The 144,179-nt window shown below is 44.7% G+C and overlaps 1 protein-coding gene across 1 annotated transcript; it reads right to left on the bottom strand.

Moving 5' to 3' along the window:
* Positions 1–1,992: 1,992 nt before the first annotated feature.
* Positions 1,993–101,067, bottom strand: TTC34 (tetratricopeptide repeat domain 34). The gene is made up of 8 exons (XM_077458218.1): positions 100,884–101,067; positions 89,227–90,894; positions 80,890–81,115; positions 72,526–72,718; positions 69,858–70,024; positions 48,438–48,711; positions 39,791–40,005; positions 1,993–3,668 (listed from the first exon to the last, which is right to left on the bottom strand). Exons 2-8 carry the CDS (start codon positions 90,822–90,824, stop codon positions 3,147–3,149), a joined length of 3,195 nt encoding a protein of 1,064 aa, XP_077314344.1. The 5' UTR covers positions 90,825–90,894; positions 100,884–101,067; the 3' UTR covers positions 1,993–3,146.
* Positions 101,068–144,179: the final 43,112 nt, after the last annotated feature.

Raw genomic sequence — 144,179 nt, forward strand, 5'->3', positions numbered from 1 at the left:
TAAAAAAACAACCCCACACCATAAATCACCCCTCCACTAAATGATTTGGCCCAGTGCACAAAGAAAGGTCCATAAAGAAGTGAATAAGCAAGTTTGGGGTGGAGGAACTTGACTGGCCTCAACATGATAGAACACTTTTGGAATGAATTAGAGACTGCGAGTCAGGACTTCTCGTTCAACATCAGTGCCTGACCTCCCAAATGGGCTTCTGGAAGAATGGTCAAACATTCCCATAGACACACTCCTAAACCTTGTGGACGGCCTTCCCGGAAGAGTTGAAGCTGTTATAGCTGCAAAGGGTGGGCCGACTCAATATTAAACCCTACGGGCTAAGACTGGGATGCCATTAAAGTTCATGTATGTGTAAAGGCAGGTGTCCCAATACTTTTGGCAATATAGTGTATGTGTTACATGCTCCATGTGATTAGCTGTCAGTGGTCACATGATCGGGAGCCTCTTCTGCCAGCTCCCAATCATAAATAAGGACTGGGGAGCTGTCTGTGACATATTGAACCCTATGGACTATGACTGGGATGCCATTAAAGTTCAGTTTGTACGTGTAAAGGCAAGTGTCCCAATACTTTTGACAGTATAGTGCTAAGAGCATGCTCCCAGCACCAGGGACATTGCTAGGTCTACAAAAGATCTGGGGCTAGAGCCCACAGCAGCGTAGTAAAGAAAGTCATACGCTTGGATGGGCATACACATGTATATAAAGTAATATATGTGTGTGTGTGTGTGTATATATATATCCCCAGAGAGCCCCCCACTTACATCAGGGTCCCCAGAAAGGCCCCTCTTACATCAGAGTCCCCAGAGAGCCCCCCTTACACCAGGGTCCCCAGAAAGGCCCCTCTTACATCAGAGTCCCCAGAGAGCCCCCCTTACACCAGGGTCCACAGAGAGCATCCCCTTGCATCAGGGTTCCCAGAGAGCCCCCCTTACAATAGGGTCCCCAGAGAGCCTCCCCCTTAAAATCAGGGTCCCCAGAGAGCCCCCCCCACTTACATCAGGGTGCCCAGAGAACCTCCCCTCCCCTTGAGGTCCCCTGCAGAGACTCGGCGCTATGGGCCCCAGATTCGGGGCTATAGCCCCTAAAGCCACCCCCTAGCAACGCCACTGCCCAGCACAATGACCAAGCTGTCAGACAGCTCCCGGTCCTTGATAATGATTGGGAGCTGGCTGGACAGGCTCCCGATCATGTGACCACTGTGACAGCCAATCACAGGGACCATGTCACACATATGTACTGTGGCAGGGAGGGTGAGCCTTAACGCTCACATGCTGCATATATGCAGGGCTGCTGATAGGCCAGTATGACTGGCCCTGTTGTACTGGGCCCAGCCAGCAGGGGGGCCCGGGCAAGCTGAGCAGATAAATAATAATAAAAAAAAAATCCTCCAGCCATGGCCGATCCGGCTCAACTACCAACCATATAGCCCCCACCACCCCCCGGTTATTTTTACGTTTTTTTGTGTGCAGATAGCTATGGCGGCAGGGGAGGGACTATTTCCTCTATTTCGGGTGCGGAAGAATACCCCTTCTGCACCCGCTCTTCATGCTGGCTGTGGCTCAAGTCCCATCCAGTGCGTCCTCTATCGTGCCGTCCCCCTTGGCGCCGTGGAGTGATTCCTCCCCCTCCTCTTGCGAGAAGTGCCAGTGAGGCGAGCGGCGGTGGCAGAACACAAAAAATAAGTAGCTGGCATCATTGACATGATCGCATCTGAATGGAATCATTTGTGGACAGTTGGACACTCCAGTCCAGGCAGCAGTGGAGCAGGATCAGGGAAGAATTGCCTCATGGAGCCCAGCTAAAAATGACACAGGTGTGTGCTTGCTTGGGGGGGAATTCAAGATCTACTACTGATGCAGCAGCGTATATACATTATGGTATTGGCAGCATGGGTGGCACTGTCTGCAGCAGAATATGGCATTGGTGGCATGGGTGGCACTGTCTGCAGGTAGCACATGTGTTATGGCCCATAAGACATGTGCTGCCTGCAGACAGTGCCACCCATGCTGCCAATGCCATATTGTGCTGCAGACAGTGCCACCCATGACGCTAATGTCATAACGCACGTGATGCCTGCAAAGACAGTGCCATTCATGCTGCCAATGGCATTATGCCATTGGCGGCATGGGTGGCACTGTCTGCAGCACAATGTGGCATGGGTGCACTGTCAGCAAGTAGCACATGCGTTATGCCATTAGTGTCACGGCTGGCACTGTTTGCAGCACGTTACAGCATTGGCAGCACTGTCTGCCGGTAGCACATGCTTTATGGCCCATAACGCATGTGCTGCCTGCAGAGACAGTGCCACCTGTGCCGCCAATGCCGTAATGTGCTACAGACAGTGTCACCCATGCCGCCAATGCCGTAATGTGCTACAGACAGTGCCGCCAATGCCGTAATGTGCTGCAGACAGTGCCACCCATGCCTATCACTTGTAGACAAACCTGCACTTTGTTTCAAGGCGGGGTCTGGGGAGGGGCTGGGACAGGGCGGGGCTGAAGGAGGGACCATGGGCGGGGTCAGGGGTGGAGCTGAAGGGGGCCCCGTCAGGTAGGCTGTACGGGGCCCCATGATTTCTATCAACGGCCCTGCATATATGTGTCCATGGGGCCTAAGGTTTCTGTGCTGGGATAGTGCTCACTGCATGCTCCCACCACAAAAAACAATCTGTCCCGACAGCTCCCAGTCTGTTTAATGATCAGGAACTATTGGGACGTCAGTGATCACATGATTGGGAAATCTGTCCCACCTCCCATTATCAAGACCCAGTTAGAGGATCACCTAGGGGATAAGAAGGGGCTAACTGTTGTCTGTGTCCCCAACGGTGAGACATTCTATAGTCTCATCTTGTACTTTACGGTCTCTTCTGCACTTCTGTACTTTATGGTCTCATCCTGGTAACCATCAACCCCGGGACAGAAAGCAATGGAAAAAAAACAACATATTACAGCTGTTCCGTTGACAACCAAGAGGGGATTTCCACTGACTATGGAGAGATTTCTATTGGCTTCCTGTTGTGTCTCCAGTGGGATACATAAATGATAAAAACAAAATTGAATATGGGTTTTAACCATTCCTTATTTGATCTAAATCCAAAAAAATAACAAAAATGTGACTTTCAGTCCACTTCTAATCAATGCACAATACATCCAGAGGCCTCCCGTTTAATCCTCGTCTTCAGTTTCCTCAGTTCTTGGTTGTTTTCCCCAATAATCAGTCCGCATTCGGTCAGCTTCCACGACTCTTCCAACAGTTTCTGGTCAAAATATTTATGCGCCGTTTGGCTGAATATCTGCGCCAGCCTTGTCCTTCCTGGAGAATCGCTAATGGCAGCCAAAGCAAATGTGCTGTCCAGGCTTACCGCCTTCACATATTGTCGGCAAGAGGCCTCCTCCTCCCTGTCCAGAAGCAGCAAACGGCCCTTGAAGCAGAAGTCCTCTATTTGAGTCCTCAGGTCATTTGCGCTGTGCCGCTGGATGGCCATGTCCATGTCGCTCACCGCGCCTTTATAATCTCCAAGGTGGGTGAGGCACGAGGCACGGAGACGGAGGTACTTGGGGTTATTGTTGCTGGAGATGACGGCCAGGGAGAAATATTCCAGAGCTTTCTCATAATGGTTCTCCTGGAAAAGGGAATTGCCTTCTTGTCCTGCGATCTGTAATGATAAATGAGCAGGAGGTCTTAGAAGAAAAAGAGCTTTCCGTGTTACCTTGTAAGAACCAATCGGCATGCACTGGAAGAAGACAGGAAAATGATGATATAATAAGCAGGACAAGTCGCATCATTTTTAGTGAATAAAAAACGTTTCAATGAAAGGTGTCAAGAAGACGAAGGATGGTCTTGTTTCCTTCTTTCAGTATATGATAGCTGCTCAGCTGTCTTACTGATCAACTTGTTTGAGTAATTCTTTCCTTCCTCCCTCCCCCCTCATTTCCTTTACACTTCCATCCATCCTTCCCTTCCTTTCTCCTTCCCTCCACCTCTTTCTTTTTCCTTTTCTTACTTCCACCCTCCCTCCACTGTTTCCTCTTTCTTCTGTCTTTTCTCCATGTTTCCCTCATTACTTTCCTCTCTCCTTCCATCTACTGTTCCCTCTTTCCTTCTACCCTTCCTTAATGTCACCCCCCCCCCCCTTTATCTTTCTTTCCTTCTACCTTTCCTTCCTTTACCCCCCTTTATCTTTTTTTCCTTCCTTCTTTTGTTCCTCACTCCCTCCTTTCCTTCCCTCACTCTCTCCTTTCCTTCCTCTGTAACTTTTATCTATCTAATTGTCTGTCTTTCTTCTTTCTCTCCATTCGCAGTTCCCTTTTTCCTTCTAACCTTCCTTCCTTCTTCCTCACCTTTCTTTTCTTTCCTCCCTCTCTCCATCTACTGTTCCCTTTTTCTTCCCTTTCTGCCTCCCGTTTCCTTCCTTCCATTCCTCTCTCCCGCCATCCATTGTTCCCTCTTTTTTTCTTCTTTCCTGTCTCCCTCCTTTCACTGTTCCTTCTTTCCTTCCACTCTTCCTTCCTTTAATTTCCTTCCATTTATCTTCTTTCTCTCTTTTGTCATTCCTTATTTTTTCCTCCCTCCCTCCTTTCCTTCATGTGTAGCTTTTCTCTATCTATCTTCTCTCCCTCCACTCCATCCACTGTTCCCTCTTTCCTTCTACCCTTCTTTTTCTTTCTTTTATCCTTCCTGTCTTCCCTCTCTCCCTCCATCCACTGTTCCCTCTTTCTTCTTTTCCTTTCATCCTTCCTCCCCATTTTCTTTCCTTCCTTTCCTCTCTTCATCCATTTACTGTTCCCTCTTTTTTCTATCCTTACTTCCTTCCCTCTCTCTCCCTCCCTCCATTCTTCCCACTTTCTTACTTTTCACTCTCCCTCCATCTACTGTTGCCTCTTTCTTTCCTTCCTTCCCTCCCTCCATCCATTGTTCCCTCTTCCCTTCTACTCTTCCTTCATTTATTTTTCTCCTATATATCTTTCTTCTTGTCTTTCTTTCATTCCTTTTTTCCCCCACACTCCCTCCTTTAGTCCTTTTTCCTCAATCCCTCCTTTTCTTTGTAATTTTTATCTATCTAATTATCTATTTTTCATTCTTCTTTTGCTCCATCCACTGTTCCCTCTTTCCTTCTACCCTTTCTTTTTCTTTCTCGCCTTTCTTTTTTTCCTCCCTTCCTCTCTTCCTCCATCCACTGTTCCCCTTACCCTTGCTTTCTCTCTTCTCTCTCTCTATCCATTCTTCCTTCCTTCTACCTTTCATTTGGTCATCCTTCCTTTTTCTTATTTCCTCTCTCCCTTCATCCAATGTTATTTCTTTCCTTCCATAATTTATTTTTCTCCCATTTATCTTTCTTTTTCTCTTTCTTTCATTCGTCCTTTTTTCTTCCTTTCCTCTCTTTGCAACTTTTATCTTTCTTTCTTCTCTCTCTTCTTCCACTGTTCATTCTTTCCTTTTAGTCTTCTTTTTCTTTCTTCCCTCTCTCCCTCTATCCACTGTTCCCTCTTTCTCTCTTCTTTTCCTTCCTTTCCTCTCTTCCTCTATCCATTTTTTACCTTTTTTTTTTACTATCCTTACTTGCTTTCCCCTCTCTCTCCTTCCTTCCACTCTTCCCACTTTCTTTGCTCCTTTTATTTCTCCCATCCTTCCCTTGCTCCCTCCACCCACTGTTCCCTCTTTCCTTCTACTCTTCCTTCCTTTATTTTTCTCCTATTTATCTTTCTTCTAATTATTTATATTACTTTCTTCTCTTCCTCCATCCACTGTTCTCTCTTTCCTTCCACCCTTCCTCTTTCTTTCTTTTTTCTTTCTTCCCTCCCTCCACCCACTGTTCCCTCTTTCTTTCTTCCCCTCCTTCCATCCTTCCTCGCCTGTTTCCCTTTCTTCCCTCTCTACCCATCTATTGTTCCCTCTTTCTTTCTTCCCTTCCTTCTACCCTTCCTCTCCTCTTTCCTTCCTTCCTTCCCTCTCTCCCGCTATCCACTGTTCTATTGTTCCTCCCCCGTTCCCTTCCTTCCATTTCTCTCTTCCTCCATACACTGTTCCCTCTACCCTTGCTTCCTTCCCCCCCTCTCTCTCTCTCCCCCTCCACTCTCCCTTCCTTCTACCTTTCATTTGTTCTTCCTTCCCGTCTTTTCTTCTTTCCTCTCTCCCTCTATCCACTGTTCCTGTTTTCCTTCCACCTTTCCTTCCTTTATTTTTCTCCCATTTCTCTTTCTTGCATTTGTCCTTTTTTCCTCAATGCCTCCTTTCCTTTCTTTGTAACATTTATCTATATAATGATCTATATTTCTTCCTTCTCTCCCTACATCCACTGTTCATTCTTTCCTTTTACTCTTCCACTTTCTTTCTCTTAATTTTCTTCATTCCTCCCTCCCTCCATCCACTATTCTTTCTTTCTTTCTCCCCCTTCTTCCATCCATCCTCCTCTGCTTCCTTCCTTCCCTCTCTTCTCTCATACATTGTTCCTTTTTTCTTTCTTCGCATCCTTCTATTCTTCATCCCCTATTTCCTTCCTTCCTTCCTTTTTTCTCTCCCTCCATCCACTGTTCCCTCTTTCTTCTCTTCCTCCCACCAATCCAATGCCCCCCCCCCCCCTCCTTTCCATCTACCCTTCCTTTTATTGAATCTTTTCCTACCTCCACTCTTTGCTTCCTTTTCTCTTTCTTTCTATCCTTCTTTCTTTCCTTCCAGGGGGCTTCTGCTGTATGGCTGAAGACTGGTACATAGGTTGACCCCGGTGTTTTTCCTGGCTAGCAGCGGTAGGATGTTTCATTAGGACTTGATCGCTTGTAATGCATTTCTTAGAATTACATGTTAGTGACTAGAGCCGGGCTGCCCGTCTGTCAGATCTTAAGTGGGGTCACCATAACAAGCTGGAGAGTTCATGTGTGCGGCGGGCTGCAGTGTATTAGCGCAATCATGTGACAAGATGGCAACTTGTTGTCAGAGGAAGATGAAAAGTGTCGTGACTTGTGAAGAAGAAAGAGGATACTAATGAGGTGAAAAACAAGTTGAAATCTAGAAATTCAGAATTGTCTGCCTCCGCCATGGAAGGGGTTGTGTTTGTTGCTTTTCTGAGGGAAACAGAGGTAGACGAAGACTACAGAATTACCGTTGCCTAATGTGCAGTCAATATTGATTTCCTAATTTGTTAGTACATGGCAGTATAGTGCAAGGTGGAGATAGAATGAAGAGATTTAGGTGAACGTACAGTAGGCTTTGTGGACCTCAAAAAGGGAATAACTTTCAGGTTCATTGGCAGAAACATGTCTCAGAAGTCCAGCTATATACAGTTCCTACCAGAAGATCCAGTCTTTGTGTAGAATATTCCTCTCCGTTCCATCTGGCTCCCTTCTACCTAGCTCTCTGGACCCTTAGCCCTTGTACACACGATGGAAAATGTCCGATTGGACCGTGTTGTTGGATAATCCGACCGTGTGTGGGCTCCATCGGACCGTTTCCGTCGGAATATCCGACGGACCAAGTTTTCCAGCTCGGCTATAAAATTTTCCGACAACATGATCCGATCGGACATTGTCCGATCATGTGTAGAGAATTCCGATCGGACAAAGTGCCACGCATGCTCAGATCAAATTCCTACACCAAAGCTATTGGCTACTAGCCTGAACGTAGTCCCGTTGTAATGAAATAACGTCATCACGTTACGAACGATCAGATTTTCCGACAACTTTGTCCGACCGTGTGTATGCAACACAAGTTTCGAACAAAATCCGTCAGACAAAATGCGACGGATTTTGTTGTCGGAATGTCCGACCGTGTGTACAAGGGCTAATGCCCCGTACACACGACCGGACTTTTCAACATCAAAGGTCCGACGGAACAATTCCGGCAGACCATTCGATCGTGTGTGGGCTGCAGCGGACTTTTGATTTGCAAAAATCCGACAGACTTTAGAAATGGAACATGTTTCAAATTTTTCTGCCGGAACTCCGCCGGACCCAGTTCCTACCAAGAAATCCTCTCGTGTGTATGCTAGTCCGACAGACAAAAACCGTCGCGAGGGCAGCTATTGGCTACTGACTATGAACTTCCTTATTCTAGTCCGGTCGTACGTCATCACGTTCGAATCCGTCGGACTTTGGTGTGATTGTGTGTGGCCAAGTCCGTTCATTCGGAAAGTCCGTCAGAACTCTGTCAGAACTCCGTCGAAAGTCTGTCGGACCTAGTCCCTCGAAAAATCCGGTCGTGTGTACGCGGCATTAGGGTTATCCTGCTGGTACTGTTATAGGCCAAACTTTCTAAACAAAGGCCAGTTTATTGTCCTTCAGACCTTACGTGGGCCAAACTGTGCCATCTTAAGAGCATTATAGGCCCCCGGACAATACAGTGCACTGGGGCCCTGTCTACACAATCACGCACGATTTCGCAAAGTTTGCACATTTTCTCTTTCTCCTCTGCAGCCTTTTTCCTCTTCTGTGCTCCACTCAAAACATTCTGTTTCAATTCTGCTCTAACCAACACGTAATAAAGTTTCTTTTTCCTCACCTTTCTTACACTTCCTCGAACTAGCAGCAACTCTAATGCCGCGTACACACGATCGGAATTTCGGCCAGCAAAAGACCGGTGAGAGCTTTTCATCGGAAAATGCGACCGTGTGTACGCTCCATTGGAATTTAGCTGGCCAAATTCCCGCTAGCAAAAATTTGATAGAATGTTCTCAATTTTTTCTTTTTTTGGAAAAACTTTCTATCGGAAATTACGATTGTGTGTTTGCAATTCCGACGCGCAAAGACTCACGCATGCTCAGATTCAACTACGAGATGTAAGCCATTGGCTACTAGGTATTGAACTTCCTTTTTCTAGTCCCGTCGTACGTGTTGTACGTCACCGCGTTCTTGGCGGTCGGATTTTGGTGTGACCGTGTGTAGGCAAGACAGTTTGAGCAGAATTCCGACGGGAAAACCATCAGAGCTTTTTCCGATAAGAATTCTGACCATATGTGCGTGGCATCAGATTGATATATAAGGGGGATACATAAGATATTACAGTCAAAACTTGGGGGGGGGGGGGGGGGCCTGGGCACTAATAACTTTCACCACTAAATCATACAACTAAAAAAAACAAAATGAATATCTATATAAATGTATACACTCACACTCCTGCCTGTGGCCAATTATGGATCTCCTCACTACCAGCGATGTGATTGGCCAAGCATGCAGGGTCACAGTGCATGCTTGGCCAATCATGAGCCAGCAATGCACTGAGATGGCGTTGTGCATTGTGGGCCGTTCGTGCCACACGAATTTGGTGCAAACGGTCCACAAAGTTCTTAATTCGCCGAACAGGCGGGGGGCCCGTGTTTGAGTCGAACACTGAGCTCATCCCTAATCCTGACCATGACACTAGCCTTCCTTTATAATCTCAACCCTAAGCCCTTGTACACACGGTCAGAGATTCCGACAACCAAATCCGTCGGATTTTGTCCGTCGTATTTTGTCTGACGGATTTTGTCCGAAACTGTTGCATACACACGGTCGGACAAAGTTGTCGGAAAATCCGACGTGGTGACGTTATTTCTTTACAACGGGACTACGTTCACACTAGTAGCCAATAGCTTTGATGTAGGAATTTGATCTGAGCATGCGTGGCACTTTGTCCGATCGGAATTCTCTACACATGATCGGACAAGGTCCGATCGGAGCATTTTGTCGGAAAATTTTACCAACAAGTTGGAAAACTTGGTCCGTCGGATACTCCGATGGAAACAGTCCGATGTAGACCACACACAGTCGGAATATCCGACAAAACGGTCCAATCGGACACATTCCGTCTGAATCTCCGACTGTGTGTACAAGGGCTTACACCTTCCTTCACACTTATATAAACCTATCCTCTGTAACCCAACCCTAGCCCCTTCACACATAAATCTTATCATTAATCCTTTAAAGTGGTTGTAAACCCTTACAAACCACTTTGACCTACAGGTAAGCCTAGATTAAGGCTTACCTGTAGGTCCAAGAAATATCTCCTAAACCTATATGGTTTAGGAGATATTTGCCCGAAAACAGGCACCGCTGTCTATGGTGCATGCGCCGTAGACAGCAGCGTGCAGGCGCATTGAGCGCGACATTCTCAACGACGGAGCTGCCGCGCGTGTCGGCTCCCGTGCGCATGTGCGGGAGTGACGTCATCGCGGCTTCGCCGAATGACAGCGGCGGAGCTGCGAGACCCCACCAAGAAGACGGATGCGGCGGACTACAGGGGACAGCGGCGACTTCGCTGGCTCCTGTGTCAGGTAAGTGACACATAATGGGGTAGTATGCGATGCATAGTAGTCCATTATGCTTTACCTTTGCAGGGAATGAAAGAGGAAGTAAACTCATCAGGGTTTACTTCCTCTTTAATGCCAACCTTAACCCTCAATGCAAACCAAAATATAACCCTATCTGTACTCCAATCCCAAGGCTAGCCTTTCCTGTAATCCCAACCCTAACACTTACCAACACACTACTACCCATAAACCCTAATTGTAACCCTACTGTAATACCAACCTTAGCCTCCCCCCCCATTTAAACCCCAAATATAAACCTATTTATATAAACCCCAAATATAAACCCTGTACCCCAACCCCAAGCTAGTCCTCCCTGTAATCCCAACCCTACCACGTTACATTCACACTAATCCTCCTCATAAACCCTAACATAAATCATACCTGTAACCCCAACCTTAACCCTCCATGTAAACTCCAATTATAAACCTATGCCCTCTATCCCAACCCCAACACTAGCCCTCCCTATCTTCCAGTGCCAAAAGATCCCAGAACTTGAATCTAATTTTTCATTTCAACCTTATTTAACGAAAAACCCCAAATCCTCCGAAACACCTAACCAAGCAGGAATGTGCAAAGCAGTGTCAAGAATTTTCTTCTAAGCAAAACAATAGTAAAAAGCCAATGTTTTCAGCTGAGTCTATTACCCATTCAAAGTAATTTGAGTATAACTCATCCACCACAGCTGTATCAAGAAACAAGGTCTGAAGATAATTAGTAAACGAGATTTTTTATTTTTTTACGTTGCTCTGGAGAGAGTGTGTAAAGGTTACAAAAGTCCCAGTGGGCACGAGGACCATGATTCATTCACAGCTGAACAGGTCTATGGAGACATGCCAGATCAAGCCAAGCACACTGTTCTGAGGCTTTGAGAAGATACGTCCCATGATTGTTTGTAGTAAAAGAGCATGCATACTTACATGTAATTGATTTCCATTTATTTTCCAATTTTCTACCTATCGTATAGACTCACCGGCCACTTTATTAGGTACACCTGCTCAATTGCTTGGTAACACAAATTGCTAATCAGTCAATCACGTGGCAGCAACTCAATGCATTTAGGCATCTAGATGTGATGAAGGTGACTCGCTGAAGATAAAACCGAGCATCAGAATGGGGATTTAAAGAGGAAGTAAATCCTGATGGATTTACTTCCTCTTTGATTCCCTGCAAAGGTAAAGCATAATGGACTACTATGCATCGCATCGCATCGCATAGTAGCCCATTATGTGTCACTTACCTGACACAGGAGCCAGCGAAGTCACCGCTGTCCCCTTGTGTACGGAGCATCCATCTTCTCGGTGGGTCCTGCTGCTCCGGCCGCGATGACGTCACTGCCACGCACGTGCATGGGAGCCGCCACTTGCGGCATATCGCCCTTAACTGCGGCGTGCTCAGTGTGCCTGCGAACCGCTGCCTACGGCGCATGCGCCGTAGACAGCGGTGCCTGTCTTTCGGCAAATATCTCCTAAACCGTGTAGGTTTAGGAGATATTTCTTGGACGTACAGGTAAGCCTTAATCTAGACTTACCTGTAGGTCAAAGTGGTTTGTAAGGGTTTACAACCACTTTAAGTGACTTTGAACGTGGCATGGTTGTTGGTGCCAGACAGGCTGGTCTGAGTATATAAAAAACTGATAATTATATGAACACGGGCGCGTCCATCTATTTTAAGCACCACATCCCAGATTAAATATAAATTGAGGCACTAGTGGATAGGGACTTTAAAGTGGTTGTAAACCCTTATGCCGCGTACACACGAGCGGACTGTATGGCGTACTTAGTTCGTCATACAATCCGACAGACTTTCCACTGAACGGACTTGACCACACACGGATACCCAAACAGTTCGTCGAAAGCTTGCGCGATGACGTGTACAGCACGTACGACGGGACTAGAAATAGGAAGTCCAATACACAGCAAAGCACCCTTCCGCCGTGTAAATCCTTTCTGGGCATGCGCCATTCTTAGTCCGTCGAACTAGCATACTGACGACCGTACTGTCCGCTGAAACCAAAGTACGACGGACAGAATTTCGAAAAATCCGAAATTCTTAGTACGTCGGACTGCACGCTGAAAAAGTCCGCTGAAGCCCACACACGAGCGGACTGTCCGCTGAAATGTGTTTCGACGGACTAAGTACACCATACAGTCCGCTCGTGTGTACGCGGCATAACAAACCACTTTTGACCTACAGGTATGCCTAGATTAAGGCTTACCTGTAGGTCCAAGAAATATCTCCTAAACCTATACGGTTTAGGAGATATTTACCGGAAGACAGCCACCGCTGTCTACGGCGCATGCGCTGTAGACAGCGGCGCGCAGGCGCACTGGGAAAGCCGCAGATCGCGGCGATATGCCGCGAGTGTTGGCTTACCATAGGTAAGAGTGTTAGGACCAGTTATTTTGCTCCCTCTCTTCCTATTGTAGTTTGATATGACTAACAATAATTTATATTATATTATATTATATTATATTATAGGGATCCCCATTTAGCTGCTCCTGATGAGTGGACAAACTTCCACGAAATGCGTCGAGCATTCATATTTGATGTTATGTCACAGCAATCATGTATCTATTAAGGGGTCTCAATGTCTAAGCCATCAATTTTATACCAATATCATTTTGATTGTGTATATACATGTTGGGTGTAGTGCTGAATGTTACTATCATGTATCATGTGTTACAGTGTTTAACATACTATTATTTTACTATAATGTGACTAAATGATCATGTTTTATCTACTCTGCACCATACTTATTGATTCTATGTCTGCATCATTTATTGCATTGTGCTCTAATGTGGTACCAGCAAATAAATATACTATTTTAATTACATTTGATGACTTATTCTGCCCAATGATATGTTCCATATAAAGTCCCAAATTGTCCCCAATTTTTCCCCTTTATTTCTCATATAAATAGGGATGGACATCTTTGTACTGGATGGTCACGGTCTCATATAAAGTCCCAACATTTCTTTTTTCAAATCTCTGTTTTTGTTGTTCAAAAATAAAAGAATATTTTTTATACAATATATTGGATTTATAATATTGCACCTTTAAAGTCCCTATCCACTACTAGTGCCTCAATTTATTTAAAAAAACGCTGATCTACTGGGATTTTTACACACAACCATTTCTCGGGTTTACAGAGAATGGGGGTGTGACAGACTCACCCGGGACAGAGGCTTTTGGAGGGGACTGAAATGCTAGCCTCTGGCCTACTGACTATGGGTCCTGGCATTTGAGGGAGCTACAAGCATTTAGGAAGATATTCTGTTATGTAATGCAAAAGGACATTATTAAAGGAGGCCATGATGGTCTCTGTCAGCTTGGGACTCCAGAGACAGATGTATGTGAAAGGAATGCTGATTAATGAGATCTGGAAAGCCAGAGTCTTTCACCCAATGGTTTATGGTGCTCATTAACACACCTTTGACTTCTAGCAAACTATTGGGGGATGTGTTTATACTTATGTGTATTGTAAGTTGTAAGTGAGGAGACGGCAAGTCTACCCTGAAAGGTCATATCTCTGAGTCACCAAGGCTGGGTAACTGATTAGATAACTAGCTCATGTTAATTTATGTTTCTGGTTACAGGTGTATTGTTAGAGTAATATGAGCAGGAGGGGGGGAACCTCCTCCTCAACTGTATATAAGACTGTATTCTTGTTCTAATAAACAGTCCATGTTCAGTAACCAAACGAGTATTGTCTTGTTGTGTTTGCTGTTGTCAGCGGTTGGAATATCAGATCTCTATATTCAGACTGGGAGGAAGCGGTATATGATGAAAGCACTCAAGCGGATGCATCCAAATATCCGAAAGATGCAAAATTTGGCCGAATTTCGATTCATTACAAAACGAATTGCACAAGCCTATCAGGAACTGGATCTGAACCTGCAACCTCTGCTGTGTCTGGAAGTATCTGTTCTTGCTGAGCCACCTGGGATGTGGGACAACTCCCAGGACAATTCCTTGGACAATTTTGCCTTGTACCATGTTTCCTGTGAACCTTAAACCCTTTGCTCCTCCCATGAACTTCCTAATTAAACTACACCTTTGCACGTCCTGTTTGCCACATTATTGTTCTCTTTCCAACCAATATCTTGCTCTTGTCATTCCTGCTGTCACCTGTATCTCAGACATCCCAAGTCTCCAGCGAATCGTGGGAGTCTCCCACATTTTGTTGCAGGCTCCTGAACACCCGCGAGCGTCGGGCAATCTCGCAGCTTTGCCCCGTCCCCTCCCTTGGCCACAGACAGAAGACAGAGCAGCCCGAGCGGCTGAACAGAGCTCGGGCTGCTCTGTCTTCTGTCTGTGGCCAGGGGAGGGGGTGGGACAGAGCCAGGAGCACTCTGCTGGTGGACACTGAGGCTGCACTGGTGAACACTGATAGGTGGCACTGAAGGACACTGAAGGACTGCACTGGTGGGCACTGATAGGCTGCACTGGTAGGCACTGATGAGGTGGCACTCATGATTGACACTTCTAGGCTACACTAATGGACCCTGATGGGCTGCACTGGTGGGCATTGATGAGGTGGCACTGATGGACACTGATAGGTTAAACTGATAGGCTGCACTGGTGGGCACTGATGGACACTGATGGCCACTGATAGGCTGCACTGGTGGTGGGCACTGATGGACACTGATAGGGCTGAACTGATGGGCACTGATCGGCTGCACTGGTGGTGGGCACTGATGGACGCTGATGGGATGCACTAATAGACACTGATGGTGCTGCACTGATGGGCACTGATAGGCTGCACTGATGAGGTTGCACTGATAGGCTGAACTGGTGGGCACTGATGAGGTGGCACTGATGGACACTGATTAACACTGATAGGCTGGCACTGATGGACACTGATAGGCTGCACTAGTGGGCACTGAAGGACACTGATAGGCTGCACTGATGGACTGTGCTGGTAGGCACTGATGAGGTGGCACATATGGACACTGATAAGCTGCATTTAATTGGCACTGGTAAGGCTGCATCTTATTGGGGGGGGGGGGGTTGGCGCTGGTGCGAAGCATAATCTCCCTGAAGCGAGTTTTCCACCTCCCTCAAATTAGGTTGGGATGTCTGCTATCTTCACTACCACTCGTTACTGACCTTTGGCTTGCTCCTCAACTGTGATTTTTCATGATCCCAACCTGCAACCACTGCACTGACCTTTAGTTTGTTGACTGACTTCACTTCTGCTTGATCCCTACCTGCTATATCTGCTTTGCTCCTGGTGGGGCGATCCTGAGGACTGCGACCTGGTACTAAAAAGCAGAATAACCCATCTCCACCATCCGGAGCTATGGTGAATACCAGGTAGAGCTTATAACCCACAGCTTGGGTGAGCCTGTTTCAACTGCCAGGGCGACCTGCTTGTATACCTATCCTGCTGGCCGGTGGGAACCTCTGTACTGCTATAGCTACTGGTCTCCGAGCCCGACTCCTGACCATAACAACTGGAGTGACGATGGAGCTGCCCCCCTTAATCTTCCCCCTCCATACTAGGAAATGATCATTGCTATAATAACTGGTCTTCCAGCCTCTAAAAATAATATTTTATGAAATGTTTCAAGAAAAACACTAGGATTCTCTTCTCACAATATTCAGGAGCAAGTTTGTGGAAAGTACCAGTTAAGGAGCCCGCAGCTCCCACATCCGCAGTGGTTGTCCTGTAGGCCAGCTGCTGAGGGTTTGGGGTAATAAAGCCACAAAGAGCAGCTGTGACATCCAGCGGAGAGGACTGCACTCTGACATACCGCAGAGAATGTCATGTTTTTATTGTGTGGTGTGACTTCTATTTCAGGAATGTTGACTTCATCTGATCTGTGCTGTTTGAGGAACATTTTGGTAAAACATTGATTGCCGACACCCGACTTCAATCAGAATGATACGTGTCCCTAAATCATCTCCCTACCGTATCGGAGGAGCTAAACATTACCTGTATCTTCTAGACGTGTGCAGAACAGGAATGAGTTTACTTCAGTTTTGTTTGTTCATTTTCTAATGACAGCTTCCCCGCTGACAGCTGAATGTAAACAGAATTGCTGGAACATAAAAAAAATAAAACAGCGAGATGTCCCTCCCACAATCCATACCAGGTCCTTCAGGTCTGGTATGGATTTTAAGGGGAATCCTATGCCAAAAAAAAAATGGTGTGGGGTCCCCCCCAAAATCCATACCAGACCCTTATCTGAGCATGCAGCCTGACAGGCCAGGAAAGGGTGGGGGGCGGGACAAGCGAGCGCCCTTCCCTCCTGAACCATACCAGGCCACATGCCCCCTGATGGGGGATGCTTTGGGGCCAAGGGGGGCCCTCTGGTTGTGGGGGTGACTTATCAGAATCTGGAAGCCCCCCTTTAACAAGGGGGCCCCCATATCCTGCCCCCTTCCCCGCTGACAGCTGAATGTAAATAGGATTGCTGGCAAATAAAAAAAAACAGCCTGGGGTCCCTCCCCCAATCCTTACCAGGCCCTTCAGGTCTGGTATGGATTTTAAGGGGAATCCTATGCCAAGAAAAAAAAAATGGTGTGATCCCCCCCAAAATCCATACCAGACCCTTATCTGAGCGTGCAGCCTGACAGACTAGGAAAGGGTGGGGGGGGGGGGGCGGGACAAGCGAGTGCCCTCCCCTCCTGAACCATATCAGGCCACATGCCCCCTGATGGGGGATGCTTTGGGGGCAAGAGGGGTCCTGTGGTTGTGGGGGTGACTTATCAAAATCTGGAAGCTCCCTTTAACAAGGGGGCCCCCATATCCTGCCCCCTTCCCCGCTGACAGCTGAATGTAAAGAAAATTGCCGGAAAATAAAAATTCTGAAAAAAAACTAAAAACTGAGTGGGGTCCCTCCCCCAATTCATACCAGGCCCTTCGGGTCTGGTATGGATTTTAAGGGGAGTCCCATACCAAAAAAAATGGTGTGGGTCCCCCCAAAATCCATACCAGACCCTTACATGAGCATGCAGCCTGGCCAGGAAAGGGGGGGCGGGACAAGCGAGCGCCCTCCCCTCCTGAACCATATCAGGCCACATGCCCCCTGATGGGGATGCTTTGGGGGCAAGGGGAGCTCTGTCGTTGTGTGGTTGTGGGGGTGACTTATGTGAATGAGTATGAAGGCATTGGGCCTGGTATGGTTCAGAAGGGGAGGGGGTCTGGTATAGAATTTGAGGGGAACCCCCATGCTTTCAGTCACAGAGTCACTCTATGATTAAAGCTGAATTCCAGTTATGGATAGTTTTGCATAGAACCATTGATCCATCATGTACCACTCAAACAATAAAACAAAAGGGTACAAAGGCCTAGTGCATTATCCACAGCACTTTATGAAAAGGTAATGTATATACTCACAAAAGCAATGAATGTAACAAGCAATGTACCTTAGCCCCAGAGCCACAAGGACTTAACCACAATGAAATCCATATAGAAACGAGCATCGTAAACCAGCTGACGTGTTTCAGGGGTACCAGTTTTGCTCTAAAGGAAGTATACTCCATGAAACGCGTCAGTTGGTTTACTATGTTCATTTCTATATGGATTTTTTTGTGGTGAAGTCCTTTTGGTTCTGTAGCTTACAAACAATGATGTCACATTTATTGCCTTTATAAGTATAGTGTGTACTCTTAAGATCCCCCGATCTGAGGAGGGCAGCATCAGCTTCATGCACTAGTCCAGTCTGGTATTTGATGGTCACCACCTACGGCAAGCAGTCTATCTGGTCTTTATAGAATCCCCTAGCACTGTGGTGTCAAGTCATTATCTTGATGAGTGAAGTCAACCTGGACCACTGTAAGTATGTATGGGTGTGAGATTCCTGTTGAAGATGGAAAGCACTGTAGAAAGAACCGCGCCTGCATCGATCTCCACCGGCTTCCAGGTTCTGTGCCGAGTGGCTGCCCTAATGCGTTGTGAACAAAGGAGGACACTCATTCGGCACAGCCACCATTCCGAGAACATTTTGCATTCTCTTAATGAATGCAAAGCGTTTTCTGATTGGACTAGGTAAAGAGATGGAGAGGTGATGTCATGATCTAAACCTCATCCAATCAGAAAACACTGGAAAGTTAAATGTCTCATGGGATCTGAATGCAACCAAAGTGGACTGGACCACCCAAAAGTCCAAGATGGTGAGGATAAACAGGAGCGATAGTAGGGAGATTTTGTCGCTGGAGTCCCAAGAGGTAAGAGTAAAGCAACACGCTGGACCTCCACCTGGGGCAAGCAGTCTGTCTGCTCTTTATGAAATCCCCTAGCCCAGCGGTGTCAAGTCATTATCTTGGACCACGGTAAGTATGTATGTGCCATACCTGTAGGATCCCCATGGAAGATGGAAAGCACAGTAGTAGGCATTGCTACTACAGTGATCTCCACTAGCTTCCAGGTGCCCTGCTGCATTGCGAAAATAGGAGGAGCACTGATCACAGGCTCAGTATATTCACAGTAAAAGCAAAGCGTTCTCTGATTGGACAAGGTGAAGAGATGGGGTGGTGATGTCATGATGATCTCCACCTCATCCAATAAGAAAACATGCAGTTGAATGCAACTAAAGTGGACTTGACCACTCAAAACAAGCTGGAACAATATTAGGGAGGATCTTGTCGCTGGAGTCCCAAGAGGTAAGAGTAAAGCAGCACACTGGACCTCCACATCATCCAATCAGAAAACACTGGAAAGTTAAATGTCTCAGGGAATCTGAATGCAACTAAAGTGGACTGGACCACCCAAAAGTCCAAGATGGTGAAGACATACAGGAATGATAGTAGGGAGGATCTTGTTGCTGGGGTCTCAAGAGGTAAGAGTAAAGATACACACTAGACCTCCACCTCATCCAATCAGAAAACACTGGAAAGTTAAATGTCTCAGGGAATTTGAATGCAACTAAAGTGGACTGGACAACCCAAAAGTCCAAGATGGTGAAGACATTCAGGAACGATAGTAGGGAGGATCTTGTCGGTGAGGTCTCAAGAGGTAAGAGTAAAGCTACACACTGGACCTCCACCTCATCCAATCAGAAAACACTGGAAAGTTAAATGTCTCAGGGACTCTGAATGCAACTAAAGTGAACTGGACCACCCAAAAGTCCAAGATGGTGAAGACATTCAGGAACGATAGTAGGGAGGATCTTGTCGGTGGGGTCTAAGGAGGTAAGAGTAAAGCTACACACTGGACCTCCACATCATCCAATCAGAAAACACTGGAAAGTTAAATGTCTCAGGGAATCTGAATGCAACTAAAGTGGACTGGACAACCCAAAAGTCGAGATGGTGAAGACATACATGAACGATAGTAGGGCAAATCTTGTCGATGAGGTCTCAAGCAGTAAGAGTAAAGCAACACACTGGACCTCCACATCATCCAATCAGAAAACACTGGAAAGTTAAATGTCTCAGGGAATCTGAATGCAACTAAAGTGAACTGGATCACCCAATAGTCCAAGATGGTGAAGACATACAGGAACGATAGTAGGGAGGATCTTGTCGTGGGGTCTCAAGAAGTAAGAGTAAAGCTACACACTGGACCTCCACCCGTGATGGAGAATTCAAGTTGTGGGCAGACTGACCCTTTAAAATTTTGGCAAGATTGCTACATGAGCTCAGGATGATCATTTGTCAGGAATTCGAAAATCTATCCACCAAAATAGCAAGGTTACGCCTGACGAGCAAACTCCCTTTCTTCCCAGATCCAAGAGTTCCAGGCTTTCTGCCGACATTGCATGCCAAATGCCCTGTTGACTATTTTGTAACTCATTAACATTATGATCCTCGGGGCTATAAATATTGAAGTGCGAAAGCAGCCATGGAAAACAGAAAGTTGGCAGAAGACGGACGTGTTTCCGAACCATAGAACGGACTTGTTTTTCAAAAAAAAAAAAAAAAAAAGACCTTCTCCCAAGCTGGCAATACACTGACAGACGTCTCACCAAATGTGACAGCCAACAAGAAATTGGCTCGCCCTCTCTGCACATCCTCGCAGCTGGGACCCGCTACAAAATTTTACCCTTCACTAGGCTGACATTCCATTGCGATGGGTTGAGAGACTCGTTCCCTGAAGTGGAAGAAATGCCAGATAATCAAAAGAGATTTCATAACACCTTTCAATGTGTGTTCTCGGCACGAGTACGCCGTGGTTATTGCTCAGGGTTCACCGGCGGCGTGGTACTATACAAAAAAAGTATCAGAGCTATTATGTTGGCCCGGGGGGGGGGGGGATGATTACTATGATAGCTAGAGATTATAATGAATGCTTACAGAAAGAACAGGAGCATTGTGTTCGTTTCCTCCATGATCCACAAAAATCATTTCCCTGTGAAGCATGTCCATGCATACCAGAAGAGAATGAGTGCCAAAAAGTATTTCTTATTAATTCCCAAAAAAACAATAATTAAACAAGATCAATGAACAAGTTATTGATCTAGTATTGGCAATGTTGCAGTTCTGTTCCTGCAACATTATTATTATTATTATTCAGGATTTATATAGCGCCAACAATTTACGCAGCGCTTTACAATATAAAAAGGAGACGATACAGTTACAATACAATAAAATACAAGGGGATTAAGAGGGCCCTGCTCAGAAGAGCTTACAATCTAATAGGGTGGGGCAGGTGGTACAAAAGGTGGGGAATGAGCTGACGGAAGTGGTAGAAGATTAGTTAGAGACATGATAGGCTTCCCTGAAGAGATGCGTTTTCAGGGATCGCCTGAAGGTAGCCAGATTAGGGGGATAGCAGGACCAGTGGAGGTAGCGAGTTCCAGAGGATGGGAGAGGCTCTGGAGAAATCCTGGAGACGAGTATGGGAGGAGGAGACGAGAGAGCTTGAGAGTAGGAGGTCTTGAGAAGAGCTTACAATCTAATAGGGTGGGGCAGGTGGTACAAAAGGTGGGGAATGAGCTGATGGAAGTGGTAGGAAGTGGTAGGAGATTAGTTGGAGACGTGGTAGGCTTCCCTGAATAGATGAGTTTTCAGGGATCGCCTGAAGGGAGCCAGAGTAGGGGGATAGCCGGACCAGTGGAGGTAGCGAGTTCCAGAGGATGGGAGAGGCTCTGGAGAAATCCTGGAGACGAGCATGGGAGGAGGAGACAAGAGAGCTTGAGAGTAGGAGGTCTTGAGAAGAGTGGAGGGGAGGATTCGGGCGATATTTGGAGACAAGATTGGTGATGTAGCTCGGGGCAGAGTTGTGAATGGCTTTGTATGTGGTGGTTAGTATTTTGATCGTTATTACTGATATTCATTTAGAGCAGGCATCATAAAAGTGGGGTGCCCCCTAAAAAAATAAAATTAAAAGTCAGCAGCTACAAATACTGCAGCTGCTGACTTTTAATGATCGGACACTTACCTGTCCCAGGGTCCAGTGATGCGGGGGAAGGAAGCCCCCCCCCCTCGTTCCCCGCTCCGCTCGCGGCACCATCATGTGTACTGTGGGCACCTGGCTGTGGCTTCACAGCCGGGGAACACACTGCGCATGCGCGAGCGGCGCAGGGCACCGTGATACGCAGTACAGTCACCTGGGACACGTGACAGGTCCCAGGTCAATGTGCGGCGCGAGGGGAAGTGATGTCACCAGCCCGGGCAAGGAAGAAGGCAGACTACGAGGGACCCCCTAGCAACAGGTATTTAGAGGTGAGTAAAAAAAAAAATTTTTGCCAATTATTTAATTTTTAATTTTTTTACAAATTTTAAGCAGCTTATTTTTTTTTGGTGGCAACACCACTTTAAATCTTGGTTCACCATACTGCCCAACATTTTGAGATGGGAATGAGGGACACCTACTAGCAAACGCATGTTGGCATAGGACATGCCCCCCTGCCCCTTAAAGGAGAATTAACCAAAAAAAAAAAAGGTTAACTAAATCCACAAGGGCTTTTTTTTACCACTGCTATTCCTTTATATTGGCTTTTAAAATTTACAAACGCAGCAAATTAGAAATCAGATGAAAGGTTTAGCGCTGGGAAACACTTTTCGAAAGATAAAAAGTGCATTTTATATACAATTATATAGATCAGGCCAAAATGAGGGGGAAATGATTGGGAAAGAGGGACATTGCTCTGAATCAGGGGCGGTTGGGAGCTATGGTTCACAGCTACAGGTGCAGCCAAGCGTGGACGCATTCTGGCGCGTTGCGTCTAGGCAGGGCTGGGACAAGGGGTGGGCAGAAGGGTCGGCTGCCCTGGGCGCAGTGTGTATTGTAGGGCTTGGCAGTGCTGCAAATTTCTTCCTCTATAAGACTGACAGGAGTAGTGACAGCGGCATCACTACTTCTGTCAGCCCAGCGCTGGAAGCAGCAAGGAGAGGAGGAGAGAGGTGGGAGGAGGTGCGGGCTGTCCTCTCTCTCCCTCTCCTCCTCATAAGCTTTCACATGATGAAGGGGGGGGGGGGGCGTAATTTGCCATTTTTGCCCTGGGCACTGGATAATCTTGTCCCGGCACTGCGTGTAGGACAGCTCATTAATTTCTCTGCACTGTCTATGCGCGAGAAACGTGGAAAATAAGTCCTAGACCAGTGACGGTGAACCTTGGCACCCCAGATGTTTTGGAACTAAATTTCCCATGATGCTCCACTACACTGCTGAGTGCATGAGAATCATGGGAAATGTAGTTCCAAAACCTCTGGGGTGCCAAGGTTCGCCATCACTGTCCTAGACTCTTTTCCAAAAATGCTCCGCACCATAACTCATGGTTCTGCGTCACCAGGCGGTTCAGTGCTCGCACATTTGAAGATGTACAGGGGTGTCATTAACAATTAATGGTGCCCCCCCCCGGACTTTTGCTAATGTGCACCGTGTTTCTTTGCATGTCAGGAAAGCATGCAATTTTGCACACGTTCCTGAGATGCATAGATGTACACCTAGTCTAAACGGCGGACCGAATTCCGGACTTGAAACAGAGTGACATTTTAGCTTGAAACCACCGCTCGCCGTAGCCGACCCTAGTATGTGTACATGTGAAAGCCTCAGACAATGACGCTCCTCGGACCATGCCCCCCTAAAATGTTTTGCCCCACTCACCAGGGCTTAACCACTTGCCAACTGGGCAATATTACCCCCTTTCTGACCAGGCCAATTTTCAGCGCTGTCGCACTTTGAATGACAATTGCGCGGTCATGATACACTGTACCCATATGAAGTAAGGCGGCACTGGTGGGCACTGATAAGGCTGCACTGATAAGGCTGCACTGATAGGCGGCACTGATGAGGAGGCACTGATGGGAACTTGTAGGTGGCGTTAATAGGTGACACTGATGGGCACTTATTGGCAGCACTGGTGGGATTGGACACAGAGGATCACGTGGTATAGAGACGCTGATTGGCTCTTTACCTCAATCTGTGATCAGAAGATTGAGGTGATCTAGACACTAATCACAAAGTGTGCCACCCGCGACCACGGGAGGCCATCATATGGGGCAAAATATGTCAGGGGGCGTGGCCCGAGGAGCGCCATTGACTGAGGCTTTCACATGAATAATAGAAAGAAAGTTGGGACTTTGTTTGAGGCAATTGGCAGCTAAACAAGACTGTAAAATTATATATATATAGTGGTGTGAAAAAGTGTTTGCCCCCTTCCTCATTTCCTGTTCCTTTGCATGTTTGTCACACTTAAGTGTTTCGGAACATCAAACCAATTTAAACAATAGTCAAGGACAACACAAGTAAACACAAAATGCAATTTGTAAATGAAGGTGTTTATTATTAAAGGTGAAAAAAAATCCAAACCATCATGGCCCTGTGTGAAAAAGTGATTGCCCCCTAAACCTAATAACTGGTTGGGCCACCCTTAGCAGCAACAACTGCAACCAAGCGTTTGCGATAACGTGCAATGAGGCTTTTACAGCGTCCTGGAGGAATTTTGGCCCACTCATCTTTGCAGAATTGTCCTAATTCAGTTACATTAGAGGGTTTTCGAGCATGAACGGCCTTTTTAAGGTCATACCACAACATCTCAATAGGATTCAGGTCAGGACTTTGGCTAGGCCACTCCAAAGTCTTCATTTTGTTTTTCTTCAGCCATTCGGTGGTGGACTTGCTGGTGTGTTTAGGATCATTGTCCTGCTGCAGAACCCAAGTTCGTTTCAGCTTGAGTACATGAACAGATGGTCGGACATTCTCCTTCAGGATCTCTTGGTAGACAGCAGAATTCATAGTTCCTTTTATCACGGCAAGTCTTCCAGGTCCTGAAGCAGCAAAACAGCCCCAGACCATCACACTACCACCACCATATTTTACTGTTGGTATAATGTTCTTTTTATGAAATGCAGTGTTCCTTCTACGCCAGATATACTTGGACACACACCTTCCAAAGAGTTCCACTTTTGTCTCATCGGTCCACAGAATGTTGTCCCAAAAGTCTTGGGGATCATCAAGATGTGTTGTGGAGAAATTGAGACGAGCTTTGATGTTCTTTTTGCTCAGCAGTGGTTTTCTCCTTGGAACTCTGCCATGCAGGCCATTTTTGCCCAGTCTTTTCCTGATGGTGGAGGCATGAACGCTGACCTTAACTGAGGCAAGTGAGGCCTGCAGTTCCTTGGACGTTGTTGTGGGGTCTTTTGTGACCTCTTGGATGAGTCGTCGCTGCGCTCTTGGGGTAATTTTGGGCGGCCGGCCACTCCTGGGAAGGTTCACCACTGTTCCATGTCTTCGCCATTTGTGGATAATGGCTCTCACTGTGGTTCGCTGGATTCCCAAAGCTTTGGAAATGGCTTTATAACCCTTTCCAGACTGATAGATCTCAATTACTTTCTTTCTCAATTGTTCCTGAATTTCTTTGGGTCTCGGCATGATGTGTAGCTTTTAAGGATCTTCTGGTGGACCTTACTGTGTCAAGCAGCTCCTATTTAAGTGATGCCTTGATTGTGAACAGGTGTGGCAATAATCAGGCCTGGGTGTGGCTAGAGAAATTGAACTCAGGTGTGGACAACCACAGTTATAGTATGTTTTAACAAGGGGGGCAATCACTTTTTCACACAGGGCCATGATGGTTTGGATTTTTTTTCACCTTTAATAATAAACACCTTCATTTACAAATTGCATTTTGTGTTTACTTGTGTTGTCCTTGACTATTGTTTAAATTGGTTTGATGTTCCGAAACACTTAAGTGTGACAAACATGCAAAGGAACAGGAAATGAGGAAGGGGGCAAACACTTTTTCACACCACTGTATATATACACACACACTATATATAATATAATAGTCACTAACTATATATATATATATATACATATATATATATATATATATATATTGTCTTGCTTAGCTGCCCCTTGCCTCATACAGAGTCCCACTTGAAACTTCCTTTCTTTTATTCATTTGAATCAGGGATGGAGGCACATATTATCATATATATACCTCATTTAAAGTCCCAAAACTTTCCCCTTCCTGACAGTACTTTAATAAATGAGGGCGGGGCCACCCCGTAACGTTCTCGGGTGACCCTGCCCCACTTTGACACATGGGGACTTCCCTATGGCTTCCCCGTAGTCAGAGGGGGGTGGGGCCACCCGGTTATGTAACCGGCTGGCCCGCCCCCCTCTGATGCCCCAGGGAAGCCATTGGGAAGTCCCTGTGTGTCACGGGGGGGGGGGGGGGGGTCATCCAGGAGTGTCACGGTGTGGCCCTGCTCTCAGTTATAAAAGAACTGTCAAAGCAAAGATGCGTCATACCGTGGGAGCCTCCCTTGGAGGCAGGTCAGTCGCGTTTTTTTCTTTTTCAGTCCATCGGTGGAGGAAGAAAAGAAGAAAAAGACTTTATGGGACATTTTTGTTTTTTAATAAAGGACTTGTCCCGAGCCGTGTCATGTAATTTTTAAAATTTTCACACTGTTTTTGTGAAATGGTAGGGGTACATTTGTACACCGTTACCATTTCACACAGAGGGCGAGGCCAGGATCTGGGGGTCCTCTTATTAAAGAGGGCTCCTGATAAGCCCCCCGCCCGCAGACCCCCACAATCACCGGGCAAGGGTTGTAGGGATGAGGCCTTTGTCCCCATCAACATGGGGACACAGTGGTTTGGGGGGCTACCCCAAAGCACCCTCCCCATGTAGAGGGCATGTGGCCTGGTACGGTTCAGGAGGGGGGGATTCTCTCTCGTCGCCCCCTCTTTTCGTGCGTCCTGCAAGGTTGCGTGCTCAGATAAGGGTCCGGTGTGGATTTTTGGGGGGGCCCCACGCCATTTTTTTTTAAAATGTTGGCACAGGGTCCCCCTTAAAATCCATACCAGACCTGAAGGGTCTGGTATGAATTTTGAGGGGGACCCCCACTGCATTTTTTTTTTACATTTTGGCGCCGGGTTACCCTTAATATCAGTACCAGACCTGAAGGGCCTGGTATGGAATTTGGGGGGACCCCCACGCAATTTTTTTTAATTGAATTTTGGTTCGGGGTTCCCTTTAATATTCATACCAGACCCAAAGGGCCTGGTAATGGACTGTGGGGAAATCCCCATGCCGTTTTTTTTTTCAATGACTTTTATGTGTATTGCCGGGACCCACAATTCATTATAGCCACGAGTAGTTTTAAATGACTTTTTTTCCTTTAGAAATGTCATTTTGCTATTCTAAACATGGGAAACATGCGCCACTTCACTGGCATACTATAGACACCCCCCAGGTACGAAATTTAATGTAATATTTCACTTTTATTGTTTGACTTTAAGCATTATTAAAATCACTGCTCCCGAAAAAAACTGTAGTTTTTAAAACTTTTTTTGCATTGATATATGTCCCCGGGGCAGGACCCGGGTCCCCAAACACTTTTTATGACAATACCAAGCATATAAGCCTTAAAAATTAGCACTTTTGATTTCTCCCATAGACTTTTAAAGGGTGGTGCGCGGCTTTCGAATTTCCCGCCAACATCCCAAATTGTTCGCTATTCGGCGAACACCCGATGTTCGACTCGAACATCAGGCTCATCCCTACTCTTGAATTTAATATTTATCTGGGCACCTTTTTGCATGAGACATTGTTTACTGCCAAGAAGCCGATAGCAAAGGTGTGGATCCAAGCTGGGGTTCCAACCGTACAATGAAAAGCAGAGATTAATGAAATGTTCCTGAAACTGACCTATGACCACAGAGACTGTTTGAATCTCCTACCTACCCTCCATTAGACGCAGCTCCTACTTGATTTTTAAAGCTGTGGCCATCATGAGTAAGGGCAGAGGATTCCTGTAGCTTTTACTTCCTAGAATCCATCTTGCACTGCACCCATATTGCATTGCTGGCCTGGCCATCCCCATCAGACACCAACTATCTACAAGTACATCATCCTCCCTATGAAATGACAGACAGGTGCACAGCTTTGACCAGGTGAGCTACCCCCCTGATTTACGGCAGGGACATGACCGTTGAAGCTCAGCCCCCTGGACATGTAGACCCCTTTCACACTGGGGAGTTTTTTTAGCGTTAAAAAAAGCGCCTGTGAAGCGCTTGAAAGAAGCCTCTTCTGCAGTCCCAATGTGAAAGCCCGAGTGCTTTAAGAGCCCTTTCACACTGACAGCGCCCGAAAAACGCTATTGGGGCACTTTTAACCCCTGCTAGTGGCCAAATAAAGGGTTAAAAGCACCCACAAAACGCTGCTGCCAAAAGCGATTTTCAGGTGTTTTGCAGGCGCTTCCCATTGATTTCAATGGGAAGGGGCGCTTTAGGAGCAGTGTATTCACCGCTCCAAAAGCGCTGCAAAGAAGCTGCTTGCAGGATTTTTTTGACGCCCCGGCCAGCGCAGCGCCTCAGTGTGAAAGCACTCAGGCTTTTACATTGGCATTGCAGTTGCAGCTTCTTTCAGGCGCTTTTTTTTAAAGCTAAAGAGCCTGAAAAACGCCCCAGTGTGAAAGGGATCTCAGTGTGAAAGCACTTGGGCTTTCACATTGGGATCGCATATAAGGCTTCTTTCAAGCGCTTTACAGGCGTTTTTTTTAATGCTAAAGCACCTGAAAAACGCCCTGAAAAATACCTGAATGTGAAAGGGGTCTTAGGCTCCTGCCTATCCTGCCTAGGTTGCCTTGATGAGGATCTGGCTCTGAGATTTCATCCTGGGGGCTTCTAATAATCAGTCTAATTTTCTGCAGATGTAGACCAGCTCCCCCCCCCCATCAGTCTCACCGCTCATCTAGGGAGACCTCATACCTACTTCTCTGGGAGTCCACCCCATTCTGACACCTTACACACAGGACACCAGACCAAGGACCCAACTTTAAACTTAAAAGTCTGGCCCATGGCAGCCAATCATACTCCAGCTGTCATTTATCTACTACATTACAGAAGATGAAAGGAAAGATATGAATGGCTACTGGCAATGTCCCCCCGTTCTCTCCTGCAGCTTCTGTACACGTAGCTCCTAGAGAAGGAAAAGCTTACTAAAGCCTCATCTAAGGTGCCATCGGGGTGTGAGAAATGGATGTTTTGGATCCTCTCCAGCCCGTACACCTGGCAAAACAACAACAATAAACCTGTTTGGGGTTTTCAGGCGGTTAATTCAACTTCAAGTGCCTTTTAGACAAAGCTTAATGGCAAAATAAATTGTGTATGACGAGCGGCACGTAATTCATTTACACAGATTGATACAGGATAGCGCTTTAGCGAGCACTGCGGACGTCATTTGGAGATTAATGACCTCCTTACATGCTTGGGAAGGAACGATGCGGCACTCCGCTATACCATGACATGCACAGCTGCTGGAATACACAGAAAGGATTTTTAAAGGGATACTCCATCTTTAACCATACTGCTAGTATTGCCACTTTAATAACCCCAAGAAAGTCGTAAAGTCGTAAAGGTAATGGACTTGTATCTTGCCGTCTCTGCTCTTAGGCAGGACTTTTGTTTTTAAAGACAAATTCCAGGCGTGTTCTATTTTTTTACATAGTTGCACTCAGGGCCGTTTTTAAGGCAGGGCAAAAGGGGCAGCTGCCCTGGGCCCTGTCATTGTTGTGGGGCCCAAAGCAGCTGCCTCATACTTGCCAACTATCCTGGTTTAAATTACCTCGTCCCTTGAGGTTTTAGTCATGTGCTGTGTCCTGATATCTCAGTGTGAAGTGCTGCTACTAATGCTGCCCAGCTCTGCCCTATTGTTGTGTACAGATGACTCACCTGCAGACCCTGTGTTTACATGTAAATTACGGGCATTCATATGTAAATAACGGTGGCTGGTGGCATTGATATGTATATCATGCCCCCTGAGAACCTATCCACAGTAATCTCTAGCAACTAATCAAGAAGCAAAAATCATGTGCTGTAACCTCTAGCAACTAATCAGTGAGCCGAAATGTGTGCTGTAACCTCTAGCAACCAGTCAGTGAGCGGTAATGATACACTGTAACCTCTAGCAACCAGTCAGTGAGCGGTAATGATACACTGTAACCTCTGGCAAACAATTGCAATAGCTGCCTGATCTGATTCAGTAAACTGATTTTGAGTCTAGCTGCTAGTCTAGCTGCTATTTATTGTATGTCTCAGAGCAGGTGGAGAGCAAAACTGCCCGGGGTCCAATCAATATTAAAGACGGCCCTGGTTGCACTGGCCCAGCTTGGACCAATGTAACGATGTATATACCATAACTGTGTGATCCATATGGAGGCTGGAAACCACTGAAGAAGCCAGCGCTACTACTACAGTAATCCCCACTAGCTTCTGGGTCCCATACCAATTGGTTTTTCCATTGGCGCACCTCCTTAAACCAAGCGGACAGTATGATCACCTGCTGACTTGGCACTATCTACAGGCAGCTTACCTCCTCAAAACGACACAGAAGTTGAATCCTACGCAATTTTACTTCAGCTAATTGCAGCACAGAGAAGGTTTTTCCAGTCTTCTAAAAAGGAGACAATGGCCTTCCTAAGCCTCGTCTCTATGAAGTACTAACACTTATGCCCCGTACACAATATCGCACATTTCAACAACAAAATCCATGTATTTTTTTCCCCCGACGGATGTTGGCTCAAACTTGACTTGCATACACACGGTCACACAAAGCTTGTCGGAAATGTCAAGAATGCGGTGACGTACAACACGTACGGCGAGCCAAGAAAAATGAAGTTCAATGGCCAGTGTGGCTCTTCTGCTTGATTCCGAGCATGCGTGGAACTTTGTGCGTCAGGATTGTGTACACACGAGACAACGGATTTTGTTGTCGGAAAATTTGAGATCCAGATCTTAACATTCTGCTTAAAAATGTGTAAATCGGTACTGCTTGGACCTAGAAGAAGGGGACGTACCCCGAAAAGTTTGTTCTGAAAAATTGTATGTTAGTGCAAATAAAAAAAATAGTATCACGGACAGCACTCAATTTTCTCCAGTTCTCAAATTTTGTGTGACGGAAATTCCGATGGAGCCTACACACGGTCGGAATTTCTGACAAAAAGCTCCCATCGAAACATTTTCCGTCGACCGTGCGTACGAGGCATTACTTTGGGATCCTGTAAGGCCGCGTACACACGCGGGGACTGTTCGCCCAACTTTGTCCGCTGAACAGTGTTTCGGCAAACAGTCCGCTCGTGTGTGGGCTTTCAGCGGACAGTTTCAGCGAACAGTCCGCTGAACAAGGTTTTTCGGAAATTCCGAAAAACTGTCCGCTGAAACCTTGTTTCAGCGAACAGTCCGCTCGTGTGTAGGCTTGTTCGTCAAACAAAGTTGCGCGCATGCTCAGAAAGGATTTTCACGCCGAAAGTTATAATGCAGTGTATAGGACGTCGTATTTTTCGTCCCGTCGTACGTGCCGTTCACGTCATCGCGCACGGTTTCAGCAAACTGTTCGTCCGTCGTGTGTGGCCATGTCCGTCCATGCTAATTTTGAGCGGACTGTTTGCCGAAACTGTTTGACGGACAAAGTTGGGCGAACAGTCCCCGCGTGTGTACGCGGCCTAAGAAACAGGGGAAGTCTAGGTAAACTAACTAGCACTAAACAGAAAGGGAGGACAGAGGAAGATACTAAAATCTCAAAAGTAAACACGTTGTAGTTGCACAAAACCACCACTAGATGTTGGTCGGCATACTAGTAAACAATAACCTTATGCAGGTCAATGCAAAACATCAAAAAAATCCCATTAAATAGGGGCAGAATAGCTGCCCTATACCAGTGATCTCCACACGCGGTGGCTGTGACCCCCCTCCCCAAGCCGGTCAGGTCAAGGACGGCACCCACCACCCTCCCAGGTTGGTCAGCCAGCTGGGTCACAGGTGGCTCCGGCCCCCCCCGGATCGGTCAGTCAGTAGTCAGGACCACATCGCATGGGCGGTGCTCCGGTCAGCGGGTGGCGTCGGCTTCTCTTCGAGCTGTTCTCTCTGGCTGCTTCCTTTTTTCCCCTGCGTCTCCTCCCTCCTCCTCCTCCTGGCGGCCAATCAGACTGGATCTTCTTTCGGCCAATTGGGTAACGGGTCTCATGACCCGCTTCCTGAAAGGCTGAGAGGAGAATCAGTGTTGCAATAGCGAATATTCATTGGCTATTGTTACACAACTGGGTGGGCTTTGGGTGCAGTGCTCTTCGTCCCGAGCCTATTAGAGCCTCTGCCTCTAATCACTTGCCCGATTGGAACCCTGATTGGAATCCATGCGTCCAGTGCCCTTCGTGTAGATAAGGGGGCCGGACGCATGGACAGGGGGAGGGTGCACCTGAGCGCCCCTAATGGATGGGCCACCACTGATCTCCACTAACTTCTAGGCCCATGGCCATGGACTGCCCTGCTGCACTGTGACCACAGGAAGTCTCTTGCTCTGCACAGGCGCCATCCAGAGATTGCTATGCATTTTCTCAATAAATGCAAAGTGTTCTCTGACTGGATGAGGTGGAGAGGCATGTGGCGATGTCACGCTCTCCATTTCATCAAATCAGAGAATGTCTATTTCTTGAGAAAATTGAATGACACCCATGCCAAGCATGAGTCGGTGTTCACCATGCAGCAGGAGCCCCTGGTCAGCCACGGACCCAGAAGTTAGTGGAGATCCCTGGTGTAGCATGGTCTACTACAGTGATTTCCAGCTTCTAGAGCAGGAGTCTCCAAACTCAGGCCCACGGGCCAGATGTGACCCTTTGCTAGCCTTTATCTGACCCTTGGGGCACTATTACTGCCACTGATGCCAGCAGTGGTATACTATTCCTCCAACTGACACCAGAGATGGGGAACAATTTCTCCACCTGACACCAATTATGGGGCACTATTCCTCTCACGGACACCAATTATGTAATTATTTTACTCTTACTGACCACCAAGCCATTACATTGTTTACGGTGGCATTTTCTATTCCCACTGGCCACAGTCCGGCCCCCAAAGTTTGAAGGGCAGTAAACTGGTTTCTTGTTGCAAAAGTTTGGAGATCCATGTTCTAGAGGGATCCCACAGGTATGGTAAAGGCATAATTGCATCGGTCAAAGCTGGACCAACTTAACTCAATAAATGCACGCGGTGATGTCACGCTCTCCATCTCATCAAATCAGAGAATGTCTATTTCTTGAGAAAATTGAATGACACCCATGCCAAGCATGAGTCGGTGTTCACCTTGCAGCAGGAGCCCCTGGTCAGTATAAATATCCATACACGGAATTCTTCTCGAAAATGGAGTAGTGGTCAACTTCAATGGCCACACAGTGGGTTAGTGGTTAGCATTTCTGCCTTGCAGCAGTGAGGTCCTCAGTTTAAATCCCATCGAGGAAACCATCTACATGGAGTATGAATGTTCTCCCTATGCTTTCTTGGGTTTCCTCCTAAAGACGCGCTGGTAGGGTCACTGCATCCTCTCCAAATGACCATACGTTGTGGGAGAGGGACCTTAGAACTTCAGCTCCTTAAGGCTGCATTCACACCTGAGCGTAGCTTTTTCAAGCGTTTTTTGTGGCGTTTTTTACCGCGATTTGCGGCGTTTTTTACCACGATTCGCTGCGTTTTTTACCGCGATTGCGGTGTTTTTTACCGCGATTCGCTGCGTTTTTTGCCACGTTTTGTCGCGAATTTGTGCAGGGCAAAAGGTCACCAATGTTAAGCATTGAGCAGATACAGCGTCAAAACGCCCATAGAAACGCTCGTTGTCGCGCTAAACGCTCGAATCGAGCGTTTCCATTAGTTTCTATGGGAATGAAAACGCCCAAATCAGCCCGATTCGCGCGACAAAAAAGGGTCCGGAACTTGTTTGAGCTTCAGGCGTAGGGCTTCAGGCGACTTGGAGTGGAGATGTGAACCATCTCCATTGAGAATAATGTATTTTTTCCCCTCCAGCGTTTTGTAGCTTCAGGCGTAGGGCTACAAAACGCTCAGGTGTGAATGGGGTCTAAGGGCAGAGGACTGATGTGAATGTACAGTACCTAAATTGTCGGTGCGTTGTAATACCTGTAATGAGTATTTCAAGGAAAAAGGGTGGGGGGAGTAAGGGATCTTACTCGAAGGAACATTTTTTTTTTCTATAACTTTCTTCTTTTACAACATACTTTTGGGTCTTCTAGGCCAGAGTTCTCGTCTACTCCTCAAAGCAACATATGTGACGATATGGTTCTCTGGGAAAAGCCGTTAGCCTCTGCTCTGCGGTCAGAAGACTGAGCTGTCTATAGGAATGTCATATATATATATATATATATATATATATATATATATATATATATTGTCCCGAGCCCGGGGCTATCTCACGCAGTGAGAAAAAAAGTCCAACAAAAACCAACTTCAATGGGGAGTAGATGTTGGTTTCTCAGCCTGTCCATGTGACGAGCCATCGCTGGAGGGGCTGACGACGTGAGATGGTCACGTAGCAGTCATGGGTCCCACCGTCCATAAAACTCACATGTGAGAAAATGTGTCTACAGCCTTGACACCAACACCAACACGTGTCTTCCAAACACATTGCAGGAAAGCAATGGACGGTTAGCAGGAGGTCAACGAAACCTACAGGCCAAGTTTAGCAGATTCCCTATGTGTTGGTTAACGTGACTAGAACTCTATGGCTAATTTGCATACCAAATCATTTTTACATTTCAATCTGTTTATTATTTTTCTTTATTTTTTTACAGTTAGGAAAAGTTTTACAACAAAAAGGTGCAAATATTATCTCTTCCCTAAATAAGTGGGTCATGCACTCCAGGCCTCCTCCGCTGCAAACCTGATTGGGTGCCAATTTAAGGAGCCCATTTAAGGAGCCCATTCTTACTGACGTAAAAGGAGACACTGCAGACTGATGACATCACTCTACAGAGTGATGTCATCGATGTGTGGCACCTCCTTTTATGTCCCTTAAAGCGTTTGTTACCCCAACACTTCATATTCCTGATATGTGCCTGCTGTATCATGTACTCCTATGAGAAAGTATTCTGTTCTCTATGTATTGCTTCCTTTGTATGAAATCCCTGCTTCCCTATTAAAAACTAACCACACTAAGCAGGAGAGCACACCGTGGTCAGTTCTCTAGCTATGCTGAGAACTCAGTGTACTCTCCTCCAATGATCAGACTTGTCCTGACACATCCCCGCTGCACAGCCATTCAATGTGAAGCTCAGTGTGCTGCTGTTCCTCTTCCCCCTATTTCTCATGCAGCTGAGAACAGAGGGAATGTGATCACTTATAAAAAGAGAACAAAATGTGTTCATAATGTATTTTTATATCTATACAAAAATGTTTTGCCTTTCATTTCTATTTTAAACTGAATGGGTTGTTTTACAAGGTGATAGTTTACAATCAGTTTAATAAAACATTAAAATGGTGTTTTAACCACTTGCCGGCGGCTCCCCTGTGCAAATAGCTGTAGCTGTACGGCGGGTGCTTTAAGGGGTATAGGGGGCACGCACATACCTCCGCATCACTGGCGAGCCGATGCGCGTGCCCGGTGGCCCCTATGTCCACCGGGCACATGCGACCGCTCCTGACAGAGCCAGAACAGGGATCTGTTTGTGTAAACACAGGAGACAGATTGTGTGTTCCTAGTATATAGGAACAGCGATAGGTCTCCTCCCCCCAGTCAGTCAGCCCCCCCCCCCTTTCACCACAGTTACAACACACACACTGAGGGAACATATTTAACCCCCTGATCGCCCCCTAGTGTTAACCCCATTCACTGCCAGTGTCATTTATACAGTAATCAATGGCTATTTTTAGCTCAATGGTCCCCAAAAAGTGTCAAAGGTGTCCGATCTGTCTGCGGCAATGTTGCAGTCCTGATAAAAATTGCAGAAAGGAAAGGAAAGGAAAGAAGAAAGAAAGAAAGAAAGAAAGAAAGAGAGAGAGAGAGAGGGAAGGAGAGAGAACGGATGGAGGGACAACAGGCCCAGATCCTACACCACAATAGCAATATATGTATTCCAGAAAGTTTAACAATCAACAGATAAAGATACTCCAAACACCTGGTGTTAGCGCTTCAATCATCCTCACCTGTACCCAATGCAGTGTGACCAGTGCCCAATGTGGCTTGCCTGTTCCCAATGCAGCGTGGCCTGCCTGTGCCCAATACAGCCTCTGCTGTGCCCACATATATACAATGCAGTGTGGCCTGTGCCCAATGCAGCATGTCCAGTGCCCAATGCAGCCTCACCTGTGCCCAATGCAGCCTCGCCTGTGCCCAATGCAGTGTGACCTGTCTGTGCCCAATGCGGCCTCATCTGTTCCCAATGCCTCACCTGGTGTTAGCGCTTCAATCATCCTTACCTGTGCTCAATCCAACGTGACCAGTGCCCAATGTGCCTTGCCTGTTCCCAATGCAGCGTGGCCTGCCCGTGCCCAATACAGCCTCAATACAATACAGCCTCTAGTGCACAATGCAGCGTGGCCTGTGCCCAATGCAGCCTCACCTGTGCCCAATGCAGCCTCACCTGTGCCCAATGCAGCATGTCCAGTGCCCAATGCAGCCTCACCTGTGAACAATACAGTGTGACCTGCCTGTGCCCAATGCAGCCTCACCTGTGCCCAATGTGGCCTGCCTGTTCCCAAAGCAGCGTGGCCTGCCCGTGCCCAATACAGCCTCACCTGTGCCCAATACTGCCTCCCCTGTGCTCAATGAAGCCTTACCTGTGCCCAATGAAGCCTCACCTGTGCCCAATGCAGCATGTCCAGTGCCCAATGCAGCATGTCCAGTGCCCAATGCAGCATGTCCAGTGTCCAATATGGCCTACCTATTCCCAATGCAGCGTGGCCTGCCCATGCCCAATGCAGCCTCACCTGTGCCCAATGCAGCCTCACCTGTGCCCAATGAAGCCTCATCTGTACCCAATGAAGCCTCATCTGTACCCAATGCAGTGTGACCCATGCACAATGCAGCCTCACCTGTGCAGAGGAAGAGGCGGGCCAAGAGGTGGGGCTATGTGACGGTGAGCCCCGGGAACACAGGAAATTCTAATGAAAGCTATTACAGCGAACCATCTCGCTCTCTGCTCGTAGACAGCTTGCCTCTTCCTCTCCTCACTTCCCCTGGCTGGGGGACCGTGCGGGCGGTGCTTGCCCCCCCCCCCCCCCCCAGTAGTATGCATTCCTCATCCTCCCAACGGGTCCCACTCGGCTGCGGGCCCCATATCGCCCGCATGGGTGGTAATGGCTGTAGTTCTGCCACTTCATGAACCTTGCGGACAGCCTTCCCAGAAGAGTTGAAGCTGTTATAGCTGCAAAGGGCGGGCCAACTCAATATTGAACCCTACGGACTAAGACCGGGATGCCATTAAAGTTCATGTGCATGTAAAGGCAGGCGTCCCAATACTTGTGACAATCTAGAGTATGTTGCTCCATGCCACTAGCGTTTCAGGATGAGCGTTCAGCAATGACAGCCCCCCTCTAAATCTCTCGGTATAGGACTCCGTTCCCAAGCAGGGCTCTGGTGAGGAGTTAGAACAGGCGTTTTGCTCGAGTCACGGTTCCCGAGGATGTCCGTATACTGTTATTTCTAATAAAAGGTATTGCATGTCCAGCCTTGCTGTGCTGCATAGAGATTTACGAGGTGCGAGGAGCGCAGTCAGACACTGGAACTGAAATGACTGTAAACAAAAATTCGGCTTGTAATAAAACACCTTCCTGTATAAATCACATGTGTTATGATTCACCGATCGAATGTGGGTTCCCCTTCAGTGCGTCAACCAGGGCCGGACTGCCGTCAACGCACAGCCGGCATGTCCTGTTTATCATCTGGTTATATCAGGTCTGGTCTGAAACGAGCAGACGGCCGAACGTCGTCTCATTTAAAGAAAAAATAACTGGAATAAAATGATGTCACAGTGAGGACTTAGTATAAATAAAATAAAAAAGCTGTGTTAATGCTACTGTGGGGTCTATAAAAAAATTTGCTGTGGAAATGTTGCACAGCTATACAATACAACAATGTTGAATATGTTTATTTCCTACGATCATCAGTTCCATCTAGTGGCCATAATGTGGTATTTTCCTGAAATGATGGGGAATAGTGCAATGTCTATATAAAGAAAGTGGTTAACCACTTGCTTACTGGGCACTTAAACCCCCCTCAGTCCCAGACCAATTTTCAGCTTTCAGCGCTGATGCACTTTGAATGACAATTGCGCGGGCATATAACACTGTACCCAAATGAAATTTTTATCATTTTTTTCCCAAAAATAGAGCTTTCTTTTGGTGGTATTGAATCACAGCTGGGAGTTTTATTTTTTGCTAAACAAACAAAAAAAGATGCAAAAAAAAAAAAAAAAAAATCATGTTTAATAGTTTGTTATAAAATTTTGCAAACGGGTCATTTTTCTCCTTCATTGAAGTGCGCTGATGAGGCGGCACTGATAGGCTGCACTGGTGGGCACTGATAGGCTGCATTGGTGGGCACTGATAGGCTGCACTGGTGGGCACTGATAGGCATAGTTAAGGCGGCACTAATAGGCACAGATAAGGCGGCACCGTTGGGCACAGATAAGGCGGCACTGATGGGCAAAGATGGGCACAGATAAGATGGCACGGATGGGTGGCACTAAGGGGCACTGATAGGTACCACTGATAGATGGGATTGATGGGCACTGATAGGTGGCACTGATAGGTGGCTCTGATAGGTGGCACTGGTAGATGACACTGATGGGCATGGATACGTGGCACTGGGGTGCAGCACCTTTGTTGAGGCAGATTGTGGGCACTGCTGGGTGGCACTGCTGAGTGGCACTGTGGGCACTGCTGGGTGGCACTGACGGGGGGCACTTATTTTTTTATCATCTTTATTGATGAGGGGGCAGGTGGGCACTGGCAGGGGGCAGGTGGTCACTGGCAGGGCTGGCCGTGATCGGGACTGATGTCCCGATCATGGCCGCGGGTGATCGGCTTTTTTTTTTAATAGCCGATTACCGGCTCCGTTATATCACATGATCAGCTGTCATTGGCTGACAGCTGATCACGTGATAAGGGGTCGGGATCGACCCCTTGCTCTGATCGGTGATCAGGCGAGTCTCATAGACTCGCCAATCACATAGCAGGCTACGCGCGCCCCTCAGGGGGCACGCAGGCCCCTCGTGCACGGTACTACGTCAATAGACGTAGTCCCGGAAAAGGAGATCCGCGCTGTAGCCGTCATTCGGCTATAGCGCGGGTCCCAAGTGGTTAAAAGAGAATTTTTTTTTTAATACTATAATCGTTTCCTGACAACTACAGTACTAAATACACTATAAAAACATACTATATTGCCAAAAGTATTGGGATGCCCGCCATTACACTCACAAGAACTTTACCAGCATCCCAGTCTGATGCCCTGTACACACGGTGGGAAATTCCGACGGAAAAAGGTCCGATCGGATTATATTGTCGGAAAATCTGATCGCGTGTGGGCTCTACCGGACTTTTTCCATTGGAAATTCAGACGGAAAAAAAGTTTGAGAGCAGGATCTAAAATTTTCCGACTAAAAAAATCCAATCTGACTTTTTCCGATCGTTTGTAGAGAATTCCGACGGACAAAGTGCCACGCATGCTCAGATTAAATTACGAGACCAAAGCTATTGGCTACTGGCCTCTACGTAGTCCCGTCATAACGAACGAACGTCATCACGTTCCGAACGATCAAATTTTCCGACAACTTTGTCCGACCGTGTGTATGCAACACCAGTTTAGGACAAAATCCGTCTGAAAAAATCAGACGGATTTTGTGGTTGGAATGTCCGACCGTGTGTACGGGGCATTAGTCCGTAGGGTTCAGTATTGAGTTGGCCCACCCTTCACAGCTATAACAGCTTCAACTCTTCTGGGAAGGCCGTCCACAAGGTTGGAACAGGAAGGGGTCATCCCCAAACTGTTCCCACAAAGTTGGGAGCATGAAATTGTCCAAAATGTCTTGGTATGCTGACATCTTAAGAGTTCCCTTCACTGGAACTAAGGGGCCAACCCCTGAAAAACAACCCCACACCATAATCCCCCCTCCACCAAATGATTTGGACCAGTGCAGAAAATGAATGACTGGTAGCCGGAGGGACCAGCTCCTGATCATCTGACCACCATGACAACCAATCACATTGGGCACGCAATCAGCTGTGCTTCCCATCCCCCCTCCCCACCGGCATAAAGACCCTGTTAAAGGGACGCCATGGCTGGTCAGGAAGGGGTTAATATTAGGTTGCCCCTCTATGCCCTTACCTGTGACAGGCTTTGTCTTTGCCTCTTATCCAGGAACTTCACCAGAGTCTCCAGTTCTTTCGGATTCTTCCCAGCCAGCGCGGAGAGTTCCTGGGCGGCGGCGAGGACGTTGCGACACTTGACGTGGAGAATTCCGTACCGCGCCTTGGCCGATTCATCGATGGCGCTGTTGGTGAAAGACTTTTTCAGATGGGTGAAAGCCTCCTCGTGATTCTCTGGGGATGAAAGCAGAAGACAAAACATATTTAAATCCTCTCTCCGGCCTTCCCTTCAGCCTGGCACAGTTATATCAAAATCCTCTCCTGGACCAGCGTGGCTTACTCTGGTTTCACCGCACACTGTGAGCTTCTCACAATGATGGCAGAGGGAATTAGCCAGTAAATGTAACCATAGCTGCTGTGCATAGCCCCCCCACTAATTCATGTATGTGCACAGTCCCCCCCCACACCAATTCATGTATGTGCACAGTCCCCCCCCCCCCCCACACCAATTCATGTATGTGCACAGTCCCCCTTCCCCCGCCTATTCATGTATGTGCACAGTCCCCCTTCCCCCGCCTATTCATGTAAGTACACAGTCTCCACTTCCCCAACAGTAGAGGGGGGGGGGGGCTCTGCTGGGGACCCTGATGTGGGGGGGGAATCAGATGTAACAGGGACCCTGAAGAGAACCCTGAAGTTAGGAAAAGCGCTGATGGCAGGGGGCTTTGATGAGAACCCTAAAGTAGAGGGAACTCCGATAGGGACCCTGAAATAAGTGGACTCCGATAGGAACTCTGATGTAAGGAAAGAATCTGATATAATGAGGACTCTAAAGGGAACCTCAGAGGTGGGGGCGGGGGCACCCTGATGAGGACCCTGATGTAAGGGGGGCATGGCTACCCCCAATCTAAATGGTAACTCCGATGAAGACCCTGATGTAATGGGGGACTCTGATTGGGACTCTGATGCAAGGAGAGACTTAGATGATTTCCCAATTTCCCTTTGTGATTAATAAAATATTCTGAATTCTGTATGTAATGGGGACTCTGATGGGAACCCTGAAGTAAGGGGGGTCTCTGATAGGGATCTTGATGTAAGGGGAGACTCTGTTAGGGACCCTGATGTAAGAGGGGACTCTGATATACAGAGGGACTCCCATGGGGACCCTGATGTAGGGGGGACTCCCATGGGGACCCTGATCTAAGGGGGGACTCCCATGGGGACCCTGATCTAAGGGGGGACTCCCATTGGGGACCCTTATGTAAGAGGGATGCCCAAGGAGACCCTGATGTGTAAGAGGGGACTCTTATGGGGACCTTGATGTAGGGGGATTCCCATGGGGACCCCGATGCAAGGGGGACTCCCATGGGGACCCTGATGTAAGGGGGGACTCCCATGGGGACCCTGATGTAAAGGTGGACTCCCATGGGGACCCTGATGTAAGGGGGGACTCCCATGGGGACCCTGATGTAAAGGTGGACTCCCATTGGGGACCCTGATGTAAGGGGGAACTTCCATTGGGGACCCTGATGTAAGGGGGGATGCCCATGGAGACCCTGATGTAAGGGGGGGCGCCCATGGGGGCCCTGATGTAGGGGGGATTCCCATGGGGACCCAGATGCAAGGGGGACACTCATGGGGACCCCGATGTAAGGGGGGACTCCCATTGGGGACCCTGATGTAAAGGGGGACACCCATGGAGACCCTGATGTAAGGGGGGGACGCCCATGGGGACCTTGATGTTAGGGGGATTCCCATGGGGACCCCGATGCAAGGGGGGCACCCATGGGGACCCCGATGTAAGGGGGGACTCCCATGGGGACCCCGATGTAAGGGGGACTCCCATGGGGACCCTGATGCAAGGGGGGACTCCCATGGGGACCCTGATGTAAGGGGGGGACTCCCATTGGGGACCCTGATGTAAAGGGGGACACCCAGGGAGACCCTGATGTAAGGGGGGGATGCCCATAGGGACCTTGATGTTAGGGGGACTCCCATGGGGACCTTAATATAAAAGGTGACTGATTATTATTTTTATGATTTTTATTATTATTCATATATATTAATTATGATTATTATTAATTATTATATGAACTCTATTTTATTAATATTTACTATTATTATTATTATTATTATATTACTTTTTTTTATTATTGTTATTTTTTTGTATTATTTTATTATTTGACCCCTATTTCATTATTATTTTTTTCAATTAATAATATATTTTTCAATTATTATTATTATTTTATTATATGGCCTCTATTTTATTAATGTGTTGGCTAGCAAGATTGAATTCTGTCCCCTTTACTGGACGGTGTGTTTTAGCATTGGTTATTTTTTTGTTTTCCTTTCAGTTGCTGCTCCTTTGTGCACTTTTCTTTGCTCGTTATTCTCTCCCTGGCCGCACTCAATTCTTTCTTCTCCTTCTGAAACTTGGAAGGAGGTATCGAATTTTACGGCTGAACCTCCATTACTCTGCAGGGTTTTTATGATGGTCATTTTAGAGTGTTGCCCTAGGGCACATATATCCGCCATGGTATAAGGGAACCTTTATATACGTTATGACCGGCTGCTAATTTGCCGTGACTTCTGGTTCACGCCGTCTACGAAAGTACGGTCCTGTGATTTGGTTGTACCATCCTCACATGCCAAGAGACGTGACCCAGGAGGACGTGTCTAATTATCACTGGAGGTCTTCTGTCCTAATATATGCAGAAAATATCCACAGCCACGGCAGGTAAGTAGTGAAACCGATGAGTGATCTTCCATTGCCAGTCAGAAAATTCCCAATTTGCCTTAATCTGGATCCTATATGATCCATTAAATGAAGACTCTGTGGGCTTCTCCTCTTTGAAGGACTGTGGCCTCTTGTTGTATATTCTTGCGCCTTGGCTCTTTCACTGCCACAGACGTACGCGCTACGTCCACGGCAGGGCTGGCGTGTAAACTACTACAGAAGCCAGGAGATTCCGTTTTCACTCCAGGCTGCCGGCTTTATATTAGAAATGATCTTCCCTTTGAATGAACCCAGAAGTGATCAGCTGTGATCACTTCCAGGTTCAGAAGGGTCATTCTCTGGCCTCCATGGATGGAGAAGAAGCTGACTGGGCACAATTTGGGCGTGTGTGGTGGCTTCAAAGCAGTGCAAAGGTGACTGCAGCCTCTTGTTGCATGTTCATGTGCCTTGACCCTTTTTTTACCGCTACAGTCGTATGAACTACAAACTCCAGGATGCTACAAAGGCTGGGAGATTGTTTAAGTTTTCACTCTCTAGGACAGCTTTCTCGAAGAAGTGATCACTTCTACATACTCAGGTACATAAGATGATAATTTTGCCTTTAGTTACAGTGTATCCAGGAAGTATTCACAGCGCTTCACTTTTTCCACACTTTGTTATGTTACAGCCTTATTTCAAAATGGAATAAATTCATTACATTCCTCAAAAATTCTACAAACAATACCCAATAGTGAAAGAAGTTTGGAATAAGGGTAATAGGTTGCGCTATGGAGCTTATGTAGAAAATGTATAAAGTGAATAAAAAATATATAAAAAGTATCACATATAAAATATAGGGGAAGAAAAAAAATAAAATAGGTAAGAGCTGCCTCTATTAATATCCACCTGGTGGGGTGGAGAACGTTAGATGAAGGGGTACTGTGAATAGATCTGGCGCTATACCTGTATATAAAAATACCTAATAATGTGATAGATTAAAAGTGTTACATCAATCCGGTGTATAAGTGCCAATTGTGCAATATATTATTCTAGTATTGAAGTAAAAATGTAAACTATAACCAAAAAAATCAAAAAAGTGTGTATATAGAATATTTGTCGCCCTGATAAATATTTGCCAGCGTGCTGGCTAGAAATGTAAAATTTAGCTTAAGTGCAATGGAAAGCCTAAATTAATAAACTCTAGATCATATGGATACCTTAAACCTGTGAACTACTTAATATGTTGGTGATAACTGAGATGAAAATTGTACATGTAAAATATGAACCACAAAATTAACCCAGTAGTTGGGTTTAAAGTGCACAAATGTGACAATCAGGTCTATGCATGCAATGATAAAAATGTACAATAAATATGTGATAAATATCAGTACAACAAGTGAAACATGCCAAATATTGGGAGTGAAAAAATAAAAATAAATAAAAAATGTGAAAATAAAAATAAAAATAAAAATAAAAATAAAAAAATAAAAATAAAAATAAAAATAAATTTAAAATTATTGAATATTTATCCCAAAAAATATATAAAAATGTATACAGAGAGAAAATCTAAAAATATAAAAGATAAATTGGTAAAAAAGCAAAAAGTCTCTAGTGCAGTGCAATTAATGGGGGATATCCCGTGGGTAAAGGAGGGGATGTGATGGATCCAAAAACTATTCTTCATGCATTGTGGACACTTCTAGGATGTACTCTCACCGGAAAAATAACCCCGTCCGGGGTGGATCAGCCTTCACAGTATGAGCTACTGTGTCGCTCTCTGGCTTGCTTCAAGTGGGCTGCTGAGGATCCCTCGTTATTTCCAGGTGGAGTGTACCACAGTATATATATATTAAAAGAGAGGACCATCCATAGTGTGATACCGTATGAATCAATTTATTTAAGAAGACAATTAAAACTACTCACACATTCTGGTGGAAGTAATGGCATAAATAGATGCAGTAAAAACGATGCAATGTGAAAGATATGGAAGCGGCTGCGAGCGTTCCGTTCGGCTTCCACGCCGTCTGTATTAGAAGTGTGTATTCAATAGGCCACGCCCTACGCGTTTCGTCACTAGGACGTCATCCGGAGCGCTTTTAAATTTATTTTTATTTTTATTTTTATTTTTTTATTTTTATTTTTATTTTCACATTTTTTATTTATTTTTATTTTTTCACTCCCAATATTTGGCATGTTTCACTTGTTGTACTGATATTTATCACATATTTATTGTACATTTTTATCATTGCATGCATAGACCTGATTGTCACATTTGTGCACTTTAAACCCAACTACTGGGTTAATTTTGTGGTTCATATTTTACATGTACAATTTTCATCTCAGTTATCACCAACATATTAAGTAGTTCACAGGTTTAAGGTATCCATATGATCTAGAGTTTATTAATTTAGGCTTTCCATTGCACTTAAGCTAAATTTTACATTTCTAGCCAGCACGCTGGCAAATATTTATCAGGGCGACAAATATTCTATATACACACTTTTTTGATTTTTTTGGTTATAGTTTACATTTTTACTTCAATACTAGAATAATATATTGCACAATTGGCACTTATACACCGGATTGATGTAACACTTTTAATCTATCACATTATTAGGTATTTTTATATACAGGTATAGCGCCAGATCTATTCACAGTACCCCTTCATCTAGTGAAAGAAGTTTGTCTGAAGTATTTGCATATTTATTAAAAATAAAAATCCCATGTAAATAAGTATTCACAGCATTTGGTCAATACTTTGGTGAAGCCCCTTTGGCACCAAGTGCAGCCTCAAGTCTTTTTGAGTATGAGGCTACAAGCTTGGCACACCTATTTTTGGGCAGTTTCTCCCATTCTTCTTTGCAGGACCTCTCAAGCTCCATCAGGTCGGTGTACAGCCTCTGGCTGGGCCACTCAAGGACATTCACAGAGTTGCCCCGTAGCGACTCCTTTGTTATCTTGGCTGTGTGCTTAGGGTGGTTGCCCTGTTGGAAGATGAACCTTTGCCCCAATCTGAGGTCCAGAGCGCTCTGGAGCAGGTTTTCATCAAGGATGTCTCTGTACATTTTTGCATTCATTGTTCCCTCAATCCTGACTAGTCTCCCAGTCCTTACCGCTGAAAAACCTTTCCACAGGATGATGCTGCCACCACCATTCTTCAGTGTAAGGTTGGTATCGGTGCCTGGTTTCCTCCAGACGCGATGCTTGTCATTTAGACCATAGAGCTCAATCTTTGTTTCATCAGACCAGAGAATTTTGTTTCTGATGATCTGAGAGTCCTTCAGGTGCCTTTTGGCAAACTCCAGGTGTGCTGTCATGAGCCTTTTACTGAGGAGTGACTTCCATTTGGCCACTCTACCATGCAGGCCTGATTGGTAGAGTGCTGTAGAGATGGTTGTTCTTCTGGAAGGTTCTCCTCTCTCCACAGAGAAATGCTGGAGTTCTGTCAGAGTGACCATCGGGGTTCTTGGTCACCTCCCTGACTAAGGCCTTTCTCCACCGATCGCTCAGTTTGGCCAGGCGACCCGCTCTAGGAAGGATCCTGGTGGTTCCAAGCATTTTCCATTTACAGATGATGGAAGCCACTGTGCTCATTGGGACCTTCAATGCTGCAGAATTTTTCTGTACCCTTCCCTGATCTGTGCCCCCATACAATCCTGTCTCGGAGGTCTACAGACAATTCCTTGGACTTCATGGCTTGGTTTGTGCTCTGACACTGTGGGACCTTCTATAGATAGGTGTGTGCCTTTCCAAATCATGTCCAATCAACTGAATGTACCACAGATGGACTCCAATCAGGTTGTAGAAACATCTCAAGGATGATCAGTGGAAACAGGAGGTACCTGAGCTCAATTTTGAGTGTCATGGCGAAGGCGGTGAATACTTATGTACATGGGATTTTGTTTTATTTTTAATACATTTGCAAAGATTCCAAACAAACTTCTTTCATGTTGTCATTATGGGGTGTTGTCTGTAGATGTTTTTTTTTAGGAAAATAATGAATTTAATCAGTTTTGGAATAAGGTTGTAATATTACAAAATGTGAAAAAAGTGAAGCGTTGTGAATACTTTCCTGATGCCCTCGCATTTAAAGACTCGCAATTCATGGTCAATGTGGCACATCTCATATTTTTCGGACAGTTACCAATGTTCGATTTTCAGGCCCCATTCACACTTAGTGATTTGGGTGGAATTGCCGCGACTTTTAATTCGAAAAATTCAACCTTTGTTGCTGCGTTTTTCAACTTTTTCATCCGCTTTTATTTATTATTTATTATTATTTATTTATTAAACGTTTAACTTTTTTTTGTAAGGGGTTAAGGGTTTAAAGGTTACGGTTAGGAATTTATTTATTGTTTGTTTATTTATTTTGTTAGGTTAAAAATTAGGGGATCATATTAGGATTAGGGGTTAGGATTAGGGTTAAGGTTTTTATTTATTAGATGAGATATTTTTATTTTTTAGATTAGATTACATTTAAGGTTTTTTTTATTAGATGAGATATTTTTATTTTTTAGATTAGATTACAGTTAAGATTTTATTTTATTAGATGAGATATTTTTATTTTTTAGATTAGATTACAATTAAGGTGTTTTTTTATTAGATGAGATATTTTTATTTTTTAGATTAGATTACAATTAAGGTGTTTTTTTATTAGATGAGATATTTTTATTTTTTAGATTAGATTACAATTAAGGTGTTTTTTTATTAGATGAGATATTTTTATTTTTTAGATTAGATTACAGTTAAGTTTTTTTTTATTAGAATATATATTTTTATTTTTTAGATTAGATTACAGTTAAGATTTTTTTTTTAGTAGATGAGATATTTTTATTTTTTAGATTAGATTACAGTTAATGTTTTTTTTTATTAGATGAGATATTTTTATTTTTAAGATTAGATTACAGTTAAGATTTTTTTTTTTATTAGATGAGATATTTTTATTTTTTAGATTAGATTACAATTAAGGTGTTTTTGTATTAGATGAGATATTTTTATTTTTTAGATTAGATTACAATTAAGGTGTTTTTTTATTAGATGAGATATTTTTATTTTTTAGATTAGATTAGAGTTAAGTTTTTTTTTTATTAGAATATATATTTTTATTTTTTAGATTAGATTACAGTTAAGGTTTTTTTTTATTAGATGAGATATTTTTATATTTTTTAGATTAGATTACAGTTAATGTTTTTTTTTATTAGATGATATTTTTTATTTTTTAGATTAGATTACAGTTAATGTTTTTTTTTATTAGATGAGATATTTTTATTTTTAAGATTAGATTACAGTTAAGATTTTTTTTTTTATTAGATGAGATATTTTTATTTTTTAGATTAGATTACAGTTAAGACTTTTTTTATTAGAATATATATTTTTATTTTTTAGATTAGATTACAGTTAAGGTTTTTTTTTAGTAGATGAGATATTTTTATATTTTTTAGATTAGATTACAGTTAATGTTTTTTTGTTTTTTTATTAGATGAGATATTTTTATTTTATTTTTACATTAGATTTGATTTAAAGGTTTTTTTATTTAATTAATTTATTTTTATTAGTTATTAATTATCATTTTTATTATTCATTTTCATTTAATTATTGCATTTGAGTAGAAAAACACAAGAAAAAATGCACTAAAACATTCGACTCAAGCGTTTCCATGCATTTCTATGGAACAAAAAAAAAAAATGCTTCAAAAACGCATCAAGCTGCTACGAAAAAAGCTCCAGAACTTTTTGTCTTCATGCGACCTGTAGTGGAGATGTGAACCATCTCCATAGAAAATGATTTATATTTCCTCCTCCGGTGTTTTGAAGCTCCGAGCTTAAAGCAACGAAACACTGAGGTCTGAATGAGGCCTGAATGGGATCATCACTGCTGGGAGTGGGAGCAGACACACCTGTACCCCCCCCCCCCCCTCCCACCCTGTAGTCTCACCTGCCCAGGAACTCACCCTTTACAATGAGCACATCAACGTATAAGAGATGGGTCTTTGCTTGCGCGTTTTCCGTATCGACCAGAGTGGCGGCGATCAGCTCCAGGTCGCGGCTTGCCGGGTCGCTCTGAAAACTCTTATTGGCGTTGAGCATTTCTTCTAAAGACGTCCTGCAGTGGTCGTGCAGCCAATCGGTGATCAGGAACCGAGCTTCTGGCTTCAGAGCGCCGATCTCTCGGCCGACGTAAGCCGCATCCGAGCGGAGGGCCAGCGTGACGCTACACACCGCTTCCTTGGTGATTAAAGAGAAGGAAAGAAGGAATTATTTCATGCGCCGAGGACGACGCGGCAAAGTCATTAATATCTCCCATTTAATTAACCTCTGGCAGCTCTGCGCAGAACGATCTATTGTCAGCGCAGGTAAACAGAGCCCATTGGCTGCCCGCCCACTTTAAATGACTTGACGACTTCTTGGCAAGTCAATGGAATGTCAAACAATTGCTTACAGTATTTACATTTAAAGGGGAAATACCGTCCCCTTCACATAGGAAAGAGATTATCGTATTGTGAATTGTTTTTATCAATGGATATTAATTAACCACTTAAAGACCAGCCCTTTTTCTGACATTTCTGACATGCAAGTGAAAAACTGTATTTTTTTGCTAGAAAATTACTTCGCACCCAAACATTATATACAGTATTTTTATTTTTTTTTTAAAGTAAAAACAAAAGTGCCAATTTTTTCGATTTTCAGGCCCCATTAACACTTAGTGATTTGGGTGGAATTGCCGTGATTTTTAATTTAGAAAAATTCAACCTTTGTTGCTACATTTTTCAACTTTTTCATCCGCTTTTATTTATTATCTATTATTATTTATTTATTAAATGTTTTTGTAAGGGGTTTAAGTGTTGAAAGGTTAGGGTTAGGAATTTATTTATTATTTTTTTACTTATTGTTTATTTATTTTGTTAGGTTAAAAATTAGGGGATAATATTAGGATAAGGGTTAAGGTTTTTTTTTATTAGATGATATATTTTTTATTTTTTAGATTAGATTAGATTACAGATAAGGTTTTTTTTATTAGATTATATATTTTTATTTTTTAGATTAGATTACAGTTAAGGTTTTCTTTTATTAGATGAGATATTTTTATTTTTTAAATTAGATTAGAGTTAAGGTTTTTTTTTTAATTAGATGAGATATTTTTATTTTTTAGATTAAATTAAAATTAAGGGTTTTTTTATTAGAGGAGAAATTTTTATTTTTTAGATTAGATTACAGGTAAGGTTTTCTTTATTTAATTCATTTATTTTTATTATTTATCAATTATCATTTTTATTATTCATTTTCATTTAATTATTGCATTTGAGTAGAAAAACACATGAAAAAACACACTAAAAACATTCGAATCAAGCGTTTAGGGGAAATACATTCCCTTTACATAGGAAAGAGATTATCGGTTTGTGAATTGTTTTTATCAATGGGTATTATTTAACCACTTAAAGACCAGCCCTTTTTTTTTTTTATTAGATGATATATTTTTTATTTTTTAGATTAGATTAGATTACAGATAAGGTTTTTTTTATTAGATTATATATTTTTATTTTTTAGATTAGATTACAGTTAAGGTTTTTTTTTATTAGATGAGATATTTTTATTTTTTAAATTAGATTAGAGTTAAGGTTTTTTTTTTTTTTTATTAGATGAGATATTTTTATTCTTTAGATTAGACTACAGTTAAGGTTTTTTTTTTTATTAGATGAGATATTTTAATTTGTTAGATTAGATTACAGTTAAGGTTTTTTTTTATTAGATGAGATATTTTTATTTTTTAGATCAGATTAGAGTCAATGTTTTTTTTTTTATTAGATGAGATATTTTTATTTTTTAGATTAAATTAAAATTAAGGGTTTTTTTTATTAGAGGAGATATTTTTATTTTTTTAATTAGATTAGAGTCAAGGTTTTTTTTTTTTATTAGATGAGATATTTTTATTTTTTAGATTAAATTAAAATTAAGGTTTTTTTTTATTAGAGGAGATATTTTTATTTTTTAGATTAGATTACAGGTAAGGTTTTCTTTATTTAATTCATTTATTTTTATTATTTATCAATTATTTTTATTATTCATTTTCATTTAATTATTGCATTTGAGTAGAAAAACACATGAAAAAACGCACTAAAACATTCAAATCAAGCGTTTAGGGGAAATACAGTCCCTTTACATAGGAAAGAGATTATCGGTTTGTGAATTGTTTTTATCAATGGGTATTATTTAACCATTTAAAGACCAGCCCTTTTTCTGACATTTCTGACATACAAGTGAAAAACTGTATTTTTTTGCTAGAAATGTACTTAGCACCCAAACATTATATACAGTATATATATAGTTTTTTACTTTCTGCCATAACACACATCCAATAAAAAAATAAAATAAAAAAAAGTTAAAGTTTTTTTTTATTAGATGAGATATATTTTTTTTTTTAGATTAGATTACAGTTAAGGTTTTTTTTTTATTAGATGAGATATTTTTACTTTTTAGATTAGATTACAGTTAAGGTTTTTACTTAGCACCCAAATAGTATATACAGTATATATTTTTTTTTACTTTCTGTTATAACACACATCCAAAAAAATAAATAAAAAATAAAATAAAAAAAGTTAAGGTTTTTTTTTTATTAGATGAGATTTTTTTTATTTTTTAGATTAGAATAGAGTTAAGGGTTTTTTTATTTAATTAATTTATTTTTATTAGTCATCAATTATAATTTTTATTATTCATTATTTTCATTTAATTTTTGCATTTGAGTAGAAAAACACACTAAAAAAACTCACTAAAACATTTGAATCAAGCGTTTAGGGGAAATACAGTCCCTTTACATAGGAAAGAGATTATCATATTGTGAATTGTTTTTATCAATGGGTATTAATTAACCACTTAAAGACCAGCCCTTTTTCTGCCATTTCTGACATACAAGTGAAAAACAGTTTTTTGCTAGAAAATTCCTTAGCACCCAAACATTATATACAGTATATATTTTTTTAACTTTCTGCTATAACACACGTCTAATAAAAAAAAAAAAAATAATAAATATCAAATTTTTTCATCAATTTAGGCCAACATATTTTTGGTAAAAAAAAAAAAAAAGTAATAGTAAGTGTATATTATGTATTTATAACGTTTAGAAACTATGGGATATTTTCATTTATTTTTATTACATTTTTTTAAACTAATAGTGGTGGCAATCAGCGACTGATATTGTGGCGGCCATTCTGACACTGACGCTTTTGACACTTTGTTGGAACCAGTGACACTGATACAGTGATCAGCGCTAAAGAAATATGCACTGTCACTGTACTAATGACACTGGCCAAAAAAAGGGGGTTAACATCAGGGGCGATCAAAGGGTTGACTGTGTGCCTAGCCAGTCAGGTATCACCGCGATCGTTAGAGCGACAGAAACAATTCTAGCACTAGACCTCCTCTTTAACGCTAAACAGATAACCTGTTAACATTTTTAAAGTGTCATCTAGATTTTTAAGTACCGTAGTTGGTCACCATTCCACAAGTGCGCCCAATTTCAAAGCTCGATGTGTTAGGTATCTATTTACTCGGCATAACTTCATCTTTCACCAAAAAATAAAAATAAAATTGGGCTAGTGTTAATAATTTTTTTTTTTAATTTATTATAATTATTTGTATAATAAATATAATGTATTTTCTCCCCAAAAAAATTGCATTTGAAAGACCGCTGCGCAAAAACAGTCTGACATAAAATATTATTTTATTCTCTAGAGTCTCTGCTAGACATGTGCACTGCCAAAAAAAAAATTGTTTGTTTTCCTTTCATTCTTTTTTTTTTTTTTCTTTTTTTGAGTCATTCGTTATAATCGCAATTCGGAAATTTGAAAAAATTCGGAAATTTTAAGATCCGAAAACCCAAATATTCAAAAATCTGAACTAACTAATAATAACTGTTAAATTATAGGTATTGGAAACGGTGTGACCTAAAATATTATTTTATTCTCTAGGGTATCTGCTAGACATGTGCACTGCCAACACTTTTGTTCGTTTTTGTTTTCCTTTCATTCGTTTTTTTTTTTTTTTTTTTTTTTCGGGTCATTCGTTATGATCATAAATTTGAAAAAATTCTAAAAATTGGAAATGAAAAAAAAAAAATTCTAAAAATCGGAAATTACCTGATCTGGCGGCCATTTTACATTCTGTCTTTTGTCAGTGTAGGGACAGGACGCTGTGTGGAGCAGGGACAGACTGTAGTGACACAAATCACTAGCTATTAGGTCCACAAAAGTCCTTTTAAGGACTGGTATAGGTGTACAGTATATAGGGTTGTAATACACTTATAATATACTTTCTTTCAAATATAGAAAGCTTTATATAGTGCACTGCAGTGCTGAAGTGACCGATTCTGCAGCTGTCGTTTCTCAGTGTAGGGATAGAGTTTGCTGTTTGGAGCAGGGACAGTCTGTAATTCACTAGCTATTAGGTCCACACAGGTCCTTTTAAGGACTGGTATAGGTGTACTATTTGGTGTGCAGTATATAGGTGTGTAATACACGTATAAAATACTTGCACATATAGAAAGCATAGTATAGTGCATTTCCACTGTGCAGCATTGTGACTGCTGAGCGGTTCTGCAGCCATACTAGGCTTGTGCAATTCGTTTCGTAACGAAATGAAATTCGGCCGAATTTTGCATCTTTCGGACATTCGGATGCATCCGATTGTACGAATAAAAAAACAAAAAATTACAACGAATACGAAAGAAATATAACGAATGAATTTGAATGAATTCGACAGGATTCGACATTATTTCAACCGCATTCGAAACTATTTTGTGACCCGAATTTAGGGCCATGTATCTCGGGGTCACTTGGTGCTAGAAACTCCAAATTTGGATATGTTGTAGTGCTAGTACTATTGTGTATGCATACCAAATTTGGGGTTTCTAACTATAAGTGACCCCGAGATATGTGGCCCCAAATTCGGGTCACAAAATGTTATTCTCTGCTCTAATAACTAATAACATTTTGCGACCCGATTTTGGGGCCACATATCTCGGGGTCACTTATAGCTAGAAACCCCAAATTTGGTATGCAAACACAATAATACTAGCACTACAACATATTCAAATTTGAAGTGTCTAGCACCAAGTGACCCCGAGATACATGGCCCTAAAGTCGGGTCACAAACATGATTCGACATTATTTCAACCGCATTCGAAAATATTTTGTGACCCGACTTTAGGGCCATGTATCTCGGGGTCACTTGGTGCTAGACACTTCAAATTAGTTTAGTTTCGTTTAGTTTTAATTCGTTAATTCATTAATTTAGTTTAGTTATATTCGTGAACTTCCTTAAATTCATTTTCGGATTTCGTTTAGTTTTCTACCGAATCCGAAAAATCGGCCACATTCGAAAATATTTCAATCAAATTCGAAAATATTTCTACCGAATTCGAAATGATTTCAACATGATTCGACATTATTTCAACCACATTCGAAAATATTTTGTGACCCGACTTTAGGGCCATGTATCTCGGGGTCACTTGGTGCTAGAAACTCCAAATTTGGATATGTTGTAGTGCTAGTACTATTGTGTTTGCATACCAAATTTGGGGTTTCTAGCTATAAGTGACCCCGAGATATGTGGCCCCAAAATTGGGTCGCAAAATGTTATTAGTTATTAGAGCAGAGAATGACATTTTGCGACCCGATTTTGGGGCCACATTTCTCTGGGTTACTTATAGCTAGAAACCCCAAATTTGGTATGCAAACACAATAGTACTAGCACTACAACATATCCAAATTTGGAGTTTCTAGCACTAAGTGACCCCGAAATACATGGCCATAAAGTCGGGTCACAAAATATTTTTCGAATGTGGTTGAAATAATGTCGAATCATGTTGAAATCATTTCGAATGCATTCGAAATTATTTCAACATGATTCGACATTATTTCAACTGCATTCGAAATGATTTCAACATGATTCAACATTATTTCAACCGCATTCGAAAATATTTTGTGACCCGACTTTAGGGCCATGTATCTCGGGGTCACTTGGGGCTAGACACTTCAAATTTGAATATGTTGTAGTGCTAGTATTATTGCGTTTGCATACCAAATTTGGGGTTTCTAGCTATAAGTGACCCCGAGATATGTGGCCCCAAAATCGGGTCGCAAAATGTTATTAGTTATTAGAGCAGAGAATAACATTTTGCGACCCGATTTTGGGGCCACATATCTCGGGGTCACTTATAGCTAGAAACCCCACTAGCACCAAGTGACCCCGAGATACATGGCCCTAAAGTTGGGTCATAAAATATTTTCGAATGTGGTTGAAATAATGTCGAATCCTGTTGAAATCATTTCGAATTCGGTAGAAATATTTTCGAATTTGATTGAAATATTTTCGAATGTGGCCGATTTTTCGAATTCGGTAGAAAACTAAACGAAGGAAGTTAACGAATATAACTAAACTAAATTAATGAATTAACGAATTAAAACGAAATGAAACTAAACGAATTTTTTCCTTTTGCACATGTCTAAGCGATACTACAAAGAGTGACAAACGCAATTAAAAAAAAAGTATTATAACTGGTGTGATAGACCAGTGGCCCCCAAAAACGACAGATTTAAGCGGGGTGTTATATACCTTCTTCCACATACATACTGCATTTCTCTAGAGACTTTTGTCACAGGTTAATTTAAAAAATGACAGGCAGAGGAAGAGGCAGGCCCTTCCGCAGGGGTAGGGCAGGAGCAACAGACTTGAGCCAAAGTGAAAAAAAAAGAAGGTGCGTGCGATTACGTCAAAGGATGCACCTGACTTGGTTGAGCGGCTCACTCAGCCTTACTCTTCTGCACCCTTCTCATCCTCTCGATCTGCACCCTCTTCTTTACTCTCTGCTGTGTGCACCCCCAAAGACACTACCACCACCACCACCATATACCCTCCGCTCTCTGTGCTGGTGTCAGTGCTCTCTATCTCGGTGCTGGTGTGGTGTCAGTGCTCTCTATCCCGGTGCTGGTGTCAGTGCTCTCTATCTCGGTGCTGGTGTCAGTGCTCTCTATCTCGGTGCTGGTGTCAGTGCTCTCTATCTCGGTGCTGGTGTCAGTGCTCTCTATCTCGGTGCTGGTGTCAGTGCTCTCTATCGCGGGCCTGGTGTCAGTGTTCTATCTCGGGGCTGGTGTCAGTGCTCTCTACCTCGGTGCTGGTGTCAGTGCTCTCTACCTCGGTGCTGGTGTCAGTGCTCTTTACCTCGGTGCTGGTGTCAGTGCTCTCTATCTCGGTGCTGGTGTCAGTGCGCTCTATCTCGGTGCTGGTGTCAGTGCTCTCTATCACGGTGCTGGTGTCAGTGCTCTCTATCACGGTGCTGGTGTCAGTGCTCTCTATCTCGGTGCTGGTGTCAGTGCTCTCTATCTCGGTGCTGGTGTCAGTGCTCTCTATCTCGGTGCTGGTGTCAGTGCTCTCTATCTCGGTGCTGGTGTCAGTGCTCTCTATCTCAGTGCTGATGTGGTGTCAGAGCTCTCTATCTCGGTGCTGGTGTCAGTGCTCTCTATCACGGTGCTGGTGTCAGTGCTCTCTATCACGGTGCTGGTGTCAGTGCTCTCTATCACGGTGCTGATGTCAGAGCTCTCTATCACGGTGCTGGTGTCAGTGCTCTCTATCACGGTGCTGGTGTCAGTGCTCAGTCTCTATCGTGGTGCTGGTGTCAGTGCTCAGTCTCTATCGCGGTGCTGGTTTCAGACAGTGAGGGAGATAGCAGCGGAGCAGCCAATCAGCAGGTAGTGCCAGCACCATGGCTGAGGATCAGCACTGGACTGGCACCTCCAGACCACCGCAGTGGAGCCCTGCATAGGTGGGGGTAAGGGCCGGGCAGAGGGAGGGGCTCAAGCACAGGTTGGCACACTAGGACACTGACACAGGACTGCGCTGCCCTGACTGTGGCACTAATCATCTCCTGCACCCCCTTCATAGCCTGGCCTGACCTTTCCTCTCCTCCGTGGCCTTCATGCGCTCCTGAGTCCTGAATTGTCAAAATTTCACAGATAAAAAAAAGAATGCTTGTCGTTGTCGATCCCAGATTCACTTCTTACTTTTGTTATGTCAGTGTCCATGTTGTGGGACTATGTGTGCACAGCTAGTAAGTATTTTGTGGCTGAAAATATGACCTGGAGGTTTTTAAGATTCGCCCGCCATTAAAGTCAATGGGGTCCGCCGCGAACCTGCAGTTTGCGAACATTTGAGCACGTTCGCGGATCGCGTTCGCGAAACGTCCCGTCGGAAGTTCGTCCATCTCTAAACTTAACTATTAAATTATAGGTATTGGAAACAGTGTGACATAAAATATGATTTTATTCTCTAGGGTCTCTGCTAGACATGTGCACTGCCAAAAAAATTAGTTCGTTTTCGTTTCATTCCTTTTTTTTATTTTTTTTTTGAGTCATTCGCAATTCGTAAATTTGAAAAAATTCAAAAATTCGAAAACTCAAATATTCTTAAATCTGAACTAATAATAACTTAACTATTAAATTATAGGTATAGTTTTTTTTTTTTTTTTTTTTTTATTCTCTAGGGTCTATTATTATTGTTATCATTCAAATCGATGCAATTCTGACTTGCACTGATTTTTGAAAACAGTGTGAAAACATGTGAACGGACTGCCCCTCCTATAAATTTAGACTTTATCGCAGTGGGCACGACCTCGCTTCTAGCAATACACTGTAAAAAAAAAATAAAAAATAAAAAAAAAGATTGTAACATTTTAATTTTTTGTAACATCTTTTTATTTTATTTTTTGTGACAACAAAAAAAAAAAAAAAAGATGTTTTTAATTTAGTCCACTCTACCAGCTCTACTAATAAGTTTGTCCACAATAAAAACCGTCATTTTATCAAATTGCTTAAATCTGCTCCTCGCCGTCCCCTCCCCCCCCCTCCCCCAGGGGACCATCAGGAAAAATAAAAAAGCGTAAATGGCTTTCATTTTAATCACGCTCCAGCTCTCCCGAGGTGGGGGGGGGGGGGGGAATAAAACGCGTTCCGAGTCGTTGTGGCTTTTTTTTTTTTGCCTATCTCCGAGCGCACACCGCTCAGCCCGTCATTTCTCCGTGATTAAGTGCGCTCTGGGAGAAATCGCAGCTCCGTCTCCCATATTAATGCGCCGTCCTTAATAACACATCTGACTTTTAATTGTGTTTTTTAAGATGTGTGCAGAGCTGATAACGCCACACAGGTTTTTTTTGTTTGTTTTTTTTTTTTTTTTGCAGCAAGGTAAAAAAAAATAAGATACTTAATAATAAAAAAAAAGTCAGCATTTTAACTCTTTCGCTTACTTTTTTTTTTTTTGCATAAGTGTTTAAAAAAATAATTTAGGCCTGAAGATTACTTAAACCCCCCCAAACATTATATATGTTCTAAACACAGACACCCTAGAGCAGGGGTCTGCAAACTTTTTAAACAAAGGGCCAGTGTAAGTAGGAGGAATAGTGCCCCATGATTGGTGTCAGTGGGAGGAATAGTGCCCCATGATTGGTGTCAGTGGGAGGAATAGTGGCCCATGATTGGTGTCAGTGGGAGGAATAGTGCCCCATGATTGGTGTCAGTGGGAGGAATAGTGCCCCATCATTGGTGTCAGTGGGAGGAATAGTGGCCCATCATTGGTGTCAGTGGGAGGAATAGTGCCCCAAGATTGGTGTCAGTGGGAGGAATAGTGTCCCGTTATTGGTGTCAGTAAGAGGAATAGTGGCCCATCATTGGTGTTGGTGGAAAGAATAGTGCCCCATCATTGGTGTCAGTGGGAGGAATAGTGCCCCATCATTGGTGTCAGTAAGAGGAATAGTGCCCCATCATTTGTGTCGGTGGGAGGAATAGTGCCCCATCATTGGTGTCAGTGGGAGGAATAGTGCCCCATCATTGGTGTCAGTAAGAGGAATAGTGCCCCATTTTTGGTGTCGGTGGGAATAATAGTGCCCCATCATTGGTGTCGGTGGGAGGAATAGTGCCTCATCATTGGTGTCAGTGGGAGGAATAGTGCCCCATGCTTGGTATCAGTGGGAGGAATAGTGCCACATCGTTGGTATCAGTGGGAGGAATAGTGCCCCATCATTGGTGTCAGTAAGAGGAATAGTGCCCCATCATTGGTGTCAGTAAGAGGAATAGTGCCCCATCATTGGTGTCAGTGGGAGGGATAGTGCCTCATCATTGGTGTCAGTGGGAGGGATAGTGCCCCATCATTGGTGTCGGTGGGAGGGATAGTGCCCCATCATTGGTGTCGGTGGGAGGAATAGTGCCCCATCATTGGTGTCGGTGGGAGGAAAAGTGCCCCATCATTGGTGTCAATGGGAGGAATAGTGACCCATCATTGGTGTCAATAGATGAAATAGTGCCCCATCGTTGGTGTCAGTGGATGAAATGGTGAAATGTTGTGACTAGTTTTGTCCATATGGACGTTCTCAAAGGGTACCATGGTTAAACCTCCGCCTATAATTTTCTTTTTCTTTTTTTTGCATTTTTTTTTTTCATTTAAATCCCCCCCCCCAAAAAAAACAAAGAGATTTAAAAAAAGAGGAGCTGTCCCTGCAGTACTCTCATTTCACCATAAGATGTCCTCAGTCTTCCAGGTTGTTTGCCAAGCACTGCTACTCAACCTGTAAGGCTGGCCATACATTATACAATTTTCTTCTAAAGATTTCCTTTAGATTTACCAAAAACCATATAATATGAGGTCAAATCTAAACATTTTCAGTTTGTGTGCAATCAGGCAGGCCCTCGTACTACACAGTTGAAGGTAAATCTAAAGGAAATTGAATAAGAAAATTGTATGGTGTATGGCCAGCTTTAGACTGAGGACACGTGTGAGTAGGGCTGGTACAAGGGGTGGGCAGCAGGGACAGCTGCCCTTGGCACAATGGTTTACGGTAACGATGGGGACGCCTTCCTTCTGTTACAAGGCTGGCAGGAGTAGTGGCATCGGCAGCGATTTTGACAAGCAAGTCAATGCTGAGTGTAGGATTCCTTAAGCTTGCACATCATGTGACTAGGAGGTGGCATCTTTGCCCTGGGGGCACTGGATGACCTTGTCCCGGCACTGTACGTGAGTGCAGTGTGCACCAGGCTCACCATGGCACTCTGCTTTCACTGATTAACGGGGCATAGGGTGGCGCTGACATCATCACATTGGCAACAATTCCAACATCATTGAGGACCACCCCGCCTACAGGAGAGGTGACTAGGATAAGGACCCTGTGCCATCACACGGCTGGCTAGAAGACAATGAAAAGGGCAAGTTGCTAAAAAAGTATAAAACACAACTTGTTCATAACCAAGACCCGGTGTACCCAGACCGAGACAAACCCCAGACCGCCATGGCCGTCTACATCTTCCCCCAGGAGCCGCGCATTTTCTACTTCTATCCAGCCATGTCCAGCCATGTTACAATGTTTCCTTTCCAGCGTGGCTCTGAAACACACATTTACCAGACGCCGCAATTTGGAACGCTCAAAGTGCTCTTCAATAAGCGGCTATTTCTCTCTCCATTCTCCGCGCTTTACCTCTATTGAAATGCTCGGCTCTAACTACCTTAAGTGAGGCCTGCGCATAAAAACCATCTGCACCGAGAGCCAAATTAGTTCCATGGAACGACGCTCCGTGATTGACCTTGACAAGTGTATGGCTATAATATAACCCCGGGGAGGAACCGCCGCTCTGCCAGCCCTGGACCATAATTTACAGGCTTTTATATTAATGTGAAAGAGCGCGCAATCTGCTTTCTGCTGAAAAAAATCTTTCAAGTAGAATCTTCCAGCACTGTGAGTCAGGCAATGCAGAGATTTCTACTACCCCCTCCCCTCCCCCCACCCCTTCTATCCCAAACTCCCCCGCTATCTTCAGAATCAAACTATATATCTGTCTATATCTATCTCTCTCTCTCCCTCTATTCATCTCCATCTCTCTCTCTCCCTCTATCCATCTCCATCTCTCTCCCCCCCCCCCATCTCTCTCTCCCCCATCTCTCTCTCTCTCTCCTCTATCCATCTTTCCCTCTATCCATCTCCATCTCTCTCTCTCCCCCATCTCTCTCTCTCTCTCCCATCTCTCCCCCATCTCTTCTCTCTCTCTCCCATCTCTCTCCCATCTCTCTCTCTCTCTATCCATCTCTCCTCTATCCATCTCTCCCTCTATCCATCTCTCCATCTATTCATCTCTCCATTCTCTCTCTCCTCTCGCCATCTCTTCCCCCATCTTTCCCTCAATCCATCTCTTCCCTCTATCCATCTCCACCTCTCTCTCTCCCCCCATCTCTCTCTCTCTCTCTCCTTATCTCTCCCCCATCTCTCTCTCCCCCCCCCATCTCTCTCCCCCCCATCTCTCTCTCTCTCTCCTTATCTCTCCCCCATCTCTCTCTCCCCCCCCCATCTCTCTCCCCCCCATCTCTCTCTCTCTATCCATCTCCATCTCTCTCTCTCCCTCATCTCTCTCTCTCTCTATCCATCTCTCTCTCTATCCACCTCTCTCTCTATCCACCTCTCTCTCTATCCACCTCTCTCTCTATCCACCTCACTCTCTCTCCCCATCTCTCTCTCCCCATCTCCATCTCTCTCCCCATCTCTCTCTCTCTCTCTCTCTCTCTGCATCTCTCTCTCTCCGCATCTCTCTATCTCTGCATCTCTCTATCTCCCTCTCTCCCCATCTTCTCTCCCTCTCCCCATCCCTCTCTCCCTCTCCCCCTCTCCCCCATCCCTTCTCTCCCCATCCCTCTCTCCCTCTCCCCATCCCCTCTCTCCCTCTCCCCATCCCTCTCTCCCCTCCCCATCCCTCCCTCTCTCTCTCTCCCCCCCATCTCTCTCCCCCCCTCCACTCTCTCCCTCTCCCCATCTCCATCTCTCTCCCCATCTCTCTCTCTCCCCATCTCTCTCTCTCCCTCTCTCCCCATCTCTCTCCCCATCTCTCTCTCCCCCATCTCTCTCTCTCTCTCTCTCTCTCTCCCCCCCCCAGCTCTCTCTCCCTATCTCTCCCTCTCTCTCTCCCCTCCATCTCTCCCTCTCTCCCCTCTCTCTCTCCCCCCATCTCTCTCTCTATCCCTCTCTCTCCCTCTCCCCATCTCCATCCCTCTCCCCATCTCTCTCCCCATCTCTCTCCCTCTCTCCCCATCTCTCTCCCTCTCTCCCCATCTCTCTCTCACTCTGCATCTCTCTCTCACTCCGCATCTCTCTCTCTCTCCCCATCTCTCTATCCCCTTTCTCCATCTTCTATCTCTCTTTCTAGCCCCTCTCTACCTTCCATCTTGAAAACAATAATACCCCCAACGTTGGCGTCAGTAAACCCATTAATAATCCCCAGCATTGGTATCAGTGGACACAAGAATAACCCCAACATTGGTGTCAGTAACTGCAATATTAACCTCCTCAATTGACGCCACTACCAATGCTGTTATCCCACTCCGGCACTGGTGTTTAGTAGCAATATCATGTGACCCACCCCCTCCATTGGTGGTCATTGGCAGTTTTTTCAACCACCCCCCCACCCCCCAACCACTAGTGGTCAGACCAGCAGCAGTGAAATGTAGTACCCCACACTCTGCTCTGCGTTGGTGGTCATTGCAGATAGTTTTAGTAAAATGTAATCCCCCAACCCCAACCCACCCTGCATTGATGGTCTGTGCAGTCATTGCCAGTAAAGGGTCAGTGGCAGTCCACATGGGGTCCACAGGCCGTGTGTTGGGCACCACTGCTCTAAAGAATTCCCTTTTGCTCCTCCCCATCAGCTACATATAAGGTCATGTAGGGAGATGGGGGGGGGGGGGGGGCAGAGGAGCTGGGACAGCATAGAGAGTATTTGACTATGAACAGCAAGGGTGGGGGGCTGTGCTAGGTAACTGACTCCCCTGAAGTGATAATATTAGCTAGCAACCTCAGAGGCAATGAATAAAAAATGATCCGCACTCCGGTTGTTGCTGTTAAAGTTTCTTCATTTTATTGAATAGCCACAGTGCACAAACGCTGATTAAAGCGGGAGTCCGCCGGGACTCCGCGTTTTTTTTTTTTTTTTTTTAAAAGCCAGCAGCTACAAATACTGCAGCTGCTGACTTTTAAAATAGTGACACTTACCTGTCCAGCGCGCCCGCGATGTCGGCACCCGAAGCCGATCTCTAGATCGTCACTCGGGTGCTGCCGCCGCCATCTTGGGTATGGGAATCAGGAAATGGAGCCTTTCGGCTTCATTTCCCGGTTCCCTACTGCGCATGCGCGAGTCGCGCTGCTCAATAAGGACGGTCCCCGCTGTCTCTGGGATCTGTGTGTTTCCCAGCAGGCAGCGGGGCACTTGCGGAAAGGGGCGTAATCTACGCCCCTTTCCGCAGAGAGCTATCCCGGAAGTGGGTGCAGTTACCTGGATAATCCAGGTAACTGCACCCCCCTCCCCCTGAAAGGTGCCAATTGTGGCACCGGAGGGGGGGAGGATTCCGATGAGCGGAAGGTCCATTATATATATATATATATATATAAATAAAATATATATTATATATAATAATAATAAAAAAAAAAAAATATATATATATATATATATATTTTTTTTATTATTATTATTATTATTATTATTATTATTATTATTATTATTATTATATATATATATATATATATATATATATATATATATAAAATATATATTATATACAATATAATAATAAAAATATATATTATATATAATAATAAAAAAAAATTATATATATATATATATATATATTTTTATTATTATATTATATATATATATATATATATATATATATATATATATAATAAAAATATATATTATATACAATATAATAATAAAAATATATATATATATATATATTTATTATTATATTATTAATAAAAAAAAAAATATATATATATATATATATATATATATTAAAAAAAAAATTTATTCCTAGTACACGGAATGTAAATGTAAACATCCCTTGTAATAGAAATATGTATGTAAGTATGACAGGTCCTCTTTCTGAAGAAATCTTGGGATCAAAAATGCCTCAAATCTCTTATTTACCTTTTTAAAAGCAAAAGAAAAATATATTTTTTTATTTTACATTTTGACTTTAGGAAAAATAAAATAGTTTAAAATAGTTTTGTTATATATATATATATATTTATTATTTTTATATATATATATATATATATATATATATATATATATATATATATATATATATATATATATATTATATATATATATATATAAATAAAAGCACCCCATCCCTCCGCACTCGTCCGCAGAAGCAAACGCATATGTAAACGGTGTTCAAACCACACATGTGAGATATTACCGCGATCGTCAGAGCGAGATCGAGATCAATCATTTTAACATTAGATCTCCTATGTAACTCTAAACAGGTAACCTGTAAACAAAAATGTAAAAGTGGCGCCTATGGAGATTTTTTTAAGTACCATAATTTGCCGCCATTCCGCGAGCGTGCGCAATTTTAAAGCGTGACATGTTAGGTACCTATGTAATCGCCGTAATATTATCTTTCACATTATACAAAGAAAATTGGTGCTAGCATGAATTTTTTGGGGGTTTTTTTGCAAAAAAAATTGGGGTAACTATTGTGGGTTTTTTTTTTAATTCTTTAAAGTGTATTTTTTCCAAAAACACTGCATTTGAAAGACCGCTGTGCAAATACAGTGCGACATAAATAAAAAAATAAATAAAAAAATGATTTTATATATATATATATATATATATATATATATATATATATATATATATATATATATATATATATATATATATTTTAGGGGGTTCTAAGTAATTGTATAGTAAAAAAAAAAAAAAAATATATATATATATATATATATATATATATATATATATTATATATATATACTTAGAACCCCCTAACACATTATATATAATATATATGTATGTATGTTAGGGGGTTCTAAGTAATTTTATAGTAAGAAAAAAAAAAATACAGATTTCTACTTGTACAACAACAAATGTTAGAAAAAAGGCCTGGTCAGCAAGTGCTAAAGAACTGGCGAGGAGGCGGTTGTTTATCTCGCACGCCCTGTGAACAATGTCAGATAACAGAGGACGCTTATCTCACACTTAAAAAACAATTCTGAACACAATGAGCCCATTGGCTCTCGCGCTAACCCCCCCCCCCCCCCCTTCATGATTCATGGGCTCATTCTGCCCTCCGTGGGTACATGCCAAGGGCCAGAGGGCTGTTTTCTTTTCCAGTGTGTGAGAACAACCTGTTACACCGGTGGGGGGGGGGGGGGGGGAGGGGGTGCTGGTGATAAGAGACGGATCGCTTTCCCCAGGAATGCCATTGTCTTCTGTTCCCACCACATCCCTCCATTGATAATGGCATCGTTGTGGGCAGATTGCCACCGGGGTGACACAATGTACGGCACAGGACAGGCCATCCATCAGGGCTTTTCTTAAATGTGGTTTGATTGCGATGATACATGATATTATAGGCGGACAATATCCGCATGGCGTTTCCAGAGGCGCGGTGCCAGGCCGCAGTGTATGCCAGGTGCCAGCAACCAAAACACAACACCTTGTGCTGGAGGTAAAAATTTGCATTACCAGCAAATCCGCCATTTTGCCCAATCCTTAACTAACGCCTTACAGTTTTACAAACCGACGGAGTTGGAAAGAGTTTGCATAGTAGGGCCGTCCCCTAAAGCAGAGGTCTCCAGACCATCCAAGCAAAGGGCCAGTCTACTGTCCTTCAGATCTTTTTTTTTTTGGGGGGGGGGGGGGGGGGCAGACTGTAGCCGGTGGGAGTAGGAAATGCTCCAGTATCAGTGGAAGTAGACATTGGGGGGTTATTTACTAAAGGAAAATCCACTGCTCACTACAAGTGCACTTGGAAGTAAAGTCGCTGTAGATCCGAGGGGGACATGCAAGGAAAATAAAAAACATAATTTTTGCCTGCACATGATTGGATGATAGAAATCAGCAGAGCTTCCCCTCGTTTTAGATCTACCCCTTGGATCTACAGCGACTGCGATTCCAAGTGTACTTGTAGTGCAAAGTGGATTTTCCTTTAGTAAATCGACCCCCAATGTCTCAGGCTTAATGGTAAGTGGGATTAAACCAATTACATAGTGCCCCATCATTGGTATTAATGAGAGGAATAGTGCCCCATCATTGGTATTAATAGGAGGAATAGTGCCCCATCATTGGTATTAATGAGAGGAATAGTGCCCCATCATTGGTATTAATGGGAGGAATGGTGCCCCATCATTGGTATTAATGGGAGGAATGGTGCCCCATCATTGGTATTAATGGGAGGAATGGTGCCCCATCATTGGTATTAATGGGGAGGAATGGTGCCCCATCATTGGTATTAATGAGAGGAATAGTGCCCCATCATTGGTATTAATGGGAGGAATGGTGCCCCATCATTGGTATTAATGAGAGGAATAGTGCCCCATCATTGGTATTAATGGGAGGAATGGTGCCCCATCATTGGTATTAATGGGAGGAATGGTGCCCCATCATTGGTATTAATGGGAGGAATAGTGCCCCCATCATTGGTATTAATGGGAGGAATAGTGCCCCATCATTGGTATTAATGGGAGGAATAGTGCCCCATCATTGGTATTAATGGGAGGAATGGTGCCCCATCATTGGTATTAATGAGAGGAATAGTGCCCCATCATTGGTATTAATGGGAGGAATGGTGCCCCATCATTGGTATTAATGGGAGGAATGGTGCCCCATCATTGGTATTAATGAGAGGAATAGTGCCCCATCATTGGTATTAATGGGAGGAATGGTGCCCCATCATTGGTATTAATGAGAGGAATAGTGCCCCATCATTGGTATTAATGGGAGGAATGGTGCCCCATCATTGGTATTAATGAGAGGAATAGTGCCCCATCATTGGTATTAATGGGAGGAATAGTGCCCCATCATTGGTATTAATGGGAGGAATAGTGCCCCATCATTGGTATTAATGGGAGGAATAGTGCCCCATCATTGGTATTAATAGGAGGAATAGTGCCCCATCATTGGTATTAATGAGAGGAATAGTGCCCCATCATTGGTATTAATGAGAGGAATAGTGCCCCATCATTGGTATTAATGAGAGGAATAGTGCCCCATCATTGGTATTAATAGGAGGAATAGTGCCCCATCATTGGTATTAATGAGAGGAATAGTGCCCCATCATTGGTATTAATGAGAGGAATAGTGCCCCATCATTGGTATTAATAGGAGGAATGGTGCCCCATCATTGGTATTAATGAGAGGAATAGTGCCCCATCATTGGTATTAATGGGAGGAATGGTGCCCCATCATTGGTATTAATGGGAGGAATGGTGCCCCATCATTGGTATTAATGAGAGGAATAGTGCCCCGTCATTGGTATTAATGGGAGGAATGGTGCCCCATCATTGGTATTAATGAGAGGAATAGTGCCCCATCATTGGTATTAATGGGAGGAATGGTGCCCCATCATTGGTATTAATGGGAGGAATAGTGCCCCATCATTGGTATTAATGGGAGGAATAGTGCCCCACCATTGGTATTAATGGGAGGAATAGTGCCCCATCATTGGTATTAATGGGAGGAATGGTGCCCCATCATTGGTATTAATGAGAGGAATAGTGCCCCATCATTGGTATTAATGGGAGGAATGGTGCCCCATCATTGGTATTAATGGGAGGAATGGTGCCCCATCATTGGTATTAATGAGAGGAATAGTGCCCCATCATTGGTATTAATGGGAGGAATGGTGCCCCATCATTGGTATTAATGAGAGGAATAGTGCCCCATCATTGGTATTAATGGGAGGAATGGTGCCCCATCATTGGTATTAATGGGAGGAATAGTGCCCCATCATTGGTATTAATGGGAGGAATAGTGCCCCACCATTGGTATTAATGGGAGGAATAGTGCCCCATCATTGGTATTAATGGGAGGAATGGTGCCCCATCATTGGTATTAATGAGAGGAATAGTGCCCCATCATTGGTATTAATGGGAGGAATGGTGCCCCATCATTGGTATTAATGGGAGGAATGGTGCCCCATCATTGGTATTAATGAGAGGAATAGTGCCCCATCATTGGTATTAATGGGAGGAATGGTGCCCCATCATTGGTATTAATGAGAGGAATAGTGCCCCATCATTGGTATTAATGGGAGGAATGGTGCCCCATCATTGGTATTAATGAGAGGAATAGTGCCCCATCATTGGTATTAATGGGAGGAATAGTGCCCCATCATTGGTATTAATGGGAGGAATAGTGCCCCATCATTGGTATTAATGGGAGGAATAGTGCCCCATCATTGGTATTAATGGGAGGAATACTTCCCCATCACTGGTATTCAGCTGGTGCTCCAATTATTATTATTTTTTAAATCATCAATTGCAGCCACTGTGCCCTATGCATTATCAATCTATTAGTTTATCTGTTCTATCTTTCTATCTGCTTTGTGGCTTAGTGGTTCCAACGATCTATCACCGTCTATTGTCTGTCTATCTACTCGGTAGTTAGTGTTACTATTCATTATCAATCTATCTCATAATTATCTATCTACAGTATCTATCGTATTCAGGCTTAGTGACTATCAGATCTATGTATCTATTATCAATCAGTTTATCTGTCCATTACATAATTATCTATCGGTTGTGGCTCGATTATTGGATCTATCGGCTCAGTGGTTAGCGGTTCTATCTACATATCTCTATTATCAATCTATCTATCTCTAGTGTGGCTCAGTGGTTAGCAGTTCTATCTGTCTATGTATCTCTATTATCTATAACGTAGCTCAGTGGTTAGCAGTTCTATCTGTTTATGTATCTCTATTATCTATCCATCTCTAGCGTGGCTCAGTGGTTAGCAGTTATATCTGTCTATGTATCTCTAATATCTATCTCTAACGTGGCTCAGTGGTTAGCAGATCAATCTGTCTATGTATCTCTATTATCTCTCTATCTCTAGCGTGGCTCAGTGATTAGCAGTTCTATCTGTCTATGTATCTCTATTATCAATCTATCTCTAATGTGGCTCAGTGGTTAGCAGTTCTATCTATCTACGTATCTCTATTATCAATCTATCTTAAGCATGGCTCAGTGGTTAGCAGTTCTATGTATCTATCTATCTATCTATCTATCTATAACGTGGCTCAGTGGTTAGCAGTTATATCTGTCTATGTATCTCTATTATCAATCTATCTATCTCTAGTGGGGCTCATTGGTTAGGAGTTCTATCTGTCAATGTATCTCTATTACCTCTCTATCTCTAGCATGGCTCAGTGGTTAGCAGTTCTATCTGCCCATGTATCTCTATTATCAATATATATATATATATATATATATATATATATAATCTATCTATCTATCTATCTATCTATCTATCTATCTATCTATATATCTATATATATATATATATATATATATATATATATATATATATCTAGTGTGGCTCAGTGGTTAGCAGTTCTGTCTATGTATCTATATTATCTATCTCTAGCGTGGCTCAGTGGTTAGCAGTTATATCTGTCTATGTATCTATAGTACCTATTTATCTCTGGTGTGGCTCAGTGGTTAACAGTTCTGTCTATGTATCTATATTATCCATCTTTAGCGTGGCTCAGTGGTTAGCAGTTCTGTCTACGTATCTCTAGTATCTATGTATCTCTGGTGTGGCTCAGTGGTTAGCAGTTCTGTCTATGTATCTCTATTATCTCTCTAGCGTGGCTCAGTGATTAGCAGTTCTATCTGTCTATGTATCTCTATTATCAATCTATCTCTAGCATGGTTCAGTGGTTACCAGTTCTATGTATCTATCTATCTCTAACGTGGCTCAGTGGTTAGCAGTTCTATCTGTCTATGTATCTCTATTATCAATCTATCTCTAGCATGGCTCAGTGGTTAGCAGTTATATCTGTCCATGTATCTCTATTATCAATATATCTCTCTCTAGTGTGGCTCAGTGGTTAGCAGTTCTGTCTATGTATCTCTATTATCTATCTCTAGCGTGGCTCAGTGGTTAGCAGTTCTATCTGTCTATGTATCTCTAGTAGCTATTTATCTCTGGTGTGGCTCAGTGGTTAGCAGTTCTGTCTATGTATCTCTATTATCGATCTCTAGCGTGGCTCAGTGGTTAGCAGTTCTGTCTATGTATCTCTATTATCTATCTATTTCTAGCGTGACTCAGTGGTTAGATTCTGTCTGGCAGTCCTTCAACCTGCAAGGAGTTTGCATGTTCCCCCTGTGTTGGTGTTGGTTGCCTCCCACACGTCAGACGTCTCTAGTATGTGTATGTATGTGAGTTAGGGACGTTAGATTGTAAGCTCTTGAGGGCAGGGACTGGCGTTTATGTAACGGGTTGTGTACATCCAATATTAATAATAAACAATCCGTCTATCTCCGGTCATATCGATCGATGCACCTTCTGCTGGTTCATAGACATCTGCATGAAGCCCTTAGCACACAGCGCCTCGGTATTGGCGGGCTCCGCCCTCAGCACGGCGTTGTAATCGAATATCGCCGTCTTCTTCTGTCCCAGCTGCCCGTAACATCTGCCTCTGGCCAGCAGCGAGTCCTTGGCATGGCCTCCTGTCCGTAAATACACAACGCCTTTTGTTTAGCAAAGCTGACAATACAAACGTCATCACATCCCCCCCCCCCCTGACAATTCACGCCATTTATTCCCCCGCATCACCGCACAGATGTTTAAGTCATTCGCGCACTTTTGGCAGAACACCTGCGCTGAGCGTTCGGTGGAAGGTTCATTTTTTTTTATTGTTAACAAAAATTTTCTATTGTATTCTTATCTTTACATTTCCAGAATTTTTGCAAAATCGAGTCACTTTTTATTTTTGGAACTGCAGCGCTGCTCACACTAAAAGGATCAGTCCACCTTCAACTGATACTTTAGTGTTTTATATATATATATATATATATATATATATATATATATATATATAAAAAACAATTGCAGAACTTGTACACGTGTTCTGTGCAAATAGGTGCAACAGTCAAATGTTGTTTGGCTGTTTCCTCTCCAGGTCGATTGTTCTTCAATCATACAGGATAAAGTCAATCAGGACAATACCACATTATGGTCACTAGATGGTGCTGATGATCACAGCTGCTAAATACTTATTTACTATGACCATCGGTGACATCTAGTGGCCATAAAGCAGTATTTTTCTGATTCACTCTGTGAAGAATATTCAACCTGGATAGAAAATAGGCTAGCGCCAGAAGCTGTGCTTTCTATAGGTAACCTCTCTTGTTAATAAAATTCTGAACATATTTGCTAAAGTCTAGAAACAAAAGTTCCAACACCGTGGAGGTTGAATGATTATTTCCATAGATTAATCATGTGCACTTATATGCCATATGATATCCAGGAAATGGTGTCATGTCTGTCCAGCCATATCTCTATTATCTGCCTGTCCGTCCATTCATCCATCCCTCCCTATCGCTCAGTAGTTAGACATACTGGGGATCGATTGATCAATTTATCTATCTATCATCAGCAGTACTGGGGTCCTTCTATTTGTCTGCCCATCTCTATCTGTACATATTGCGACTCAGTGGTTAGTAGTACTGGGGTCCTTCTATGTATCTGTCTATAGCTATCTATTGTGACTCAGTGGTTAGCAGTACTAGCGTACTTCTATTTGCCTACCTCTATCTGTATCTATTGTGGCTCAGTGATTAGCAGTGGTGGGTTCTATTTATCTGTCCATCTCTATCTGTACATACCGTGGCTCAGTGGTTAGTAGTACTGGGGTCCTTCAATTCATATGTCCATCTCTGTACATAGCTATTGTAGTTCAGCGGTCACTACTCCCGGGGTCCTTCTATATATATATCTGTCTATCTCTATCTATTGTGGCTCAGTGGTTAGCAGTACTAGGGCCCTTATATTTGTCTACCTCTATCGGTATCTATTGTGGCTCAGTGGTTAGCAGTACTATGGTCCTTATATTTGTCTACCTCTAGCGATATCTATTGTGGCTCAGTGGTTAGCAATACTAGGGTCCTTATATTTGTCTACCTCTATCGGTATCTATTGTGGCTCAGTGGTTAGCAGTACTAGGGTCCTTATATTTGTCTACCTCTAGCGGTATCTATTGTAGCTCAGTGGTTAGCAGTACTAGGGTCCTTCCATTTGTCTGCCTCTATCTGTATCTATTGTGGCTCAGTGGTTAGCGATGCTGGATCCTATTTATCTGTTCATCTCTATCTGTACATACTATGGCTCAGTGGTTAGTAGTACTGGGGTCCTTCAATTCATCTGTCTATCTCTATCTATTGTGGCTCAGTGGCTAGCAGTGTTGGAGTCCTTCTATTTATCTGTCCATCTCTATCTGTATGTATTGTGGCTCAGTGGTTAGTAGTACTGGGGTCCTTCTATTTATTTGTCTATCACTATCTATTGTGGCTCAGTGGTTAGCGGTGCTGGGGTCCTTTTATTTATCTGTCGATCTCTATCTGTATGTAGTATTGTGGCTCAGTGGTTAGTAGTACTGGGGTCCTTCTACTTATTTGTTGATCTCTATCTGTATCTATTGCGGCTCAGTGGGTAGCATTACTGGACTCTATTGTGGCTCAGTGGTTAGCAGCGCTGGGGTACTTTTATTTATCTGTCGATCTCTATCTGTACGTAGTATTGTGGCTCAGTGGTTAGTAGTACTGGGGTCCTTCTACTTATTTGTTGATCTCTATCTGTATCTATCTATCTGTATCTATTGTGGCTCAGTGGGTAGCATTACCAAACTCTTTTTAGTTATCTGTTTATCTCTATCAGTATCTATTGTGGCTCAGTTGTAAGAAATAATGGGGTCCTTATATTTATCTACCTGTCTCTGTCGTGGCTCAGTGGTTAACAGTATGGGGCTCCTTTTACTCATCTGTATCTATTGAGGTTCAGTGGTTACCAGTATGACACCGATCTATCTATCTATCTATCTATCTATCTATCTATCTATCTATCTATCTATCTATCTATCTATCTATCTATCATGGCTCAGTGGTCGGCAGCAGTTATCCATGATGGGATCTTGTCTCGTCACCGATGTGACCAATCAGCTGTTTCCTCCTACCTGACGCTATGATAGCGAAGGATAAGTAGGCCACGGCCTCCTTCAGGTAGGTCTCCCCCTGTCTGCTCTGTAGGATGGACATGCCCTTGGCGTGGCAGTGACTCTGCATCAGTCTGCGATCCTCTTCTACAAAAATATCCATGATGGGCAAAAGGCAAGAAGTGTCACCCAGCTGGATCACCTTCTTAATGAGCTGAGGAAGAGAGAAGAATAAATCATCACCTTCATAGCAAATGTGTCTTCTCGTTTTATTAAAGGGTCAGTCCACCTAAAACTGATACTGACCAGTAGATGCCGGGGAGTTAAATAATTATGAGGGGTTCCCACCATCCCTGTGTCCAGTTCCCGGGTCTATACACCTGCTGTGCCCATTATGAGGGGTTCCCACCATCCCTGTGCCCAGTTCCCGGGTCTGTACACCCAGGGTGCCCATTATGAGGGGTTCCCACCATCCCTGAGAGGAGTTCCCGGGTCTGTACACATGCTGTGCCCATTATGAGGGGTTCCCACCATCCCTGTGCCCAGTTTCCGAGTCTGTATACGCATTGTGCCCATTATGAGGGGTTCCCACCATCCCTGTGCCCAGTTTCTGGGTCTGTACACCCGCTGTGCCCATTATGAGGGGTTCCCACCATCCCTGTGCCCAGTTCCTGGGTCGGTACACCCGCTGTGTCCATTATGAGGGGTTCCCACCATCCCTGTGCTGAGTTTCCAGGTCTATACACCTGCTGTGCCCATTATGAGGGGTTCTCACCATCCCTGTGCCCAGTTCCCGGGTCTGTACACCCAGGGTGCCCATTATGAGGGGTTCCCACCATCCCTGAGAGGAGTTCCTAGGTCTGTACACCTGCTGTGCCCATTATGAGGGGTTCCCACCATCCTTGTGCTGAGTTCCCGGGTCTGTGCCCATCATGAGGGGTTCCTGCCATCCATGTGCTGAGTTCCTGGGTCTGTACACCCCCTGTGCCCATTATGAGACGTTCCCTCTATCCCCTGAAGCTATGTACAGCACCCTGCCAGCCCCTTCCAGCAGTCATAATCTGTCTGCATTGCATAGAGAAGAACAGAGACCCAGTCATGATATCAGTGTGTCTGAAATATGGTATGTAATGAAATTGGAAAGCTTTTATAAAAAACAAAATAAACACAAAAAAAACACAATCGGAAAATTCCCAGGAGGAACGTTCTGAATTCTCATTTTTTGGTATCTGAGCCATTGAAGTACATTGGGAAGAGCTGCGCTGCCACCTGCTGGCGGCTGTGTGTATGCACAACTCATGGACTTCAATCCAGCACACCGTCTGCCTATGAAGTAACAGATTGCACCATCCACATGGCAATAAATATCTGCAGCTGGACTGGGAGATCAGTCGGTGCGATCCTAACGAGTTCATTACAACGTTTTGCCCTATTAGATTGTAAGCTCTTATGAGCGGGTTCCTCTGGTGCTTAATTGTATTGTAACACTTCTGTCTCCCTTTATACTGTAAAGCGCTGTGCAAACTGTTGGCACTATATAAATCCTGTATAATGACAAAATAGGTGCAGTGACGTACCATGGGGGTGGGGCGCTACATTTAGAGTAGTGCAGACAGTGAGCGCCACGCTGTGCTCGGAGTCAGGCAGGGGGTGCCGGCAGAGGAGGAGGTTGGGGGGGGGGGAGATATTCTGCTGCCTGCGTGGGACACAGCTACCCCTCCTGTCCATGGTGCTGCAGGAGCTGAGGGATGTGGGGGGATTGTGTGTGTGATGGGGGAGGGGAGTATCTGAAGGTTTTATCAGATGGGGGGGGGGGGTGGTGGTATCTGGGGTTGTGATTGGAGTGGGGGTGGTGGATCTGGAGGGTGTAAACAGGGTGGGGGGATCTGGGGGGGGTATCCAGATGTGTTTCAGAGTAGGGGAGGGGGTGATCAGAGTGCTGCAGGACTGGTGAGATGTGGGGGGATTGTGTGTGATGGGGGTAGTGGGGGGGGGGGGTGTGATCAGAGTGGTGGTGGGGTATCTGGGGGTATCTGGAGGTGTTAGTAGGGTGGTGGGGGTGATCAGAGTGCTGCAGGACCGGTGAGATGTGGGGGGTTGTGTGTGTGTGTGTGTGTGTGTGATGGAAGAGGGGGATATCTGGGGGATGTGATCAGGGTGGTGGTAACTGAGGGGGGTATATGGAGGTGTATCTGGTGGGTGTGATCAGTGTGTGGGGGGGTGTATCTGGGGGTGTGATCAATGTGGGAGGGGTGTTATCTAGTAGGGTGTTCAGGGTGGGCGGGGGGTAGTGATCAATGTGGGGGATGTGATCAACGTGGGGGCGGTATCTAGGGGGGTGTTCAGGGTGGGTGGGGGCTATCTGGGGTGTGTGATCAGTGAGGGGGTGGTATCTGGGGTGTGTGATCAATGTGGGGGGGGGCGGTTTCTGGGGGGTGTGATCAATGTGGGGGGAAGGTGTTTGGGGTGGGGGTATCTGGGGTGTGTGATCAATGTGGGGGGGTGGTATCTAGGGGTGTGTGATCAATGTGGGGGGGAGGTATCTAGGGGGGTGTTCGGGGTGGGTGGAAGCTATCTGGGGTGTTTGATCAGTGGGTGGGAGGTATCTGGGGGGGTGTGATCAATGTGGGAGGGCAGTATCTAGGGGGTGTTCGTGTTCAGGGTGGGCGGGGGCTATCTGGGGTGTGTGATCAGTGGGGGTGTGATCAGGGTGGGGGGATATCAGGGGGTCTGATCAGGGTGGGGGGATACCGGGGGTGTGATCAGTGTGGGGGTGGTATCTGGGGGGGTGTGATCAGTGTGGGGGTGGTATCTGGGGGGGGGTGTGATCAAGGTGGGGGGATATCGAGGGGTGTGATCATTGTGGGGGTGGTATCTGGGGGGGGTGTGATCAGTGTGGGGGTGGTATCTGGGGGGGGGTGTGATCAAGGTGGGGGGATATCGAGGGGTGTGATCAGTGTGGGGGTGGTATCTGGGGGGGTGTGATCAGGGCGGGGGGATATCGAGGGGGTGTGATCAGTGTGGGGGTGGTATCTGGGGGGTGTGATCAGGGTGGGGGGATATCGGGGGGGGGGGTGTGATCAGTGTGGGGGTGGTATCTGGGGGGGGTGTGATCAGGGTGGAAGGGGGGGGGCGGTGTTATATCTAAAATTGCTGCTCTATTTTCTTCTATATTTAGCAGGTGTGTATTTTTAGGGGGTATGTATTTGGGGTAGTTTAGGGGCATATTAATAAATAAAAAAAAGAAGTGCACATGAATTCGCCGGGGGCAATACCTGATGAATTGTGTGTAATTGGGGTAAACAAATGATGCTATTATTAGGTCATTTCTTGTGCTGGTTGAATGTTTTTCATTGATCTAAAATGGATAATACTGCATTTGGCCACTAGATGGCGCTACTTATCATAGGAACAATGGTCGGAAGAGATTGGAAGCAGAAAGTGCAGGGTTTGGAGGAGGACCAGAGGAGGGTGTGGGGGGGGGGGAATCAGAGGAGCTGGGAAGCAGAAGGTGCAGAATCTGGAGAAGGACCAGAGGAGCTGGGAAGCAGAAAATGCAGGGTTTGGAGGAGAACCAGAGGAGGGGAGGACCAGAAGGGCTGGGAAGCAGAAAGCGCAGAGTCTGGAGGAGGACCAGAGGAGCTGGGAAGCAGAAAATGCAGGGTTTTGGGGAGGACCAGAGGAGTTGTGAAGCAGACAGTGCAGGGTTTGGAGGAGAACCAGAGGAGGGGGGAGGATCAGAGGAGTTGGGAAGCAGAACGTGCAGAGTCTAGAGGAGGACCAGAGGAGCTGGGTAGCAGAAAATGCAGGGTTTGGAGGAGGACCAGAGGAGGGGAGGACCAGAAGAGCTAGGAAGCAAAAAGCGCAGAGTCCAGATGAGGACCCGAGGAGCTGGGAAGCAGAAAATGTAGGGTTTTGGGGAGGACCAAAGGAGGGAAGGAACAGAGGAGTTGTGAAGCAGACAGTGCAGGGTTTGGAGGAGGACCAGAGGAGGTTAAAGACCAGAGGAGCTGGGAAGCAGAAAATGCAGGGTTTGGAGGAGGACAAGAGGAGGGGAGGACCAGAAGAGTTGGGAAGCAGAAAGTGCAGAGTCTGGAGGAGGACCAGAGAAGCTGGGAAGCAGACAGTGCAGGGTTTGGAGGAGTACCAGAGGAGGGGAAGACCAGAGGAGCTGGGAAGCATAAAATGCAATGTTTGCAGGAGGACCAGAAGAGCTGGGAATCAGAAAGTGCAGGGTTTGGAGGAGGACCAGAGGAGGGGAAGATCAGAGAAGCTGGCAAGCAGAAAGAGCAGAGTCTGGAGGAGGACCAGAGAAGGGGAGGGGGAGACAAGAGGATGCTGTGGCTGCAGAGGCTCAGGATCTGTAGGAGAAGTTCTGTCCTCCTCTTTAATGCAGACTGTTAAGACGGGGGAAGGGGGGCTGGTGGGCAGAGATGAGCCTCCCCACAGGGAAGCACAGGATCTGGCAGGAGGAATTCTGTCCTCCTCTCTGCTGCCAACTGCTGAGATAAGGTGGGGGTGGAGAGAAGGGGGGGTACCACAGTGAAGAAGAGGTGGGAGGGCCACACATGAAATGCCCTGGAGGGGCGGTGTTCTGGCATATTCAGTCCGGTCATCATATAGTGTCCGCCCCGTACTGCACTTGAGCAGAAGAAGCTTCGGAAAATCTCCAAAGATGAACGGTGCCTGCGCCGTGAGTCAAGGTGGTAGCCCCCCCCCCCCCCATCCAAGCGGACATAGGACTGGGAAAAATTAGAGGGCCCCTCGCGGGCTTGCCTCGCTCACCACGCTTCGGGCTCGGCCTCGCTGCGCTCGGCTCTTTTATACATCAACTCTATGTCCACTTGGATGGTGGGGCTAGAACCTGGACTCAGTGCGCAGGCGCCCTTCATCTTCGGCTATTTTCGGAATCTGTGTGCGCTGTGTACTGCGCATGCGATGGGGGACTGTATATGATAGGACACCGGGTTCAGTGCATGTCTTGTGTTGGACACATGTGATCTAAGTATATATATATATATAGCACCATCTAGTGGCCAAATTCTGTATTTGCAAGATTCAGCCGTCACAAGGCTTTTGTATGTCTACAGACTCTACACAAGAGAAGCTTTTCCAGCGGAATCACATAGAATGCAATACATGAATGTTCACATCATCTTATGGGAGGATTTTTGTTGAAATAAATGGTTGCGGCCACACCGGGTCACTCTATAAATGGTGGCGGCCACACCGGGTCACCCTATAACTGGTTGCGGCCACACCGGGTCACTCTATAAATGGTTGCGGCCACACCGAGTCACTCTATAAATGGTGGCGGTCACACCGGGTCACTCTATAAATGGTGGCGGTCACACCGGGTCACTCTATAAATGATTGCGGCCACACCGGGTCACTCTATAAATGATTGCGGCCACACCGGGTCACTCTATAAATGGTGGCGGCCACACAGAGTCACTCTAGAAATGGTTGCGGTCACACAGAGTCACTCTATAAATGGTGGCGGTCACACCGAGTCACTCTATAAATGGTTGTGGTCACACCGGGTCACTCTATAAATGGTTGCGGTCACACCGGGTCACTCTATAAATGGTGGCGGTCACACCGGGTCACTCTATAAATGGTGGCGGTCACACCGGGTCACTCTATAAATGGTTGCGGCCACACCGAGTCACTCTATAAATGGTGGCGGTCACACCGGGTCACTCTATAAATGATTGCGGTCACACCGGGTCACTCTATAAATGATTGCGGCCACACCGGGTCACTCTATAAATGGTGGCGGCCACACCGGGTCACTCTATAAATGATTGCGGCCACACCGGGTCACTCTATAAATGGTTGCGGTCACACCGGGTCACCCTATAACTGGTTGCGGCCACACCGGGTCACTCTATAAATGGTTGCGGCCACACCGAGTCACTCTATAAATGGTGGCGGTCACACCGGGTCACTCTATAAATGATTGCGGTCACACCGGGTCACTCTATAAATGATGGCGGTCACACCGGGTCACTCTATAAATGGTTGCGGCCACACCGGGTCACTCTATAAATGGTTGCGGTCACATCGGGTCACTCTATAAATGGTGGCGGTCACACCGGGTCACTCTATAAATGGTTGCGGTCACACCGGGTCACCCTATAACTGGTTGCGGCCACACCGGGTCACTCTATAAATGGTTGCGGCCACACCGGGTCACTCTATAAATGGTGGCGGCCACACCGGGTCACTCTATAAATGGTTGCGGCCACACCGAGTCACTCTATAAATGGTGGCGGTCACACCGGGTCACTCTATAAATGGTTGCGGTCACACCGGGTCACCCTATAACTGGTTGCGGTCACACCGAGTCACTCTATAAATGGTGGCGGTCACACCGGGTCACTCTATAAATGGTTGCGGTCACACCGGGTCACCCTATAACTGGTTGCGGCCACACCGGGTCACTCTATAAATGGTTGCGGCCACACCGGGTCACTCTATAAATGGTGGCGGCCACACCGGGTCACTCTATAAATGGTTGCGGCCACACCGAGTCACTCTATAAATGGTGGCGGTCACACCGGGTCACTCTATAAATGATTGCGGTCACACCGGGTCACTCTATAAATGGTGGCGGTCACACCGGGTCACTCTATAAATGGTTGCGGCCACACCGGGTCACTCTATAAATGGTTGCGGTCACACCGGGTCACTCTATAAATGATTGCGGCCACACCGGGTCACTCTATAAATGATTGCGGCCACACCGGGTCACTCTATAAATGATTGCGGTCACACCGAGTCACTCTATAAATGATTGCGGTCACACCGAGTCACTCTATAAATGGTTGCGGTCACACCGGGTCACTCTATAAATGATTGCGGTCACACCGAGTCACTCTATAAATGATTGCGGCCACACAGAGTCACTCTATAAATGGTTGCGGTCACATCGGGTCACTCTATAAATGGTTGCGGTCACACCGGGTCACTCTATAAATGGTTGCGGTCACATCGGGTCACTCTATAAATGGTTGCGGTCACACCGGGTCACTCTATAAATGGTTGCGGTCACATCGGGTCACTCTATAAATGGTTGCGGTCACACCGGGTCACTCTATAAATGGTGGCGGTCACACCGGGTCACTCTATAAATGGTTGCGGTCACACCGGGTCACTCTATAAATGATTGCGGCCACACCGGGTCACTCTGTAAATGGTGGCGGTCACACAGAGTCACTCTAGAAATGGTGGCGGTCACACCGGGTCACTCTATAAATGATTGCGGTCACACCGGGTCACTCTATAAATGATTGCGGCCACACCGGGTCACTCTGTAAATGGTGGCGGTCACACCGAGTCACTCTATAAATGATTGCGGTCACACCGAGTCACTCTATAAATGGTTGCGGTCACACCGGGTCACTCTATAAATGATTGCGGTCACACCGAGTCACTCTATAAATGATTGCGGCCACACCGGGTCACTCTATAAATGGTGGCGGTCACACCGAGTCACTCTATAAATGGTTGCGGTCACACCGGGTCACTCTATAAATGATTGCGGTCACACCGAGTCACTCTATAAATGGTTGCGGTCACATCGGGTCACTCTATAAATGGTTGCGGTCACACCGGGTCACTCTATAAATGGTTGCGGTCACATCGGGTCACTCTATAAATGGTTGCGGTCACACCGGGTCACTCTATAAATGGTTGCGGTCACATCGGGTCACTCTATAAATGGTTGCGGTCACACCGGGTCACTCTATAAATGGTGGCGGTCACACCGGGTCACTCTATAAATGGTTGCGGTCACATCGGGTCACTCTATAAATGGTTGCGGTCACACCGGGTCACTCTATAAATGGTTGCGGTCACATCGGGTCACTCTATAAATGGTTGCGGTCACACCGGGTCACTCTATAAATGATTGCGGTCACACCGGGTCACTCTATAAATGATTGCGGCCACACCGGGTCACTCTGTAAATGGTGGCAGTCACACAGAGTCACTCTAGAAATGGTTGCGGTCACACCGGGTCACGGGGGGGGAGGATATCCGCTGCGGAGGAATGCTGCGCCATTGGCCGTCTTCCGTATTGGCCGATGTTTCTAAGCCCCCCCTGAAAAGCTCATAGAAATTCAACATGTACAGAGCGGTGGGGAATACGCCTTGATAGGGCGCTTTCTGACCAGCTAATGTGCAGTGCGAATCTTTGACAGCAAAAAGAGCGGCAAATGATCAGCGAACCAATCACGTTCCTCTTTAGAACTGCGCTCATTAATACAAAACTCTCCCCAAGACCTTTCTAATGACCATACACTATACAGATAGTGATTGTATTGTGTAAAGGTGCAATGCCGCCATCTGCTGCTCACAGACAGACTTGCAGCCCCCTACCTGGTTCCCGTCGTAGATAAAGCCCTTTTTCAGCTGCAGAAGGGCCAGCCTGGCCAGAACGGGGGACCGCTGAGAGCTGCTGTTGAGGGCCAAACTCAGCATCTTATGGGCTTCTTCTACGCGGTCCATCTGATAGAGCGCGTCGGTGCAGAGGATGCGGCACACGTCATCCGTGGGGTCCAACATCATCAGGAGCGTGGCCAGCTGGTGGACCCCTGAAACATCACTAAACAACAAGAAGAAGGTAAATGATGGATTTGGGAGCATCTCATCTGCAAGGTCAACCTCAAGCTCCCCAGATGCCACCAACAAGGCTTAAAGCCAAACTCCGGGGAAAAAAAATGACTTTTGGATATAGTGGTTAGCACTTCTGCCTTGTAGCACTGGAGTCCTAGGTCCAAATCCCAACCAGGACATGAGCTGCATGGAGTTTGCATGTTCTCCCGGTGAGGATGATGGTTATCTCTGATGGTACAGTCAGTGCCGGGACAAGGTCATCTAGAGCCCAAGGCAAACATGCCAAACTCCGACCCCCTTACCGTAAGATGTATTAGCATTATGGGTCAGCAAAAAAACCCCTCAAATTTTGCCCCACCATCCCCCCTCCAAGTCCAAATCCTCGCTCTCACCAGCTCCCTCCCCCCCCCAAAAAAAAAACCACCCCTCCTAGCACAAATCCTCTACCCCTCAAATTTCACCTCCAAACACAACCCATTTACCCCTCCTACTCCAAATCCCCCCTCCCAGCACAAATCTTTGACCCCCCCCTCCAAGCCCAAAGCCTCACTGTTACCAAACACCCCCCCCCCACAAAAAACCACCCCTCCTAGCACAAATCCTCTGCCCCTCAAATTTCACCTCAAAACACAACCGCTCCCAGCACAAATCTTTGCTCCATCATCCCCCCTCCAAGCCCAAATCCTCTCCCTCACCAAACTACCCCCCCCCCCCCCCCCAAAAAAAAAAAAAAAATCACCCCTACTAGCACAAATCCTCTACCTCTCAAATTTCCCTCCGAACACAACCCATTCACCCCTCCTACTCCAAATCCCCCCTCCCAGCACTAAAATTAGCCCCCCCCCCCCTCCAACCTCAACTCTCACCAAACCCACCCCTCACCCCCCCCCCCCCCAAAAAAAATAAATCACCCCTCATAGCACAAATCCTCCACCCCTCTAATTTCCCCTTCGAAGACAAATCCCCCCCACTTCAAATCCCTCTCCCAGCACAAGTTCTCCCCCTAATTCCCCCTCCCAGCATACATCTTTGCCCCACCACCCCCCTCTCCAAGCTTAAATGCTCTCTCTCACCAAACCCCCTCCCACACAAAAAATCACCCCTCCTAGCACAAATACTCTGCCCCTCAAATTGCCCTTCTAAGCACAAATCATCCCCCTGATCCCCCCCTCTTAGCACACATCATCCCCCCAAATTTCCCCTCCTAGCACAAATACCTCCCAATCATGCCTACTAGCACAACCCCCCCCCCCCCCCCCCTAACCAAAACAATTCCCCTCCTAGCACAGGTTTCGTCCCCCCTCCACCATATCACCTCTTCCAATACTAATCCCCAAATCCCCTCTCCAAGAATAAATCCTCACCCCCCTTCCAACACAAATCCCCTGAAATCACCATTCCTAGTACACACCCCTAATTTCCCCTCCTAGAACAATTCTCATCACCTGTCACCCTCCAAATTCCCCCTCCCAACACAAATACCTCTCCTCTCCAATCTTCTCCTGGTAAGCCCCCCCCCCCCCCCAACCTCCCATTATACCACAGTGCCCAGGGCAGCCATCCCTTTCTGCCCACTCCTTGTCCCAGCAAATGTCTTGTACCAAGATCAGCGCATACCATGCAGGCTATGTAGGTCTCCCTTCCCTCCATTTTTAAAAATGTCTTGGGGGGGTTGAGTAGAACATGCTTCTCTCCTCCAATCACAGACTGCCTTGTATAGTGAAAAGAATACAAGCCATTTTATGAATGGAGGAGGTGGAGTGAGTGCAATATCCAAATGTTTTCCAAAGATCACTTTTTCTCAGAATTTTGCTTTAAAAATGTATATGTGGGCCAAACTTCTGGGAAGGTAGGTATACAGTAGGGAAGGTTAAAACTACTGGGGAGATTTCTGTTCCCTTCTTTTACAGGAAATCTCCCAAAATGAGGGATAACCCCTTCTTAAACAATTGTCCCAACTGATCCCGATTGATCCAAACTCATCTCAGCAGAACCCATAGGAAGCTGTCACATGATTGCATCCTTGGTCCAATCAACTGCAGCCAGAGCATCCCTTGCCTACACCTATGATGTCATGGTGCAAATATGACCACATGGCCATAATAGGCCAATGACTTTGACGAACCATGGTCATGTGGCCATATTAGATCAATTAGGTCATGAGCATTCCCTGCCCCTTTATGTTTGAACAATAATAGTGAAGAAACTATCTAGAAGTTGATCCTGAAGGTCCTCGCCACATCCCAGAAAAAGATATTTGGAAATAGGAGAATGCCCCAAGGGATAATGCCCGTATTATCCCTTGGGGCATTCGGCTTTTTCCGCCCCTTTATGTATGTGCAACTGCTGGATGGGAAATCTGGGTCAGCATGAATGCCACTCTTAGGACAGCAAATAAGATCATTGGTGTCACCCAACTGGCTCTACCAAGTGGCAATATCCCCAGAACAATGCAAACACCATCAAATTGGAGGAGAATAATCCAAAGCTCAAGGAACCCCCTAGCAATATCTGGAGGAACCTCATCCAGGTAAAGTGAGAGAGACCTTTGGGAAAAAAAAAAAACAGGTTCCACCACCACCAACACCACTCATACTCATGTGCACCATGTTCTCCCACTGGTACGTTGGAGCTTTCGGGAAATACCTCCTCCTCCTAACACCCAGGATGAAGTCCTCAGGCCTACAGAAAAACATGGAGGGCACATATGTTTCAGCTTTAAGGACACCCATTGTCCTGAGGAGGGCAGCAAGACCGTTGACTTTCCTCATTTCATCCAAAGGGTTGGCTACACCACCTACACGTGGACTAAGGGCCTGAGAGCAGGAGATTGTTTGTTTTGTGTTGTTTGAAGTCCTCAGGCCACCAATGGCCAAGCATGGACACTGTAGACTCCAACACCACCCTGCATGGAGATTACCCGGTGTTTTGACACCAACAAAGAAATCGAGGAAAGGGAACAACGCAGTGAAGGTGAGTATAGGCCAGTGATGGTGAACCTTGGCACTCCAGATGTTTTGGAACTGCTCAACTACACTGCAGAGTGCATGAGCATCATGGGAAATGTAGTTCCAAAACATCTGGGGTGCCAAGGTTCGCCATAACTGGTATAGGCAGATGTGGAAGGTTAGAAAAAGGCCAAGGAAAAACCCAAGGAAAATTCCAAGCTCGCTTACCGACCAGCCTGCGACCAACCGAATTGTCCTGTCTAACAGTATGCGTTAAAAACAGGGGTCTACTCTTCACACATATGCAAATAGTTGCGTAAGCTACAGAGCCCCGTCAAACACCCTGGTATCTGTAGTGCTACCACTAACTTTTGAGAGGCTCCACAGCGGAAGGACATGCATTTTGATGGATAGATAGAGGGCAGATGGACTGAAGGGAGCCCACCCCTTCTTAAAGGTACAGGGACACACTGAACATCCAGCTCAACGGCTGCAAAGGTATCAGTGCGTTGCCTGACCAATATATCAATAGTACAAAAAGGTAAGCCAATGTCCCCACCCATAACTGGCCTTTGCATCAATAAGTACACTAGTGCAAAATGTGTTCGTTTCCGTTTCATTCGTTTTTTTTTTTTGGTTTCGTTATGATCGAAATTCGTAAATTCGAAAATTTGAAAAGCCAGAAATTCAAAAATTCGAAAAGCCAGAAATTCCAAAATGTGTAAATTTAGAAATTCAAAAAATTAATAAATTTGTAAATTCATAATTTCTTAAATAAAAAATTCATAAATTAAAAAATTAAAAAATTCAGAAATTCCGAAATTCCTAAATTCCTAAATTCCTAAATTAAAACATTTGTAAATACAGAAATTCCGAAATTTAAACATTTGGAAATTCAAAAATTCAGAAATTTGTAAATTAAAACATTTGTAAATTCAAAATTCCAAAAAAGAAAATCAGAAATTTCGAAAAAGAATGAAAATTATAGTAATTCTTAGTTAGAATTCTAAGAATAACTAACTATTAATTTATAGGTATTGGAATTTCCTTTCAAATTGGCCTATTAGTGAACGTAATGAATACGAATTTATCCAAAGTAACGAATTTTCCGAAATAACGAATTCCGCATCTAAACAAATGGAACCAAACTAATTAATAATAAAAAGTTTTTATTATTATTGTTATTTATTATTATACATTTATTACATTACATTTGTTTAGATGCGGCATTCCTTATTTTGGGAAAATGTCAAAATGTCGTAGCTTTGGATAAATTCGTATTTGTTACGTTCGCTAACAGGCCAATTTGAAAGGAAATTCCAATACCTATAAATTAATAGTTAAGTTATTCTTAGTAATTCTTAGTTAGTTAGAATTCTATGACTTTCATTATTTCGAATTTTCGGATTTTCTTTTGAAAGGAAATTCCAATACCTAAAATGTAATACTTAGTAATAGTTAAATTATTATAAAATTAGTTATTTCAGATTTTAAAATTTTCACTTTTTTTAATCTTCATTCTTATTTTCAGATTCTCGAATTTCAAATTTACGGATTTTTGAATTTTCTGATTTTCGTTCTTATTTTCAGATTTTGGAATTTACGCATTTCAAATTTACGAATTTATGGAAAATTTCGAATTTCGAACTTTACGAATAGTCGGAAATATTTGTTAAATGTGTTTTCGTTAGTTCGGATATTTCCGAATTAACAAATTTGTCAAAATTTGTGAACAAAACGAATTCAGAACAAAATGATTTGCACTTGTCTAGCAATGAGCATTGGAGGGCAATTCTGGGTATACAGTGTGCCCCTGTACCCTTAAGAAGGGGGTGGGCTCATCTGCTATCCACCAAAATTCATGTGCTTCCACTGTGGAGCCTTTCAAAAGTTAGTGGTAGGACTACAGATACCGGGGTTCCTTGACGGGGCTCTGTAGCTTAAGCCAGTATTTGCAAATATGTGCAGACTAAACCCCTTTTTTTAACGCAAGGCCATTCGGTTGGTCGCAGGCTGGTCGATAAGTGAGCTTGGATTGTTCCCTGGCCTTTTTTCAACATATGTTGCCCGCCAATGCTACTCGCTGCAAAGCCCAGTTATAGGTGGGGGCAGTGGCTTACTGGTTTTGTGTTGAGATGTGGAAGGTTGTTTTTTTTTTCGAAAGACTCTGCTTCTTCTCTCTTTGCTCTAAATGGGCAAAGTGACTGAGGGTCTTTAATAAATAAATGCCAACAGAGCTGTACTAATTGTCTTGTTTGAATAAATAAGGTATAATACGAGCATTGAAATAGTTTTTTCTGGAGTAAATGCTGCTCTAGGCTCCCTGCATAGCTTTCCGGTCCCAAAGACACAACAGGAAGTTAGAGGAAATCTCCCTTAGACTGGTGTCCCTACTGGAAGATTCCTGCTCCTCTCTTGTTTTGGGGACAACGCTAACGTTCTAGACTTCCCTTGACTGTCTTGGTGACTATGGTCACCAGCAGAGATAAGCTGGGTTCGGTCCAAACTCAGTTTGTCAGAACCCATGGGAAGGTATCACACGGACGCATCCCACTGGCCCAGTTAGAATGCCATGGCATTCCTCTTTCTGCATCTGCACAAACACAAAGGGATAGGAAACCTCATTGACCTAATATGACCGCATGGCCATAATAGGCCAATGGCATTGACACACTTCCTGCAGCTAGAGCAGCAAATAAGACCATTGGTGTCATCCAACTGTCTCTACCAAGTGGAAATGGCCCCAGAAGAAGGCTTGCACATCAAATTATAGGTCTAGGTTCCCTCTATCATGACAGCAACTTAGAGGAAATATCCCAAAATGAGAGAATTTCCCTTCTTAGACTGGTGTCCCCACTGGAAGATGCCCACTCACCTCTTGTTTTGGGGACAACGCTAAAATTCTAAATTTCCCTTGACTGTCTTAGTGACTATGATCCCCAGCAGTTTCCTATGGGAAGGTATCACAAATGCATCCCCATTGGCCCAGTTAGAATGCCATGGCATTCCCCTTCCTGCAGCTAGGGCAGCCAATAAGACTTTTGGTGTCATCCACCTGGCTATACCAAATGGAAATATTTACATAGTTTGTAAGGTTCAATAAAGACACCAGTCAGATGAAAATTGTGATGCCTTCAGACATGGTCAGCAATTTAGGGAACCTCCTATAGGTTCTGCTGAATGGTCCCAAAACACTAGGCACCATCAAATTGGAGGTCTAGGCTCCCTCCATTGCTTTCTTGCCCCAAAGACATGACAGGAAGTTAGAGGAAATTCCTTTCTTAGACTGGTGTCCCAACTGGAATATTTCCATCTACCTCTTGTTTTGGGGACAGCGCTAAACTTTTAGATTTCCCTCGACTTGGTGACCAGCAGTGATGAGCTGAGCTTGATCTAAACTCAGTTTAGCAGAACCCATAGGAAGTTCACTCCATTGCTGACCATGTCTGAAGGCATCACGATTTGCTTTGAGGCTCCATTCACACTTGAACGTTTTGTAGCTCGAAGCTCAAAAACGACCAACAAGCAAGAACCTATTGTTTTCAATACATCCTTATTCACATGAGAGCGCCTTGCCGCTTGTAGCAAAACGCCTTTCGCTCAAAACAGTACACAAGCTACTTTTCAGGAAGAAATTAGCATTTTTGTCCCCATAGACCTCAATGGAAACCCCTGAAAAGGGCGTCATGAACTTTTTTTCGAGCGTTTTCTTGCCCGTTTTCTGCTCAAACAGCAGCTTTCTGCCTCTTTCAGCAGCACTTCACACCTTTTAGTTGAAAAATGCCTGAAAAAGCGAGCAGAAATATTCTGCTCCCATAAACGCTCAAAAACGCTTGAAAACATGACGCTCAGGCTTACACCTGGGGGTTGCATTTTTGAGAGCTTTTGTACAGGGTTTTTAAAGTATTTTTGGAGCTTTGGCATTTTTTACTAGCCAGTAGAGAAAAATATCATCCATTTCATTTGTTGCTATGTTTTTCAGCTTTTCATCCATTTGTATTTATTTATTATTACTTTTTTTGTAAGGGGTTGAAGGCTAGGGGTTAATTTTTTCTATCTACTTATTATTATTATTTATTTTGTAGGGTTAGGGTTTGGGGTAATATTAGGGTCAGGCATTAGGGTTATTAGAGCTAGGGGTTGGGGTTATTTTATTTATTTATTATTATTATTTATGAATTTTATTTATTATTAATTCATTATTATTATTTTTTTTTTATTTAATTATTGCATTTGAGCAGAAAAACGCTCAGAAACGCGTGGACAAAATGCGCCAAAACACTTAAACTCGAAAATTCATTTTCATGCATTTCTATGGAACTTTTTAGGAACAAAAAAAAAAAAATGCTTCAAAAGCACACCAATCTGCCCAATTCCAGCTACAAAAAAAAAAAAGCTCGAACTTTTTTGAGCTTCAGACGTTTGGCTTCAGGCGACTTGTAGTCAGGGGCGGACTGACCATTCGGCCACTCGGGCACTGCCCGAGGGCCTCGGGCCACTAGGGGGCCCCATCAGCTTTGCCAGCCTCAGTAAAACCAGGGACAGTATGTAGAAATGTCCCTTACTGACATCCTTTTGGTCTAAAAATCCTGAGATTATAGCTGCCCTACCTCTCCAGTACCTTCTCAGCCAATAGAAACATGCCTGGCTGTGTGATTGTATACTGCGTGTGTGTATACCGTGTGGCCCCATAATCTCTGATTGCCTGGGGGCCCCATAATCTCCTATTGCCCGGGGGCCCCATGAGTTGTCAGTCTGCCCCTGCTTGTAGTGGAGACGTGAACCATCTCCATAGAAAATAATAGATTTTTTTCTCCTCCAGCATTTTGGAGCTTCCAGCTACAAAATGCTGAGGTATGAATGGGGCCTTAGGTGCAAATGTAGCCTGAAGGGATGGACCAAAGGGCATGTAAGTTAACTGGAAAAGGACTATGGGGTATAAAAAAAAAAATGGGGAAGACAGAATCTGCAACAGCTGTGTATGTCAACCAATCAGCCTCTACCATCAACTTCTTCAGTTTAGCTTGAAATGAAAGATAGGAGCTGATTGGTTGCCGTGAACAACTGCTTAAGATTCTGGCCGATCCCAGAAAATCCCCTCTTTATATGTCCCGCGATATAATTGTAGAGTAGCGTATTTAAAGAATATTACCATTCCTTGGGTGAGGCTCCATTCTTCTCCCCTGTCTTTTTCCTGCTGGGGTTCCCACTCTCACTGGAGGGCTTCTTTTGTAGCATCTTCTCACCTTCTTCCTGTAACACTTTAAAGAGGAGACCCCTTTGGTTCCATGGCACGTAGGTTTTAGTTGTAAGGAATGTTTCATCCAGTTTGAGTTTGCAAGCTGTAATGTAGTCCAGGGCGGTCAGATACGGGCTACCACTTATCATTCGGACCAGCGCTCTCCCGCAAAGAGCCTTGACGCAACTGGATGGATGGGGCGACTCATCCTCTACAATCTTCTGAAAGTCCTTCAAGGCCTGCTGGTGCTCATTGATGTGGAATTGACAAAAGCCTCGTAGAACGTATAACGTGTTCTGATAGGTTTTCTTCTCCGAGTTAAGCAGCTGGTTGCAGATGCCCAAGCAGGTTCGGAAATCTCCAGCTAAAAGTTTGCAGTCCGCCAACCGGATACTCATTTCACGTCTGCTCTCCGGGCAGCACTGAATAAAAAACTCCAAAGCTTGCATAATCGGTAGAAGGAGGTCCGTACCAATGTCAGATCTGAGCTCCGTATGAGCACGAACAGCTTCTCGATAGTCCCCAAATTCCATTTCAATGCAAGCCTTGGAACGCTCCATAACTCTGGCCACATCGGCCTTGGAAAAGATCTCTGTAAACCTCTTCCTGGCGTGGATTTGGCTGATCCTGAAGGCCTCGGCCAAGTCTTGTACCATTTCCTTTGTCCTACAACCCAAAGAATAGTAGGCCGCGGCCCGATCGACTAGAAGACAAGATATTTTCTCCTCTTTGATCTTGGTTTCTAAAGACAAGGCCTCGATGGCTCTAGAGTACACGGCTATGCATTCTTCAAATTTACATTCCTCAAATAAGTAAGCTGCTTGAGTCTTGCATATCTGGAGGTCATCAGGAGCCAAAGCAGCCAGAAAACTGTAACAATCGTGAAGCATAACTTTAATATTTCCTTCAGTGTTGTTATTTTCATAAGAGGAAATGTAGTCATGGAAAGCACAAATGACTTGAGGTAAATACTCTCTTTGTTTAGTGCAGATATGTTGCTTGGCCTCATCCTTGTACTTGGTGAATACTTGAACGTAATCAACAACCCCGTTTCTTGAGTGGGTTTGAGACAGAATCCATGCCAGACCTCGAGTTAGCAACAGTTTGGAGGAATGCTGGGGGTGGGCGTTCAATAGGGAGTTGCACCTGCTCACCACCTCTTCGTAGCGCCCCCTCTTAAGGAACGCACCCATTTTAAACAAAGAGGATGCCAAATTATTGGGGCAAAGCGTAGAAAGGAACACTGCCGCGATCCCGGGATTGAGTGACACAACGGCCATGCCATCACACTTTATTTTTGGTATTTCGGCATCCCCTAAACACCATTTTTCCAGAGTATTAATAATTTCCCGGTACTGCCCGTCATCCAGGGATTTGACTCTCTGAAGTGCAACGGGGGCATTACAACTAAACGCTGCCATGAAGAACGCAGAAGCCAAAGAGAATTCTTCTTGGGTGAGATGTTGGTTGGCCTCTCGACATAATTGGCTGGGGACGTCTTGGCCAGACATCTTCAGGGGATGGTCTGCTAATGAGACGGATAGAAAAGGGGCTTCATTCTCCACTTATATGGAGCCAGACCTGCAAAATAAAGGGAAATACATCAACATAGATAATACAGGAACATTGCTAAGAGATATTACTACAGCAGTGATTCTCAACCAGGGTTCCTCCAGAGGTTTCTAGGGGTTCCTTCAGCATTGGGCAATTTCTGCCTCTCAGACAAGTTCCCACGACACCATTGATCTTTTTAGTTATCTGTAAGGAGGTAATTCTTCCCAATGACCACAAGTATAAGGACCCTTTTTCCCACTGACCGTCACACTAATGTATCATGAGTTGTAGATTTCTAATTTTTAGCAGGGGGTTCCCTGAGACTGGAGAACTATTTCAAGGGTTTCCTCCGTGTTGAAAAGGTTGAGAAAGGCTGTGCTACAGAGTATTATTTAAAGTGGTTGTAAACCTATACAAATCACTTTGACCTACAGGTAAGCCTAGATTAAGGCTTACCTGTAGGTCCAAGAAATATCTCCTAAACCTATACGGTTTAGGAGATATTTGCCCGAAGACAGGCACCGCTGTCTACAGCGCATGCCACCATGGCCGCGGGACCAGCGGACCCGATCGCCACTGGTGTCCCGCGATCGGGTCACAGAGCTGAAGAACGAGGAGAGGTCTGTGTAAACAAACCTCTCCCCGTGCTTCCCTGTGTGGCTGTCACCGATCGTCTCTTCCCTTTTATAGGGAAGGACGACCAGTGACGTCACATGCCAGGCCACGCCCCCCTACGATAAAAAAAAACACATAACGTCATACATAACACTACACTGCCCCCTAGTGGTTAATTCCTTCACTGCCACTTTTTTGGGGATATTTATTATAGCAAAAAGTTAAAAATATTAAATTTTTTTCAAAATTGTCGCTCTATTTTTGTTTATAGCGCAAAAAATTAAAACCGCAGGGGTGATCAAATACCACCAAAAGAAAGCTCTATTTGTGGGAAAAAAAGGACGTCAATTTTATTTGGGAGCCACGTCGCATGACCACGCAATTGTCAGTTAAAGCGACGCAGTGCCGAATCGCAAAAAGGGCCTGGTCCTTTGGCTGCAAATTGGTCCGGGGCTTAAATGGTTAACAACCACTTGCTTACCAGGAACTTATACACCCTTCCTGCCCAGGCCAATTTTCAGCTTTCAGCGCTGTCGCACTTTGAATGACAATTGCGCGGTCATACAGCACTGTACCCAAACAAAATTTTTATAATTTTTTGTCAAACAAATAGAGCTTTCTGTTGGTAGTATTTAATCAATGCCGGGGTTTCTATTTTTTGCTAAAGAAACAAAAAAAAAACATTTTTCATAGTTTGTTATAAACTTTTGTAAACAGGTAATTTTTCTTCTTGACTGATGTGTGCTGATGAGGTGGCACTGATGGGCACTGATAAAGCGGTACTGAAGAGGCTGTACTGATAGGTGGCACTGATGGGCACTAATAGGTAGCACTGATGAGGCGGCACTGATGTGCACTGATAAGGTGGTACTGATGAGGCTGCACTGATAGGTGGCACTGATGAGGCGGCATTGGTGGGCACTGATAAGGCTGTACTGATAGGTGGCACTGATGAGGCGGCATTGGTGGGCACTGATAAGGCAGCACTGATGGACACTAATAGGTGACACTGATTAGACGGCACTGGTGGGCACTGATAAGGCACCACTGATGAGGCTGCACTGATAGGTGGCACTGATGAGGCGGCTTTGGTGGGCACTGATAAGGCAGCACTGATGGGCACTAATAGGTGACACTTGCACTGATAAGGTGGCACTGATGCACACTGATAGGCACTGGTAGGCGGTACTGATAGGCAGCACTGATGGGTAACACTGATGGGCACTGGTTGGCAGTACCGATGATCACCGATAGGTGGCACTGGTGGGCACAGATTAGCAGCACCGGCAGGCACTTATAGGCGGCACTGGTTGACACCGATGGGCACATATCGGGATTAATGTCCCTGTAACAAAAGCCAGTTACTGGCGTTCTTCTTTTCTCCTCACGCTGATCTGTTTACTGTTTATTTCCGTGATCAGCTATCATTGGCTGACAGCTGATCACGTGGTAAAGGGCTGTTGTGATTGGCCCTTTACTCCATTCTGTGATCAGTCGAGTCCAAAGGACTCAAATATCACACAGGGTGTGAGAGCAGGACGATCACTGGAGGACGTCTATGGATGCCCCCTGGGCATTTTAAGCCCATGTCGCTGTAGCCATTTTTCGGCTATAGCACGGATGTGAAGGGGTTAAAGGTTATGTAAAATTAAACAGAAAACGAAATAATAAACTAAAATACCGGAGGTGTAGTGATATCATCCAAGGTCCCGCTCCAAGACGTTTCGTCACCAGGACACAGGACTTCCTCAGAGGGAATCAATTCAGCATGGGACACAGAAGACAGCGGCGATCACTGTTGTAGCTTCAACTGCTAGGTATGGAATATGTATGTGTACATTGGTTCAAGCTGAAACAATGTAACTGTGTGAGAACATCTATACCCAGAATTCAGCTGTAATGGGATGCTGTGTAGAATCATGGATTGCGGGAAATGAGTTATAGGAAAATGGGACAGTGGGTAAAATGTATCCACTGTATGATCAAAAATTTTAAATGCTATATTCATTTCCACATTGTATTTCAGTTATTTCTAGCCTCTTCCTATTATTCTGAACCATCTTGAAGTCTATAAACTTACTTTGTGCAGATTCCCACACATCATTTACGTTCTTAAATTCTGTGACACGTAGTCACTATGCCCTGTGAGCATTGCTGTCACACATTTCACAGAGCCAGCCTTCTGCAGGAAGGCGTTTCAGGAGGCGGAGTCAGCACAGCTAGCAGGCAGCAAGGTACCATGGGACATGTAGTCCTTATAAATGGAGGAGAAGCTGCAAAGCATGCAGGACGTTTTACAAAGAGACGGCCAGCAGACAGGCAGCACTCACAGCAGGAAAGAAGATTTTTCAAGTAAATTTACATTGGATTGTCAAAAATAACTATTGTTTGTACTGTTATTACAATGCTGATGTTATAAAATGTAAGTCTATGCTGGGGTCGTAGATTTCTCTCAATTTCACTCAATTTGAAACATCAGTTAAGGTAATTAGAATCTACAGTATGTGGTGCGAAGACGCTGTCCTCCCTGACAGCCCAAATTGTAGTGCAAGTGGAAGACAGCCTCAGCTCCACTAGGGATGAGCCGAACACCCCCCCCCCCGGTTCGGTTCGCACCAGAACTTTCGAACGAACCCCATTGAAGTCTATGGGACTTGAACGTTCGACATAAAAAGTGCTAACTTTAATGGGTAATATGCAAGATATTGTCCTAAAAAGGGTTTGGGGACCCGGCTCCTGTCCCAGGGGTCAATGGCAAAATTGTTTATAAAAACGGCCGATTTTAATGACAATTAAAGTGAAAAAAAAAAAAAAAGTGAAATATTCCTTTAAATATCGTGCCTGGGGGGTGTCTATAGTATGCCTGTGAAGTGCCACGTGTTTCCCGTGTATAGAACAGTCCCTGAACAAAATGGCATTTAACAGAAAAAAAAGTCATTTAAAACTGCTTACGGTTTTAATGTAATATCCGAATCCGGCAATATGGATGAAAATCAATAAGAAAAATGGCATGGGTAGCCCCCCTGCCCATTACCAGCCCCTTTGGGTCTTGTATGGATAATAAGGGGTACCCCATACCCAAAAAAAAAAAAAAAAAAAAGGAAAGGCGTGGGGCCCCCAGGCCCTATATACTCAGAACAGCAGTATACAGTCGGTGCAAACAAGACAGGGACTGTGTAGGTTTGTTGTGTTAAGTAGAATCTGTTTGTAATTTTGAACTGGTACATTTTGAAAGTGTAGCTCCAGTCAAAAAATCTATATTTAAGCTTTTTGGAAAACATGGGAAGGGTTGTCACCCCTGTATAATTTTTTTGTCCGTCCGTCTTTTTTCATCTCACTTCCTGTTGTCTCTTTCCGTTTGCAAGTAGGAGACGTTTTGTAAGTTGGATGTTTGAAAGTAGGGGCCTGCCCTATATGCTCTGCAGAAATGGTGGAACAAGGTGTTGGTTTTGCCACAACATTGTAAGCCCTCAAAGTGACTCTTGGTGGGCGCTGGAGCGCCCTGCTGTGAACAATTATATCAAGAATTGTAATTATATGCCATTGTTGATCAGTGGTAGAAAAACTGGCCCTTTGGCGGTTGTGGTGGTAGTGCTGGTGCCACAACACTATAAGTCCTTACAGTTACTCTCGGTGGGCACAGGAACGGGCCCTGCTGTGAAATATTATATCAAGAATTGTAATTACATGCCCCTGTTAAACAGGGGCTGAAAAATTGGGCCTTAGGCACTGCTTGCTGGTGCCACAACACTGCACCCTCTCCCAGATACTCTAGTTGGAGTGCAGGAATGAGCCCTGCTGCAAAGCATTGCATCAAAAATTGTATTACATGCCCCTGTTAAACAGGGGCTAAAAAATTGGGCCTATACACTGCAACCTCTACCATATACTCTAGTTGGCGTGCAGGAATGAGCCCTGCTGCAAAACATTGCATCAAAAATTGTAATTACATGCCCCTTTTAAACGGGCTCAAAAATTGGGCTGGTGGCACTGGTGCTGGTGCCACAACACTGCAACCTCTCCCATATACTCTATTTGGAGTGCAGGAAGGAGCCCTGCTGCAAAGCATTGCATCAAAAATTTTAATTACACATCCCTGTTAAACAGGGGCTGAAAAATTGGGCTGGTGGCATCACCCAGAACCAAAAATATTCTTCCAAGATATCAGCGGGATCATTGAGCATCAGCATAGGCAGTCTTGAAGGGATGTGATATTTAAAAAAAAAATTATTTGGTTACATCAGCTTCAGGTGCTTGGTAGCTGGTGGTGATTCATCTTTATGAAGGTCAGTCGATCAACCGAGTCGGTGGATAGGCACACCCTGTGATCGGTTACAAAGCCACCAGCAGCACTGAAGGTGCGTTCTGAAAGAACGCTGGATGAAGGACAGGCCAGTAGCTCAATTGCATACTGTGCAAGCTCTGGCCAGTGATCCATCCTCAAGACCCAGTAAGCCAGAGGATTTTCGGTGGGAAAGGTGTCCAAGTCTGACCTTGCCCCTAGGTATTCCTGCACCATGTAAATCAGACGCTGGCGATGGTTGCTGGAACCGATCATACCTTGGGGCTACAGACTAAAAAAATTGTCTGAACCCATCGGTCAGAAGGCCACCTTCTCCACCGCTCCTTCTGACCAAAGCCTCAGCAACACGTTGTCCAGGACCAGGAGTTTGTAACCTCCCAGTCTCTGGGAACACGTTGCACAGACCTTTCTGCAAGGCCTTCTGGAGATGTCTCATCCTCTGCTCCCTCTGCAACGTCAAGATAAGGTCGGCAACGTTACCCTTGTACCGTGGATCAAGGAGAGTGGCCAGCCAGTAATGGTCCCTCTCCTTGATCCGAAGAATACGAAGATCCTTCCACAGGCTTTGCAGGATCAGGGAGGCCATGCAGCGTAGGTTAGCTGAGGCATTCGGTCCGGAGTCCTCTGGGTCACTAAGGACAACATGATCCGCAGCCACCTCCTCCCAGCCACGTACAAGTTCACGGGTTTCTTGGGACTGTAAATCATCCCTACAAGACTACTGCTGCTGATGCTGAGTGCCAGGCTCCACCTCCATGCTGACACAATCCTCCTCCTCCTCTTCCTGTGTGATGGGTGGCACAGCAGGAACACTGTCTGGATAAAGGGGGCCTTGAGAGGCAAGGAAGTCCTCCTCTTCCTGCCTCTGTTCTGCCTCAAGTGCCCTGTCCATTATTCCACACAGCGTATGTTCCAACAGGTGGACAAGAGGTACAGTGTCACTGATGCATGCACTGTCACTGCTCACCATCCTTGTGGCCTCTTCAAACGGTGACAGGACAGTGTATGCATCCCTGATCATGCCCCACTGGCGTAGTGAGAAAAACCTGAGCTCCCCTGACCCTGTCCTGGTGCCATAGTCGCACAGGTACTCATTGATGGCCCTCTGCTGCATGTGCAGCCGCTGCAGCATGGCACAGACTTTCCTGGCCTGCTTCAGGACATCCTGTAAGCCCGGGTACCTGCCCAAGAACCAGGTTAAGGACATGAGCCACACAGGGCACATGGGTCAGTTGTCCCTGTCGGAGGGCGGAGAGGAGGTTGGTGCCATTGTCGCAAACCACCATTCCTGGCTTAAGCTGGCGTGGCATCAACCACCTGTCTGCCTGCCCCTGCAGAGCTGACAAAATATTTGCCCCAGTGTGGCTCCTGTCCCCCAAACAAACCAGCGCAAGCACGGCATGGCATCTTTTTGCCTGCGTAGTTGCGTAGCCCCTTGAACGCCTACGGAGCACCGCTGGTTCCGAGGACAGAGCACTGAAAGAGGCCATGAAGGAAGAAGAAGAGGAGGGGGTGGAGGAGAGAGAGGTGTGTCACAACCAGTAGTAGCATTTTGGAGGCGTGCTGGCGGAAAACAACCTCCAACACTACTGTACCTTGTTCTGCATCCTTCCCAGCTGCCAGAAGAGTGACCCAATGGGCCGTGAAAGACAGGTAACTTCCCTGTCCATGCCTGCTGGACCATGAGTCAGCGGTAATATGCACCTTACCGCTGACCACCCTGTCCAGCAAGACAAGGACATTGCCTTCCACATGCCGGTAGAGAGCCGGAATCGCCTTCCGTGAGAAAAAGTGGCATTTGGGGACCTGCCACTGAGGAACCGCACATTGCACAAACTCCCAGAAGGGGGCAGAGTCTACCAACTGAAAAGGCAGCAGTTGAAGTGCTAGCAATTTAGCCAAGCTAGCATTCAACCGCTGGGCATGTGGATGGCTGGGAGTGAACTTCTTTCTACGGTCCAGCAGCTGGGGCAGGGAAATTTGCCTGTTACAATCGGACGTGGGTGTACTGCTAGCAGAGTGTCCACAAGCACTTGGCTGTGACACACCTAATTCTACACCTTCATTCCTCTCAGAGCAGGTTTCAGAGAGGACTGAAGGTCTAGTGGGGTTGGAGATGCCAGCTGATGAGGAGCAAGGAGAGGTCCGCTTTGTTCTTTGGTGTGGGTCTTTAAGGTAAGCTTGCCAACGAGCTGCATGGCAGGTCAACATATGTCTGGTCAAGCATGTGGTGCCCAAGAGGCTGATGTTTTGGCCACGCGAGATACGCTTGAGACGTATGTTGCAAATAGCAGCGGTACGATCTGATGCACTCATCTCAAAAAAGGCCTACACCAAAGAACTTTTGGAATAACGCGCAGAGGCAGTGCCCTGCACAGGCGGAGCTCTGCGGTGTGATTCAGTCGGTGTGCTGCCCCTAAGCTGGCCCCCGGAGGGCATCCTGCCTCATTGAAGATGTCCCGCCTCCTCCTCCTCCTCCTCCTCTCTCCTACCAGGCACCCACGTGGAGTCAGTGACCTCATCATCCCCTCCCTCTTCATCACTGGAGCAAACCTGGCAGTATGCTGCAGCTTGTGGGACATGACTGCCAGATTGCTGTGCTTCTTGAGCATCCCCTCTCCCTGCGCTCACGCTACTGCCTTCCTCTAGCTGAGTATCATCATCAGAGCCTTCAAAACACTGGGCATCCTCCAGGAGCATGTACCCAACACTGTGCTCAAAAAATTCGGGGGACTCCTCAGGAGGACATGGTGGGTCTAGGGAAGGAGTGACTGATGATGACATTGAGACGAGGGAATAGGATGCTTTGGCAGCTGCTTTGCTAGTACCCTGAGCCTGGGTGAGAGAGGATGAGGAGGATGAAGAGGGCTTGGTCATCCACTCTACCAAGTCTTCGGCATGTTGCGGCTCAACACGTCCAGCTGCCGAAAATAAGGACAAGCGTGTCCCATGGCCACATGCTGATGACGATGCACCGCGTCCACGACCAGCACTGTTGTCTCTAGACACAGAGCCTGCTTGCCCTCTTTTATTGGCTCGTGACTGTCTGCCTCTCCTTGTTGGCCTTCCAGACATAGTAATGGCCTGAAGGGAGATGGAAAAACCAGCAATTGGTTAGTGTATATTGTGCTGGAGGCACACAACACCCACTAACTCCTGCAGATGCCTGTATGATAGAACACCAGCAATAAAGGGTAGATACAGGTGTATACTGTGCTGGAGGCACACAACACCAACTAACTCCTGCAGATGGCTCTATTAGAGAACAGCAATAAAGGGTAGATACAGGTGTATACTGCGCTGAAGGTACACAACAGCCACTAACTCCTGCAGACGCCGAAGCACTACACAAGGCCGCCGCGCTAGTGGCCTTATATAGTGTGGGGCGTATACTAAACAGCCTGAGCTATAATTGGCCACAGGCATCCTGCCTGTGGCCAATTATGGCTCTCCTCGCTGCCGGCGCTGTGATTCACCAAGTATGCGGGGTCACAGTGCATGCTTGGCCAATCATGAGCCAGCAATGTACTGCGATGGTGCAGTGCATTGTGGGCCATGAGTGCCACACGAATTTGGCGCAAACGGCCCACAGAGTTCTGGCTTCACCGAATGGGCAAACAGCCGGTGTTCGACTCGAACACCAAGCTAATCCCTAAGCTCCACTCAAGACATAGACTGATGCATTTCGCCCCACCCAGGGGCTTAGTCATAGCCATGCTCACTATGACTAGACCCGGGGTGAAACGTGTCAGTGGGCATGGCTTGGGAGGAGCTGAGTTTGAGGCCATCTTCCACCTACACTACACTTGGGGCTGTCGGGAGAGCGTCGTCTTCGTACCACATAGACTTTTGGACGAGTGTCCTGAACCCCAGCACCCCTCATTTGCGTGGATCACCAGAGGCCATACGTCAGTGCTCTCAGCCGTACCCTAAGCAATAGAACGGGTTGCAATCAATTGATGCATCAGGGGCGCCTACACATGAAAAGGATGATTGCGATGCACATTACATGTCGCTGTGCATGCCAGAGTGAGAGCAATAATTCTAGCACAAGACCCCATCTGTAACATAAAACTGATCACCTATAGGGGTTTTTTGAAGCGTCACCTACAGAAAATACAGTCTACGGAAGTATGTCTCCATTTCACGGGCACACACAAATTTAAGGTTTGGTTCGTTGGGTATCTATTTACTCATCTTTTATATTTTACCAAAAACGTGGCTACTTTATTGCGTTTGTTTGCCCTTTAAATTCACTTTAGTGTGTTTTAACTGACACTTTGCTTTTCCTATACCTTTGCAGTAATATTGTGTGAAATAAAAAAAAATTGGTACTACCACTATTTCATTCTCTAGGGTGTCTGCTTTCAGAAAATATTTGGGGGCAGCAAAAAAGGGGTCATGTGTGTTTAAAGGCAGGCGCCCCAATACTTTTGGTAACATAGTAATAGAGTGTGTGTATGTGTGTATGTATGTATGTGTATATATATATAATTTCTTTACATTTTGTGTTTGTATATTACAATCTGTATTTTTTGCCGTTATAAAAAATAATACTAATATATATATATATATATATATATATATAATTTTTTTTTTTGGGGGGGGGGGATTTCCGTAATTTCTAGCAAAAAATACAGATTGTAATATGCAAACAAAAAATTTAAAAATTGCCCTGGTAGGCAAATGGTCATTGACATAGTCCCATATAGTAATATATATATATATATATATATATATATATATATATATATATATATATATATATATATATATATAAATAATGTTGGGGGTTTTTTAATGGTGGGAGGGGGGTTCCATAATTTCTAGCAAAAAATACAGATTGTAATGTGCAAACAAAAATGTAAAAATTGCCCTGGTAGGCAAATGGCCATGGACATAGTCCCATATAATATGCCACCTAAAGGTCCAGCAGCATTGGAGCTTCTGAGGGCACAGCAATGTAATAGACTTCTGTAGCAAAAAGCAAAAACAAAACCAATAGTAAAACAATGTCTGTATAATCAACAAACTCCCACAAAAGTCAACAGGGAACAATAAGAACCAGGCTGATACATTGTATCTATGTGATACTTACATGCAGATCTCTGGGAATGTGGTGGGGAGGCTCCATGGCTGGTGCCCAGAGGTTGCTGATCCCTATCTTGCTGCAATGTAGACTTGTAGTAGAAGGTCTGTAGATGAGTCCTTCTGGGTAAATGGGTTCTGATAGCCAACATGGGACAATGCAAGCTACAGGCAGCAGCTGCTGGGCACCGCCCCCCTGCTCGGTTGCCATAGTGACCATAAACACTGGTACAAGCTGCTGTATTGGACACTCCCCATTGCTTGCAAAAGAATTCCACAGGGACAATGGAAGAGCCTTTGTGTCACAAGACCAACACAAGCTGGACTTTTTTTTTTCAAGTGTGAATCTTCAACAAAAAGCCAATCATTATCCTAATTTTATGATTCAGACTTTTTTCAGAGACTATTTTTAGACATAGACATTATATATATATATATATATATATTTATTATTATTAATTTTTTTTCAGAAACTATTTTTAGACAGACATTAGAGATTATATATATATATATATATATATATATATATATATATATATATATATATATATATATACGCATATAATATTTTTTATTTTTTTACAAATGTGCAAGTGTAATATTAAAATTAGAATAAAATAATTACAACAAATAAAGTATTATATGATAATATATATGTATTTTAGTTGTATTTATTTTATTCTGATTTTATAATTACACATGCACATTTATAAAAAAAACTAAAAAATGATATGCGTATATATATATATATATATACACATACGCATGTCATTATTTTTATTAATTTTTTACAAGTGTGCAAGTGTAATATTAAAATTAGAATAAAATAATTACAACAAATAAAGTATTATATGATAATATATATGTATTTTATGTTTCAATGTTTTTATTGAGGGTTTACATTACAGAACATACAAAATTCTCATCAATATGGTTCAGTATTACAACTAGTACAGTGCACAATTGAGTAATTCACCGGTCGTTTCTTAGAACTCTCTTTCGGTAACCTTACAATTTCTACAACACCATCTAGTGACCACTACAGCAACCCAACGGGGTCGGCAGTGGGCACCCGTCCAGTGCTCATTTATGAAACATACTTCCAACCTAGAGAAAGACAGTGGTGAGGCATGCTATCAACACCTCCGTACCCCAGGAAGGTCCCACCCCCCTAACGGCAAGAGTGGTCCTGGGGCCTCACCCGGGCAAGAACCAAATACTCTGGATCACACAGGACTCAACCTGCCGATGATCATTATCTCTTTTTCACGTCCGATCGTGCAACTATCACTGCTCAATAAGAGATGAGGATAGAACAAAGAGCAGAAGAAAAAGAGGGGAAAGTCCAGATAGGAAAGGGGGTAGAGATGAGTAAAGAACAGGAGAGAGTGGGGGAAGAAGAGGATTGGGGGGGAGCCATGGTCCTGTATCACCGAGTCTTTACTGCTGTCCTGGGGTCATTAGTTAGGTAAGCAATCCACGGGTCCCATATTCTGTGAAACAGTCCCATCTTATTCTGAGACAGTGCTGATAACCGCTCATTAACCACTTCAGCCCCGGACCAAATTTTAGCCTAAGGACCAGAGGTCTTTTTACAATTTTGCACTGCACTGCTTTAACTGGTAATTGCGCGGTCATGCAATGTTGTACCCAAACGAAATTTGCGTCCTTTTCTTCCCACAAATAGAGCTTTATTTTGATGGTATTTGATTGCCTCTGCGATTTTTATTTTTTGCGATATAAATGGAAAAAGACCGAAAATTTTGAGAAAAAAATATATTTTCTACTTTTTTTCATAAGAAAAATCGAATAAACTCAATTTTAGTCATACATTTAGGGCAAAATTTATTCAGCCACATGTCTTTAGTAAAAAAAATGTCAATAAGCGTATATTTATTGGTTTGCGCAAAAGTTATAGCGTCTACAAACTAGAGGACATTTTCTGGAATTTACACAGCTTTTAATTTATGACTGCCTATCTCATTTCTTGAGGTGCTAAAATGGCAGGGCAGTACAAACCCCCCCCAAATGACCCCATTTTGGAAAGTAGACCCCCTAAGGAAATTGATAAGAGGCATGTTGAGCCCACTGAATATTTTTTTTTTGTCCCAAGTGATTGAATAATGACACCAAAAAAAAAAAGTTTACAAAAAGTTGTCACGAAATGATATATTGCTCACACATGCCATAGTTATATGTGGAATTGCACCCCAAAATATATTCTGCTGCTTCTCCTGAGTACGGGGATACCACATATGTGGGACTTTTTGGGAGTCTAGCTGCGTACGGTACCCTGAAATCCAATCACTGCCTTCAGGATTTCTAAGGGTGCAAATTTTTGATTTCACTCCTCACTACCTATCACAGTTTCGAAGGCCATAAAATGCCAAAATAACAAAAAACCCTCCCAAATGACCCAATTTTGGAAAGTAGACACCCCAAGGAAATTGCTGAGAGGCATGTTGAGCCCATTAAATATTTTTTTTTTGTCCCAAGTGATTGAATAATGACACACAAAAAAAAAAAAAAAGCTATTTACTGAGAGGCATGTTGAGTCCATGAAATATTTTATATTTTGCCACAAGTTGCAGGAATATTACAAACTTTTTTTTTTTTTGCACAAAGTTATCACTAAATGATATATTGCTCACACATACTATGGGCATAAGTCAAATTACACCCCAAAATAAATTCTGCCGCTTCTCCCGAGTACGGGGATACCACATGTGGGGGACTTTTTGGGAGCCTAGCCACGTACGGGACCCCGAAAACCAAGCACTGCCTTCCGGATTTAAATATAAAACGCTACCAAAAAAAACTGTTAGCGATGGCAGGGATCAGGCCTGACTCTGCGATCGCTGCAGTTATGTGTTTAGTGTTTTGTAAGTGACAGTGATCGATCGATACTGCACTTGGGTGGGCTGGGCGGAGGGGCAAAACGCAGGTGCCAGCAGGTATCTGGGCTGATCCCGCTAACAATGCATTTTTTTTGGAACTCTAAACTGCTGGGTATGCTAGTATAGATCTGATCAGTCAGATATTGATCTGTTCAGATTCTATACCACTACGGGAGGTTTATGCTTTGCGCATGGGTGTTAGCGGTACTGGTACTAACCTAGCGCTGCCTGGGGCGACTCAGACCCTGACCCTGAAACCTAATTGATATCACCCGCCGGGTGATCAGGGGGTTAAACCTTTATTGGGTAATAAATGGCGGGTGCCCTGATGCTATAAAAAGCAAACTAACTAACCAGAGTCACCCGTAACACTTATACAGTGATTACTGGTGAAAGGGTTAACTAGGGGCAATCAGGGGGTTCACATTTTTATTAGGTAGTATATGGGGGTCCCTGGCGCTATATAAAAACCTGACGGGGAACCTAAATAACTAACTGGCTAACCAGCGTCACCAGTGACACTTATACGGTGATCGCTGGTGAAAGGGTTAACTAGAGGCAATCAGGGGGTTAAAACCATTATTGGGTAGTATATTTTTTATACGCTATACGCTTACACTCTGCTGGGAATTCGTGAGTTGTTACTTTACTTTTTATATTTTTATATTTTAATAAATCTTTACGGAATTATGCTATGGGAGCTTTTTTTCTTCTCTCTTTGCCGTACTAAATGATTGTGGTGGAACGAGATATACCATAAAGAGGGAGCAGATAGATTGGTGTTACCAACAGAGCCCAGCGTGGGGACCAGGAACGTAACATTTTACAAGCCCGTATGATCTCCTTAAAAAGAGATCTTGACAGCTGGTAAGCCTCCTCTAATTTGGTGGTGGATAATCTCTTTCTACTCTGGGTGCACCTGCTACGTGTGTAAAGGGTGGTTTTTGAGAGTCACCGAAAATGGACTAAGATTCAGCATCCTATCCATCTTTCCTTTTCTTTGGACTGCTTATATGCCTGGAAATTATTACTTTGGCACTATTTTTGCATGTTTTTGGGATTTTTTGTAAATTAGAAAAATTATGTCACTTTATAATTTTGTTTTATAAGTTTTAGCGCAGCCATATTTTTTGATTAGTATATGGGGGTACCTAGCGCTATAAAAACCTGGCGGTGAACCTAAAAAAATAACTAGCTACCTAGCGACACTAGTGACACTAATGCAGCGATCAGAAAAATGATCGCTTAGTGACACTGGCAAAAGGGGGTGAAAGAGTTAACTCTAAGGGCAATCAGGGGGTTAAACCTTTATTGGGGGGTGGTAGGGGGCTACCCTGGACCTAACACTAACTGTCCTGACACTTTTTACTTTTACAACTTTTTGTAAAGGCCCATCTGTACCTGATTTGCTTGTTGATGAGGTGTTGTAGTAGGGGTTTTAGATTCCTGCGCTTTTGCACCATGGAAGGGGCAAGGTCAGTAAACAGTTGGATTGGTGCCCCACAAAGTGTCAAGTCCTGCCGATTGCGGGCAGCAAGCATCAATTTTTCCTTTGCCCGATAATAGTGCGGTTTAAGTATTACGTCACGAGGTAAGCCATCAGATCTAGGGGCAGTTGGGGCCCTATGGATGCGGTCAATTTCCATGTGATGAGGGGCAATGTCTGAGATCAATTCTTTCATCAGTTCCTTCATGGCCCCCCTCCAGATCAGTATGCGTTTTGGGTAGACCGCGAATGTGCACATTGTACCTGCGAGAGCGATTTTCCAAATCCTCAATTTTTGTAAGGGCTTCCTCTAGTCTGTCCTGGAGGTCTGTAAGCATATGGGTGTTCTGATTAACCCTTTTGACAGTGCCTTCAACCTTGGCTTCCACCATTTCAAATCTCTCACCAATACTATGGATGTCCCGTTTAAGATCTGTTGTAATCAAAGTACAGGCCTTAGAAAGCTCCTGCTGTAGCATTGTGGAGAACCGAGCTAATAATACTGCATCCCCCGAGTAAAATGCCTGCTGCAGTGCTATGGTGGCAGAGCTAAGCTGGCTGGACATGGCCTCCGCCATTTCCACCATATTTTTGTCCATAGATGACCCGGGGGAGCCCACCAGTTCCTGCGCATCCTCGTCTATGCCAGAGGAAGAGGGACTTGAACGGGACTCACCCTACTGGTCATCCTCTATATCCCCTGAAGATTGTGAGGAGAACGGATCTCTGTGAAGTTCCAGGGGGGTTCTGCTGTCTCCCTCACGCAGGAAAGCTACTGCTCCGGAGGCAGGGCCACCTCGTGTATCACCAAAACAAAACCGTTTTATAGTTTGTTATAAAATTTTGCAAGCAGGTAATTTTTCTCCTTCATTGATGTGCGCTTATGAGGCAGCACTGATGGGCACTGAAAAGGCGGCACTGATGGACACTGATAGGTAGCACTAGTGGGCACTGATGAGCACTGAAAAGGTGGCACTGATGGACACTGATAGGTAGCACTTGTGGGCACTGATGAGGCAGCACTGATGGGCACTGAAAAGGCGGCACTGATGGACACTGATAGGTAGCACTAGTGGGCACTGATGAGCACTGAAAAGGTGGCACTGATGGACACTGATAGGTAGCACTTGTGGGCACTGATGAGGCAGCACTGATGGGCACTGAAAAGGCGGCACTGATGGACACTGATAGGTAGCACTATTGGGCATTGATGAGGCAGCACTGATGGGCACTGAAAAGGCGGCACTGATGGACACTGATAGGTAGCACTAGTGGGCACTGATGAGCACTGAAAAGGCGGCACTGATGGACACAGGTAGCATTGGTGGGCACTGATGAGTCGGCACTGATGGGCACTGAAAAGGCGGCACTGATGGACACTGATAGGTAGCACTGGTGGGCACTGATGAGTCGGAACTGATGGGCACTGAAAAGGCGGCACTGATGGACACTGATAGGTAGCACTTGTGGGCACTGATGAGCACTGAAAAGGTGGCCCTGATGGACACTGATAGGTAGCACTTGTGGGCACTGATGAGTTGGCACTGGGCACTGAAAAGGCAGCACTGATGGAGACTGATAGTTAGCACTGGTGGGCACTGATGAGGTAGCACTGATGGGCACTGAAAAGGCGGCACTGATGGACACTGATAGGTAGCACTGGTGGGCACTGATGAGGCAGCACTTTTGGGCACTGATGAGGTGGCACTGGTGGGCACTGAGGTGGCACTGAAGGGCATTGATAGGTGGCACTGAAGGGTATTGATAGCTGGAACTGATGAGTGGCACTGATGGGCATTGGGCACTCACTGCTAGGTGACACTGATAGGGAGCACTGATGATGGGGCACTGATGGGCAGCATTAATGGGCATTGATAGGTGGCACTGGTGGGCACTGATGAGGTAGCACTGGTGGGCACTGATGATGCGGCACTGGTGGGCACTGATGAGGTGGCACTGATGGGTGGCACTGAAGGGCACTGATAGTTGGAACTGATAAGTGGCACTGATGGGCATTGAGCACTCACTGCTAGGTGTCACCGATAGACAACACTGATGATGATGCACTGATGGGCAGAATTGATGGGCATTGACAGGTGGCACTGGTGGTCCCTGGTTGGTGGCAATGCTATGCACTGGCAGGTGGCACTGGTGGGCACTGGCAGGTGGCACTGGTTGGCACAGATACTTGGTGATGTCTCACCCTTTTCGGAACCGCTGTTCCTTTGACAAAAGCCAGTCATCAGCTTTTTTTTCTGCCCATGCTGTCACGCTGTTTTACATCACGTGATCAGCTGTCATTGGCTCACACTGAACACGTGGTAAGGGGCCGGGATCTCATTGTCTCGGAGATCGCAGAGCCCACCGTGTGCACCCCTCATGGGGCGCGCAGGCAGCTCATGCACAGGAGGCCCGTCTATTGACGGCCTCCCTGCAAGTAAGGTCCACGCTGTAGCCTTCATTTGGCTATAGCACGGGCGGGAAGAAGTTAATGTCTAAACCGCTGGCAACAAAAGTGAGTACACTCCTAAGTGAAAATGTCCAAATTGGGCCCAATGAGCCATTTTCCCTCCTCGGTGTCATGTGACTCGTTAGTGTTACAAGGTCTCAGGTGTGAATGGGGAGAGGGTGTGTTCAATTGGCTATCATGCACAGCTGAACCAGATCCGGTGAGCTCCAGGTTTGGTAAATCCCCCCCCCCCCCCCCAGATCGTGCCTTGGAATATTCCTAGACCATAAACCCTCATTATGTAGAGCAGAAAAGCCGCGCTTTGAGCAAATAAAAAAAAATTAAAAAATGGCATCATTATATAAACGCACACTTTTATGCCATCTGTGAAAATTCCTTCTAATTAAATGACAGAAGGGACATTTTTTTCCTTGTAATGGATTCCGGTAAGCCGCTGACATTTTCTGCAGCTGATTGGCCGGTAGCGCAAAGCACTTTATTAGTTGAGGGTGGCTAATTACTGCTCTGAATACTTTCTATAGGCTGAGCTGATAATCACGATGGAACAGGAGACACTCACAACATAACACAACACAGGCTCTTTGATTGGACGCGCCGGAGCTACGCCCGGAATGTGTTCATTAATTAGCCGTCCTTTGTGTGTTTTCTAGAAAAGTAATGAGGACACCCGGTACCGTCTGCAGTCATTTAACGTAGATGTAAAAACTGAATGACTTTTAGTTCAGTAAAATTCCGCACATCATAAACCATTGTCTTTTTTTATTAAACTAAAATACTTATTTTATTTATTTTTAAGCTTTTTTGCTGCTTTTCAGTGCTGCTGGTCTCCCAAGGCCTCTTTGCAGCCATTTCATATCTACGTGCACTAAACAATAAAAGAGCGGCAATTTCAAATAAAATAAAAAAACTATATTTTTTACTTTTTGCTATAATAAATATCCCCAAAAAAAAATTTCTTCATCAGTTTAGGCCATTTTGTATTCTAATTACTTTTGGTAAAAAAAAAAAATTGCTATAAACGTATATATATCGATTGGTTTGCGCAAAAGTTATAGCGTTTACAAAATAGCGCATAAATTGATGGCATTTTAATTATTTATTTATTTCTTACTAGTAATGGCGGCGATCAGCGATTTTTATTTGCGGCAGATAGTTCAGACACGTTTTGACACTTTTTTGGGGACCAGCGACATTTATACAGCGATCAGTGCTAAAAATAGCCACTGATTACTGTATAAATGTCCCTGGCGGAGAAGGGGTTAACACTATGGGGGCGATCAAAGGGGTTAAGTGTTCCCTAGGGAGGTGTTTCTAACTGTGGGGGGGAGACAGTGTAGTGACTGGAGGAGGAGAAAGATTGCTGTTCCTGATAACTAGGAACAGCAGATCTCTCTCTACTCCCCCTGACAGAACAGGGATCTGTTTGCTTACATTGACAAATCCCCGTTCTGGTTCTCTGAGGAGCGATCATGGGTGGTCGCCGGCCACGCTCATTGGTTTTGGCATCGCGTGCCTCCTAACACTCTTAAAACGGCTGATGTACGCCTATGGCGTTTCGCGCAACCATGCCAACCTGTCGCAGCAGAATGACGGCGGAATGCGTGGCAATCGGTTAATGTTGATTGGACCCTGGGCAAACGTTTTCTTTGGCCCTCCCAAATCCACTTATCAACTATGTGCGAGCAGTGCGGGCTCAAGGGGAAGCTGCCTTGGGCCCCACAACAATGACTGGGCCCGGGGCAGCTGTCCCTTTTGCCCTGTGTTGAAGACGGCCTCGCCCATATGATCACTTGTGGCATGAACAATGTCCCCTATCGACAATACCTCTCTTGATAAAAAAAGAAAATGCTGACTGCATGGTAGGGGCAGAGGCGCCCAGTGTAGTTGCCCAAGCTGGCCAGTAGATGTTACCATAGTTAGGGTTACATAGTCAGGTTGAAAAAAGACACAAGTCCATCCAGTTCAACCAAACAGTTCAACCAAACAGGGTTGGAATCCTGTAGTGCACATATGTCAAACACGAGGTTCACGTGCCAAATCCGGCCCGCCAATTCTTCCCCAGGCCCAGCCTCCTAACCCCTAAGAAGTCCAGAAATACACAACAAGCCTGGCGGGATTGCAACCCAACAGGGAACACTTACAGGATGCAACAGCGAGGTGTCAGTGGATGGCAGTCTTAGGGAAGCCAACACCATCTGTATTGAGGGGCTGAATGTGGCCTGGCTGGTCCATACCCAAATGAGGAGGTTTCCAGGAAGGATAGCACGTCCCTGTACTTTCCCTACTCCTCCGGGAACCATTCCCTGGTGCTAAGCGCTGTCCCTGACAGGCAGATATCTTGTCCCTACTTTACCATTCACATAATACGTGCCAAGCCTGGGACCAAGGGACTTAAACTTAGACTCTGAATGACCCAAGATGGCCACCAAAGTCACATGGGGTGCCAGCATCGAATCAGATAGCTGCCCCCCAGTGACCCAGGAACCCATAGAGAGGAACAGGTTTCTCTTGACTTCCTCTCCCTTTGTAATGCTTCCGTTGAGCGCCATCTGCAGTGGGGAAAATAGACTGCACCTGCCTACAAGTGGCGGGATTGGCAGAGAGGGTTGGAGGACAATGAGTGGTTGATAAGGTGGATGAGTCTGGCAGTAGCATTAGTGATAAATTGAATGGGGGATAACCTATGTAGAGGTGGGCCAACGAGGAGGGAGGTGAAATAATAAAATGTGAGAGATAACAAGGGAGTCAATTATTAGGCTCCATTCACATTTGTGGACATCAAAGATGCATGACATGTCGTTCCCCGTATTTTCCAATGATAACCATTCGTATTTGTGCAATTTAAAGTTGCAGCAACCTCAAAGTAGTCCATCCACTACTTTGGTCCGACTTTCATACAACTTAAGGTTTTTTAGCCAGTGGCGTCGCTATGGGGTGGCTTTTGGGGCTATAGCCCCGTATCTGGGGCCCATAGCCCGAGTCTCTTTGGGGGAGGTCCCTATTCCAATCCCTGAGTCCTAACCTTGTTCTTCTAGGGGAAACCCTAACACCCTAACACTAACTCCCTAACCCTAACACCGTAACCCTGATGTAAGTGGGGGGGGGGGGGGGGCTCTCTGGGGATATACAGGTCCTTCTCAAAAAATTAGCATATTGTGATAAAGTTCATTATTTTCTGTAATGTACTGATAAACATTAGACTTTTATATATTTTAGATTCATTACACACAACTGAAGTAGTTCAAGCCTTTTCTTGTTTTAATATTGATGATTTTGGCATACAGCTCATGAAAACCCAAAATTCCTATCTCAAAAAATTAGCATATCATGAAAAGGTTCTCTAAACAAGCTATTAACCTAATCATCTGAATCAACTAATTAACTCTAAACACCTGCAAAAGATTCCTGAGGCTTTTAAAAACTCCCAGCCTGGTTCATTACTCAAAACCGCAATCATGGGTAAGACTGCCGACCTGACTGCTGTCCAGAAGGCCATCATTGACACCCTCAAGCAAGAGGGTAAGACACAGAAAGAAATTTCTGAACGAATAGGTTGTTCCCAGAGTGCTGTATCAAGGCACCTCGGTGGGAAGTCTGTGGGAAGGAAAAAGTGTGGCAGAAAACGCTGCACAACGAGAAGAGGTGACCGGACCCTGAAGAAGATTGTGGAGAAGGACCGATTCCAGACCTTGGAGGACCTGCGGAAGCAGTGGACTGAGTCTGGAGTAGAAACATCCAGAGCCACCGTGAACAGGCGTGTGCAGGAAATAGGCTACAGGTGCCGCATTCCCCAGGTCAAGCCACTTTTGAACCAGAAACAGCGGCAGAAGCGCCTGGACTGTTGCTCAGTGGTCCAAAGTACTTTTTTCGGATGAAAGCTAATTTTGCATGTCATTCGGAAATCAAGGTGCCAGAGTCTGGAGGAAGACTGGGGAGAGGGAAATGCCAAAAGGCCTGAGGTCCAGTGTCAAGTACCCACAGTCAGTGATGGTCTGGGGTGCCATGTCAGCTGCTGGTGTTGGTCCTCTGTGTTTTATCAAGGGCAGGGTCAATGCAGCTAGCTATCAGGAGATTTTGGAGCACTTCATGCTTCCATCTGCTGAAAAGCTTTATGGAGATGAAGATTTCATTTTTCAGCACGACCTGGCACCTGCTCACAGTGCCAAAACCACTGGTAAATGGTTTACTGACCATGGTATTACGGTGCTCAATTGGCCTGCCAACTCTCCTGATCTGAACCCCATAGAGAATCTGTGGGATATTGGGAAGAGAAAGTTGAGAGACGCAAGACCCAACACTCTGGATGAGCTTAAGGCCGCTATCGAAGCATCCTGGGCCTCCATAACACCTCAGCAGTGCCACAGGCTGGTTGCCTCCATGCCACGCCGCATTGAAGCAGTCATTTCTGCAAAAGGATTCCCGACCAAGTATTGAGTGCATAACTGAACAAAATTATTTGGAGGTTGACTTTTTTTGTATTAAAAACACTTTTCTTTTATTGGTCGGATGAAATATGCTAATTTTTTGAGATAGGATTTTTGGGTTTTCAGGAGCTGTATGCCAAAATCATCAATATTAAAACAAGAAAAGGCTTGAACTACTTCAGTTGTGTGTAATGAATCTAAAATATATGAAAGTCTAATGTTTATCAGTACATTACAGAAAATAATGAACTTTATCACAATATGCTAATTTTTTGAGAAGGACCTGTATACATGCACATACACACACGCGTAAATTACCGTATATACATGTGTATGCCCACCCAAGCATATGACTTTCTTTACTATGCTGCTATGGGCTCTAGCCACAGATCTTTTGTAGACCTAGCAACGCCCCTGGTTATAGCAGTGGCGGCCCATCCATTAGGGGTGCCCGGGCACCGCCCCCTCTCTCCAGGCCACCCCCTATATGGTAATGGATAGATTCATGCATAGCCGTGGCCATGCCCTGTTTATGCGTCCGTCCCCTTTCGGGTCACCGCGCGCATGAATTACAGAGGTGGGGGTGTTTTTTTTTCTAAGCACCTGATTAGAGCCAGAGGCTCTAATATGCTTCAAAATCGGGTGGGCTCGGGTCGCAGAGCATGTGACCTGGAGCCCACTCAGGTGTCTTACTACAGCAAATGAATATTCGCTGCTGAAACACTGATCCTCAATCCGGCCAATCTGAAGCGGGTGTGAGACCCGTTTTTCGATTGGCCGAAAAGAGAAGACTCCCTATTGGCCGCTGAGGAGGGAGGAAACAGAAGTCGCTGCCGTGGAGAGGAGGAGAACAAGAAGCCGACGGTGATGGAGAACAGGAGGCTGCCAAGCAGGGGGAAGTCACCGGTGATGGGGTAATTGCTCTTTACTGACCAACCAACCAACCCGGGGGGGGGGTTGCATACTTTTTGCCGCCCCAAAAAACCCGCCACTGGGTTATAGACTTCAGTGTTAACCCTCAGAAGTTGCATGAAAGTTGTACCTGAATGTTATACAATGAAACATTTGTGCGAACAGTTGTCCATTATCAGTGGTCAAAGCCAAAGTCGTATCCAAGTTTCACCTATCCAAAGTTGCCTCGAAGTTGCACAAAAGTTAATCCAAAGTTGCACTCCAAAGTCCTCGATCCGGCTAATCTGAAGCGGGTGTGAGACCTGTTTTCCGATTGGCCAAAAAGAGAAGACTCCCTATTGGCCGCTGAGGAGGGAAGAAATGGAAGCCGCTGCCGTGGAGAGCAGAAGAACAAGAAGCCGCCAGTGTTGGAGAACAGGAGGCGCCACCGCCGAGCAGGTGGAAGTCACCAGTGATGGGGTAAGTGCTCTTGACGGACCAACCAACCCGGTGGGGGACAGGGGTGGCAAACTGTTTGCGCCCCCCCCAAAAAAAATTCCCACCAGCCGCCACTGGGTTATAGACTTCGATGTTAATCCTCAAAAGTTGCATGAAAGTTGTACCTGAATGTTCTACAATGCAACAGTTGTGCGAACAATTATCCATTCTCACTGGTCAAAGCCAAAGTTGTACCAAAGGTGCACCCATCCAAAGTTGCCTCGAAGTTGCACAAAAGTTAATTCAAAGTCGCACTCCAAAGTTGGCGCTACTTTGGAGTCCTACAAGTGTGAATGGAGCCTTATGCCGCGTACACACGGGCGGACTGTCTGTCCAACTTAGTCCGCCGAAACACATTTCAGCGGACAGTCCGCTCGTGTGTGGGCTTCAGCGGACTTTTTCAGCGTGCAGTCTGGCGGACTAAGTATTTCGGAATTTCCGTAATATTGTCTGTCCAACGTTGGTTTCAGCAGACAGTCCGCTCGTGAGTAGGCTAGTTGGACGGACTAAGTATGGCGCATGCTCAGAAAGGATTTACACGGCGAAAGGTTGCATTGCTGTGTATTGGACGTCCTATTTCTAGTCCCGTCGTACGTGCTGTACACGTCATCGCGCAAGCTTTCGACGGACTGTTTGTTCATCGTGTGTGGTCAAGTCCGTTCATTCGAAAGTAGGACGGACTGTCCGTCGGATTGTCTGACGGACTTAGTTGGCCAGACAGTCCGCCCGTGTGTACGCGGCCTTAGCCTTGTGCTGTCGTTGGTTAGGAAGGGGCAAATTTTGGAGATGTTACATAGGTGAAGGTGGCAAGATTTGTAAGGCGATTGGATTTGGAGTAAAAATTATGGGTCAGAGTCGAGGACCTATGGCAAACGTAAAAAAAACAAAACAAAAAAAACCTTACAAGGGTTTCAAAACTTCCCTACTAAATCCGAAAACAAAAAAATTAAATAATCGTCTTTGCTTGGACTAGAATAGTCCGATGTGTCCTGTAGCAAACTAATACCATAGGCTGATAAAATATTTTGAAATAAATACAAATTTCATATGGAGTTTTATAGGCCGTATTTTTCCACAGGTGTTTTTCTTGCTCTGTACATTGTTTTTTTTTATTTTTTTTACCCGTTTTATAGCACCGCCAGGTTTTATTAATGGTGTTAGGCCGGGGTGTATGAATGTGAAATGTGAAATTGGGATTTTATGGAACTCCTAAAAGAAGTGTGAGAGCCACGTTCGCTATAACGCTGCCACTTCTTCCTGCACTTATAGTACGAGGATCGGTCAGATGTTATAAAGTCATGCTGCACAATGCCCCGCAGAGCCATAATGCCCAATGCCCAACCCCTTCCCAACCAGCGTCATTAGTACAGTGACAGTAATTTTTTTTTTTTAGCACTGATCACTGTATTAGTGTCAGCAGTCCCCAAAAAATTTGAAAATCTTCAGTTAGGTGTCCGATTTGTCCGCCGCAATATCGTAGTCCCGCTATAAGTCGCTGATCACCGCCATTACTACTTAAAGGAAAATAAATAAATAGAAATATCCAATAGTTTGTAGACCCTATAACTTTTGCGCAAACCAATCAATAGATTTTTTTTTCCATTACTATGCACCGGAGTACATATTGGCTTAATTGATACAGACTTTTTTTTTTTTTTATTGACTGTGTTTTAATAGTAGAAAGTAAAAATAATATATATTGTTTTTTTATTCAAAATGGTTGATCTTTTTTTGTTTATACTGCAAAAAATAAAAAGGAGGTGGTCAAATAGTACCAAAAGAAAGTTCTATTTGTGGGGACAAAAAAAAGGACATCAATTTTATTTGGGTGGAACGTCGCACGACCGCTCAAATGTCAGTTACAGTAACGCAGTGTCGTATCGCAATTTTTTTTTTTTTTTTTAAATGGCCTGGTCAGGGGTAAATCTTCCGGAGGTCAAGTGGTTAAAATGTATGCATGTTTCATGAGAGATGGGGGAAGCACTGAGGTAGAACAGAGGTAGACAGGTTGGGACATTTTGGGAGGTACTTGCTAGAAAGACAACACCAGTGGTGGCTGGTGCTCCAAAAATTTTTTTTTTTGGGGGGGGGGGGGGGGGTTGCGCAAACAAACTGAAAAAAATACCCCATCAATTGCAGCCACTGTGCCCATAAAATGCAGCCACTGTGCCCATCAAGTGCAGCCAGTGTACCCATCAAACGCAGCCGCTGTGCCCATCAAGTGCAGCCAGTGTACCCATCAAATGCAGCCACTGTGCCCATCAAGTGCAGCCAGTGTACCCATCAAATGCAGCCACTGTGCCCATCAAGTGCAGCCAGTGTACCCATCAAATGCAGCCACTGTGCCCATCAAGTGCAGCCAGTGTACCCATCAAATGCAGCCACATTTTCCCCTTCAAGTGCGGCCACTGTGCCCATCAAACACAGCCACTGTGCCCATCAAGTGCAGCCACTGTGCCCATCAAGTGCAGCCACTGTGCCCATCAAGTGCAGCCACTGTGCCCATCAAGTGCAGCCACTGTGAACATCAAGTGCAGCTACTGTGCCCATCAAGTGCAGCCACTATGAACATCAAGTGCAGCCACTGTGCCCATCAAGTGCAGCCAGTCTACCCATCAAACAGAGCCACTGTGCCCATCAAGTGCAGCCAGTGTACCCATCAAACGCAGCCACTGTGCTCATCAAGTGCAGCCAGTGTACACTAATCAAGTGCAGCCTGTGTACCCATCTAACGCAGCCACTGAGCCCATCAAGTGCAGCCAGTGTACCCATAAAACGCAGCCACTGTGCCCATCAAACGCAGCCACTGTGCCCATCAAACGCAGCCACTGTGCCCATCAAGTGCAGCCAGTGTACCCATCAAACGCAGCCGCTGTGCCCATCAAGTGCAGCCAGTGTACCCATCAAATGCAGCCACTGTGCCCATCAAGTGCAGCCAGTGTACCCATCAAATGCAGCCACATTTTCCCCTTCAAGTGCAGCCACTGTGCCCATCAAACACAGCCACTGTGCCCATCAAGTGCAGCCAGTGTACCCACCAAATGCAACCACTGTGCCCATCAAGTGCAGCCAGTGTACCCATCAAGTGCAGCCACTGTGCCCATCAAGTGCAGCCAATGTGAACATCAAGTGCAGCTACTGTGCCCATCAAGTGCAGCCACTATGAACATCAAGTGCAGCCACTGTGCCCATCAAGTGCAGTCAGTCTACCCATCAAACGGAGCCACTGTGCCCATCAAGTGCAGCCAGTGTACCCATCAAACGCAGCCACTGTGCTCATCAAGTGCAGCCAGTGTACACTAATCAAGTGCAGCCTGTGTACCCATCTAACGCAGCCACTGAGCCCATCAAGTGCAGCCAGTGTACCCATAAAACGCAGCCACTGAGCCCATCAAACGCAGCCACTGTGCCCATCAAGTGCAGCCAGTGTACCCATCAAACGCAGCCACTGTGCCCATCAAGTGCAGCCAGTGTACCCATCAAATGCAGCCACTGTGCCCATCAAGTGCAGCCAGTGTACCCATCAAATGCAGCCACATTTTCCCCTTCAAGTGCAGCCACTGTGCCCATCAAACACAGCCACTGTGCCCATCAATTGCAGCCAGTGTACCCACTAAATGCAACCACTGTGCCCATCAAGTGCAGCCAGTGTACCCATCAAGTGCAGCCACTGTGCCCATCAAGTGCAGCCAATGTGAACATCAAGTGCAGCTACTGTGCCCATCAAGTGCAGCCACTATGAACATCAAGTGCAGCCACTGTGCCCATCAAGTGCAGTCAGTCTACCCATCAAACGGAGCCACTGTGCCCATCAAGTGCAGCCAGTGTACACTAATCAAGTGCAGCCTGTGTACCCATCAAACGCAGCCACTTAGCCCATCAAGTGCAGCCAGTGTACCCATAAAACGCAGCCACTGTGCCCATCAAACGCAGCCACTGTCCCCATCAAGTGCAGCAAGTGTGCCCATCAAGTGCAGGCAGTGTACCCATCAAATGCAGTCACTGTGTCCATCAAGTGCAGCCACTGTGCCCATCAAATGCAGCCACTGTACCCATAATTTGCCACCACTGTGCCCATCAAGTACAGCCACTGTGCCCATCAAACGCAGCCACTGTACCCATCAATTGCTGCTACTGTGCCCCATCAATTGCCGCTACTGTACCCCATCAATTGCTGCCAGTGTGCCCCATCAATTGCTGCCAGTGCGCCCAACACCTTATTTCCATGCATAAACGCAGCCCTGAAAAAATTCGTTTTGTAAAAAAAATAGATTTCGTTAGACCGGTGCTCTTTAGTTCCCTGGAAGGAATTGGAGTTGTTGTTTTGTAATACGATTTTTGGGAAGGCAATAATCTTACCTCCTGTGATGAATGTGTCACCATCCCAGAGCTTCCTCCATCCAGAAAGAGGGTCAGGACTCTACTACTTGATGTATTCTCGCTGTTCAATAATGGAGTAGAGGGATGTTATCAAAGACTGCACAAAGTGACGTCACCCCGCCATGGACAGGACTCTTCGATTTCACTCTGCAGTATCTTCTTTCCACCGTACGGGGAGAAAGGTAGGAAGGTATGCACTCTGGGTGGAAGCTGGTTGGTTAACTTGTATGAGAACCCCCAACAATAAACCTCTTTTATTTGCTCCCTTCTATTCTGTCAATGGAGAATTCCACTTTTGTTAAAAAAATTTAAATAAAATAAAAATAAAATAAAAATAAAATCGCACATAGAGTCGCCACCTTATTGCGATTTAACCACTTCAGCCCTGGAAGATTCGGCTGCTCAATGACCAGAGCATTTTTTTTTTAAGTATCCGAATTAACGAAAACCCGTTTAACAAATTTTTCCCGAATATTCGTAATATTCGAAAATTCTAAATTTCGGAAAAAAAAAAGAACAAAAATCCGAAACTGCGAAAATCTGAGATAATAACTAATAATAACTAACTATTAAATTATAGGTATTGGAATTTCCTTTCAAATTTGGCTGTTAGTGAACGTAGCGAATGCGAATTTATCCGAAGTTATGAATTATCTGAAATAATGAATGCCGTATCTAAACAAATGGAATGTAACAAATTAATAATAATAATAAATAACAATAATAATAATAAAAACTTGTTATTATTAATTTATTCTGTTCCATTTGTTTAGGTGCAGCATTTGTTATTTCGGAAAATTCGTAACTTTGGATACATCCGTATTAGTTACGTTGACAAACAGCTAAATTTGAAAGGAAAATCCAATGCATATAATTTAATAGGTAATAATTTACTAACTAATATAACCAATTATTAAATTATAGGTGTTGGAATTCCCTTTCAAATTTGGCTGTTACACAAAGTAACGAATATGAATTTATCCAAAGTTACAAATTATCCGAAATAATGAATGCCGTTTCTAAACAAATGGAATGTAACAAATTAATAATAATAAATAACAATAATAATAATTAAAACTTGTTATTATTAATTTATTCTGTTCCATTTGTTTAGGTGCAGCATTCATTATTTCAGATAATTCTTAACTTCGGATAAATTCGTATTCGTTACGTTGACTAACAACCAAATTTGAAAGGAAATTCCAATACATATAATTTAATAGGTAATAATTTACTAACTAACTAACTAATAATAACAAATTATTAAATTATAGGTATTGGAATTCCCTTTCAAATTTAGCTGTTAGACAAAGTAACGAATATGAATTTATCCAAAGTTACGAATTATCCAAAATAACGAATGGCGTAACTAAACAAATGGAATATAACAAATTAATAATAATAAATAACAATAATAATAAAAACTTGTTATTATTATTATTAATAATTAATTCCGTTCCATTTTTTTAGGTGCTGCATTCGTTATTTCGGATAATCCGTAACTTTGGATACATTCGTAATGTTGACTAACAGCCAAATTTGAAAGGAAATTTCAATACCTATAATCTAATATTTAGGAGTTATTAGTTAGTTAGTTATTATTTCAAATTTTCAGATTTTCTTTCTTATTTTGGATTTCCAAATTTTCGAATTTACGAATTTACAAATTTCCGAAATTTCAGATTTTTGAATTTATAAATGTTTTAATTTACAAATTTTCTAATTTATGAATTTTCTGATTTTCTAATTTTCTAATTCACGAATTTTCGAATTTGGATTATAATGAATGACCCGAAAAACAAAAAACAAAACAAATGAATGAAATGAAAACAAACACATTTTTCAACAGTGCACACGTCATATCATAAAACTCCCAATGGAAAGCGCTAATTGGTCAGCGTGACCACATGACTGCACTAGCCAATGAGAAGCGCTTCTTTCTTCTGGAACACCTGACCACCATCTGATGCGCTTCTCATTGGTCATTGATGTATGGACTGCTATAGCAGCAGCACAGGCCATCATGGCCACCATGCGCCGCAGGGTCCAGGGAGGGGGGGGAGGGGGTATTAAACTTTATTAAAATGACCTTTCCATTTCAATCTGAAGCCGCTGTAATTTTCTAAAGCTTTGAAAAGCAATATGGCAACCTGGAGGCATTCTGTACATCCGCCAACTGAAGAAGCGCACATGACAGGTTTGTAGGTGTGGTGCAGCCCACCCATTAACCGGTTTCCGACCGGCGCATGCCGATGTACGTTGGCAGAATGGCATGGCGCACGCCGATGCACGTTGTCAGAATGGCATGGCGCACGCCGATGTAGGTCGACAGAATGTCACAGCTGGGCAAATGGGTGTACATGTACGTCCCTTTAAATTTGCCACCATGCCATCGCGTGTGCACCAGCCGGGACCTCCATGAGTCGGGTCGTGGGTCCCGCGGACTCGATCGCCGCAGGGATACCCGCGATCGCCTCACGGGGAGGAAGAAAGGGGAGATGCTAAAGTAAACAAGCATCTCCCCGTTCTGCCTAGTGATCGGGAGCCGGAGGCTCCAATAGGCTTCAATATAGGGTGGGCTCGGTGGTCACAGAGAGTGTGCTCCGAGCCCACCCAGGTGTGTTACAACAGCGAATCAATATACGCTGTTGTAACACTGATCCTCCTCCTGACCCAATCAGCAAGCAGGTTTTGACACCGGTCACTCGATTGGCTGAAAGGACAGGAGATCCTATTGGATGCCTAGGAGGAGGAGGAGGAGAAGGGGAGGAGCTGGAAGCCACCATAAAGGAGAGGACTCAGAGCCAAGCCGCTGCACCACGTTGCCTGCAACCCGCCACGATGGGGTAGGTGCCGGATCGACTGGCAAACGGTGGGGGGGGGGGGGGGGGTAGGTGCCGCTGGGGGGGTGGGTAGTGGTCTGCCACCCCTCTCCCCCAAAAAGCCACCAGCTGCCACTGGGTGCAGCGTGACGGGCAGGGTTGCCACTTTCTCTGCACGTCAAACCCAAACACTTTAGTGATGAGCAGCAATTTTTGCATATAGTATAGGATTGTAATATGCCTGGGACACCTTTGGCCACTCCAAAGAAAACAGTAATGCGGCACACATAGTGCCCACTCACCCTCCTCTCAAGCCCTGTTCTGAGCCGCATTCCTGTCTAAATAATGTGTCTGGGTTTCCAGCGGACTGAAACCCTGACACACAATTCAAAACCTGGACAGTCCGGGCGAATCCTGGACAGGTGGCAACCCTGGTGGTGTGGCGGCAATAACTCACACAGTCAGCTGCAATATAAAACTTGTATTGAAGTAATGCAGCAGCAGGTCAGGACAAAGGACTACAGAAAATACGGGGGTGTCTTGACGGAGGTCTGCGGCTTATGCATGTATTTGCAAATGTGTGCAAACTAAATCCCTGCTTTTAACGCATACTGTTAGACAGGACAATTCAGTTGGTTGCAGGCTGGTCGGTAAGTTGAGCTGGGAATTTCTCTGGTTTTGTTTTGCATGTGTTGCCCTTCCATGTGCTCCTTGGTGAGGGCAGTGGGCATTTGTTTGTACTGTTGAAATATTGGTGAGGCAATGCACCGAACACCTTTGCTGCCATTGTGCAATGCGCTGGGTGTCCAGTGCGCCCCTGTGCCTTTAACTACTTGCCGATCACCCACCGTAGATGCGGCAAGAGGACTCAGCTGTGTGAACCGACATACCCGTACGCCAGTCCATGCATGTGATTGCGCGGGCGCCTGCCCGTTGCACGCACGGGGGAGTGCGTGCACAGGTTTGGCGGACTCGGTGTCAGCCGGCCACCCGCGATCGCTCCTTACAGAGGCAGAACAGGGATTTGCCAATGTAAACAAGGCGGATCCCCGTTCTGGCAGGGGAGTAGAGAGAGATCTGCTGTTCCTAGTGATCCAGAACAGCGATCTCTCTCTACTCCCTGCTATTCCCCCGTACACGCGGTCGGACTTTCCAACAGGAAAAATGTGCGATCGGACCGCGCTGTCGGAAAATCCGACCGTGTGTGGGGCTCCATCTGACTTTTTCCGTCACACAAAGTTTGAGGGCAGGATCTAAACTTTTCCGACAAGAAATTCCGATCGCGTGTAGACAATTTCGACAAAGTGCCACGCGTGCTCAGAATAAATTACGAGACGAAATCTATTGGCTACTGGCCTCTTTATAGTCCCGTCGTACGTGGTTTACGTCACCGCGTTCCGAACGTTCGGAATTTTCCGACAACTTTGTGCGGCCGTGCGTATGCAAGACAAGTTTGGGCCAAAATCCTTCGGAAAAAATCCAACGGATTTTGTCGTCGGAATGTCCGACTCTGTGTACAGGGCATAAGTCTACTCCCTCCACAGTAAGAAAGCACCTCCCTAGCGAACACTTAACCCCTTGATCGCCCACTAGTGTTAACCCCTTCTCTGCCAGTGTATGTACTGTATACAGTGATCAGTGCATTTTTATAGCACCGATTACTGTATCGGTGTCACCGGTCACCAAAAGGTGTCACTTAGGGTCAGATTTTGCCCGCCGCAGTGTGGCAGTACCGCTAAAAAATCGCTACCATTACCAGTAAAAACAATAAAAAAAAAACGAATAGGCCCCTAAATCGATCCCTATTTTGTAGACGCAATAATTTTTTGTGCAAACCAATCAATATACGCTTATTGGGATTTTTTATAACCAAAAATATGTAGCAGAACACATATTGGCCTAAACCGATAAATACATTTTTTGTTTTTACATTTTTTTTTGGGGGGCTGGTGGGGGGGTATGTATTATAGCAAAAAATAATGCATTTTTTTTTAAATGTCGTTATTTTTTTGTTTACAGCGCAAAAAAATAAAAATCGTAGAGGTGAGCAAATACCACCAAAAGAAATCTCTATTTGTGGGAAAAAAGTGACATCAATTTTGTTTGGGCGCAGTATCACACGACCAGCGCAATTGCCAGTTAAAGCGACGCAGTGCCGTATCGCCCAAAAAAATGGCCTGGTCATTAAGGGGGGTAAATCCTTTCCGGGGCTGAAGTGGTTAAGGAGGTGTGGGCTACATCCGGGCTCCACCTGCCCTCTGTCTATTCATTATAAACAGTTGCACAGTCTGGACTTTGCTACACACCCAGAAACATGTCAATAATGTACACAGGGCTTGTCAAGTACGTCCAGTCCTTCTGCCCTGCTGCCGGCATTCCCTCCTTATCTCAGTACCCGGTAATTCAGCTCTTATAATCACAGCTGCAATGCCGAGTACAGCAGGAGCTCCGCAGCAGGAGCTGTCAAATAAAAAAAAAAAAGCAGTCTGGCGATGTTTATCAACAACATTGCTCAGTAGAGAAAGTTACTTTGAAACATTGTATCATTTGTAACTTTCTGTGTTTTTTCATGTACAGATCAAAGGGATGAACTTTGATCTGCAGATAAAGACCCAAATAAAAAATTTGGAATAAACGTAAAACGGTCCCCTGTTATTAACCCCTTAGTATACACTAATCAGCACTAATTAACTCCGTATTCTCCTTCTCCATTCAATTGTGATTATCCTGTTTTTTATTTTATTTTATTTTTTTACTATCTTATTAACTAATAATTTTCTGTTTTTGTATGCTTTTGTTAATTAATATTTTTATTTACACCTTTTACATATATTTACATGCATCACACTGGAAAAAAAAGCAAAAAATTGAAAAACAAAACACTGTACTTCGTTCGTGAATAACTTTGCAATGCTTTGTACCAAAATCATTATTTTAATGATATTTTAAACAAATTACAGAATAAAATGCAAATTTTTTTTTATTTTTATGAGCAGTAACCTTATTTATGTTTAAACTCAAAAAAAGAAAAAAATGCCTTTTGGTTTAGTTTTTTACGAAAAAAATAAAATAAATATTGTTGCAAGACAATATTCACTAAAAGAAAGCCTTGTTTGTCCTTAAAAATAAATCTGTTTTTGTATGCTTTTGTTAATTAATATTTTTTTACACCTTTTACATATATTTACATGTATCACACTGGAAAAAAAAGCAAAAAATGTAAAAACAAAACACCGTAATTCATTCATAAATAACTTTGTACCAAAATCATAATTTTAATGTTGTTTTAAACAAATTACAGAATAAAATGCAAATTTTTTTAATGAGCAGTAACCCTATTTATGTTTAAGCTAACACTGCTCAAAAAAAGAAAAAAATGCCTTTTTTGTTTAGTTTTATTACGTTTAGTTGCCTAGGGATTGCGGAAAAAATAAAATATTGTTGCCAGACAATATTCACTAAAAGAAAGCCTTGTTTGTCTTAAAAAAAATAAATCAGTTTTTGTATGCTTTTGTTAATTAATATTTTTTTTACACCTTTTACATATATTTACATGCATCACACTGGAAAAAAAAATAAAAAATTTAAAAACAAAACACTGTACTTCAATCGTAAATAACTTTGTACCAAAATCATAATTTTAATGTTGTTTTAAACAAATTACAGAATAAAATGCTATTTATTTTTTATGAGCAGTAACCCTATTTATGTTTAAGCTAACACTGCTCAAAAAAAGAAAAAAATGCCTTTTTTGTTTCGTTTTATTACGTTTAGTTGCCTAGGGATTGCGGAAAAAATAAAATATTGTTGCAAGACAATATTCACTAAAAGAAAGCCTTGTTTGTCTTAAAAAAAAAAAAAAATCAGTTTTTGTATGCTTTTGTTAATTAATATTTTTTTTACACCTTTTACATATATTTACATGTATCACACTGGAAAAAAAAAAGCAACACATTTAAAAACAAAACACTGTACTTCAATCGTAAATAACTTTGTACCAAAATCATAATTTTAATGTTGTTTTGAACAAATTACAGATTAAAATGCTATTTATTTTTTTATGAGCAGTAACCCTATTTATGTTTAAACTAACAATGCTCAAAAAAAGAAAAAATGCCTTTTTTGTTTAGTTTTATTACGTTTAGTTGTCTAGGGATTGCGAGAAAAAAAAAAATATTGTTGCAAGACAATATTCACTAAAAGAAAGCCTTGGTTGTCCTTAAAAAAAATAAATCGTTTTTTGTATGCTTTTGTTAATTAATATTTTTTTACACCTTTTACATATATTTACATGTATCACACTGGAAAAAAAAAAGCAACACATTTAAAAACAAAACACTGTACTTCACTCGTAAATAACTTTGTACCAAAATCATAATTTTAATGTTGTTTTATACAAATTACAGAATAAAATGCAATTTATTTTTTATGAGCAGTAACCCTATTTATGTTTAAGCTAACACTGCTCAAAAAAAGAAAAAAATGCCTTTTTTGTTTCATTTTATTACGTTTAGTTGCCTAGGGATTGCGGAAAAAATAAAATATTGTTGCAAGACAATATTCACTAAAAGAAAGCCTTGTTTGTCTTAAAAAAAAAAAATCAGTTTTTGTATGCTTTTGTTAATTAATATTTTTTTTACACCTTTTACATATATTTACATGTATCACACTGGAAAAAAAAAAGCAACACATTTAAAAACAAAACACTGTACTTCAATCGTTAATAAAATTTGTACCAAAATCATAATTTTAATGTTGTTTTAAACAAATTACAGATTAAAATGCTATTTATTTTTTTATGAGCAGTAACCCTATTTATGTTTAAACTAACACTGCTCAAAAAAAGAAAAAAATGCCTTTTTTGTTTAGTTTTATTACGTTTAGTTGTCTAGGGATTGTAAAAAAATATATATATATATTTTTGCAAGACAATATTCACTAAAAGAAAGCCTTGTTTGCCCTTAAAAAAACAATATATGCAATAAGCTGTTAGGTCAAGTAATGACAAAATTATCACCGAAAAAACAGGCTCGCAGCAGAAATGTGAAAATTGTTCTGGTCCATAAGGGGTAAACAGGTGTGAGAGCCAAAGTGGATAATACACGTGCTTCCACCGTAGATTTTGAAATTTAGAGTTAGGACTACAGAAAATATTGGGGCGCCTTAACGGGGCATGTATTTCTAAATGTGTGCAAACGAAACCCCTATTTTTCATTCATATATTCGGGTTGGTTGGCAGACTGGTTGGTAAGTTGAGCTGGGAATTTTTTTGGTTTTGTTTTACAGTTAAGAACAAGCCCAGTTGACCGCTATAACTGTCCCTAGCAGACAGGGTACTTGTTCTTACTCTGCCAACTTGCAAAATGCATGCCAAACCTGGGAGCCAGGGCCTTAAATAGGCTCTGCCTGACCCAAAATGGCTGCTCGGGTCACATGGGGCAGCAGCATTCAATAGGATAGCTTCCCCAGTGACTCAGGAAGCGATAGAAGTGTTCCTCTTGACTTCCTCTCCAATAACAGTGACTGCACATGCCTACACTTCCCCCCCCCTCTTTAACAGATGCTATCCTCTGCATCACAACAGCATGAAAACAACAGTAATACTGGTAACACAAGTAGAGTAACAAACAATTTCATACAACAAAGTCTGAATATCTTGTAGGGCAGCCTTTCTCAACCTTTTTAGCCTAGAGGAACCCTTAAAATTAATTTTAGGTCTCTGGGAACCCCTGGTAAAACCCATTCATTGGGGGTCAGTGGGACCAATGCCCCTTACTTTGGTGGTCAGTGTGAGAATAGCTCCCTTACAGAGAGCGGTAAAGATCATTGGTGTCATACCGCTTAGCTCCTCCAAGTGGCATTGGCTCAGAACTATGTAGGCACCATCAAACAGGAGCTAAGTCAGCCACAGCTCAAGGAACCCCTAGCCACCTCTGGAGGAACCCTAGTTGAGAATGGCTGTTGTAGGGAGTTGCCCGTGGTTAGACCGCAAAGAGCACTGGTCCTCTTGACTCTCGTTAGAGTCACTTGGCAAAGTTACATCAGTAGGTAGCGATTCAGGGGTCCCAGGTGGCAAGGGACCAGGTGTGTCTTCTACTATCTCTCACCTGAGCCCATAGAGAGCTCCTTGGCCAAGTCAGCACAGTCATGGTCTGTGGTAATGGATGGGGAGGGCAGGCCCTCCGGGCTGCTATTAGCGAGGTCATCAGGTTTTGGGTTCTGAGAGGCTGGAGACCCACGTATGAAAGGTGGTAGGAACCAGTCAGTTGGTGCTTCGTGCACCAAAGATGGTGGACCTTCTGGGGCAGTCCCTGCCTAGGACACAAGGTCTCAGCGTGTTTCGATGCAGTCTCTTTTTAATGGGGTCTGGTCCTTCAGAGATTAGGTCATAGACCAGGCTAGGTGGGAAAGACTGCCCCTCAACCTGGTACAGTGTGCGCTCCCACTTTGGTTCTAGCTTGCTCCCTCTAGCATGCTTGGTGTTTTTGACCAACACCCAGTCCAAATGTTTCACGTGCTCCTCGAATGTCTTGAAGAAGATTATAATATCATTGAGGTTAGGGATGAGCCTGATGTTCGAGTCGACCGTAAGTTTGATTAGAACATCGGGTGTTCGCCCGTATGCAGAATTTAGAACATTATGGGGCGTTTGTGGGAAATTCGAGCACCCGTGGAACGCCCCATGATTGAACAGCGAGACTGTCAATGCACTGCGAGATCGCAGTGCATTGACGGCTGCTGATTGGCCAAAGCATGCAGCTGACCTGCATGTTTTGGCCAATCACAGCGTGCTCTGCTGTGAGAGCCATCATTGGCCAAAGGCAGGGTGCCCCACACTATGCCCCACACTATGTTAGGCTGCTTACATAGCGGTTGTACATAGTTTTATGAATGAGAGCAGCAAAATGACATTTGTAAAGGAAAAAATGTCATTTAAAACTGCTCGTGGCTCTAATGTATTGTCGGATCCCTGCAATATAGATAAAAATCATTGAAAAAAACAGCATGGATCCCCCCCCCCAGTCCGTTACCAGGCCCTTTGGGTCTGGTAAGGATATTAAGGGGAACCCTACACCAAAATGAAAAAAAAAAATGGCATGGTGTCCCCCCTAAAATCCATACCAGGCCCTTCAGGTCTGGTATGAAAATTAAGAGGGAACCCTGCACCAAAAAAAAGAAAATTATGTAGGCCCCCCCCCCCAAAATCCATACCAGGCCCTTATCCAAGCACTCAACCTGGCAGGCCGCATTAAAAGAAGGGGGTGCCCCCCCTCCTGAACCATACCAGGCCATGTGCCCTCAACATGAGGAATGTGTTTTGGGGTCCCCCCCCAAAACACCTTGTCCCCGCGTTGATGGGGACAAGGGCCTCTTCCCCACAACTCTTGCCCGGTGGTTGTGGGGGTCTGCGGGCGGGGGGCTTATCGGAATCTGGAAGCGCATTTCACACCCCGCTCCCCCCCCCATGTGAATGGGTATCGGGTACATTGTACCCCTACACATTCACAAAAAAAGTGTCAAAAAGTAAAAATGACAAGAGACAGTTTGGGACAAGTCCTTTATTAAAAAATTTAAGAAGAAAAAATGTCCCGTGATGTCCATTGATCTTCGAACCAGAGGGAAAAAAAACAAACGGAAAAACTCCGCCCTGATGGGAGGCGTCCCGCTTTTAGGTAAAGCAGTATTATTTCATGAGGGACACAGAGGCAGAGAAAGGGACGCAGCAAAAAGAAGAAAAAAAAAATGTTCAGCTCTTTGCCTTGAGTAGCTCTTTAACATTGGCCATTGCGACTCCCAACCTAAAGCGTTCCATAGCATTACAAGTGACACAACCCCCACCCCCCACCCCCCGAATACATATGATATTAAACTAATTCCAGACACTCCTGAGTCTCTATTACCCCGTGAGGGTCTTAAGAAAACGTAAGCGATAATAGCAGAGGCGAGGCCTTTCGCACATAAAGGACCCCTGGGACCCATATAAGACAGACGCTAAATAATGTTTATTAATATTAATGTGGCGGTCCTTTCAGCTGCGCGGGACTCGTCGCTCCAATGTACTCATTTACCTATTAATTACAGCTGCGCTTAACGACGCCAAACACTCGTTCCTCTCTCTCTTTCTCTCTTTCTCTCCGAAAATTAGGTGTTTCTTTGTGCCGGAAAATCCTCCGTTATTTTAAAGATAGAATAAAAAAAATAAAAATCATATTTCGCCTATGAAACATTTTCCCGTCCCAGAAGTTCCTTCGAATTTCCACCGCTGAGGCTTAAAGAATGGACTAATCGCTTAATTGATCTAACTCTTGCTCCTGTAGCAAATTATGACGCATTTTCTTGTAAAAATGATTAAGTTGCTAATTAAGCTGTTTATAACCCGTTTCCCTGGGTTGCCAATGATAATTTACATGCAAATTAGCTACGGGAGGGGACTCACAAGGGTCCTAAGTTCATTATCAAGTTAATTACTGTTTGCATACTTAAGCACTCCTCTTATAAATTGTGACATTTGACTTAATAGGCAAAAAAAAAAAAGATAATTAGACCGAAGGGGGAGGGGAGGGGAATTGTGTTCTCTCTGCAAATATTATCCCTTTTTCAATTTTTGTTTTGCATATTTTTTTTTTTTTTTTACTTGTATACTGTTATACGTTTTATGGTTGATGCATATAAAACAGAGAGAAAGAAACGTTTTGTGTGTTTGTTGCCTGGAACAGCCAATTAGATTGCAGGTTTCATTTTTCTAGTATAAAAAAAGTGGAAGGATCCTATTGGCCATGGTGGGCAAACAAGGGCCCCTCTAGATTGAGGAACATTTGTAGTATGCTGGGCATCATGCTGGCATGGTACACAGTTTTTGTAAAAGTAGCATTAAACCCATGTACATGGGTAGCAAGAGGCTGGTTCACGGTTGCAACGTGGTCCTATTGACCCCAACGGGTAGTGCCGCCTGTCAAACTCTTTAAGTCCAGTTAAATTTGCCATGAAGCAAAGCTTTAGGGCCATGGCAAGTGTACTTCCACCCTGCAACCACCCACCTAAATCCTGACACTGCAGCCAGAGGGTGTAGCTGACATGCAAATTTACGGTGGGCGGTTACGGGGCGGTAAAAGCGCAAATAATCAACTGCCTGCCCCAGCAGCCAAACTTTTGAAATTTTAAACTTGCAGACCACAGACTTTGAGCCAGCCTATTGGTTGTGTTATATTTCAATACAAATTTCCCCCTTGGGATTTAAAAAAACAAAAACAAAAAACAAACTTCTGAATGGAACTGGAGATCGCTTTCCAGAGGACTGTTTCCGGAGAAGCTACTGTTGCTGGAGCTGCTGTGAAGATTCTTGAGGACCAGGTGGTAGAGTGGGGTCTGAGTAGCTGTGTTCTGTGGCCTAGTTAACTCCACAAGACCCGTGGTGCCGGACAGGAACATTTTGAAGGACTTAAACCTGCCCCTCCGGTTAGGATCAGCATGCTGCTGGCAATATGGCTCAGAGTACTTCAGGCTTTTGAGACACAATGCGGAACTACTAAAAGGCAAACTGAACAAGTGGAGGTGGTCTGCCATCCTCGCCCCCCCCCCCCCCCCCGAGGCAAAAGTGGTCTGGTCCCTGTGAGTGGGAACCTACGAAATGCTACAAGGAGCCACAGTGATGGTAGAACCCCACATGACGCCCGGAGAATGGTTGGTGGGCCGTACCCTATCTAAGGTTCACCATGGAAGGGTAAGGGTGTTGGTACAGGTCATCACTAGTTACTGTATTAAAGTCACCTCCAAAGATCACTTGCTGGGATGTAAAAAGAAATGGCTTGATCCTTGTAAAAAGGCATTTCCTGTCCCACTTTGTGTGCGACCCATAAACATTAATTAGACGCAGGTCCTGCCCTCCCACAAGGACATCTAAGACCATACATCTCCCAATCTCCACCTCAATAATCCGCCGGACAGTTACCATACCGGTTTTAAACAACACCGCCACACAGCCGCAAGAGACCAGTAGGATGGACCATACCTCCTCCTTGTTGTTCAACTAGAAACCATATTGATATATATAATCTCTGTAACTAATCAAACCGTCTACGGGAGCCCTTTCTGGCCCCATAATTTCTAACGAAAGTGGGTTTTTTGTCTGTTCCATTTGTCTCCTGCAGTCACTTTCTGGGGATTTTCTGGGACTGATTTGCCCTCCACGTTTTAAAGGCGTCCTCACTATAGTGTGTAGGCGGGACTCGCATTTGGAGATTGGTAGGCATAGTTATTTACTAATACAATATTTCATTGGCTTCTTAAGCCCAATAACCCTTTGGAACTTGTAAGCGCATGGAGAGTCTGGGTTGTGTTTCTTTTTTATGACCAGATCCACTAATTTTGTTGTATTTTGTTTACAGTGAATCTTCTCTTTTTCTTTTAAAACTACCTCCTGTCAATTATTGGCTCCCCTGAAGAAGCCTATGTGTAGGACGAAACATGTCGGGATTCCATCAGAACAGCCAAGAACCCCTTGATTCAAACTAATTGACGGATTGTGGTCACTGTCTGTATAAACATTGATGTCTGTAGCTTCAAAAAATTTTGAATTTACCTTATTATGGTGGATTTTTTATCATATTTAATAAAATTCTTTTCTTTTATACTATACAACTCTTTCATCTTTATAGCACTGCAATAATCCCACCCTTCTCTTTCTCTTTCTATACAGAAGGAATACTTACAGACACAGGAGGGGTGGCCACAGGAACTTGGGAGGGATCTGGAACAGGACCAGGGGAGTCGGCCACCGCAGAGGAGGATGGTACACCGGGGGCCTCACCATCCAACCTGACCAGCCTCAACAGGTCATCTATTATCTCCTTTGCCATATTGTGCCCAGCCTCAGGACATTGGCTGTAGGGGTGACCAAAGGCACTGGCACAGGTTGCACCTTATCATCTCAGTGCAGTCCTTAGCCACATGACCCTGACCCTGATACACCGAACATATCAAGGCTGAACAGGAGAAGCTCAAATGCCCCCTTTCTCCAAAGCAGTGACACAGTTTTGGCTGACCAGGTTAGATCCCTCCCTATAAAAGCTAAGGAGGGCAGGTGATGGACAACATTCCCATCCCTAGCCAACCTGAATGTTACCAACCAAGCCCCAGTCCAGATGTTACGCTCATCAAGGAGTTTATTGGGCTTAGTCAAAATCACACCATAATTCTTTAATCAGACCTCTAGATCCTGAGCAGGGACGCTCTCATTAGTGAGAATAATTGTGATCTTTTTCACGGTTGACCTCTGTGAAACTGCAACTGGGGCCAGACTTCCCCATTCGGGGCTTGACCTGCACTGAGCCTCATATTGCTCCCAGAACAGGTCAAGACCCTCTGGCTTGGTGAAGCTAATAGTATATTCCTGTGTTAGGGCATACAGGTCGTTTGACCCAAAACCCATCTCCAAAATCATGTCCACCACTGCACGCCATGCTGGAGGGATCGCACCACCTTCCCATTTAAGAATGACTAAGTTTAGTCTCGGATTCCCAGCAGATGCCAGAGACCCACGACCACATCCTGGGGTGTGTAAAGTGGTAGCTTGTAGGGGGAAAACCCGCTTGGAAGTGGAGTTACCAGGAACACAGCGTACCGCCTGAGCAAATGTAGGCTTATCAGGGCCAAGGCCGCACACTGATGTCACAGTAGTCTGTACATTGCTTGGACTGAGCTGGGATGATTGTCCATCACACTTTTGCTGGGACGATTGCTATCAGTCACACACACACATTCAATTTCCCATCAGGAATAGTCACAATTTCTGCTGCAATACCAGCTGTCTCCTGAAGCTGTGCTGTAGAGTCTTCAGCAGCTGTGGGGCAAACATCTTTGGACTCAGCTAAAGGAGGGTTAATAGGTTGGGCTGACAGTTGTGGTTCCTCTACAGAAATTACATTTTTTAAATGTAACTTTTGCTGCACTGCAGCATCAGCAGGCATAGCATTGCTGCACACAGGATTAGCAACTTGAGTGTCACTGGGCGCACTTTCAGCATTATTTATGGTGTTAAATGGTACAAAACAGTTTTATCCCCTGCTTGGGACTTGACATTATCAGGCACATCATCAGTTATATCGTCATCACCAAGCGCCAACTTACCCCCCCGCATAGGAGACTTCGTTGCCTGGATGACTCTCACCATGCCTCTGGAGTCCTGCAAAGGCATAGGGCTGCTTACCTCTCCCTGGGGGGGCAGGGGGTCAGAACAGGGGGTCTCCATCTCCACCTCCACCTTTGCCATCACTGCAAACCTTTGATCATTGCCAAACTTCTCCTTGAAAGGCCCATCTCTTCCTTCCATCATGGACACAATGGTCTCCTGGTGTTCCACCTGGACTTTAGCCAGTTGAATTTCAAAATCCATTGATCAGCGGTTCCAGCTATGCAAGCCCTCACGCTGCCTTCACAAACGCTTCAGATCTCAGTTTGTAGAGCTTATCTCTCTCCCTATTCAGGACCTTAATTCCATCCACCACTAGCTCCCGAATGGCCTCCGAGCCTTCATCCTCACCAGGGGCATAGAAATTTTCAGCCATGGCTTGTACATGGGCAGGCATGTCACCCGACGGCCCAGGAGATGGCTGCGAGCTTCCAGCAGTAGAGGCCCCGCTGGCCTTCATGGCTTCCCCAAAAAGGGGCCAGGAGGGCTGGGAGAGATTTCACCACCCACTCCCCTCTCACACAGATCACCTGCAGAAGCTTCAGTATCACAGCAGGAGAGACACCTTCCTCTTGACACACCTGTGCTCCAATGATGGGAGGGGCACTATTCATACCACTGACACCAATGATGGGGCACTATTCCTTCCACTGACACCAACAATAGGGCAATATACCTCCAACTAAAACCAACAATAGGCAATTAATCCTTCCACTGACACCAATGATGGGGCATTATTCCTCCCAATAATACCAATGATGGGGTCGGGGAGGATCCACGGGGGCAACGGGGCAATTGCCCCCCCCCCTTCGAGAATGTGGGTGAATGAGTGAATGGGCAGGCGGGCTGCTCCATGTGTGTGAGAGCAGGTGTCTCCGCAGGCGGGCGGCTCCGCGGGCGAGAGAGTGGGCAGCCCCCGTGGGCGGGCCAGCCTGTTGGCTGGTTTGGTTGGTAAACGGTTGGGAGACTCCGCAGGCAGGTGAGAGTTCAGACGAGCAGCTGGGCAACTCGGCTGGTGAGCGGATAGCTGGCCAATCAGGGAGCAGGCGGGCGGGGGAGCAAAAAGGTGACATCATCTCTCACTGCCCGGTGCCCACCCTGCATCCCTGCAGTGCAGTTCCGCCCCCTCTGTGCCGGCAGCCGTGGGAAGCAGGGAGATGACATCATCTCTCTGCTGCCTGACTGGTAATCTTCTGCCTGACTTGGGGACACAACAAGCGACCACCTTAGCAGGAAAGTGACACAGCAAGAGAGTGTGGCAGGTGATGTGGCAAGTGACAATCCTCAGCGTGTGGCAGGTGACATGGCAAGTGACAATCTGCATCTGGTGACAATCCACAACATGTGGCAAGTGACAATCTGCAACGTGTGGCAGGTGATATGGCAAGTGACAATCTGCATCTGGTGACAGGTGACATGGCAAGTGACAATCCACAACCTGTGGCAGGTGACATGGCAAGTGACAATCCGCATCTGGTGACAGGCAACGTGGCAAGTGGCAATCCGCATCTGGTGGCAAGTGACGTGGCAAGTGACAATCTGCATCTGGTGACAAGTGACGTGGCAAGTGGCTCAAGGCTCCCACTGATTCTGCATTATGGTGAGTTGAACTATTTAATTTTATATAGCAATGTAATAATAGACACCATATCAACCATGGTGCCGTGATGATTGAAGTGCATCTGGTGACAGGCGACGTGGCAACTGACAATCCGCATCTGGTGACAAGTGACGTGGCAAGTGACAATCTGCATCTGGTGACCAGTGACGTGGCAAGTGGCTCCGGGCTCCCACTGATTCTGCATTATGGTGAGTTGAACTATTTCATTTTATATAGCAATGTAATAATAGACACCATATCAACCATGGTGCCGTGATGATTGAAGCGCCAACACCAGCCATTTCACCAAAAAATTGAAATATATTTTCTGGCAGTGCCCCTCCCGAGACTAGACTCTGGATCTGCCCCTGGATGGGGCACTATCCCTCCCACTAATGTCATTGATGGGGCACTATTCCTCCCACTAGTATCAATGATGGGACACTATTCCTCCCACTAGTATCAATGATGGGACACTATTCCTCCCACTAATACCAATGATGGAGTTTGATTCCTTCTCCTACTAACCATAGGTGCTATGTAATCTTTTTACTCCTACTGACCACAATGCCTGGACAAAGTACTGCATTCTGGGCACTAAGTGGAGTGGACAATCATAGGAAATAAACATATTAGACATTAGCACAGTGATTTTATTGATTTTTATTTTTTATAAATAGACCCTTTAGTGTGATTTCTGAGCTGTTGGTGTTGACACCATGCAACCTTGCATCCATTCTAATTGGCACATTTTTGCCGCGTACACACGACCAGACTTTTCGACGGACTAGGTCCGAAGGTCTTTCCGAAGGACTTTCGGCGGAGGTCCGACGGACTTTCTGAACGAAACGGACTTGGCCACACACGACTGGATGAAGTCCGTTCGAACATCTGTTCATTTTGAATGTGATGACGTAAACGCGACTAAACAAGGAAGTTCAATAGCCAGTAGCCAATAGCTGCCATCGTGTCATATTTGGTCCATCGGGCTACAGTAGGTGCCCGCGATATTGTGTCAATCTCACCGTGAGATTGACACCCTGTGAGCCCCGTCGCGCGAGCCAGCGCCGAGCTGCATCGGGAAAGGAAAAATGTGTTTTTCCTTTCCCAATGAGCGACAGGCCTCACTGACATTGAAGCCGGGTTCACACTGGTGTGGGGATCCGACTTGGATTCTCACTAATACCAGGCACTGTGTTTGGTATGAATCTTGAGGGGGAACTCCACGCCAGATTTTAAATAAAAAAACGGTATGGGTTCCCCCTCCAAGAGCATACCAGGCCCTTAGGTCTGGTAGGGATTTTAAGGGGAACCTCCTATGCCGAAAAAACGGCGTGGGGGTCCCCCCTAAATCCATACCAGACACTTATCCAAGCACGCAGCCCGGCATGGTATGGCTCAGGGCGGGGGGGGCGCTCGCTCGTCCCCACCCCCTTTCCTGACCTGCTGCATGCTTGGATAAGGGTCTGGTATGGATTTTGGAGGACCCCCATGCCGTTTTTTCAGTGTAGGTGGGTTCCCCTTAAAATCCCTACCAGACCTAAGGGCCTGGTATGCCCCTGAAAGCATGCAGGTCTTATTAGAGAGGCGACATTGTCGCTTATTTCTTGCGCTCACTGCTATAGGAAAATTTGACATTTTCCTATTGCAGCCAGTGCGAGAACCAGCGGGATTGCGCTGGTTCGAGAAGCCTGTCGCCGAGAACCAGCGTCATGGGATCGCGCTGGAAACACAACCTACTGTAGCACACAGAGGAACGGTTTTCCAGATTTTTAGTCCGTCGGATAGATTTGAAACATGTTTTATTTCTAGGTCCGTTGGACTTTTGGGAAAAAAAAGTCTGCTGGAGCCCACACACAATTGAATTGTCCGACGGATTCCAGTCCGCCGGACCAAGTCTGCCGGAGAGTCCAATCGTGTGTACGCGGCATTAGATCCCCAAATAATAACAGTTAACATCATTTGAACACTTCTTCATGGGCCACTGACCATATACTAAACTGGTGTTCTAGGGCATTTAATTCTCCATGACCGACCAACAACTGAACCATGAGTTTTGGCTGGACTGACCCATTAAATTCATGTTTCTTTTATGTTTAGTTTTTCCATTTATCACCTGTTAATTTTTTTTTCTTACCCATTATAAAATGAACATTCCTCTCAACTTGAAAGGTCAACGTTTTCCTATGGGGAGTAAAAGCCATGTATTTACCATTGGAGGCATTCCAGGTCCGTCTTCAGCTATTCTTCTGGCACCTTTGCAGGTGTCTCCTGCTCTGGGTATAAACAAACCTCCTAATGTTCTGAAATTGAATGCCAGAAGCTCATTCAGCCCTGGAACGGGCACCAAATGCAGAATTTGACTCTCCTACAATCTCCTCTAACAGCACTTAGTTTGGGCCTGAAACCAGATCGAGGGAGGTGACAGAATACCATTTGTCTAGAACATCTGAAGACTCGTTGATTGAAAAGTATGCGGAGGCCAAGTGATGGAGAGGATCTGATGCTAAATAAAGTCCATCAAGGCCTGCGCCAAAACCACAATGTTCGTTTCACTTCATCTCCAAGGCAGGGCTAAAAAACATAGCCTACAGAACATGGGTCCTATGGGGACCCTCAGCCAGTCTGTGCGGGGAAATAATACAGAAATCTGGACAGATACTAAAAACTTACTGGAAATCGTAAAGCGTGGAGTCCAACAATTGTCAGGATGTTCCAAATAAACCAACAAGTTTGGAGCTCTGTGTTGAGGTTTGCTGTTCAGCTTCATTTGACTCAATAAATAGATTATCAACACTTACAAAGAGTTGGGCAAAGATCCTGAAGCAGTGCCAGGTTGGAAACAAAGAAGAGGCCTGGCATTTTAAGTAGAAGAGTCTGGTTATGTGTACAAAACCAAATGTACGTAGACTTAAAACTACAGTAATGGTATAGAAACATATACAGTTATATAATAGGGCAGCAGTCACCAACCACTGGTCATGGACCACTGATGGTCCACAAGAAAATTCTGGTGGTCCTCAGGGGTTCTTCCACAAATCAACATTGTGGCAAATATATACCGCCCAATGATGTTTCAATGCTGTTCTCAATGAGCACTGACAGGCAATACTGTCAACACACATTGATTCCCATTGCCTCCTCTGTAATTCCAGCTCCTGTTAACTCAGAGGGAGGTGCAGAGAGCGGGAGGTGAGGAAGGAGGGGACTTCCAACCACAGTGTTGATCACAGACTGTGGGAGGGAGCACGGAGCCCGAGCACTCACAGAATGTAAAGCGTGCAGTAGAAACAGAAGTTTCCTGGTGTGCCGATAGCATCTGCCTTGGCCTGGCCAGTATGTACCCAAGAGGGGAAGCTTCCAGGAAGGATGCACTTTTCCTACTCAACTGGATCCTCTCCCTAATGCTAAGCACTGTCCCCAGGGCCTTCTTTAAGGCAGGGCAAAAGGGGCAGCTGCCCTGGGCCCTGTCATTGTTGTGGGGCCCAAAGCAGCTGCCTTATACTTGCCAACTATCCCAGTTTAAATTCCCTTGGCCCTTGAAGTTTTAGTCCCTTGCTTTGTCCTGATATCTCAGTGTGAAGTGTTGCTATTATTGCTGCCCAGCTCTGCCTTATTGTTGTGTACAGATGACTCACCTGCACATCCTATGTTTACATGTAAATAACCGGCATTCATATGTAAATAGTTGCATCCGGCGGCATAGATATGTAAATAAAGGAGGCATTCATATGTATATCATGCCCCCTGCAGTGAGGAGATGATGTGCTGTAACCTCTAGCAACCAGTGAGCAGTATTACTGTACAATAATCTCTAGCAACCAATCAACAAGCAGAAATCATGTGCTGTAACATCTAGCAACTAATCAGTGAGCCGTAATGTGTGATGTAACCTCTAGCAACCAGTCAGTAAAGGTAATGATACACTGTAACCTCTGGCAACCAATCGCAATCTCTTCCTGATCTGATACAGTAAACTGCTTTTAAGTCTAGCTGCTATTTATTGTATGTCTCAGAGCAGGTGGAGAGCAAAACTGTATGGGGGCCCCAAGAAAACGTTTGCCCAGGGTCCAATCACTATTAAAGGTGGCCCTGACTGTCCCTGACAGACAAGTGACCTGTCCCTACTCTACCCACATGTGAAATGCAAGCTCAGGAGCCAGGGTCTGAAATAGATTCTGCCTGACCCAAGATGGCCACTAGAGTCACATGGGCTGTCAGAATTCAATCGGATATCTGCTCCAGTGACCCTGGAAACCAGGGTTTCTCAACCAGAGGCTCCTGGGGGTTCCTCGAGCAATGTCTACCTCTCAGATAAGATCCCACTGACACCATTGATCTTTCTGTAAGGGGGTAATTGTAGATATAGTCATTTTTAGCAGGGGTTCCTTGAGATCACAACATTATTTTAAGGGTTCCTCTGTTTTGAAAAGGTTTAGAGATGGAAAAAAAAGAAAAGATTGAGAAAGGATGCCGTATAGGAACCATGTTTTTCTTGACGTCCTCCCCCTTTGCAATGCTGCTGCAGTTGAGCGCTACCTGCCGTGGAGAAAGCAAAATTAGTTAGCTGCCTTTTTTTATTTTGGCCATTTGTGTGTAGCCCTTATCCTCGGAGTGCCCACTTAAAATAGCCCAGGTCTCTCTTACCTGTCTAGAGGAAGCCGGCCCAGGTTCTGGTTCCAGAGCACACCAACAAACATAGGCTCGGTCTAGGGGTGTCTTTTTTAATGTTTTATTACAGTACTTGAACAGGAGAGAGGGATGTGGCTGCGGGATACTCCAAAAAACCTAAGCAGGTGCAGGAGGACATATTCTCAAGCAAAGGCCTTCAGCCTTATGTATTGCTGGAGGTAGAGGGGACAGTCAGTTAAGCTGAGGCTAAATAAAATCAGTCATAGTTCTTGTAGCAAGCTCTGGCATCTAACCTATAAAGTACAGGCACATCCGAAGCTCCAGGCAAAGGGTCCTACTCACAACGTCCAGACAGCTCCCCAAACCGGTTCCTAGTGACACCCTTCAGTAAAAGGGGTCCTTCTCAAGCCAAGATTCCTAAGGTAGTATTCTCCAGCTAATTTCTTTAATCCAGGCTCCTTCAGCCCCTCAATCATGCACGGGCCGAGGCCTGACAGCCACAACTTTTCAGTAACATAGTCTGCCTCCCAGAGGGGCAGAGGCACCAAGAAAAGAGCTCTAGACCAGAGAACAGACCCTCTCAAACATTTATCTTCTCACCAGACACACCTTCTGGGCTCCCCTCGCAGGGATTGGCTAAGGTCAGATACATATTCATAACCCACTGATTGATCCTCCCGCACTATTTCTGGAAGCTTCTTCCAGAGGCAGGCAGGAGCAATCAACCACCAGGCTTAGGGAGACCTGGCCAGACCTGTAAAATAAATTGCTGCTCAGGTGAGTACAGCAGAGCCAAAAGCTAAATTTATCCAGCCTAGGGCATGTGGACTACATGTGGAATCAAATAAAAAACATTTGGAAGTATGTATTCGGTGCTCCTTCTGGCTCAATTATACATAGGCTATTTCTACTTAGGTCTGTGTCTTCACAAATCAAAGCACCATTGCTTTCATACTAGTAAGTCTGAATTAAAAATGAAATCAATGAATTATTTGTAAAGTTCTATTTCTACCAGGATACATGATTCTCCAGTCAGTTTTGAGGTGCATGGCCTATATTTGGCTGTAGAGACGTTTAAAGTTTTGGTTGAGTTGGACCAACGGAGGTTGAACAGTTATTATTCTGCCTCCTCTCCTCACTTGATGTGTGTGTGAAAGCTCCAGACTGATAAAAGTGAAAATTGGTTCTGATTGATCTATCGTGAAGCAGTTTTTCCTTTACATAAGCAGATCCATTACTGAAGTATAGTATAACTGGACTCCATTCTGGTCCTTGACTGCTACCACTCTCATAGAGACAAAGGCAGAGTCGGCCAAAGGCAATTATTCTTACGGGCAGAAGCCGTACGTAACAGACATTTATTGACAACTTGTAAATTGCCCAAAATGTACAAACTTTATGTCAGGGCTGGGCTCAGTCCTTCCTTCTCAAAGCTGGCCGCTCAGCTGTCGGCTAATTGCCAGCTCCTTTCTGTCCACAGTGACTCACCTGTTGATGATATCCTGCTCATCAGTCCTGCCTACTTAAGCCGTCCAGCCCAGATGATCTCTGCCTTCACCTTGGTCACATCTCTAGAGACGCTCTCCTGTGTTCCTGTTAAAGACTTGCTTGGCTGACATTCCTTTTGGCTCCAGATCCTACTTACTGTTCTGCTACTCTCATCTCTGGCTCCCTGGCGTTTTGGCTTGTCTGACTATCCGTTCCGGTTCCTGAACTCTTGACTACGTTTACTCTGTTTACCTCTTTATTCTTATTATTAAAGTGTTATTTAACTGTACGTCTTTCTCAGTCTAATTCATGGTTTCTGACACTTTACAAACTGTCTGTAAATTTATGGACAGTTGGCAACCCTATCCAGGAGTCCATCAGGGGCGATCAGCCCCTTTGAACCTCACAGATCGCTTCCCCTACTGGGAAAGACAATTTACCCTGAACTCCAGCCTATTTAACAGGAACCCATCCACTATCTAGGCACACCTCCCTAGGGATTGGATAGGCCCTTACTAAATATTCAGACTGGGCATTTGAATCATCCCACCCTAATCTCCAGAAGCTTCTCCTAGAGCCAGGGGGAGGCAATCAATCTCACAGACTGTGGAGACTTGAGCAGACCAGACCAAACAATTCCAGCTTCGGTGCCTACAGCAGAAGCTCGAAAAACGAAATTTGCCTAGAAGCCTGGCAAGAGGGGGGGGGGGAGGGGCTACATAGGTTAGCATTTAAATTAGGCTAAGAGACAGGATAATTCAAAGTGTGTATACTGCGCTAATGATATTATTGAGTGACAATAAACCTGTGAAAGTAAAAAGCAGCGACACAAACATGCAATACAATCATGTGCAAAACTAAAAGGTCCAAAATAGTCACGCTAATATAAAGTGCAAACAAAATATTAATCAAAGAGGAACTCAGTACATGAATATTAATATATAATTGCTGTGTAAAAAAAATGCAATAGTGACACATATAACTCAAAACTGTCTTGTGAAATAAAAAATAAAAATAACTTTAAAGAATACAGTCTCTCTAAAGATGGTAGGTATATCAAAATTCTGCAGTGATGCGACTGTAAAGAAAGATGGGGAGTTCTTGAAGTTTTCAAGCACCACCAAGAGAAAAGGGTAAAATCCCTCAGTGGTGCGAGGGGCAGATAAAATGAATACTCTTACCAGATGATGTAGACCTCCTATTATAGCAAGGTCATATACGCTAGCAGATATAGCTCCCTGCAGTGTCTAACCCCTTGTACACACGGTCGGACATTCCGATGGAAAATGTCCCATCGGACCGTGTTGTCGGATAATCCGACCGTGTGTGGGCTCCATCGGACTGTTTCCGTCGGAATATCGGACCGACAACGTTTTAGAGATGGCCTATAAAATTTTCCGACAACATCATGCGATCAGACTTTGTCCAATCGTTTGTAGAGAATTCCGATCGGACAAAGTGCCACGCATGCTCAGATCAAATTACGAGACCAAAGCTATTGGCTACTAGCCTGAACGTAGTCTCGTCGTAACGAAATTATGTCATCATGTTCTGAACGATCGGATTTTCCGACAACTTTGTCCAACCGTGTGTATGCAACACCAGTTTCGGCCAAAATCCGTTGGACAAAATCCGACGGATTTTGTTGTCGGAATGTCCGACCGTGTGTACAAGGGCTAAGAGGGTCCTGGACCAAGATGTATGGATCAGCCACGGACGTCCTCCTCACTCACTGGCCACCATCCGCACGCTTACTTCCAAAAAAGGTCAATCTCCCAAAATGAGCGTGGAGCAAGTAAAGAAAAGCTCCAATGGTGCATTATCATTTAAAACACTGCTCATTTATTTATAAAAGGTATCCATAAAATTGTACAATAACAGCTTAAGAAGCACTTGCTGGCAATAAAAGTAAAAAAAAATGAACACCCATGATTTCCTGGGGTCACGTGAGGCCTGATGACGTCAGCACATAGCACAGCCCGACATGTTTCGTCGTACGTGACGTCTTCCTGGGGTGCCCTTGGGTCTACACCTTCTGGTAAGAGTATTCATTTTATCTGCCCCTCCCACCACGAAGAGATTTTACCATTTTCTCTTGGTGGCGCTTAAAAACTTCAAGAACTCCCCATCTTTCTTCACAGTTGCATCACTGCAGAATTTTGATATACCTACCATCTTTAGAGAGACTATATTCTTTAAAGTTATTTTTGTTTTGAATTTTTTTATTTCACAAGAGACTCTTGAGTTATATGTGTCACTATTGCATTTTTTACACAGGAGTTATATATTAATTTTCATGTATTGAGTTCCTCTTTGATTCATATTTTGTTTGCACTTTATATTAGCGCGACTATTTTGGACCTTAAGAGACAGGATAGTCTTTGCATAGTTCTAGGGATGCATAGGGATAGGTTAAGCCAAAAGTAGGACAGGTTGTTGTTAGGATAAGATTTAGGTTTGGGTAAATGTTAGGAAAAAGGTGCTAAGACAAAGTAATGTCGATATAAGTCATAAAGATAAGTTATTATCTGGGATAGGTTCCGGGATAGGCAGGGCCATATTCATTGTTAAGGGCCGTACACATGGGCTGAAGATCGGGCGGCATGGACCGGTTCAGTAGAAACCGTCTGACAGTTTTAATCCGAAAATACAAAACAAATACAATACATTACATCACTTCTGAAGTTGTATTCTGTCTTCGTAAATTGAGTAACCTCTTCATTTTCGATATGAGACTAACATGCAAAAGAAAAAAAGAAATGGACGATCATTTGTCCAATATTCTCATCATGTGTATGACCCTTAGGCAGATGACAACCAGTAAAACGAGAACATTTTCTGTGTAAAGAGGGAATCCCGGCAGAGGGGTGCTGCCTTAGGTGGCAAGGATTGTGTTCCTACAGGCTCCAGTGATAAGAATCCGGCCCTAAGGCTTGGAAATTATTAAAGGCTGATTCCAGCTTTCTGACCAATATTGTCACAAGAAGTACTTACCGAGGCCGAGATGCCGAGAGCGGTTTGCCCTTGCGACTATGGAGGTGGCACAGGGAGCGGGTGGCGCGCAGAGGCACGGGCCACCAGCAGGAGGTGAGCTGAGGTTCAGGAACTGGCTGAGGGTCCGGTGCAAGGTTTAGCGGACAATCCGGAACACAGCAAAGGATCAGGCACAGGAAACAGTAAACAAGTCCGTGAAACAAGCCAGAGGTTAAATCCGTGTAGACAAGTGTAGCGCCGGCTCTTGAAGAGCACGCGCTATGTGTTTTGTCATTTAACTTTTCCTGGAACAGCAGTTTGGTTTTGGGTTTAATTACTTTAAATTTTGACCTCAGTACCAGTCTGGCTAGACTGCATGGTGTTCTGCCTGACCATAGGTGGCGCTGTCATACCTGGCAGGGTCAAGAACGCAGTCTAGTTGGCTGCGTTAAGGGTTTACTCTCTCTCGGAACCAGCCCAGTGGGAGTGTCACTCTTGCTGTGCATTCTAGGAGGGTACTTGGGGTGCTGATGTCACGTGCTTCGGGGTTCCGGTCCA

The sequence above is a fragment of the Lithobates pipiens genome, unplaced genomic scaffold, assembly GCF_037356315.1.
Source record: "Lithobates pipiens isolate NorthernLeopardFrog02 unplaced genomic scaffold, aLitPip1_a1.2 Scaffold_27, whole genome shotgun sequence".
Taxonomy (NCBI): domain Eukaryota; kingdom Metazoa; phylum Chordata; class Amphibia; order Anura; family Ranidae; genus Lithobates; species Lithobates pipiens.

Excerpts from the sequence above, each read along its gene's own strand:
- TTC34 (XM_077458218.1), bottom strand. The coding sequence starts at position 90,824 with ATGTCTGGCCAAGACGTCCCCAGCCAATTATGTCGAGAGGCCAACCAA. Across the intron at positions 72,719-80,889 it reads TTATCTACGACGGGAACCAG|CTCATTAAGAAGGTGATCCA; the intron begins GTAGGGGGCTGC and ends TCTCTTCCTCAG. Across the intron at positions 3,669-39,790 it reads AAAGACAAAGCCTGTCACAG|ATCGCAGGACAAGAAGGCAA; the intron begins GTAAGGGCATAG and ends TTATCATTACAG.